At 34.2% G+C, this 144,179-nt stretch overlaps 1 non-coding gene across 1 annotated transcript; it reads left to right on the forward strand.

Annotated features, from left to right (window-relative positions):
* The first annotated feature begins 67,596 nt into the window (after positions 1-67,596).
* LOC141424507 (small nucleolar RNA SNORA1) lies at positions 67,597-67,729 on the forward strand. The gene has a single exon (XR_012449417.1). It is a non-coding gene; the product is annotated as a small nucleolar RNA SNORA1 (small nucleolar RNA).
* Positions 67,730-144,179: the final 76,450 nt, after the last annotated feature.

Consider the following 144,179-nt stretch of genomic DNA (forward strand, 5'->3'; position numbering starts at 1 on the left):
TTGTGGGAGGGAGCGAGATAAAGGAGAATGGTGGAAGGGTTAAATTCAATTATGATATATTTGATATAAGAATTTTTGTAAACACCACAATGTACCCCTACCCAGCACAACAATAAAAGAAAAAAAAAGAAATCTCTAAAAACATGCAAGAGGTTAAATTTTAAAATAAAACAAAACAAAATGAAACACTTGAGTATATCCTCTTCAAACTACTATACGCAAAAGACAGAAAATCTAGAAGGAATAGAGAGGGTAAGGATATATAAGAACAAAGTGAAGAATTGCATCCAATAAGTTTTCTTCTCTCAAGAAATTATGTGTCAAAAAGAAAGTGATGATATATATGTGTGTTTGTGTGTGTGTGTATATATATACATGTGTGTATACGTGTGTATGTATGGATATATATATATATATATATATATATATATATATGTGCATATGTATGCATACATATGCTAAAAGGAAACACCCTGGCAATAATTTCTGTAGGCAGTAAAAATGTATTCCAGTACAACCAGTTTTACTTTTGCTGAAGGTCTTTCACAGTGGTGTACCACTTTTAAAGACTTTCTTCCCTAATTCCAGATGAAGCAGATGATAGTGATCCACGTCTCCCTGAGGCACTAGAGCAGAAGATAACATTGTTACAGCTCCGTTAAATATTGCTAAAGACCTGCTAATGTTAATCATAAGCCTTTATTGTAAGTATCTTTTTGGATGTTCAGTTTTCCTTTAAATGTGATGAGATGTTAGGGGCTGATTTGACTCAATGACAGATACCAGCACTTTCCATCTTTCCCTGGTGCTTTGGCTGCCTTGAGCAAAAGGACTGCTGGCCAGGCTAGTCAGATTTCACTCATGACACACCAGCTGCTTTTTAATTTTTAATTGTTGTGCTGAGTGGGGATACATTGTGGCATTTACAAAGGTTCTTACAATGTATCAAATATATCAGTTGAATTCGCCCCCTCTACCATTCTCCTTTATCCCCTTTTCCCCCATTCCTGGAATAGTTTCAACAGGTTTCATTTTTCCATTTACACACATATGTACACATTATTTGCACTATATTCACCCTCCCGTACCCTTTCCCAACCTCCTCCCCTTTCACTGATCAATCCTCCCAGGTAGGACCTGTTCTCCTCTCCACCTCTGTGATTTTTTTAAGAGAAAAAAAAATGACATTTTTGCTTGTACTCTCTAGAAGGGACTAAGGTAGAAAGAAGAAAAATAGAGGAGCAAACCCAATCGGGATATAATATGCCAGCTGCTTTGAACATTCCACACACAGCCTTAAAAAGCTGCGGGTCAACTACAACTCACTGCCAAAGCATGATTCTGCCTCAGGAAGGCACTGTCCCAGCAAACAGACAATTTGCCATCACAAGCCTTGGTGAACTCTACAAAACCCTACAACCACTTCCACCTAAGTCAAAGGGGAAGCATTTTCACTGGTGTCCACCTAAGGACCTGTGACTATTGTAAACATAGTCCTTTACTTGCATAAGTGACTTCCATAGCTGATGACATGAAGCATTGTGACATGAGAGCTCCCAACACAGACCTTCACTTACATGTGTTTTAGTCCTCTGATGTTGCTACATTAGGCTCAACAGAGGCTTCTCTCAAAGTGCTCTTTTCTTACCTATATTTGATTTTCATCATTAGAAGAGCAGCTGTTAACAAGAAGGAAAGAGAAGAGGTGGTGGCAAAGGTGCCAACGGCATAGGAGCTGACATGAGGAGCTGATAGGAACATCAGAGCTGGCTTTGGTGACTTTGATACTGGCACCACAGAGGCACAAGCAGCAGCAGGACCAGCAGCAATAGCAGAGCTTATGCCAGTGACTGAGGCAACTCCAGCAGTGAGTAGTGACCCAGCAGCAATAGTGATAGCGTAGGTGGCATTAAAATACAACACTGAAGGCAGAAGTGGCAGCAGCTGCCACACCAGCCATGTAGTGGTAACAGTGGTGACAATAGTGGCAGCAGCCAGGGAACAATGAATGGGGAGCCAGAAAGGAGAGAGACTCCAGGCCACTTGCCAGCACTGCCAGGTGCTATAGATCCCCACACTTGAGGTGCGAGAGCTACAAAATTTGCCACCATGGTCAAGTGCCAATGATTTAGCCTCTAAGGCCCAAGAGCTGTGTCTTTTGTTGCTATTGAGCTAAGGGTCCTGGCACCAAAAGCCTGTTCAAGAGCTGTTCAAGCCTGCTGCTGCTTGCTGTAATCTTCCACCTCTGCTCACTAGGATTACAAAACAGCAGCCAGCGAGCCTGGAATGACAGGAAGAGCTTCTCCTTTCCCACCTCCAATTCCTGTCTGAGAGAGCAGAAGGACCCCAGCCAAGTGATTGGTGGAAGAGCTTAAGGTTTAACTTTTACACCATATCTTGGAGAAAACAGCACTGTCTACATTCCAATTGTCCATGTCAGAAACCGAGAAGTCACCTCCCCTTCTTATGAAGCAATGGGTCCTGGCACATTTTCCTCTAGAGTAATCTTCACGTTCTTTGTGTTTTTGTCCTATCTGTACCATGAGTACCATAAGAAAAACACATTCTACCATTTGGATATGTGCAGCACCTCCCTACTTTTCCTTTTGCCCTTTTCTAATTGTATTACCATAGCTCTAAAAACTACCCATGTTTAATTATTGTTTATTTTGTAATTCAATTAATGAATATTTCATTTTATGTTATCTAATGGAAAAGCATTGCCTAATAATTGGAGTTATTCATAAGTTATTTTAAAATAGGAAATGAATAAGCTTATATTAAGGGTGAATGTTTTATAGTACAGTATTATAATTGTCTTGTAATATGTATTATAATATAGCTTTTTCTTTTAATATAGCCTTTAATTTGGATTTTACACTAACACTAAGTAAAACAAGCTTGAACGTTTGATGTTTAGTTATATTTGGTATTTCTTTAAGAGAAAACAACTTAGAATCGCACATTAATTGTCCATGTATAAGATATTTTACCAGAACCAATTTCTTTATAAACAAGTCTTAATGACTGACATAGAATTTGTGTACTGATATTTTTTTCTCTTAAGAAATCTTCTGTTTTAATATGTTAATGAACCAGTATTTAGGCTGTTCCATGAAATCTTAAAATTAACAGAAACTCTATAAAGATAATATGCTCCAATATACTTGAAAAATAACTGTGTAACCAGCAATCAATTCATGCATTATCTAATTCTCTTTCAGATAGGAGTAGAATATAAAACCACAATTTGTATTAACATTTTTTAAATGATAGGATTTTAAAATATTCGTTCTATTCCAATTTTAATTTTGAATTCTATATCAAAAGAAATACTTGTGGGAAGCCTTAAAACAATGTATCTAAAATTATCTCTTTATTTTGAACTTACAAAAGATCAAATTATTTCACCTAAAAGATAGTTATCCTATTTAGTTAAATTTACCCACGGGGTTGCAATACTTTTTTTTTTTAATCTCTTTTTTGCCATGTATAAAGTTTTACAATATGGCTTGTTAGAAATCTTGATTTCTTCAACATTTGCATATACTTCCTTATAATTTGCTATGTATCATTGGTAAGTCATGGTAGGAATAAGACATTGTGTGTTAAACCCAGCATTTTGGACATATACAGTGAAAAAATATCATCTTCCCCTGATTTTCCTGAGGTTTTTGTGAAGATGCATATTTAAAGGAGAGTAGAAAGAAGAATCTTCTAAACATCTTCAAATTCTATGGATAAACATGCATCTAAAAATATTCTTCTAAGAACTGATGAGAAGCCATGCTGACCAAATAACATCAAGAAATAAAGGATTTAAGAAAATATCCCCTTTGCTGGCTTAGCATCAAACCCAAATGAGAACATGGACTGATTTAGCATCTCAGACCTTATTCTATCTTTGAGAGATGGAGTAAAAGTCACATTTAAGAGGACATGGGGACATCACACTACTCAAAAATAGAGCCATGGGTGTTCTACACACAGACCCAAAAGAGCAAAATAAAATGTACGAACAATAACATAGACAAAAATGTTACTGAAGAACAATTCAGTAAGGTTATTACAACCTCGTATTTGTTTGTTCAGTTACAGTTGAGACTTACATAGAATGACTTGTAAAGATAAAAGCTCAGGACACTATGAAAACTTTTATGATTCAGTTTCAAGGTACCCTGGCTTCACAAATAAGTTAACTGGTCATCAATACACACAAATGTTTCTGCATACACTGTATGTAATTATTTCCTCCAAAAGAAAGACATACACATATAAAATATGGTGTAAGGTGTACAAGATTACCAATTTTGGTACACATAAAGGAAAAAGGGTGCTTTTTGGGAAATGACACCTTAATAATAATAGTAATAATAAAGACATTTGCAAATAGACCAGTAAAAAACATTTCAAAAAATGTTGTCATTTTTTTAGCTATTTCATGACAACAGTGAAGGTAAGTTTCATACTCAGAGCTCACCATACCATTTCTTCAAACAAAAAATTTCCTTGCAACAATTATCTTTTTTAATACTGAATGAAACACACCAAAAGTCAGGCAATATGTAGGCAGAGCCCAGAATAAATAAAGCAGATTACAAAGCAACTATTGTGGCAACCAGTGTCTGGTTATTTAATTTTATTAGATAAGCAAAAAAATATATAGAGGAAATGATCAATAGTGAACTATGAAGAAAAATATGATAAATTTAAGTGAAAACTCAATAAAAATTAAATCAAGAGTTGGAGAACATCATTCTGAGTGAGGTTAGCCTGGCTCAAAAGACCAAAAATCGTATGTTCTCCCTCATATGTGGACATTAGATCAAGGGCAAACACAACAATGGGATTGGACTATGAGCACATGATAAAAGCGAGAGCACACAAGGGAGGGGTGAGGATAGGTAAGACACCTAAAAAACTAGCTAGCATTTGTTGCCCTTAATGCAGAGAAACTAAAGCAGATACCTTAAAGCAACTGAGGCCAATAGGAAAAGGGGACCAGGAACTAGAGAAAAGGTTAGATTAAAAAGAATTAACCTAGAAGGTAACACCCACGCACAGGAAATCAATGTGAGTCAATGCCCTGTATAGCTATCCTTATCTCAACCAGCAAAACCCCTTGTTCCTTCCTATTATTGCTTATACTCTCTCTACAACAAAATTAGAGATAAGGGCAAAATAGTTTCTGCTGGGTATTGAGGGGGGGAGCGGGAGGGGGTGGAGTGGGTGGTAAGGGAGGGGGTGGGGGCAGGGGGGAGAAATAAACCAAGCCTTGTATGCACATATGAATAATAAAAGAAAAATGAAAAAAAAAATTAAATCAAGAGCTATAGACATGATATTTATTAAATGTTGCCTATATCCATGAAGTTTGACTTACCTTTGTTATTTTCTCTGAAACGAGTTCTTTATCCATAAATCTAGTTTTCAGGGTACTTAGAAAGTTTCTAGTGTTCACTTTGAGGTGAATCTTTACCTCCTACATGAACCTGAGTTAAAAACTCTCTGTGCCTCTGTTCAATGTCCAGTTAATAATATTCAAGAAATAAGTATTTCCTTTCACCTAAAGAAGAGAGGCAAAATCCCAAACCTACATTTGTTAAAGTTTCTCTTTTGGTATCCAGAACGGACTTTATTTATTTGTTTATTTATGTATGGGTGGAGGTGCATTGTAGCACCTACAAAAGTTCTTACAATGTGTCAAATATATCATAGTTGAATTTACCCCTCCACCATTCTCCTTTTTATACCCAGCCACCCCATTCCTGGTGTAGTTTCAGCAGGTATCATTTTTACATTTACATTCATGCGTATGTAACTATAAATTAAACATTTAAGAGTGAGAGATCCACAAGATTTTTTTCTCCATCTCTTTTAATGTTCTTAAAAAATGGTGATATCATCCAGATGCTATGAAAGTTTATTGTTTTTGTACCATCAGACTTTGAATAGTGATTCAAAGTGTAACAAAGGGACTCATGACAAAAGCAATGATAAAGAACAAAAGAATAATTGTTTCATTTCTTTTCACTAAAATATCACAAATGCAATGTACATTTTGCTTAAAGTAGCATCATCTCCCAACAATATTAAACTGAGTTATCATTCATGTCTCCACTGGAATAATTTGTGGTTGTAGTATGATTCATTAATCAGTGCATCATATGCAAGGGTTAGAGGGTAAGATCTAATGGTAATAGTCAATAATTCATAAGTCTCTTCGCTTTGTGCATATGTAAGTTGGACATAAAATGCATGAAGCTTCATGGTGATTTATACTGGAAATTAAAGAGACATTCAATTGTAAAATTGTACAGTTTGATTTGTAGAAAGTGTTACATGATATTTAATTACATTTTTAAAAATCAGCTTTAATTGATTATATTTTAATGCTACATAATTACAAGAACATGTATCTTTGTAGAGATACATTGTATTGTAAATTTTTGAGGTGCTCAGGAAATAGTCAAATAGGAAGGTAGTTGCCTAGCCATGTGAGACTCTGAGTTAAGTCCTCTGGCACCAAAAGAGAAAACAAAAAACACTGTATTTCTCTCAATTTATGTTTTGGAGCAAATTAAAGTGCATATCCCTTGAAAGCATTTATAGTTTAATCACTTACATTATTGCTATAGATAGAACAAATCTTACATGAAAATAACCTTATCTTAATAATATAGCTAGTTCTACTGCTAAAAGGAAGAACTATTGTTATTGTAAATATGAAATGATTTATGATTTTTTCCTTCACAATGTTGGAGCATCACCAGCAAAACTGATATGGCTTGTAACATATAAATTCAATCATCTTTAATACCATGCTAACTAGCAATCATATAAAAATGCTGTGCATACATTTTTTTATTTTTTTCTTTTTTGTGGTGCTGGGGGTTGAACCCAAGGCATCACAAAATGTTAGGCAATCAGTCTAGCACTTGAGCTATTCCTCCATCATTTTTGTTTTTATTTTGAGGTAAGGTCTTTTTACCTTTGGCCTGGGCAGATCTCAAACTTCCAACCTCTTATCTTTCCATACCAAGTAGTTATGATTACAGGTGTGAACCACCACGCCCAGCTTCAATTTTGATGCTATGATGGTTCATTCGTCAAGGTAGGAAGACAGGCAAATTTTTCCTACCATTTATTAGCTTGATTTGCATCTTTAATAATGTCGACTTCCTACTGTCTCCTCTCATACTCTCATACTCTTCCCTGAACACTGCAATTGTTAGTAGCAATGTATATCTAAAGTTAAGTTGCTTAAATTTTTATAGAAGTTATTCTTCTTCACTTAAATGTACAAAATACTCCTCCACTGACAGCTCTATTAACAATAATTTGTTGTTTGATTCAAATTTATATACACTTCCAAAGAATTTTTCTTTTAAATGTTTAGAGAAATTATATTAGGTCAGTCTGATTTTATCAAAATAGAAAAAGCATTTTTCAATGTGAAAGCAACTCTTACAGCCCTGTAACTAGATGTGTACAATGTACCAATTTTAAGCATACAATCCTTTGTATTTATACAACACTGATAAGAAAGTAAATCATTTTATTGATTTTTGCAATAAAGCCGTAAAGAATGATAACAAAATGGAAGTTAAAACAACTTGCATGTTATCATAGTTAAACATGGAAAATTCTATAATCATGACTATCAGTCAGTAAGTGTTCACTGACATTTTTATTGTGGGAGACAATCATTTTTTTATTTCCTTTATTTTTTGTTTAATTGACACATAATTGTTGTACATATTTTGATATTTGGGCATATAGTGCTATGTTTTTCTAATGTATAAATTGTGTAATGATCACATTAGGGTATTTATCATATCTCTCACCTCAAATGTTTAACCTTTCTTTGTTTTGAGAACATTCAAAGTCTTCTCTTTTAGTCATGTTGAAATATACATACAATGCAGTGTTGTTAACTATGATCACCCTACTGTGTGATCAAATTTATCCTACCAGACTTTAGTTTTGTACCTGTTGCCATTATCTCTTCATTTTCTCTTCCTTCTTGTCTTCTCCAAATTTAGGTAACCACTATTCTACTTTCTTCTTCTATGAGATAAGCTGTATTATTTTCCAAGCTTAAGTGCAAAGTGTAGTATTTGACTTTCTTGTGCCTGGCTTATTTCACTTACATAATGTCCTCTAGTTTCATCTGAGTTCATTGTTTTTGTTCTCCTGTATAAAATTCAGCAATCTCTTATGTCCTACAAGGATACAAAGAAACTATAGTGTTTTTCCTTACACAGAAGAATCATTGGAAATGAGATAGGCGTTGGATTAACTATTGAATAATTATTTAATATTCTTAAATAAGTCCCACATTTTAAGCTAGAATTTGTGGTTATTTATAGTAATTCATTTTGAAAGAAATCAAATGAAGTGCTTCACTTCGTAATCTTTTAAGACACATTATCATCTTCTAGAAGATTTGTGAAGTATGTAATATAGGTGACAGATAACTTTTGTCTATTCTTATGAATTGAGAATGACAATATTGTACGCATCAGACCTATTTTGGAAAATTAAGGAACTTTTGTATGAATAATGTTCTCCACTGCCTTAGTGTATTAAATGAAATGACTTTTGATTGCATTTTCTATTCTTATTGTTCACCAAAAATGCAGTTTATCTACTAACCATATCAATGTATCATCCGATTACAGACAAAAATGTTCTCTGCTGTATCTAGCCTCTCTAAGCTCATTAAAATATTAAATAGTCCTGGATGTAGCGCAATTATTACAGCGTTGCCTAGCATGTGTAAAGCTCTGGATTCAATCCCTAGCACTGGAAAAAATGAAAGAAAGTAAGAGAGGGAGGGAAGAATGAAGGGGAAAGCAAAGGAGAAAGCAAAGGAAAGGGAGAGAAGGGGAGGGGAAGATGGAAAGAGAGAGAGAGGAAGGGAGGGAGGGAGGAAGACAGGTAGGTAGGAAGAGAGGAGGGAGGGAGTGAGGGAGGAAGGAAAGAAGGAAGGAAGGAAGGAAGGGAGAGATGGAGGAAGAGGGAGAAAGAAAGAGAGAGAGAGAAAGGAAGGAAGGAAGGAAAACAAAAAAAGAAAGAAAGGGAGAGAGAGAAAGAGAAAGGAAGGAAGGAAGGAAGAAATAAAAGGAAAGAGCTAAATGTTGTAATTTCTCCACATATCAAAAGTGGTCAGTATGGTCAATGAGTGTTCTCTGTGCTGATGTTGGCAGGAAAAAAATGAGTCATTTCAGGAGAACTCAGATTTAGTCTTTGCATCACATAAATAAGTTATGAGGAACTTTGCTGAAGGAAAAATCCAGCAAATGGTTTTGGCTTATGAGGATGCCAGTTGTGCATAGGCTTTTATGTATATTAATGTACACATTCACATTCCAGTCCACCTCTCATGAAGACATTTATTGACCCCTCAAACTTGGAAGAGAGAAAATTTTTAATGATTTTATTAGTATTTTCAAATAAGAGAAATTAGCATAAATTACATGAAACTTATAATCTTTGCTAAGAATTACTGACTATATGATCTTTCTACCTTGTAGAATAGCAATTCATAATGAGCTGGAATTTGTGGGGCTCACGTGTCTTGTGTGTTGAGGTGACTATATTTTTCTATTAGAAGTTTTGTGGTATATCTATATATATATTCGATTTGAAATGTTTCTAACTTGTTTCTAAATTAATTCATATGGACCAAGAAGGACAACCGTTTGAAATTCAAAATTTCAAACTAAGGAAACCACAGTTCTTTTTGGCAAAGGAATTCATAGTAAATTTGTAAACAAGAGAAACATGAAGAGCAGTTCAATCATTGGACATAGTAAGTGACAGCAGAGAAAAATAAACTATCAATTTCTCCAAATATTTCTTTTTCACGTCACAATATCCTGCGAGATTAGGTGGCTGTGCAATGAGCTTCTTGTCACTGAAAGAGGTCCCATGGGCTTTTCTTCAACAATGTCCAATGGCTTACCAGCCGTAAAAGCACAGCATGGCACCTTGCTCCTTAGCAAGCCTACTGTGCTTAGCTAAGGGAAGAAGATAGTTCAGGGATCACATAATTTCCATATGGCAAGACAACTCTTCATTGACAGGGGAGAAATACTATTTACAAGAGCTGTGAAAGAATTATGGGTACATCACCTTTCCAGGCAGTGTAATTGAGAAACCTGGGTACTATACAGAAATCAAACCTACTCTGGTTTAGGAAAATATGGATTATGTCAACTAGTAAGGACATTTTGGTATTCCTCTCATGTTGTATCTGAACACTTAGGTCATTGTATGAATTGTATGCAACTTCTAGCTGGAAAAATTAACCAAGAGGCACAATCAATATCTATTACATGTTTGTGGTGAGTATCATTGTGTGATACTTAAATGTTAATTTTTACTTCATATGTACTGTATTAGTATATATTGACAAAAATTACTTCTGCTACATTTATCCTTTTTATCATATCAAAAAATTAACTGGTTGGTGATGTAGCTCACTGATAGAATTCTTAAAAGGACTTATAAATCTTCTAAGATACATGACCTCATGTTGTACTGTCTATCCCAATCACATTGCAACATATAGAAAAAGTAGATAGAGAATTTATTATCTGTAACAGTACTCTACATTGGTTTAAATGTTCATCTTTTCCCAAACTCATAAATTTACTTCCCATTAACTGTGCTACAGTTTAGGAAGAGGTGATTAGACTATGAGTCCTCCTCTTTTCCTAGACATGATTGGTACAACTACAAAAGTGGAATTCCAGGCTCCTCTCACTTTCTAACATGTGAGAATTCAAAAAGAAATCTCTCACAGCTACCAGCAAATGGATATTGGACTTCCTGGTTAATAAATTTCTGTTCATTATAAATTACCCAGTCTTAGATAGTCTTTTACAAGATAGAATAAGACACAAGCATATGCATTGAAAGTTGTTTTGTTTCCTGCTTATTTTTTATAGTTTTTTAATTTATTCATATGTGTATACATTGTTTGGCCTTTGCCCCCACGTCCTACCCCTCTCCCACCTCACTTCCAGACAGAATCTATTCAGCCCTCTTCTCCAATTTTGTTGGTGAGAAAACACACGATAATAAAAAAAACAGCATTTTTGCTAGCTTGAGATAAAGAGAGCTATACAGAGAGAGTCCTAGCATTATTTCCATGCACATGGGTATTACAACCCAAATTGGTTCATCTCTACTAGAACCCTTCACTACTTCCCAGTCACCTTCCCATAGTGGCCTCCGCTAGTTTAAGATTATTTGCTCCTCTACAGTGGGCACATCAAACATTTTCAAGTTTTAGGTTTCCTTCCCATCCCCTATTCCTACTGTTCATGTTCTCCCCTTAGTGTGTGACCCATGTCCAATAATATTACTGCATTTGTTTTGGGTCTATAATCTGCATATGAGGGAGAGCATATGATTTTTGGCCTTCTGAGCCTGGCTAACTTCGCGTAAGGTGATGTTCTCCAGTTCCATCCATTTACCTGTGAATGACAGAATTTCATTCTTCTTTGTGGCTGAATAAAATTCCACTGTGTATAAATACCACATTTTCTTGACCCATTCATAAGTAGTGGGGCATCTTAGCTGTTTCCATAGTTTGGCTATTGTGAATAGTGCCGCAATAAAAATGGGTGTGCAGGTGCCTTTGAAATACCCTGAGTTGCATTCCTCTGGGTAAATCCCTAGGAATGGTATTGCTGGATCATATGGCAGATCTACATTTAGTTTTTTAAGAAGCTTCCATATTGTTTTCCAAAGTGGTTAATTCCCACCAGCAGTGTATGAGGGTTCCTTTTTCCCCCTGCAACCTCACCAACATTTGTTGGTGGTGGTGTTCTTGATGATAGCTATTCTAAAAGAAGTGTGGTGGAATCTTAGTGTGGTTTTTATTTGCATTTCCTTTATGGCCAGGGATGGTGAGCATTTTCTCATGAGTTTTTTGGCCATGTGGATTTCTTCCTTTGAAAAAGTTCTATTTAGTTCAGTTGCCCATATCTTCATTGATTCATTGATTTGGGGGAGTTTAGTTTTTTTTTTTATCTCCCTGTATGTTCCAGTTATCAGTCCTTTGTCTGATGTATAGCCAGTGAATATTTTCTCCCACTCTGCGGCTGATCTCCTCAATTTAGAGACCATTTCTTTTGTTGTGCAGAAGCTTTTTAATTTCATGTAGTCCCATTTGTCCATCCTTTCTCTTAGTTGCTGGGCTGCGAGTTCTACTGAGGAGTTCTTTGATTATTCCTATTGCTTCCAGAGTATTCCCTGCTCTTTCCTGTACAACTTCAGAATTTTGGGTCTGATATTAAGGTCCTTGATGCATTTTGAGCTTATACTACTACAGGGTGATAAACATGGATCTAGTTTCAGTTTTTTGCAGGCAGATGACCACTTTTGCTAGCAACATTTGTTAAAGAGGGTGTCTGTTCTCTATTGTATGTTTTAGGCGACATTGTGAAAAATAAGGTAGGCATAGCTGTGTGGATTCATATCCAGGTCCTCTATTCTGTTCCACTGGTCTTCATATCTGTTTTTGTGCCAGTACCATGCTGTTTTTATTCCTTTTGCTTTGTAATATAGTTTGAACTCAGGTATTTTGGTACCCCCCACCCCATTGCTCTTTTTGCTGAGTATTGCCTAGGCTATTTGCAGTCTCTTGTGTTTCCTAGGGTAGATTTTTCAATCTCTGTGATGAATGTCATTGGGATTTTGATGGGAATTGTGTTGAACATTTAGATTGCTTTTGGGAGTATAGCCATTTTTACTATGTTGATTCTAACAATCCATGAGCATGGGAGATCTTTCTACCTTCTGTGGTCTTCCTCAATCTCTTTCTTCAGAGGTTTGTAGTTCTCCTTCTAGAGATCATTCACATCCTTTGCTAATTTTACTCCTATGTATTTTTGAGGCTATTGTAAATGGAATTTTTTCATATATTCTTTTTCAATTTGTTCATTGTTGCTATATAGAAAGGCTACTGATTTTTGTAAGTTGATTTGTATCCTGCGACATTGCTAAAGCTGTTTACGGTATCTTGGCATTATTGGATAGAATTTTTTGGGTCTTTGAGGTATAGGATCATGTCAGCTGCAAATAGGGACACTTTGACAGTTTCCTACCTATTTTCATTCCTTTTATTACTTTTTCATACCCTATTGCTCTGGCTAGGAATTACAGGACTATGTTAACTCGGAGTGGGGAGAATGAGCACCCTTGTCTCATTTCTGATTTTAGGGGAAATGGTTTCAGTTTTTCTCTATTAAGTATGATGTTGGCTATAGCCTTCATAATGTTGATGTACATTCCTTCTATTCTTAGTTTTTTTAAAGCTTGTATGATGAAGTGGTGTTGGATCTTATCAAAGGCTTTTTCTGTATCTATTGGGATGATCAAGTGGTTTTTGTCTTTGATTCTATTAATGTGCTATACTATGTGTATTGATTTGTGTGTGTTGAATCACCCATCATCCCTGGGATGAAGATGACTTGGTCACAGTGAGTGAGCTTTCTGATATGCTGTTAGATTCAGTTTGCCATTATTTTATTGAGGATTTTTGCATCATTGCTCATTAAGGAGATTGGCTTATAGTTGGGGTGAGTGTAACACTGGTTTCATACAATGAGTTAGGTAGTGTTCCTTTCCTTCCCGTTTTGTGGAAAAGTTTAAGGAGAGTTGTTATTTCTTCTTTAAAGATCTGATAGAATTCAGCAGAGAATCAATTCTACCTCACAATTTCATATTAGTTGTGAATGAAAGCAGTTTTCTTTCATGGACATAGGAAAAAGTCAGGTCATATTTCTTTTCTTTGATAATTTGTGCTGTCAACTTTTATTTGAATTTTTACATTTTCTGCATTCATTGTGCACATTAGCAAGTATCAGTGTTATGTATGAGCAAAGTGTTCCCATTTCACAACTAAGTCGATTTTGCAAAGGAAAAGAATAAAAACTATATCATTTCTAAGTACACATAACACAATATACCATAAAAATATGTGACTTAAGCCACTCCCATTTATATAAATACAGCATCCAGATTTATTGTCATGGAGGTAGTGATGGAATGTATGCCCAATTGTGTGTGCCAAGTGACAAGTTTCTGTTTCTAGTATATATATGCTCCAATTATTTCAGGGCACCTCTTCCTATTTATCCTAATCTTGATAATCAAGATTTTGCTTATGTTCTCAAATTGCATGTACTATTAAGAGGAGTCTTTGACTTAAGGTTCAGATACCCTTTGGATCAGAAAATACACACATATACATAAATATTATGTATATATATATATATATATATATATATATATATATATATATATATTTAGATATTTACTTGACTTTACAAATTCAAAAAACCACAGACTTCATGAGTTTCATGCCTTGCCTCCTCTACTAGGTTCAAATAATCTCAGTTTATATATGTATAAACAGGCATAGTGACCCAAATCCCTAATGCTATCTATTCTGGGACAAGAAATACTACATAATCTGAGACAGAGATGATCTACTCACAGGCCATCCTTTAAGCAAAGAATAAAACAGAAATTACCATTTTCTATTTGAGAAAAAAAACTAATTCCAATATGTACTCAAATGATCAAACAAATTAAGTGCTTATAATCAGTACTCCTCTGTAAAGTGAATTAAAACTGGCCAATTATACATTAAAAATCTGCTAAGTATCAGAATTATATTATTTTCTGAATGGTTGAGGATGATATTTAGTACTTCTAGGCCATAAAACACAAAAACTTTGGCTCTAGATTAATTCACTAGTCAGTAGAATTAAGACTAGAAAGAGGAATTGCTGTTATTCGACAATGATCAAAACCACTGTAATTGCTTACAGTCAGACTATAAGAATTTAAATGATGTCTGTTCCTGTCATATGCTGGGAGTTGCTTCTCCAAAACTATCTTATAATTCTCCTGTAGATAAAATATAATCACGTTTGAGGCATTGTCTTCCTTTGTAAGAAGCCAAACCCTTCTCCAAGCCAATGCTTTCTCTTTGGAAGGAAAGAACAATGCAATGCCTTCAGGATGATTTGGGAGGAGGACGTTGAGTCACATTTTTCCAATAAACTAGAACCTGAACATTAATTTATCTTATGTCATCTACCTGCAAAGACTCACATTTTAGTTTTATAGAGCTGTAGAAATAAAATAACAGAAGCTTCAAATAATAGAAATTTCCTCTGTCACAGTTCAGGAGGCCAGAAGTCTGAAATTAAGGGTGGTTCTTTTGGTGTGTTCCATGCCTCTCTTCCTGCTGCTGCCTGTATCCAGGAATCCTCTCATTCTCTGGCTGGTAGAACCATCACGCACATCTTTGCCTTCATCTTCACAATGTGACAAAAGTTCTTTTTTGTTATTTTGTCTTTCTTCCTGTGTCTTATAAGAAAACTGATCATCTGATTTAGGGCCTGGCTATCATTTTGAGATCCTTAATTATGTACATAAAGGCTACAACAAGACCTTATTCCGAGCTTCCCGGTTTACATATCTATTGGAAAGGCACCATTCAATCCACAAGAGATCATATTTGCATCATAAAGCCCTATAAGTTTTCCCAATTGCAATTCTCTATACATTATAACCAGGACAACTGAAAAATAAGGGTTGGAAATGTTCAGTGAAGCCAGGGTTTAAGAAGCCCATGTGGCCACATCAGCCTGAATTTCCCCTAGAATATATGTTCCTTCCTTTTGTTATGTGCCAAGTTAAAAATTCTTGTACCATATATTGTGAAAATTAAAGAAACTGGACCCATTGTTCAAAATTATCAAAAATGATATCCCATAGCCAGATTTACCTCATCAGTGATTTATTTTCTTAATAGTTTAAACTGAAAAAAAAGCAACTTTGTACATATCTGAAGTAGAGCAACAGATTAACATTCAAAAAGGAATTTCATGTGGAAATTCCATCATTCCAGTGGAACGATGATTCAATCATTAACAATACTCTAGAAAGCTGAATACCTGTGCAAAACATCAAACAAGGTGTCAACAAACCAAGCTCTAGAATTAAGTGAGATTGACATTAAACTTCAGATATTTGGGGTTTTAATTAGCATACAAAGACAAGTTAACATTAAAAGTAATCTGTATACTTCAACACATTAATATAAATTAAATATGGTTATCTTGATATAAGTATTGGAAAATTTGTTAAATTTTAAAAAATAATATTGTTTTAGTTGTGCTAAGCATCAAAACCAGAGTCTTACACATAATGGGCAAACATTCTATTCCAGAGCTCTATACATAGCTAATACTATTAATTTTAAAACTAAAATTACAAACAAAAGGAAATGTTCTTTAATAATTTGTGCAGAGAATTATAACAAATCATCCTGCATGGCCCCAGTGAGATGGCACAGATGCATGGATGCCCTTGTTCATCACTTCCATTCATATTTGTACCTGTGACACAAATCAATCCAAAAACAACAAAAGCAAACAAGAGGAACTTGTGTGAAGTTGGAAATGAAAACAAACTTACTCTATTAGTAAATACCACAAATGTACATACACATGATTCAAAATAAATGCCACAAATATTATAGTTAATAATTAAATTTAATATTGAAACTATAAGGTCAATGCACAATAAACAGATTGCATTTCTAGATTTTAGCAAGAAACAGAAAATGAAATTATAAATGATACCATATATAATTAATTATAAATGATACCACTTGCAATCAATATACAAAATGTGGATCATTTTGGGTCATATCTACCAAAAGATATAAAGGTTCTTTAAAAAACAACCCCACAAACTACTACTGAGAGAAATTAATGTGTAAACAGGTCTATGAGGCTTACATGTAATTGTGGGTTGGAAGACATTTTGTCCAAAGTATATATTCTTACAAATTCAGGCAATCTTGCTGCCACCCACCACATATGCCCTCAGAATTTATTGAATCTGTGCAAATTGACAAACAATATAAAGTCCTAGTTAACTTTAGAATCAACATCAGTAAAGGGAAAGCAATGGAAAAAATTGGGATCGATTGCAGAGCTGAGAAATCCTCTGCCCATCCAGAAAGGAACTCTCAAGTAAAGTTACTAATGTATTTTTCCCACATGAGACTAAATTTGTCAACCTTTTGTAGCTTTGCACAGGGTGGCTTCTTGCATCTGAGACTGTCCTAAAAGAGCTGTCAGTGCAGTGTCTGATGACTGGACTGCCTGAAGCTCTACACAATGGTCTTTCTTAGACAAAACCTAGATAAGACAATTTCATGTCTACCACAACAAAGAAATGTAGAGCTACATTCACAGTAAACCTTTAAATAATACCTAAAACTAGGAAAAATCTAGTCCTGATCCACATTGGAGTGAATGAATATAATGCAGAATATTGACAGAGATTTAACATAGATGATATGTTATTGTTTATGTATATAAGTATATAAAAATTAACATAGATATATTTAACAAACATATTAATTAAAAATAAATGAAATAAGGTCTATGATTCTATTCATATAAAATTTATAAAATAAACAATGTCTCTAGTGTCAAAATAAGGGAAGAGAGAAGTCTACTAAGAATGTCCTCCCTTCCTTTATCCAAGCTGCACCCTCTTTTTAACCTTTTAAGTAGGACAATCAGTACACTTTGATGTCACAGTTTAAATATAGTGACTACAACACTGTGCTCAGTCTCTGGATCCATCTTGTTAAAGCAGGAACACTGTGTCCTTCAGTTTTGTGACCCATGGCTTTCTTATTTGACTGAAACAATTTTGAGATGCTTCTCAGGTGGATTATAAGTCATTTGTATTATAAATGCTTTTAGAAATGAATACTTAGTTAACATCCAGTTTGTCTGTAAAGGAACTAGAGATGACAGATAAAATAGAAAAATGTTAATGATAAGTAACATCCAAATTTTATTGATTTATTTTTTACAATGTCAAATGTCCTTTGGAAAAATAATAAAAATTAAGGTTCATGATAAAATATGAAATGAGTTTTTGTTGTAGTCCAGTTCAACAAAATTTAATGACAACACCTGAGTGAGTGTCATGTCAAAACAGTATAGTTAATAAAGTTGGTAATTATAACACATTAATACCTCCCACAAATACATTGTAGTAATGAGACAGAACATTTATTTCATTTTAATGAGGTTTAAGATGGAAGAATATATGCAAATGCATCAATCAGCTTCACATTACTGTCACAGAATATCTCAGGCAAGAAACTGACTAAAGAGAAAATACTTATTTAGCTTACAGTTTTGGAGTTCCAAAGGTGTGCCACTAATTTGTCGCAGTTCTGTTGAAGTAACAAATGGAAACCTCTATTGGAGGGACCACATTTACCAGCAAAATTTTCACATCTTGAACAGGAACAGAGAAAGAGAGAGAGAGAGCAAGTTCTCACAGTCCCCGTAAAGGATGTGCCAATGACCTAAGGACTTTGTTCAATTTCTACCACATCCCAATAATAACACCATTTGGACCAAGCCTTTAAGACATTGGCCATTGGAGGGCAAGCAGTACCTAAAATGCAGCAATGGTCTCCATCAGCATGTTGAAGACCAGTTGATTAAAGTTGGTGATGACAATTCAACTACACAAACTAAAGTGTGACAATTGAGCTTAATGGAAACAGCATACTTTAATGTTAAAAATCATTCTTCTTTGCTATTAGATATATAATTAACAAAAACATATTATGTGATTTTTTAATCACATAAGGAGCAAAATAACAATCTTTTGGAGGGGTGTTGTTAGGTTATATTCAATATACAGGGGGAATGCATTGTGACAATTCCAAACAGGCTTATATTGTACATTGGTTAGATCACCTCCACCATCTCTTCCCCTTGATCCTTCCCTGCACCACTTAAAGCAATTGCAAGAGGTTTATTTGCTCTATTTCATGTAAGTATATGAAGTCCATCCATCATATTGCCTCACCTTAATCTCCTTCATTCAGCCTCCCCTCCCACTAGAACCTCCACACACACTGTATCTATCTTACAGTCCTGTCTTTCAATATTAATACTTACATCAATTTTCCAAAGGTTTCTCAGTGTGTCCCTACTGTGAGTCCCTTTGATCCCTTTGGTCCATTCAATCCCTTCCATTGCTTCCCTTACCATTTTACCTCTCACCCCCATTTTTCAAAAGCTTCCAATCCATATTCTTATACCCTTACCTTCACGGATGTTATGTTTTATGATATTGTTGGTGCTCTATCATTCTCTTTTCCATTCCCTCCTTCCCTGAGTACCACAGAGCAGTTCCACTATTACAAACATGTTCTACGTCTAAGTTTGTATGTGATCATATGTGTTAAAATTCAACACACTGTCATGACAAAAGCTCTGAAGAAACTAGGAATCAGAGGAACATTCCTCAACATAATACAGGCTATATATGGCAAACTTATAGTCAGCAATATATTAAATGGAGAGCCACTGAAACCATTCCCGCCAAAATAGGAATCTTTTAAAATGTCTCTTTTCTACCAGGTTTAATAAGAAACATTAAAATTGCATTGAAGAGGGAGAGAAAAAAAGCATAGGAGAAAGGAAAATCTTTCTGCTATGAGAATATATAATTTCTTGTAATGAGATGTACCTTTACACTAGTAGTCTGGTTAGCATACTGAAGCGATCCACCTAACACTAGAGAATCACTCTATGTTTATTCTCTCCATGGAGAATGTACACATTGATAAAAGCAGTGTGTCTACTGGAAGCAAAAATCCAGATGGGCTAACCCAATGCATACAAGTATACCTTAACAAGAACTACAATAAAATATCCATTCAGACTTCATCTCCTCATTCAATTATTTCAGATAACTTTCTTTTTGCAGTACTGGGGTTTGAACTCAGATCTTCATGCTTGTGAGGCAGGCACTCTACTGGTTGAGCCACATCTCCATCTCTTCAGTTAACATTATTAAGAGGACTTCTACATCCTCTTTTGTTTATAATTCTGTTTGAAGAAAGTGGGAGAGTAAAAAATGTTCTGCTGTCAAACAGTAAGTTTGAATATGTTTAATTTGTTTGATCTTTCACAAGTATGTCTTGTGAAACCTGAAAATTTCAAGTCCCTAGTATTAGGTGACATTACAGAAGAATGTGTCATTAAAAGAATCCATCATCATAAGAAAGCATCCATAAAAACCACATAATTACATCATTCTTAATGTTGAAAACCTGGATTCTTTCTTGTTAAGATCAAGAACAAGGCTAGAATACCATTTCTTTCTGCTTCTATTCAACAGCTTTTAGAATTCTAGCCCATGCAAACAGAAAGAAAATGAATTAAAAGACCCATAGTTTGTGAAGGAATCAGTAAAATTATCTCTGTTCACAGATGACATGATCATGTGTGTGTGTGTGTGCATGTGTGCATGTATGTGTGTCTATATCCTGTAGAACGTGTAACACAAATAAGCAAGTTCAGCAAGATTTTAGGATTCAGTCAGTACACAAATTAGAGTTCTAACACAAAAACTTGCTTATGGATAGTAACAATGAATCTTTTTAAGACAGAAATACTCACCAAATTAATATATAGATAAAACACAATCATTGTCAAAGCCTCAGCTGGTTACTTTGCAGAAACTGACAAGCTGATTCCCAAATCCATAGGAAATTTTAAGGGACTTAGAAGAGCCAAAATAATCTTTATTAAAGAACAAACTTGGAGGACTTACACTTTCAGATAACAAAACTTACTGAAAATCAGTAGTTATCAAGGTAGAGGGGTGCTGGATGCACACACATACACACTGAGGGAACAGAGCTGGGACTTCATAAACTCACATAACTACCGTCAGTTGGTGTATGGCAAAGTTCCCATCTTTTCAACAAATGCTATTTAAGCAACTAGATAGAATATGGAAAGAGTGGAATTAGACCCTGACCTCACAAGATATCTTCAAATTTATAAATTGGAGGAAAGACTAAATGTAAAATGTTAAACGAGAAAACACTTAAATGAAAAACATAGGCTTTTTCCCATAGGCATTCAAATTTGATAATGTTTTCTTAAATATGACACCCAAAACAAAGAAATGAAGGCAAAATAAAAACATAAATTGGACTTTATTAAAATTAAACTTTGGTAAAACATATATATAATCCCAACACTTGTGAAACTAAAACAGGAAGATCAGGATTTCAATGCCATGATTGCACCAAATTAAAGTACAGCCAAGATTACAGTCCAATATCTAAGAAAGATTTTACAAACTTCTATATTTCACAAAACACGATCAAGAAAATGAAGAGCCTATATAACAGAAGATAATATTTGTAAATCATATTTTATAAGAAACTTGTATCCAAACTATCTGAAAAACAATCACAACTCCATAATAAAGGTACATAATTCAATTGCAAAATCAGTTATAGGATTCAATTAAATATACAAATTTTCAGCAAGCACATGGCAAGATCAGTGATATTGTCATCATCAGCCTGGCAGAACGAACACTGCAGTAATATTCCATTTCATACCCAGTATGTGTGTATATAAGATGGGCCTTATAGGATGACTATAAATGCCATTAAAAAATTATATTCTATAGTAATTATTATAAAAAATGAGATGACAAATATCAGTTAAGATGTGCTAATGGAAATAAATTAGTGCAGCCACTGGGAGGATTTCCTCAAATGATTGAATATAGAGGTCTTACATGACCCAGTAATCCCTCTCCTAGTTATGCTTCAAAGGGAAATAAAATTGATGAACATGCAAACACTTGGATATGTATATATATGTGTATATGTATATATATATATATGCACACACATACATATACATAGTATATGGCCCCTTCCATAGTTAGAATATTGTTGGAAATAAGGGACCAAGATTGTTCCTGGAAATTTCAATAAAGGTGTTAAAATGACAGACCATGAAATGTGAATTGCATAGAAATGAAAGCAGAAAAAGGAGAGAGCAAATACAGAGATTGGTTGAATGAAAACTGAAAACAGTGAGCAAAGAAAACAAGTCTGATATGTTGGTTAATATGGTCAGAATATTGAATAGTACTTCCTGAGGAAGATAAAATTTTTTATCTGAATGTGAGTTAAACGAGCTTAAATGGAAAAAGTATTCTTGGGCATTGGGTCAAAGAAAGTAAATATCAAAATTGCCTTCTAAGTTCTGTATTGTAAAAGTTGACACAGCAAGCGAGGAACTGGCTCAGGCCTTGAATCTCAGCTTCTTGGGAGGTGGGAACTGGGAGGATGACTGTTCAAGACAAGCACTGAGCACAAAAAGAAACAAACAAAAAGGGTGAGACCACACCCAAAAAATAACAGTGAAAAAGGGTCAGCAGTGTGGTTCAAGTGATGGAGTAAACATAAGGAGGCCCTGATTTCCACCTTCAGTACTGCCCAAAAACAAACAAGAAAGAAAAGCAATGACACAGTGTAGCAGATACAATGTGAAATCTATAATAAAAACTTGATATTGAGTTGAAATTAAAGAATTTTGAAAGAGCCACAATTTTTGTTAAACCACATAATAAAATAATCAAACATGAAGTCTGTGATTTATAAATATGAATCAGCATGTAAGCACCTGTAATTTTGCAGTTTCCAAATTATTAGTAAAAATAACTGAATAAGAATCTGTGTATGGTGACACTGCTTTTAATCCTAGCACATGGTGGATTAAGCAGGAGAGCTCTAGGTCAAGGCCAGGTAGGATATATTTCATTTCTCTGTCACAAAAAGCCAAAATTAATCAATTAATTAATTTAAATAACAATAATTCTAGGTCTTTGGTTGAGAAACAAATAAAAATTTTAAAAATCAACTACCCAAAGCCCATATGAAGTACTATTTGATTTTCAGTTTACTTCATTCAATATTTTTCAGTTCCACAATCTCCTTCTCAGATGAATTTTAACAATAATATTTTTGCTATTCCAAGTGAAGTTAGTAATATTGAACAAAGACAATGAGCATGAGAATAATCTCTATGATTTAGTTAGCATAATTCAGAATGGAACATTTGAGTACACATCAAACTATGAGTGAATTTTTATCAAGGAGTTGTCTAATACATAAGAATAAAAGGATATTGAGATTTTTAGCATTATTAATTGTCCTGCACACACATAACTGCAAGATAGATTTAAAAATTAAAATTAAAATTGTAACATTGTGCAACAGTGAAATTTAATTGCAGTTATTATGTGAAAACATGCATAATTTAGTGTATCTTTCGTGTTAGAAGACAATTTACATCAGAGCAGACACAACTGCCTTCCTTATCTTTCATATGGAATCTAATATCTACATCTCAAAGGCTGAAAATACATTGAAGATTTTAGCAGAACTGAGAATTAGTACTCATGACTCAATGGATTATCATGTTATTCAGTATGTCAGTGAATTTTCTATTGCTTTTGAGATTTATAAAGTTAATCCCAAGAATGAATATTGATTTGAAATAGAAATCTTTCATGTTTAAGTTTTGTTTTTATATTGACTAAAACTCTAGGGTCTGTTCAGACTTCAGAAAAACTTCAGCCGTCCATTTTAAATTTGTTTATTAAACAAAAATTTTCAAATACAGACTAGAAAGTATAAGTTTAAATGTATCTTATATACTTAAATATCATAACAAAAACATGAGCTATTTGTTAAATATTTTATATAAATCTTTAATTATAAGAAATATACTTCTAGCTGGTATTATTAAAAGTGTTATGTATCCTTTTCATTTATCTACAATATAATAGTCATATGAATAATTGATACATTATCTACTGTGTAAAAGTACATTATGACATTATAGTCTCTCCATGTCAAAATAGCTTTCAGGAAAAATCATTATTGATATTTAAAAAGATTTCTTACTAGAAGAAGACAAAACAAAAGAACTTGAAATGATTTGGTGTGTATTTTTCATTTCTAGTGCAATGGGTGACTCCATGTTTTACAGATAGATGTGATTGCACATTGAGTGCTTACTCAGTGACTTCTTAAATCAACACCTGTAGGTGGAATTACTTGACAAGACTTAAAGTTCACATGACCCTCCATCTTAAATAAGTAAGCACCCATATGGAAAATCCAAGTTAGAAAATCCGTTGCCATATGTATGTCTATCTACTCCACATATTAAATTTATTCCCAGAATGGAGTTCTGCATCAGAAAAGGTATAAGTTCTTTTTTGTCCCAAGGAATATACATTACAAATGTCAATGTTTGATGTTAAATATTGATTTGCCAATGATAATAATAATAAAAGTCATGTAATATTTCAGAAATTTAATTTGAATATTTGTATAATAAGCAAGTAAGATAGTAACATATAAAAACACTATTATTCCAAAATTTTCTTCATTGTCCTAGGAGCACAATTTTATTCTTTCATACCCTATGGCCTGAAAACCTTGATCTTTTCCCCTTTTCTCCTGTTTCAACTTGAATTATTTAAAATTTCATTAATTTCCTTCACAAGCATTCTCAGAGACATTTTAGTACATTTTTGTGCTTTAAAAATTATAAACTTAAAACATATTCCATCACTTTCTTAACTTCTGTTTTCATGTTACTTTTTAAAGGCACTTCTATCTAATTCATTCATATGAGCTTTTAAAAATTATACTGCTAAAATATTTAACAACATTTAAAATTTCTCAGAGGTCTTTGGTGGCCAAATACAGAAATATAAATTATCTAACTCAGGAAAAGGTTGATTTCACAAAAATAATGGGCTATTTTGCAGAATGAAACTGTGAGGATGCATGAACATGCTTTCATGCTGAGGTGACACACTGAGGCACTTTTAGGAACCTGTCTTCAGTCTACAGTTCCCTTGTTTCTATATTGAATATTACCAAAATGTTCTTACTTACAATAATGTAAATATCCCAGCTGATTTTCACTGAATTTTTATGTATTTCATGCAACAGATATCCAACTCATATTAAATAAGAAACAAAGGTGAAAAGATCCACGTGCAAAACACCCATGGTAATGACTGAGTGTAATGGCTGAAAGGATGGAGAAGATGATATGATGTCACATTTTCCATTTAGTCCTGAAGATGCTCTTGTGTTTCTTTTGATTAAATTAAAATTCACATCTTTGAAGATGAACACAAGGTATATCTGAAGCACATAATCTATAATAAGTGGCAGCCTTTTCTGGTGTGTGACAATGCTGCTTTTCCTTGAGGTCTTTAATTTTCAAGATGTTCAAGAATGTTCCATGTCATCAAAGCTGAATATCATTACAGAGAGTTTCACACTACATAGCCAAAGTCACTAACTCCAGACCAATTTCTAGTTTAAAAAAGTTTCATATGATATTTTTCTCAGTAGCTTTAATCTTAAAAGTATATTTTATGGAAATTTCAAATTAAATAGCCATTAGATAATATTAAAATTTAAATACGGTCTCTAAAAAATTCATAAAATCTAACATTAAAATCCTTGGATTTAAATAATGGAAATTACAGAAAAAAAGGCAGTAAAATAACATATTTTCTTGAAAATCAGATATTTAAATAATTCTTTAGATCATTCTCCAATGACCACAAATCTAACTCATACTCACATTTTTAAATGAAACTATTAGGACTTACTATATAAGTAAGTGGCTTTTTTTAATGTCCCTGTATTTCAGTCCTTAAACACTTACAATAGCTTTTGTTTTTCTTAAACAAAATAAAGTTGTGTAATATAAGGAATGCTTATGACCATCTAATATTGATGGGGAGAGCAAGAATTTCTCTTAATAACTTGCTTATGAAATACTGCTGTTGGTAGGGACTTAAGATTCTAAAATTCTTTATGAAAGAATAAATTCAATTTAAAATATGGGCAGTTTTGTGAGTTAAGAGGGATTGTCTTAAGTTTTATATGAATAAAGCCATGGAAACACAATAGAGCTAGGTATAAAAATGTTGGATAAAAATAAGAAGTTTTAATGTTTCATTAATATGATACTATTATCCCCATCCCAATGTAATGGAGTTACAAATAAATCTTCCTGTAGATATGTAAATATTAAGGGTCAACTTTAGATGTTAGAATAATCCATTAATACCTTGCAGTGCCCCTTCCCTTAAACCTTTCGTGCCTGTGGGTAGAGGATAGGAGTAAGAAGTAGCAAACTGAGCAGAACTAGTCTTTCAACTTCCACTAACTAGCACTATGATCTTAGGGAAGTAATATCTTAACTCATTGTATAAAGTCAAGTTAGTATTTAGGCAATGACAAACAGAGAAAGCTTAAAATCCAGAGCTAGTACTTGGTGGAAAAATCCAAAATTTGTATTCAAACCATGAAGGAAACAAATCAGATGCCAACTAGAAATGAATAAAAGAAAGCATTTTATAAAGAACACTTGTGCCAAGAGTGCTAACAAAAAGAAGATGCACTGCAAAATGAAGAGTCTCTGGAATACAAGGTCTTAACCATGTTCATAAAACACAAAAGAAGTCATGGTTCAGAGTGAGGTAAGTAGATAAATAGAGTAAGTCATAATTCTGATCGACATGATTATCTACTTAAGTGATTGTAGGTATAATGAATTACACAGATTTGAGTTTATTCTTGGAGCTCTCAGATGAAATTCCAGGGAATGAGCTGAATGAACATAATACCAAAATGGCCAGAAAGTATTTGTCCTTAAAGGTCAAAAATAGAAGGTCAGGGGATTACCAAGGAATGTCTTGTGGGACAGAAGGAGGTTGTAGTCTCAGCAAAGCCAAAGACCAGCACATGATAATCTGTTAAATGCTCCTACCAAAGGACTGAGTAAAGTGAGAAGGAACACATGTTCATTAGAAATCTTGATAAAACTACTGTGGTTGAGGAATTATGACACAAGGTGGATTATAATGACATGAACAGAGGAAAGGGTGGTGATGTGATGGAGAGAAGATAATTATAAATCATTTTTTAATTTAGTCTGTGACCTTGAGAAAAGGGGTCACAGAACAATCATAAAATATAAGTGGGATGGAGACTGCTGCGTCTGTGTATTTTTTCCTGCTGTCACTGTTTTGCATATCTGTCCTGTGTGATCTTTTCTATATATCAAGCAGTGTTTCAAGTGCTTTATCAACTTATGCATCAAATTCTCCTAACAACCCCACTATAGATATTATTTTTCTGGGTCCAACCTTGACTCTTCTCCATTCTTTGTGTCTAGAAATGATTTCTGGAGTGGCATGACACATCTTGTAATCACAGGGACAAAAGATTTAAACAGTGTCCTTCAGAATTGCACAGCAAAGGATCCTGGCATTGGGTAACTGTAAAACTATGGAAGTAACAGTCTAGCTCCAGACTTCCTGACTCACAAGAAAAAATGTAGCATATTTAAACTATTCTAGGACTTTTGTCACAAAAAAGAGAAACCTTAGCTATTATAACTCATTTCTGATCATTTTTAATTGTGTTGGAATATATACACAACCAGCATAAAGGGAGAGATTAATGATCTGAGGCGTATAGAGAGGTAAAAGTATTATTGACATCTTCATTATAAAATAGGCAAACAAGTAAAAAGAAAAACAGAAAGCTGTAGAGTGATTTGTAGGTTTGCAGAGGAGTGGAATAGGTGAATGTAATCTTTATGTTTTTGTGTGTGATATATGATGCATTGTCAGCATGTGGTGTAAATAGACCAGGGTGGGAATTTTTCAGTCATTCACTAATCTTCCTGTGAAATGGAAAATATAGCACATTGGGGCATTAAGGTTGATGGTGATATTAAGTTCCTTTTTTGGCTTCTATTGAATCTCTCATTGCTGGTCTTTGCTTTGTTTTGGTTTAAATATTTGTGTCCAACTTTCAGCATTCTCTTTAAAATATGTTAAGTAAATTTCTGGGATTTGCATCCATGCTTCATTGGTTACTTTTCATAGCCAAGAGAAACTTGAAGAAGAAAAGATTTAATTTGGCTCATAGTTAAGAGGGTTTGGTCCATATTTGCTTGACTGCATGTGCTTGGGTGGAACTTCATGGTGGTAGGAACACATGGAGGGGGAAGTTGTTCACGTCATAGTGGACAGGAAGCAGAAAGACCGGAAGAGACCAAAGACTAGTTATAACTTTCAAAAGTACATACCCAGTGACCTGCTTCCTCCAACCAGGCCCCACCCTGTCATCATTTCAGAACCTCCCAAATAGTGCCAACACCTAGGGAGTAAGCATTCAACACATGAGTCTAGGGGATATATTTCATTTCCAAAATATAACACACACCAAACAGCTACTGATTTCTAAATCACTCTCTTTGGTGGAGAACTCACTTCTGAGCTCCAAACTTGCATAGTTAATAGTTTTTTAAATACCTCTCCCTTGGTTGGCAGAATGTCTAGTTCTATTCATTTCTGTCTGGGCTTCTCACCCTCCCTTCCTTCTTCCCTCTCTCCCTCCTTCCCTTCCTTCTTTCCTTCCTCTCTTGCTTCCTTCTTCACAATTCCTTTCATCAAGCACTGTTTGAGTCATAGAAATTACTTTCAACAGAAATAGCAAATGAAAATGACACTCTGATGATATTCTCATTAATTCAAGCTGAGCTTTATTGTCAGCCACATATTTCCTGTAATTTCCATTAAATCAATATTTCCCAACAACTCCATCCCCTAAATACCTGCCAAGTCCATTTTGCCAAATTCAGTTCAGTGCATCATTTTGTAGGTCCTCTTCAGAACCTCCTAAGAAATCTCCCTGTTCCCTAGCCCTATACAACTTCCATTTATCTCTACAAAGCTTCTAGAATCACCACCAGATATGCAAATTTGCATAATAATGCAATTCACTTGTTTGAAATCCTCAGAGGTGCTGCCCAGACACAACTAGTTGAGGTATATAAAATGTAATGGCTGCTTGAATTTTCTTTTGACATCTAGTATGCCTATGTCATTTTCCTCTTGAAGGTTACAGAGGAACACAAATTATTTATTCTAGCTTTTCTTAGGGAACGTAGATATAGCTCATCTAAAATTATTAAGAGATGGCTTGCCATAGCTTTATTGAACTCAGGGTAAGAATTTTATTTTGTAATCCCATTTCTCTTTATTTTTTTTTATTTTCCTGGAATTCAAATTGTTAACAGCAAGTCAGTTTAAGTGATAAGAAGTATTGAGAATTCAAAAGAATTTAAGATATCATAAATCATAGTAAGTTCCTAATGTAATGCAGGGTTGTAAAATTAGTTACCTGAAGTAGTGTATGTAGATTTGTATCTAATCTAATCATATGAACAAAGTACATGTGAGATAACTTGAAGTGGAACATGAATGCTTTGGAATCCATTGCAATGCTGTGGGGAAACCTTTATCAATAAAGGGACCTCATGTCATCAACCTGACATGGTTCCTCAGTAGACCCACAGACATTCAGTTTAGCAATTGCAGCCTGTACTGCTTCTTTGTGGCCTCAGTCTACCTGAGAGCTAAGCCATCTCGTCCTAAATGGGGACTTCTATTGGAGTCTTCCTTTTGATTCCAATAATTTAAAATGTTAAGTCTGCTTCCTCAGGGGGTAAGTGATTTTCTAAATTTTGTGAAAAAGGAGAGATAGAGTTGAATTAGATTAAATACAATATACTAACAATTTCTGTTACATGAGTCATAAGCCATTTATTATTGGAAGTGCATGGTGTGTTGACATATCAAGAGAACCTGACAGAATTACCCAAGGAGCTCATTCTAAAAATGTGAAATTTATTTCAAATTTATCATTTTAATATAAATGTGTATATACATTTTAGTAATTACATAAAGAGTGAATTTTTAGGAAAGTATTTTTGTTATATTGATAACTTTAGTTTATTGGATTTACATATGTTGTTTAAGTACTTAGAGATCTTTTCCTATCAAATTTATAAATTTGTTCAATCAAGAATCAATTAACAGTTTAAAATAAAATCAAGCCTAATAAATAAAGCTTTAAAGCTTAAAGAAAAATAATGAAATAAGCCCAAAATATCTTTTTGTAATCTTTTTGTAATAATTATCTACGTGTAAACATCAACCAGAAAATTATAAAGTGATTTATTGGGTATATAAAATATATTGATTTACATAAGTGTATTGGTTATATATACATATGTATATAACATTTTACTTGACTTTTAGATTAAATTTTAAAGTAAAAGGAAAACATGGTTTTTAAATCTATAATCTTGATTCTCTTAAAAACCAAGCAATTATTTTATGCCAAAAGCTGCAGTCTTTTCATGCAATAATTCCTATTTATAACTAAATGGATAAAAATTATAAGTTATTTTACAATAAATGAAGCTATCATATATGCCTGACAAATTTATATTTTTTATGTTATAATTCTTTTTTATGTTGTTGTTTAATAGGTGTTAAATTTTTCATTATGTCTCAATATAACAAAGTATTTCTTATTTGCTAATTCTTAGAGAAAGTTGTTTCTCTTATTTAAGCAGTTCCCAAAACTCTAGCTGTTTTGAGCATAAAGCCAGAATTTATAAGATTAGAAAATGATCTGATGTGTTCACCCCCACAATATAATTGGAACAATAATTGGGATTTGGTTTTCTTGCTACTGGGACTTGCTTCTGGGATTGCTTCTTTATTTCCTTAATGAGTAAAGTTTAATGGATTATTTAGCCTTGTGTGCCATGCCTTCAATCTAACTGTATTAAAATCTTACTTCGTTGAATGTCATTAGAACATGAAACAGTTTTGTGAAAAAAATGTGTAACCTCTGATTTATAACATCTTGAAGTACTTTTTTTTACACTTTTATTTTCTTTATCTCCATGAGTATTCTGATAAATTGCCTACTTATCTCATTCTGTAAAAAGTTGAAAACTTTGTTCCCAATGTATAGCTTTTATTCAGCTTACAGAAAGAAACTTAAATCATCTCTGTCATGGATACTAATGTTCAATTAAGAAGAATCAATTTGAAATAACACAGATTCCTTGATCTTATACATAGGTCATCCTTCACTAAACTAGATCATGATTGCTTTACTAGATACCTAGTATGTCTTCCCCCAAAACACATTTTGTTCTCTTTAGTTTCTTCTTGCTGCCCACCAGACTTTCCCTTTCCGACAAATGTAACAACTTCAGCTGTTGCTCTCTTTATGATATGACAGGTCATGAAACAATGATGCAGGTGGACTTATGTTACTGGAAACATGATGTATAAAGAGGAATGAGCAAAGAGACAGATGAGAAGAAGCTGGAAAGATCAATGAGAGAAGTAGTTTGTCAAGGTCTTTATTATAGGCTGAAGAGGGGGGAAAAAAACAGGGATAGGAAGAGTTAGAGCAAGAAGGAAAGAAAGTCAATACTGTCAAGCCCTGGCTGTTATGTCTTCTGTTTTGCAGGACCATCTTCTAGGAAGCCATGTAAACTAAGGTTTTGTCATGATGTCCTTGCTACAGTTGGATTATTGTCTCCTCCACAATAAGTGTTGAAACTGAATCTCCAGTTCAACAGAATTAAGAGCCAGGGCTTTGGGGGAAAGTAGTAATTCACAAGGGCTCCATCCTTTTATAAAAGAAACTTCACAAAGGGTCTTCACAGCCTTTTTTGCCCTTCCACCTCTATTATGTGAAGATGTAAGAACAAGGCACTACTTGAGAAGCAGAGAAAGGCAGCCCTCTCCAGGCGCCAATCTTGCCAGTCCCTTGATCTTGGACTTCCTAGTATCAGAATTATGAGAAATAAATTTCTATTCTGCATAAACTACCCAGTCTGTGGTATTTTGTTATAGTGGCACAAATAGAATAAAATGAGGCTTTTAGGAAGTGAAAGAAATAACACATCCACCTTTAGTATCTCTTATTTATGAAGGTTTGGCTTATGGTATATTAATTCACCCAGAATTCATCATTGTGCAAGGACTCAGTCTTACATCCCTGGGACTTACTCTGCCTCACTGTCAATAACGAAACCCTTGTGCAGAAGGTAGATGTGTGGAATAGGAGGAGTGAGTGATGCACTCTTGTACTGTGACAGTTGAATTTGTCCAGAATTGATAAATGTTGTCTCAGAAGCCAGCCATTCAAAAATTAACAGAAATGCAACATCTTGCTTTCTGCCATGGAGCTCTCTTCCTGACTGCTCCCATGCTCTCCAACCCAGTCTCAGATGTTTTAAGGAAAATGGTGGTTAAGAGGAGTTAGAATCTAGGAGACGTGTCTCCAAGGGGGACTGAAGGCACAAGCCTATTTGCTTACATAATAAAACTTTCCAATTTAGGTCTCCAATTAGTACAAAGCTTAAAATTTCAACTCAAACAGAATAAAAGTGATTAATAAACAACTCCTTTTGCTCTTTTCTGGGTTTATGTTCCACATCTTGATTATCTCCTAACATATCATGTACTTACTTAGTCTTATTTAAAAAAAATTGAGACAGTGTCTTACTAGGTTGCCCCGGGTGGTTTCACTCTGGGGCATCCTCCTGCCTCAGTCTCCCACATAGCAGGGACCACTATGCACGGTTTGCCTAATCTTGTAAAATTTATATTTATCCCTCTAGAATGTAAACTCTATTAAAAAAGAATTTTAGTTTTTCTTCTTTGCAGTGAATTCAGCTTCTAGGAGACATATTGGAGACATTTCATATATTTAAATTTAGGAATACATGAGTGAATAAATGAATATGGGTTTGACCAAGTCTTTTCTTATCTAAACAGAATAGTAAAAATATCTATATACATTTTTGTTCAAATTATTGAACTCAGATTATTCATAGTGGCTGGATGCCTGTTGCTCACACCTGTAATCCTATCCACTCAGGGGAAAGATCAGGAGAATTACGGCTGGAAGCCAGCCCTGGGCAAATCATTCAAAAGACCTTATCTTGAAAAAAAAACACAGTAAAAAGAGACTGGTAGAGTGGCTCAATGTGTGGAACCTGAGTTCAAATCCCAGCACTGCAAAAATTTTTTTTCATAGGGAATACCTTTATTTTTAAAATGTAGCTTTCCCCTTGTATTTTTACATCTGTGTTGTCCATGACTAGTTAGATGAAAGCTTTTTTTGGGGGGTTGGTTTTGTTGAGATTGGAACTCATTGTTTAAACCAGGCTGGCCTTGAGCTCATTTTGTAACCACGGATACCCTCAAGCTCAAACTGCTTCACAGTTGCTGGGATTGCAGGTGTGTACCGCCATGCCCTGCACATTCTAAGAAACAAACATTATTCGTCACTCTATCTTTCAACAGTGTGTTAGCGACTGCTTCTCTTCTTCCTAAACCCTAGGTTGGCCAAGTTCATCTTTATTTCTTGTTGAGCAGTGGCTGGCATGCCAGCTGGTCACTAGATGGTTGGGTCTCATTCTTTTATTTTCTAAGCATTGTGGAATTTCTCTGTTGTCATCTGTCAGCTAAAGTTGCTGACGAATCTAAAATCATCTTCCTTGCCTTTTTAATGACCTCCTGTTCCATTTCCATGGATGCTTCAGGTTTCCTTCCCAAATCTTGAGGATGAGGGAGCTTGCTAAGACTGTCTCGTGTTCTCATCTCCACTAGCAAGACCTTGACTTACAGGGACTGTTTAAATCTACCTGCTCAGATATAGGATGGAGCATTTTCTTCTATTTATCCTGAATGTTTTGCTTTATTTCTCTTGGCCTATTTTTCAAACACATCCACAACAGACATTTTGTATCTCGAATGATCTCTTGGAAGCACATGTTTACCTCTGTGCTCTCTGAAAGTGCTGTGACATTCTGTAATGTCCCATTGTTGCTGACATTTTGCCTCAAGAGTCCACTTTCCAGTGTTTCATTTTTCCCTGTAAATAACATTAGATTCCCCGATTTTATCTGTTCTCAATTGCTTTTCTTTGTCCTGCCATGTAGGTCTTCAAATGATTCTGTCACTTTATCTCAGGTAGCTCATTGTTTGTTAAAAATCTTTAATGCTGTGCCTTTAGATCAATGTACTTCTACTGCCTTTCCCACTGACTGTTCCTCACCATTGTTCTTGATGGAGCAGAAATGGGAGGGCAAAAAATGAAATCTCCTTATTTCAGGGCATCCAAATGAATGTGTATTTAATAGTTTTATAAACTGCAAAGTGATAACTATATAATTATAAATTACTGTTAATTTTAATTAATAATCACAGAATTTCTAACAAAAAATTCTTTAATGCTGCCAGAATGTGTCCTCTTTCCTAGAGCAATTTTTCAAAGTATCATGTAAGAGCCTTTCCTCCTGTGGGATTTTCTAATTGTACTTTCCCATTGTAAATACTATATGATTATTCACATCTGATTCAGCTAATTCTGCCTATCCTATCCATTTCCTTCCTTCTCCAAACCAGTACTAGATAGGTCTTAACAATTTTTTACAAATTCTTCTTTTCTCCCCTGTGGTAGTGGGGTTTGAACCCAAGGATGCACACTTGCTAGGCAGGTTTCTACCACTTGGCCCATGCCCTCAGCCCTTTTTTGCTTTAGTTAATTTTCATATAGGGTCTCAGACTTTTCATAGTGTAGCCTTGGACCATGTTCTTCCTACCTACTTCTCCCAAATATCCAGGATTAAAGGGATGAACCACCCACCAGCTTATTTGTTGAGATGGGGGTCTCACTAAATTTTTGTCAGGACTGGCCTCTAACCGTGCTACTCCAGGTATCTGCCTCCTCAGCAGCTGAGATTGCAGACATATGCACTATACCTGGTCCAAAAGATACATATTGGCACTTATAAGGTACATATTTTCGCCTGTAACACCAGCACCTGACTAGCAGGCACAAGGCCCTGAGTTCAAAGCCCAGTATTGTCAAAACAAAAAGGTAAATATTTTATTCTCATATTTTCAATTGGCCAGAAGCATGTTGAGATTGTGGAAATTCTGAGGACAACAATAAAACCATTCCTTCTCTTTTCCCAGGATCTAAATAAATTACACAATAATGTGAAGAATGGAACATGAGGAACAACTTATTATGTATTTTAGGCAAAGTCTTAGAAAGGCTAGACTTCTCCTTATGAGAATGTTGCTTGAAGAGCTGGGCAGGTTGCTAGACAAAGCATGGCTTTTCTCCTTTGAGGAGAAGGACAAAACATAGGCAAGTCTGCCCAGTCGCCTCCCCCTGTCATTTTCTCCATATGAAGAGGATAGCACAGACTGTGGAGGAAGTGCCCCCTGTAACAGCAGTTGGCAGGCAGGAAATATTTTGCTCAGTTCCACTGTCAAGTCACAGCACTTTAAGTTCCATAAACTACTCTTAATCCTTGGAGTTTTATCTTGGTGTGTGTCTTTCTCATACTTCACTTCATCCTTCAGGATTAGGTAAATTCTTAACACAGTTGATAACAAACATAGTTCTTGTCGTGTATTCACACCTCAAAAAAATTTCAGAAGAAGAAAGGAATGTAGGAAGGAAGGAAGGAACATTTCTTCAGCCTTCCTACAGTTTACATTTCCTCTTTGTCCTTCCCTGCAGGGAATCTCCTGCGAATCTAAAAAAAGCTCAATTACTGGGTTCCAAGAACACAGTGCCCATCAAAGGTAAAAGTCACATATATCTGACAACATCTGTCCCCAGTTTCATTCAAGGTGCACTGTGTCTGATAATTCCCCTGAATGGTGTTTTGAATTTGGGCACACTGAATTTCATCATATGAGTGAAGAAATGATTTTCATCTTCAACAAGTCTGCATAACATAAGCAAAACAAATATTGAATAACTTGCATGGTACATTCTATGTATTACAGAACTTTAAAATATACTTTGACAGCTATAATTCTTTCAAGTTGTGGGACTCAGGCCTAGTGTGGTGGCTTGTACCTACAATGCCAGCTATTTTGGAGGCAGAGACCAGGAGGTCCATGGTTCAAGGTGAACCTGAGAAAATCGTTAACAAGAACCCATCTCAACAAATATATCAGGTGTGGTGGAATGTACCAGAAATCCCAGTTACCTGGGAGACATAGAAAGGAGTATCCTAGTCTGAGACTGGCCCCAGGCAAAAGGTGGGAGACCCCATTTAAAACACAAAGAAAGCAAAACAGGACTAGTGATGTGGCTCAAAAGGTGGAGTGCTGCCATTTTGTGCAAGCATGCTCATGAAAGCATTATATAATGACAAAGATACAGAGAAAATTGAACAGTATGGAGTAATTTCATAACACACAAGGAACAAGAAGGCATAGAGTATAATTTTGCCTCCTCTGGATGGCCCCACTGCACACCCATCCTTTCACTTATCCTCTTGTCTCCCTGTATGGTCATTACCTCCTGTCCTTATGGGATGCTGTACTGTAGAGCCTCACACCAATCTAAAATCTGTCCACCAAATGTCTTCACTCCTTTTTCTGTCACGTTTCACACAACAGTCCCCCTCACTCACTTCTCCTGCTCCTCAGCAATCCAGTGTTATGTGGTCAGCAGTATCCAATATCCAAGAAATTGCTCTGATTGAGGTTACATCTAATAGCTGTCTCAAATGGAATGGGAACTCTTGAGCTCATTTTGAGTTCATATTGCTCCTAGTACTTCAGATAGGCTGAATGTGGTTGATCCTTCATTCCTTACAGAGATAATGGTTTGTTTTTCATTTCATAGTTACACATGACCCTAATTTCTATCCCAATTTCCTCAATCTCATGGAAATACAGAATCTTAGACAAATTGTCTAAATTGTATCTTGGGCAACCTCACTCAAGGATATATACTTCTACACACAGAGACATATACATCACACTTTTGAATGCTACCTGGGTGCTTCTTTTTACTCAGAAATTTTGCTATCCTCCCCTGATCTCTCTATAATTTCCTAATCTAAAGGGTTTTCCATATTACAAAAAGGAATCATAATCTTTGCTGAATTGATTTTTAATGTCTTCTTCTTCACCACTCCCATCTAACCTGATGCCAAGTTTCATTGTCACTGTACCCAACATATTTCTGAAGACATCGTACTTCTTTTGTTTTTAATTACTACGATCATAACCTAGATCAACATGATAACCTACAAAGGCATTTTAACTAGTCTCTTCATTTCTGCTCTTGCTTTCCCTGATCTCAATCTCTTCTCCTAATTAATTGTCTCTATGATCCAAAATATTAATTGAAGCTTTTTTATTTCTTCTATGATCCAAAATGTTTATTATACCTGCTTATATTTCCACTATTGATTAATTCTTGCTCTGTTCTCTGACTTTATTTTCTCGACTATTGCCTTTCTCATCTCAGAGTCTATGCACACGTAGTTCACTCTAATTAAAAATATCTTTCCCATTTACCTACTCTATTTCATTCCATGGGTATAATTGAAAATCTGATTTCTTCAAAGAAGATTTATCTCAATTCTCAAACAATTCATCTGTTGTGCACACTCTTGTGAGTAATAATATCTACTCCATATTTATAGGTCGCATTGTATTCCTGGCTAGATTGTAATAGTGACAAAGAAATAAACAAATATAAATTTCACACTGGTATATATCTGGCATCTAGCACAACAAGTAACATTTATTGCTTCTTTGACACAACTTTTGATTGGTTAAAAAAAGATTTGCTATGAAGTTCAAAATAGCAAATGGTTGTATTGTGCATATCCTAAGGTTAGGAGTTGTTTTAAGTACCCTTTATTTTTTAATTTATTTCATACTTACAACAACCTTTTGAGGCAGACATTATTATTGACCTCATTTTGCAGTTGAAAATACTGAAACACATGTAGGTGGCTACACTCACATATGTGTGTTTGTGTGTGTGTGTGTGTGTGTGTGTGTATAATTTTATTTTGAAAATGTCCTTAAAACAGATTATATCAAAATTTATGAGATGTCACTATGAATGCATAAACACATACACTTGTTTTATATATATATACACACACACATAATTGGTTTGGACTACAGAACTTATAGGCAGCAGATCTGGGTTTCAAACCAGGTTCCAGAACTACAGGTAGGAGAGGAATTTTTAACTCCTCTGTGAACATGTGTCTCAGGCATCAAAGCATCAATCACAATTGTCACCAAACTGCCCCATTTGAACTCATTAGAACACATTTGGGAAAACATAATTTTCATAATTTATATTTACCTATTATAAATTCCTTCTTATAAAAATGGAAATTATAGTTTCTGAGGATTATTTCAGTAGAATTTCATGTATATTTTTCACCAAATGGAAAGATGTATAATTTATTTACTTAGAGAAATACTAAAAAATATCTGACAAGGAAACTGGATTTCTTCAACCAAGCACTGGATTCCCTGAAGATACTTTGGCAAAGCATCAAGTTAAATTTGTAGAACAAATAGTAATAAAAGATTTATTGTATTTTTTTAACTGAAGAAATCCTATTTCTGCTTTCCTGAAAGAATTGTCTCTTACCATGTTAGAAACTAAGTTTATTTAACTTCACATTTTAGTTTTGAAAAATCAGTCACATTCTAGTTGTTACAACAAATAGAAGAGATGAGAAAGAGACAAACCTTTAAGAGTATCTTATTAATGTCTCTGAAAAATGAACAGTTTGAATTTTTAATTCAATAAGAGGTTTAGGTTTGCCCACATGCTTCTCATATTGAAATAAACACCTTCAGTCTCCCATCACAAGACATTCTTAGAGATTTGACATCAGTGAGCTTCTACCTACACGCTCCTCCCTCACACCTTTCCTTTTGCTGTCCCTTCCATGAAACTGCATCACATTTCTTATTTATCATTTATGCAAATGTTCCATGCAACACACATATACACCCCAAGCCATGGCTGAATTTCACAAAAACATTAAAGAGTGCGTATATTTTCTCTAAACTGATTTTCTCCTTGACTTGCTTAAGACAGTTCATCCATATCACTGTGTATAACTATCATGTAATAATTTCGGTAATGCATATGAGTACTTTGTGGCATCATGCACAGTTCATTTTCCTATCAGAGGAGATCTCTGATAGGCAGACAGAGATCTGTCTCAATACCTGGTACAGTGCCAATGTAAGTGTCTTTGTATTCTCTCCTGGCATGCAGGTATAGAAATTCCCTTAGCTATACGAAGAGCAGTGGATTTGTGGTTCATGGTTTTTTATAACGTAACATCAAACCACTTCAGAAATCAAATTGCACTATGTAAAAATGAGAACCATAATGTTCATCTCATTGCTCCAGATGCTTTCCAGTGCACGACAGCATCACATCCTTAATATTTTCCAAATTATGAGTGTGACCTTCACTGCGATTTACCTATAAACTAGTGTGTGCATCTCTCATAATACTTTGTGACATATATTCCCTCCCTTATGGGATGCCTTTCATATAAAGATACGAACACTGAAAAGCAAAGAGAAAGAAAGTAGTAAGTATTCATAACACTAATCCAAAGAAAATAAGAGTGATTATGGTAATGTCAGAAAAGTATATTTCAGATTACAAACAATTGCCAGAGTACAAGAGGTCTATTATTGATAAAGGTTTCAATTTACCAATAGGGTATAACAACTCTTAATAAATATGGAGATAATAACATACTTCAACATAAGGTAATCAAAGATTGATGGAAATGCAAAGGTATGCAATGTATGGATATATACATATATATGTACATATATATGATCGGAAATTTCAAAATCCCTCTCATTATTGACATAGTATGCAGGAAAACAGTAAGAAAACAGAAGATTTAAATAGCACTCTTAAATCACTTAACAGAGTTTCTATTACAAAAGTTTGCCCAGCAACAGCATGAAGTTCGTCATATCCAAATCCATAAGGAAAAATCTATTGAAAGAGACAGTATTCTGGATAAATGAATGCTACATAGCCACAGTGAAAGTAAAATATGGAAATTAACAGAATATTTGGAACTGAAACAACACACTTCTTAATAAACAATTAGTATTAAAAGAAATAAAAGTATTCTAAATTTGGGTATGGTGCCACATACCTGTAAGTCCACCACTCAGGCTGAGACAGGTCGATCACAAGTTTGAGACCAGTCTGGACTACATAGTGAGATCCCGTCTCAAAAATATCAAACAACCAGAAAGTTATTTTGAAAATATTTTTAAAACAGATTATATCAAAATTTATGAGATGCCACTAAATTACTGCTTAAAGGCAAAATTCTATCAATAGATATTTATATTAGAAAAAAGTTAAAATGTCAGATCGATAACCTACACTTGCACATTAAGGAGTAGAAACAAGAAAGTTAATCTCAAAGGAAGAAGAAATTATGAAATATCAAGTGTGAAGTTAGACTAAGACAACAGAAAAATCTATAAAGCAAAGTTGATTCTTTTAAAAGATCACTTGAGTTAGTAAAGCCATGTCTACACTAAACAGAGAAAAGAAATGATCAAAATCAGGAATGAAGGCAATGAAATCATTAAAATCCACATATATTAAGAGGAAAACAAAATAATGCTCTGAATTGCATTTTTCAAATAAATGTACTTATAAGAAAGATTCTTTGAAACCCACAGTACTAAAACTCTCTTGAGAAGATATAAATTACATAGATACACCTTTTTTGAAGTATTTGAATTCATATTTTTAAATTTTCCAAAAACACCAGGCCCAGTTATTTTCATGGCTGAATCCTGTAAAATGTTTAAGAAAGTTACATAAATAGGTCCAGAAAATGAAGACAGAGAGAGAGAGAGAGAGAGAGAGTATGCCCCTTTTTATTCTATGAGGTCATCACTATTCTGATGTTAAATCACTTAAAGATATTGCAAGAAAAATACACAACTATAGAATCATGAATGCAGAAGCAAAATATATTAAAACATTAATGAATATATCTAAAAATATTCTAAAATGACAATGAAATTTTACAACTGTGATTCATCTAGGAAAACATGTTTGATTTAACATTAATAAATCAGCATACATCATCTGCCATGTTAACAGACTAAGCATTATGAACAAATGCAGAAAATCTCTTTGACAAATCCAATATTGAGTTCTGTTAAATAATTTTAAAAAACTGATAGGACAAGGAAACTTCTTCAATTTCAGAAAGAAAATTTGAGTAGCATCAACAATGATGAAAGAATGAGGCCTCCTTTAAATTCAGGAATGGAGCAAGGCTATCTATTCACCCACATCTATTCAACAGATCGCTATAAATCAACCTGTACAATATTTACAGCAGGAAAGGGAAAGTGGAGAGAAAGAGGAGGACAGAGAGAGAGAGAGAAGAGAGGAAGGAGGAAGACCAGACATCCAAATTGGAAGAGAAGGTGTTAAACTCCATTTGTAGGCATAATATATAAAAATCTTACACAGCACATGTATAATCTGCTATGAAAAAGTGGCTTGAAAAAGATTGTAGAATATATGATAATAAGCAAACACTGCTAGCATTTCTGTACATTGCTACCAATGGAGTCAAACACTGAAATGAATTTATAGTAGTAGTTATAATAGCTTAAAATGAAATAATTAGGAATAATCTGAAAACTATATGTAACATCTATACATGGAAAAAGACAACCTATTCTAATTAGAGAGGGAAAACAGTCATGGATTAAAGGACTAACATTTATTAAAATAACTGTCAATTATTTTGTGTGTTCAATATATTTCCAATCAAAACCTCTGTACAAATTTTGGCAGAAACTTATTAAGTGACTCTAAAATTTAAATGTAAATGTAAACAACTTAAAATAACCAAAACACCTTTCAGCAAGACAGTTACTAAGACTTCAATTTCTGACTCCATATGTAGTGAAGGTAATGATAGTTTATCATGGCAATATTAGTCTAAATATGAACAACTATGCCAGACCATAAATAGAAAATCAAAACATATCTACTTATAGATTCACTTACTTGGGTTTTTTATTAGCATATATTAATTGTAAAAGGGACTTTTCATAGTGATACGTTCACACATGCATACACTATGACTTGGTTGAATTCGCCCAACCATTACTTTTTCCTAGCTTCCTCCCCTCTTTTTAAAATACTTCTTAATGGGTTTCATGATTCTATTTCATACATGCGTATACAGTACCTGGATCGTGTTCACACATATCATCCTCTTCTTTTCCTCTCACTCTTCTCACAGGTTCCCCTCCCCAAACAGTCTGGTCTTTGTACTCCTGATTTTCTGTCTGCGTCTGAATTCCACATATAAGAAAAAACATGTGGTACTTGTCTTTCTCATTCTGGTATGTTTTACTTAACCTGACAAATTTCCAGTTCCATCTACATTCCTGCCAATGGCAGAATTTAATTCCTTATAGATGACTAATACTCTATTACCCACTCATCTGTTGCTTCACTCACTCATCTGTTGATGGGCACCAGCGCTAATTCCATAGCTTGGCTATTGTGAGTAATGCTGTAGTAAACATGGATGTGCAGGTGTTGCTATTGCAGGTTGACTTACATTCTTTCAGATATATGCCCAGAAGAGGTATAACAAGGTCACATGGTAGTCTTATTTTTAGCTTCAGGAGAAACCTCCCTACTGATTTCCATAGTGATTGCACTAATTTATGTCCCCACTAACAGTAGCAGTGGAATGAAGAATGGATTTTCTTTTTATAATGTGTTGTGAGAACATTTTGTATCCACATGCAAAAACAAGACACTATAAATTCAATCCTGAATGTCTCCCAAAGACATATATGTATGTACGCATGCATGCATGCATGTATGTGTGTTTGCATGAATGCTTAGTACACAGCTTCGTAGTACTGGGAGATGGTGGAAAACTAATGGGAGGAACTTACTTCATTGGAGGTCTTCCTTTGAAAGTCCTTCTTTTTCTCTCTCTTTCTTTTTCACACATGGTCAAGAGATGAACATATCTCCTCCATCACAAACTCCTGCCATGATACACTGTACCACAACCAGTTGTGGACTGAGACCTACAAAACTGTTAACCAAAATAAACTTGCCTTCTTTATAAAAGTGATGTATCTTGTGTGTTTGTTACAGGAATTGAATGCTGACTGATGCATAAGTAAAGTTATATAAAATACTGAGCCATACATCAAATCTTATTTTAAAAAACAGCTTAAACTATGCAGAGGCACAGTGGCTCACACCTGCAATCCTAGCTCCTCAGGAGCCAGAGGTTAGGTGATTATGGGCTGAGGCCCAACCCAGGCAAAAAGTGAGAGCCTACCTGAAATAAAAAGCTGAAGTAAAAAAGTGGTAGGGGGCATGGCACAAGTGATAGAACATCTTCCCAGTAAGTATGAAGCATTGGGTTCAAACCTCAGTACCACCAAAAAAAAAATAAACTCAAATTGGATTGTAGACATAAATGTAAGATTTAATATTATTGAAGTCCTAGACAGAAACATTTTAGGAATTATCAGCTATTTAGCATTAGGTGACGATTAGGATTTTCTTAGGTAAAAAAGCCCATTACAACAGCACAGAGTATGACACAGGAAAAATAAAAATAAATAAAAAGCACACAGACATGCAGAAAAATTGCACACTTTAGAAACAGGAGTTGATTATTTGTAGGTGGTTGGATTATCATGATTTCTTTTATCTGTTCTTTTCAAGGTATAGATTCTTTTTTAACATGTTTAATTGTACATAATAGTTTTACTGGGGGTTTTGTTGTGATAGTTCTATGTATGGATATAACATACCCCAGTTTGGTTAATTCCTTCCATTATTCTCCCTCTTCATTTCCCCTTCTTGAAATGACTCCAACAGGTTTCAACGTTCTATATTCATACATGCATAGACAACACTTCAACCATATTCATCCTCCTTTATCCTCCCCCCTCACTAGTGCCCTACCATGAGCATGACCTGTTTTATGCTCCTCTCTTTGACTCCTTAAGTGTCTGTTCACTATTCAGTGGGGATTTGTCTTGGTATTTTACCTGTAAATATATTGTGCTTTAATCAGTCTAACCCCCTCTATTAATCTTCCTTGCCATTTTCCCCCTCCCTAAAAGGTTCAGTACTTTTCAATGCATTTTGTTATGTCTTGTTCCTACATAGATGCAATGTATTTCAATATTATTCACTCTCTACAATTCTCTCTCTCTCTTATATATATGTATATCTATCTATCTGTCTATCTATATATTTATATATCTATATATACTCGCATATATGATAATGCTGGTATTTATAGTTGAATCTATCTTCCACATATGAGAAAAAACATGCAACCTTTTTCTGAACCTGACTTATTTCACTTAACACAATGTTATGTCTTATTTTCCAAATTTCATACATACACACGAAAACTTTAGTAATCAGAAAAATCTCATTAAAGTTGAGAAAATAACAAAAATTAACTCCACCTGTAGAATATTTTGGACTATGTATAGGCACAGGATGGAGGAGGCCAAGCTTCCTGCAGAATCCCCACTCTTGGGTGGTAACAGGAAGTATCTATCCTGCAGCTAGGTAATGGTTTCTTAGGTATGACCTTGAAATCATAAAAACACAAAAAGTAATAACTGTACTTAACAAAAACTAAGAATTTCTGCCATTCAAACAGACAGCACTTTAGGTTCAAAATATCGTGAATGCTGAGAGGAAGTCCTCACTAAACATAATCTATTTCCAGATGTCTTTGTGGGGAGGAGCAGATAAACCAATGTCCTTTCCTTGCCCACCTGTGTCCCCAACTCTTGTACTCCTGAGTTTATACTGCCCTGAGTTTGTCCCTGAGGCCACCTGACCACTAGTCAGAATGGTTTCCAAAAATTACTATTGTGAACAAAAGAACTGGTAATGATTGTCCAAGAGCAAAGTCAGATAAATGCTAGTGCAAACATCACTGGGATTTTCCCACTCGATTGGTGTATCTTGTCACAACCAATCTGACAGCATCTGTGTTCTGCAATTGCTCCTGACTGTGTTGCTTACTCAAGCAGTCTTCAGGTGCCTATGGACTCCACAGAGGCCAGAAGTTTGACAGGAAAACAGAATTCACTTTGCCCAGCATGTTTTCCTGACAGAGTGGATCTTGCATAAAGGAGCAAGGGTCAGTGCTGATTCCCATTCGGCCTCCTGCTACATTACATGGCTATTACATGCAGTAACATCACCACACTTTATCAATGAAAACTAAGGAAAAGAGAAGAGGAAGCGGATAGTAAGATCTCAGTATGAACAAAGTGTAGGACAGATTTTCTCATCAATAGCAGAAGTCCTACTCATGTAAATAATGATTTGCAGATTCCAAAAATGTTAATGACATTGAGTCTAAAATCCCAATCCATAAAGCTTATTATCTCACTAAATTAATATCAGATATTCTGTTTTTATATTTAAATGTATATAATGCTAATGTTTGAAATTTTTTTAAACTTTTTTGAACTTTATTAAAGTTCAAAATACTTTTGAACTTCTAACAAGAATAAGAGAATTTATCACCATTGTACATGAAATACATACTACAGTCAAGGGACAAAAAGAGCTCCTATAATTGAATAGAAGCCTTTGTTAGAGACAAAATTATATACTGTTCCATAAAAGCATACCACTAGTTGTTCCTGCCTCATGGTGCTTTTGTGGAATTAAGTGACATGTTTCCTGTGAGCACTTGGTAAAATAGTGTTAAAGATGACTAAGTACTCCACAAATGACAGCTGTTTAAATATAAATAGTGATCTGATTGATTAAAGGAATATTATCTAAGTAGTTGAGTGCCTGCCTAGCAAGCATGAAGCCCTGAGTTCAAACACCAGTGCTACCAAAAAAGGAATATTATCTCATTTGCTAAAAAATAGGCAATATTTTTATAATATATTTTTTGTATACATGAATTAAAATAATTACCTTTTTGGCACAGTTGTTACCTTTTAAAGGATTTTTGAAGTATATTATGTGCTCAACATGTGGATACACATATGCTAGTACATATATATTTGTATACACACAGGTTACTTGACTCTATTGTGCCTCTGCCCCATAATCTTTCCTAAGCCAGTACTTATGGTTCTCACCTATAATCCTAGCTACTCAGGAGGCAGAAATGAGAGGATTGTGGTTGGAAGTCAACCTGGGCAAATAGTTCCTGAGACCCTATCTCTAAAATACCCAATACAAAACAGGACTGGTGAAGGGGTTCAAGTGATACAGCATCTGCCTAACATGAGTGAGGCCCTGAGTTCAAACCCCAGTACTGATAAAAAAAAATCTTTGTTTTTGTAAAAATATGACATTTTTGTTTTATACATTGGTTTCCTTGTGACTTTTCCATGTATTATATGTATTATAACCCAAATTGGTTCATCTCCTCTATTTTCCTCCTTTCTGCTTTACTCCCCATCTTATGGTGATTTCAACAGGCTTAAAAATTCTATATTCTTCCTTGTATAGGAAGTACATCAACCATATTCACCTTCTTAACTTCCTTCTTTTACCTTCCCTCTCTCCTGTGTGACCTCCTCTTAGTGGGGCCTGGTTTTCATAATATTGCTTATTGGAGGACAGAACAGGCCTTGTCTGGGGGGATTGGTACCAGTAGGAAGAGAGAGCAGGTGGGGAAAGGGTGTATGAGGGTGAATATAGTGCAAATACTGTGTACTCATGTACATTAATGGAAAAATGATACTGTTGAAACTATTCCAGGAATGGAGGGAGGAGAATAGAGAATGGAAGAGTGAATTCAAGAATGATATATTTGATACATTGTAAGAACTTTTGTAAATGCCACAATGTACTTTCACCCAGCATGACAATAAAAAAAATCTTTCACAACTCAGTGTATTGATATGAGAATTTAATCATTTAATAGATAAACAGAACTCTAGACAGTGACTGTTCCTATCCTCACCTGGAAGCAGCCTTACTAACTATGTATTTTAGATTGATTCTGCGAGAGCACATTGTTGTTTAGTTTCTTACATAACACATAAGGCTATCTGATAGTATTATGTATTTTTTAATATATAAATTTGACTTTCTCTCTCTCTCTCTGAAAAAAAAGTTCCCAGAGAGCTAGAAAACAGTCTATTCAGATTTCTCTCTTCTGTATATTTCACAGTGCTTGACAAATTAGAAAAATAAATGGTGTTCAGTAAATTTTTTGAATATATTTAATTTCCGACAGTTTGGTAAGTTTGTGGAAATGAAAACTCTGAATAAGGAATTTGATACCTAAGTAATTTTAGGTTTTTATAAGACCTGTAGGTTACATGTGCCTGGTTTGATAGTCAAACAATGTTACCATGACCATTGTCTACATAAAAATTACATTTTGCTCTTATTGCAAAATATAAGACATATTTAGCTACTGTTTTTCTTGTATCTGGATCCTCAGCATGCGTTCATTTTTTGGTTGGCTCCTATGTTAAAACTCTTGTTAACTATTTTGACTGTGTTCCCTTCAGTTAATTTAGTAAAATATTCATTCAGACACAAAGTTACAGAAGAGAAACATCCTTCTCTAAAACTAAACTTACCACATGAAAGTAATTTTTCCCACAACTGAAATAAATTGCTACTTGAAAACCAATCTACATCTGATTGTCCACTATACAGAGCAGAATCTTCATTATACTTGCTGGTCAAGAAACCTTGTTGATTGAGCCATTTTCAGAGCTGGGGAAACTTTTTGAATAAGGAAATTCATTATCACTGTAAACAGACACATTGTCATTTAATCAATTCAATTTTGGCACCTTACAAACAGCACTCTCTGGATCTGATCAGCATAGAATATATCACAAGTATCAGGTTTTTGTTAAATGACTGTGACTTTAAAAGAACTTCTCCTATAGACATCAGTAATAATGTGAAATAGTGTTCAGGCTAATACATGGCCCACTTTTGCTCATTTTATTCAAACATTGATATTTGGTAGATAGCAAAATATTTTATCAGTGTGAGGAAATGCAAGATGCATTAAATAAAATAAACAATAAGTAAAGGTCAATAAAGCTGTTTTCCTTAAGAATTTTAAAATTATGATTCCAAAAACAGACATTAAATATTACCATAATTTAACATGCTAGGCGAAAATTTGAATTAAAATAATTTAATCTTTACAAAACGAATGATACAAATTGTCACTAAAGTACATAAAAATTTCCCCAATAATAAAATGAATCCAGAAAGATTGTTAATCCAGTAAAAAACTCATAATCTAAAACAAATTCAGCAGAAACAAATGCAAAATATGTGAAAGGCTGTAAGGAGGCTCCAGGAAAAATTTTCTTTCACACACTGGGTCTACAAGCAGAGGAAGGTTCTGTTAGATTACAAAACCAAAGAAATCAGAGGCCCTCACCATTCTAAGAAAAATTGCAGATAAATGCACGAAGACATATTTTTCCTATCCAGGCATGTTTTTCCTTTCCCAGGTCTGTTGTCAAGATAACAAACCTATAATCCAAAAGTATAAAATTTAACAGGTAGGTATTTTAACTTCTCTATAATCACACAAAAGATCTTCAAACATAAGCACTGAGAAAAGGAAGATGGTACATGTTCAAAAACATTGTATTGACATATGGTTAAAATTTTTTATATATTTAAGAGAAAAAAATCAGATTGGATATGACTCCTAGAGGCCCAGTAAGAGGAATAAAAGAGACACACACTTTGTGCTGGGGGTGTGGCTCCTGGTTTGTAAGCAGAAACCCCTGAGTTTAAAACCCAGGCCTCCAAGAGAAAGAGAGAGAGAGAAAGAGAGGAAAAGAAAGACAGAGAAACATAGAGACCTATAACCTATAACCACATGTACACTTTCTAAACACAAATTTTAAATAAAAATATTTATATTCTCAGAGAGAGAAACAACTACAGAGATGAGGAGAGCTAATAGTGAAGTGAGACTACCAATTTCAGCTCCAATATGTGAGATTAGAAGTCATCACTTCTGTCTATACAATAAGAAGAAATTTAACAAACAAAATCAGCAAATTTTATGCACTTTTTCAAGAACAGAGATGGTATGGCAAAAAAAAGAATCTCCAAAATCTGAAGAAACAGGTGAATCACAAAATCACATATGAGATTTGTTCACCTGGAAGAGAACCCACTGGAGCCATAAGCAAGCTTGGACACTAAAGTGATAATTTTGACAAATTACAAGAGGTTAGGTATTGACTACCTAGGCAGTGAGAAACTCCAGGGGTCCACAATCTAAGTGGATTTCAGATTCTATTTGGAGCTTTACCACAAGATTGTCAAAGTAAAGACCCTAGAAAAATTCCCTCTTAACTCTGGCAGAATGGGAAGATTATCTTTGTGGAATGTGGCCAAAATATTCTATGTAGCAAAGACTTTCTCTCCAAAGGAAAAGATTTTACAGAGCTCTGCTCCTTTCAGGAAAGGGCATTCTTCACATTTGAATGATCTCCAGCCTCCTGTGTCTTGCAGTAGGCTGAGGGAGTGAGAAGAGGTATTCAACTAGAGAATCACTTGTGAAGGTCATAGCCAAAAGACCCAGTCCTTCTAGAAACTAATATTTATTCAGAAGACTGTGGAATGTTTCCCTTCTATAAATTGCATAGCAGCAATGACCAAAATGGGAAAACAAGATAACAAACAGATGCTAAAGCCATCTGAAATAATTTTCAGTGGCCAAATTTGGAAAAATTTGACCAAACCAGACAAAATATCATAACCCAAGAAATGAAATACATATTCACGAGTACATGCAATACAAAAGAATGATTAACTTAATGAAAGTAATAGGTAAAATTTTCATATGTAAGATTTTCGAATAATTCATATAAATACTTTGAACAAGATATAGTATAGTTCCTTATTTGTTAAGTATAGGCTACTAAAAGTGATTTCTAAAGAACTGAGAATAAAAAGTAACATTATGGTGGAGAAAACCAACAAACACTTCCTCAGTATATAGGAAGAGGAGAATATAAAAGATTAAAACTAAACACTTCACCGTGTCCTCAAATTATTCACACACACCATTTCCCCCTTGGTGTGCCTCATATGCTACTCAGGATGAATGAGAATTTATCTACTAAGCACTCTAAGTGCTTCTTACTACCATTACCCTTCTCCCCAACTTGACTCTCACTTCCTGCAAATCTTGAAAATCCTTTGGAACTCAACTCCAAGTATACTTTCCCCTTTAGTGATTTTTACTCTGCTTCTTGGGTTTACCTTTAATTTCCAAAAGGTCATGAGTGTTACTTTTCTTATGTTATTGTCATTCAATTTAACTATAGTGACATAAATATCAGTTTTAGCTGCTCCACACCTATAAGTTTATTGCATAAAACTGATTTCACTTTCTCCTTATCTTGGTATTTCTCTAATATTTACTGTAGAGTTCTGCATACATGTTTCATAATTAAGTGTTAATTAACTGAGCTAGGGGATAAATGAATATGATAAAATACTTCATGAATGAAGAAAATTATCCAAAGTAGAGTGTGCAGGTTATTTTCAAATAAAAAATTACTTTGAGTAATCACTAAGGTGATTGAGATTTATCTAATAACTTAAACAGCTCAATCTACTCAATATATTCCATAGAGAAAAGCTATACTATGATATATTTGAAAAGCACATGACAGAGTTTAAATCCTTGCATGTTTTTGATCATACAAAGCATCATCTCTACTGTACACATTCCTTCCTTTGCATCATCTCCTCTGCGCACATTAGGTACATTTCTGTTTCCAGTAATCCACTGAACCACCCCGAAAAGGTAAGCAATGACCTTTTTCCTGCCAAGTATGGGGGTCAATTCTCTTTTTGTTTTCTTACCTGAACACCCAGCAGTAACAAAACTATTAGGTCACTCCTATTTCTTTACAACCCTTTTCCTTAAGCTTAGAAGGAAATATGTAGCTCTAGAGTACCTCCTCCTTCATGGATTTCTTTTCTAAGAGTTTTCATTGGCTCCTCCTGGGGGTCCTCAGGGTTTGGACCTGACTGTCCTTTTATCTCTGTGCCCTCACCTAGTTCCAGGCTTTAATGACATATATTAATTAAGGAGCAGCTCTTGAGACTCTCTCTGACCTCTCTTTTGAAATCTAGGTTTATATGTCAAAATCCCTGTTTGACATATCCAGTTGGTTTCTCACCCTTTTATCAAAATTGACCTCATGGACTTTCATCAGTCCCAGAGAAAACATACATTTTTCTAGGAAGGAAAAAGCAGGTGGAATTAAATATGATTTGAAAGTTGAGCTTACTGCACATCCTGATGGATGTCATGTTATGTCATATTTTGAGTGTGTGGTGTTAGCTGTAAGGGAAACCATCCAGATCATTCTTCCTTTCTTAATTGCATTTCTGTAGCAAGCGGAATGCAGACTGAATGACAGTAATGTCTTGTTCATCACCAGTGTTCACTGGATACTTTCTTTTTGCTACTGTAATTATGAATTTGGTCACACCCTATTCCTTGTTTTTTTGTTTTTTTTTTTTTTTTTGCTTTCTGCGAGCTAGTGAATATTTTCCTGAAATAGTTTTAATTCAGAATGAACAATGAATTACTTTTCCAGATCAAATAGATAGATATTACATATATTCTCTTGTATGTGGAATCTAAACTTTAAAAAAAGGTGTGAAAGTAGAAAGAGGATTTTTGGAAAGAGGAAGAGGGAGAGGGGAGGAAAGACTAAAGAGTGTCTTAGTGGAAGGAAGGTGAATATGATTAAAGTATGTTACATACATGTGGGAAAATGTCACCATGAACCAGTTATTTAGTTCAATTAACATATGCTAAAACAACTCATTAATGTCCCAGATTTTTAAGCTGTAAATATATGTAAGATACAAAAGTTGCTATTGCAAATTAAACTATGCTACTGAAAGTATAATTTCATCTTTCTTTGTTTTTTCACACATAAGGAGTACTGTGCATTTGTTTGTATGCATGTGTTTGTGTGTGTGCATTTGTATACCTGTGTGTTTTTAATGTCCCTACTCTCTGAATTACTACCTGTGTATTTCCCATTATACCAAGGAAACACAAAGTGATTAGGAGAATAGGGAATTAAAAGCACACAGGATTTCCTTGTGTTAGAAATTGACTCTTCCTGCTTCCATGTTAATTGGATGTTAAGTCAGTCTACTCCGATTTGTCTGATGGTGGGCATCTTGGCTACTCCTGCCATGTCTGGTGGGATTCTCAGTTCTTTCTACAATACATGAATCAATAGAACCTTCTGAAAGGATAAAAATATGCTACATCTGAGTTCTCTTTGTGAACAATAGCTACTGTATGCAGTAGGTTAAATTTAAAACACTATGAGAATTCATGACTACTGCATTGGAGAATTCTGAAATTTTGCTCATGTACTGAATATTAGTACTGGAGCTGCCCTTAGTTAATAGTAAGATTATATTTCTGTTTGACTATTTAACTCTGGCATAACTCTGTCATGGGTGGGAAATACCACAATAACCATCTCTGTTCTACATTGATACCACATCCAGATCAATAAGTGCAGCTGTTTTCACATAGTGGGCAAAGAAAACATTTTTAAATGAATGGGGAAATGCACTGTTTATGATGACCCCTTCTTAACTGTTTCAGAACTCATTCATCCATTGGACTCAACTCATTTGCAAAACAGTTATTGTACACATCCTGACACCAGTAATATACACAGCTATTTTAACTAATTAGTATTTCATGCTTCCCCATGTAGAATTAGTAAGACTACCCCATATCTTAAAAGTGGTACTTTCGCTTGAATCTTATCATTACAATTTTTGAAAGAAATTTTTAAAAATCATAAAACTTCCAATATTTCATAAAGCATACTTGAGAGACTGTTTGCTGTGGCTCTATTATTTTCTCTTGACATTTTATTATTTTGAGAATCAGTTTTACTATACTTAGATAAATAGAGACTATTTTAAGATATATTCACATTGGCAATGATAAATGGATAAATTATTTACAGATCCAAAATGATTTCCTTGGGATATTTCAATTTCTATTATGCTGTTACTCTATCGTATAAATAATATTGATTTTATAACATACCTTTGCTACTGGAAAAATAGATTGGTACTTCTTTTGATCATTGCATGAAAAGAAAAATAATTTTGATTCTAATTTAACCTTAGTTATCAAGATATTTAGTTTTAATACCCTTCCTAAACATTTTTAAAAGCTGGAAATCTCACTCATGCCAAAAGAAAAAAAAAACCTTTATTTTATCCTAAGCTTATATTTCTCAATATTACATGTAGGAGCTGGCTACTGACTGATTTTAAACCATTTGGGAAATCCCAAGCAAGTATAGGATGGAAAAAATCCAGAGAAATAACAAACTCCATATAAACACTCAGCAATTCAGTACTGGCTGCATGTATAATATCAAACTGAGCAACATCTATGGAAAGAAATAGTGCTTTTTAAACAATGTTTCCTTACTCACTTCATTGTATTTTGGAGACTAAGTAATTATACCTGAAATAGAAACACTTTCTTCCTAATATGCAAAACCAATTTGCAGCAAATAGAACCTGCTTGTCAAGTGTGACTGATATCTTAATGAGGCTAGTCCTCACAATAAATGCACCTTCTGCCCATTTGATAAGTAGCATTACAAACGCTGAGGATTATAAGGTCTCCACCAAATCAGAAAACTTAGTGCTTTTGTAGAAAATTGGGACACATTTCTCTACAATAATTTCTTTCCTTTGCAGTGATGCAATAAGCAAAAAATAAAATGCATTGCCTTAGTGCAAAAGTTATAAAGCAATTGATGCACAGTGCCTTGTGAAGATAAGCATGAGACTTTTAGTTATGTTTTTGATGACTATATATATATATATATATATATATATATATATATATATGCTCCACTACAAGATTATCCAGTTATATCAAACAGGTGTAATAAAAACTATGCCCTCTATCAAACAGTTGAACTAAATATCTAAAAACTTGTAGGAATGACATATATCTGCACTTCATGAAATTAATGTGATAAAGTACCAAAGAAAATCTAAATCCACTGTGGAAAATGTTAAATAAATAAGCATCAAAGAATATGAAATTCAGTAAATACCTTTTCAATTATTTAGCATATTTAACTGATAATTATCAGTTAAGTGATTGAATGATTCCTTTTATTCAATATTTTTCTGACTTTCAAGATTTTAATTATTGTACTTAATAACTAGTAATTGAGCAATATATATCACAAGGCCAATTGACACAGTATAAGTTTGCAATAAACACAAAAAGGTAACTTCTACAGCAATTAAACTACATTAATAACCCACCAAACTATTTTATATAAAATGTTTATGAAGTTAATTGTACAAATACAAGCTTTAGCAATCAACACATTTACAAACTATAATGATAACTATTCTTAGAGATTTAAGACCTTGTGTGGTGACTGAAATCTAACTTTTAGTATGAATTATTATTTTTATATCTGAGAATGATAACAAAGAAAAATAGTTCTATAATTCAGAAAACAAATCAAATTTATATTTAAAAAATGAATGCCTGAAATAGCCATGGGTTTCTATTTACATGTGCTGCATAGTAGAAGAGAGTATGTGATTTAATTTTGGATGAGCTATTACAAGTCTTAAAAATATAATTAACATATTGGAACTACTGATGACTTTTTTGTATTTCCAAAATCCTGACTAGGATGGCCCCAACTTCCCCTCAGCTTGACTAAATTTAGACAGGTTTCTTTCAGTATATTAGGTCCTTGACCTCCCTTTAATTAGAAGATTTATATTAGAAAATTTATAATTGCAAATGCTTTGTCTGCCCTATTTGGATGCATATAAATCTGCTTAAAAGCCTCATGCCAATTTTACAGTCCAGAAATGTTTTTCTCAAAATGCTCAGAGCCATCATTTAGAAATTCAACAATCAGTGAAGACAGGAACCCTAGTTCCCCACCTCCATGGTAGGTAGAAGTCTACCTTTTATAGGATATAGTTGACAAACACAGATGGCTTAATCACAGAGAGAAGAATTTGCATACTCAGGAATAACAGATACAAGTGAAATACCTGTGGTCAGATCACACATTAAGTCCTCAAGATATGTCCACTGCCTTTCTCACAATTAAAATGCCTCCCCTCATTTGGTGTTAGTATAAATGAAGTAAGTATCTTCCCCTATGATATTAGACATGAGTTAAAATCTTCCTTAAATATCTTGTACAATTGTTCAACAACATCAGGTTTTAGAATTCATATTTTAAATAAATGTGGTGTACATTTCAATAGTAATATTAAAATTACTTGTATGGCCTTGTTCTTTAGATGACCACTTGCTTAGGATACTTATATTTTTTTAGCATCTATTAATTGTACAGAGTGATCTCATTGTGATATTTCCATATATGCGTATAATGTGCTTTGCTTAAATTCACTCTATTACTCCTTCTTATCTTCCACACTTCCCTCTTTACATAATTTTAATGGGTTTCCTTATTCTGTTTTTATGCATGCATATGAAGTACTCCAATCACATTCACTCTCCTTCATTTTCTCATTTCACCCACTTCCTCGAGCTGGTTACCACCCCAAAATGGTCCTCACATGTAATTCTTCTGTTTTGTTTCGGTTTGGTTTGGATTTTTTTTCAGGTCTAAATTTCACATATGAGAGAGAACATGTGATATTTGTCTTTCTCAGTCTACTTTTTTCACTAGACATAATGCTCTATAGTTCACTCCATTTTCCTGCAAGTGATATGATTTCATTCTTATTTATGACTGAATAATAATCCATGTATATTTTTACCACATTTCCTTATTGATTCATCAGTTTATAAATAAATACTTCTATAAATAAATATTCATACTTTGGCTTTGTGAGCAGTGCTGCTGTAAGTATGAGTGGGCAGCTGTCTCTACGTTAATGCTGACTTACATTCCTTCAGGTATATCCCCAGGAGTGGTATAACAGCATGACATCATAGTCATTTTTAGTTTTCTGAGGAACGACCATACTAATTTCCATAGCAACTGCACTAACTTTCTTTCTCACCCTCAGTGTACAAAGATTGCTTTTCTCCCTCACATCCTTGTTAACATGGATTGTTGTATGTTTGCTTGATGACAGCCATTGTGACTAAGGTGAGGTGGGAGATAGTGTACTTTTGATCTCCTTTATTGTTAAAGATGTTAAACATTTCTTTATGTGTTTACTGGCCATTTCTTCTTGTTCTTTTCAGAACTGTCTGTTCAATTTATTTGCCTAGTCACTATTTGGGTTATTTACTTTTGTGTGTTCAATTTTCTGAGTTCATTATATATTCTGAATATTCATTCCTTGCTGGCTAAATGGGTGGAAAAAATTTCATCTTCAGTTCTCTAGATTGTCTTGATTCTGGCATTCTGCCAAATATTTCCTTTTGCTGTGCAGAAACCTTTTGTCCCCCTTTTTTATTAGTGTGTGTTACGTGCATTGTGACATTTCCATACATTCATTCAATGTAATTTGATCTGAGAGAGAATCAGTACTTAGACAAATGTATAGAAGCATGATCCATGTATATGTACAATTTTCCTATGTATATGGGAAGGTATGTTTGCATTTCTTAAACTGTTAACAGATCAGGCATTAGGTTTTTTGTGTTATTGAAGACATACTGACAAGTACAAACCTTTATAAGTAACTGATTTCATATCTGATGGTTTGAAATTGACAGTTTCAACCATTTAAATATGTCTTCCATCAGAATTTAAGCACCTTTTATCCTCCATGTTTAGAGCTGAGATAACCAGGATTTCTCCCTTTGTACCAACACGGTATGTTTCTAAGCTACTGATTTACCTCTTTGTAGTCTTACCTGTGGGCTGAACAGAGCTCCTGAGAAAGACATTCAGTATTGTACTTGAGTAAGCCTGAGGATAAGCCTGATAAGGAAAGTCAGTGGAATGGATTTCTCTCTGTATCATATATTTGATGGATACACTTCTATTATGGGTCTTTATTTTGGTACTCTGTCAATTTTCTAAAACTATTTGTGTTTCTGACATAGCAAATATTTTTCTTTACCTTATCTATTAAATTTGTCTTTTTTACTCTACGTTGAGCCTGACAAAAACCCTTCTTTTTATATATTCATTTGGAATTATAAAATACTGAGTGTATTTAAAAATAGCACTGGAATATGTTCCTTTTTAATGTTCTTTTCAGTTTCCAATGCCCCAGATAGGCTATAGCTGTCTATTTGTCATTGTATTCTCTTTTGACTTGCATTTTTCAATTTTCCTGTGACCTAAAGCATCACTATTAGCTTTAGTCACACCAGGAAGATGACTTGCCTTTCTCAAAGTGATTTGATCACTTTGAAAAATTTTGAAGTATTGCTATAGGAAATAAAAATGATGATTGGGGCTCAGTGAATTCTCAAGGTTCTAAAAACCTAAGGCAATTCAAGGCCATAAATTCTCCTATTCTCTTAAAGAAATACTTTATAAAATAATCTGTGATATGAAAACAAAAGCAAAACCCTTTTATCATTTATTTTTTGGCACAGAATATTATCTGTCAGTGTGATATTTACTTGTTCTTTCAACTTAGGGGAAATTCCTGAAAAGGTACACATGGCTTTAAGTGTTTTCTTTTCCCTTCAAAGGTTATTCATAATGTTCAAGTATGAGGAAAAAATCTCATAACAAACAGAACGTATGTCAGTGTCCTTTGAGGTGGAAACTGTTTTGTAATAGGTAAAGCCCCTGGAAAGGGGACTTTATGCTTGATATCTTGTGTTCTTGGCACTAAATCTACAGAGACTATTCTAAAATAAGAAAGAACATGTCTACATGCTTTCCTCCAGATAAGCATGGGGTATTGTTGATCCCAGATTCCTAAAATAAGTTCATATGTCAAGGTTAAATAGCATCAAAACTTGCAAAGTTACATTTATTTATTAATTTTAAACACAATAACTCCTCTAAAAAGTATTAATGAAACACACCAATCCAACAATTATTTGGTAGAGAAGTGAAGGTTTTTTTTTTTTACTAAATTCATAAATATAAATTTAGCTTGATTGTCAGTGACCACACAATGAAATAAAATACAAAACTTAAGGTAAAGGGAATCAGCAACTAATGAGAGAAGCACTCAAATACAGAGAAGAAATGCAAGTTTACCGTAGTCTTGAGAACATCCTAACTTGCCAGAGGCAGGTAGGGGCATCTTCACTGACAACAGGAGACATTTGATCAGAACACAGATAACCAATATTCAAATTGGTAGTCTATTTCCCACAGCCCAATTAATGTATGGAATTTTTATTCAAGTTTTTAATGAAAAGAATCAACTGCACAACAGTACATACAGACATAGTACTGCTTCTTTCTTATAACAGGAGTAAAAATGGTTTGATACAAATCATATTTAGCTGTGCAGGAAACAGGAGGAACAAGTAGTGACTGTATTCATGTGATCACAATATGTGATTCAGTCATGTGCAGTGGCTAATGCCTGTAATCCCAGCTTCTCAGGAGGTGGAGATTGGAAAGATCTCTGATCAGGGCCAGCCAAGCAAAAACTTAACAAGACCCTATCAGTGAAATAAGCACAGTGGCACACACCAGTCACCCCAGCTTTCAGATACACTGCCGGAAGGACCACAGAATGGAGAAGGAACAGAAAATTCCAATGCTTACTTCCCTTTCAGATAATAAATGATGAGCAGTAGTGAAACAAAGGTGACATAGGCTGCAGGGAACAACCTAAGCTAGTGTCACTGAGCAGGTGTGGCTTGGAGAAACAAAGCCAGCAGGCCAATTATCATAAAAGTCAACCTCAAAGAAAGTACAAGACCTGTTGTCCAGCAGATCTCTAGAATTCATTCATCTTCTATAACTATAACTTCCTACACAGTAAAAAATACCTCCCTATCTCTCCCTCTCTTGAGCCCATGAGAACCACCATTCTCTTTTCTACTGCTGTAAGTCTAAGTGATTTAAGGCACACCATCTAAATGGAAACAGGCAGTATTTATCCTCCTGTGACTGGCTTATTTCCCCTAGCATAATGTCACATGTGTCTATGCATGTTAGCATTTCCTTTTACAAAAGGCTGAATAAGATTATTTTGTATACAGTGTTTTTCTTTATCCCTTAATCTTTGCACAAATTGGTACCTTTTGGGTTGTTTGCATTTATTGGCTATTGTGAAATATGCCACAGTGAACATTAAAGTGAAGACATCCCTTTGAGATCCTGTTTTCAATTGTGTAGCAACATACTCAGGAGTAGGGCTATGGGATAATATGGTAGACCAATTTTTAAGTTTCTAAGAAACCTCTTGCATGTTTCATGGCAGTCTCATCATTTTTAGAGCAGATATTTTAACTTCAGATATATATGATTCATAACATATAGTTTATTGTGATTCTGTTGAACAATGTTCAGTAATGTTTCAGCTATGTTTTCAGTAAGTCATCTTATGAATTAGCATTATAGTTAAAACTCACAGAGACATGGTGAGTTAAAGAATCTAAGATCTTTAGTTAAGTCCTGACATGACTAGGTTACTGCTTCTAACTGGGGTGATAGGATCAAGCTGCATCTTCCAACTTGAGAATTTAGTTTCTCTCAACACTAAAAGAACAAATCCAACGTGTAATGAAGCATAAAAAAATAGCCTGTGGTCATAAAATAATTCCAAAAGGGCATTGAAAAATTTGAGAATATCATTAAGTGACTTAATCAGTTACCTTTTCTAAAAGAAATAATGACTTCTTAGCAATTATTTTTAAGATACGGTCTTTTTATATTATAAAAGTTTAAAATAAAAACTGGCACCTACATGTCTGTAATTATAGTGATATTTTACAGATTTCTTGTGCACTTTTGTGTTTTCATTTGTACCTTGACAGAATTATGCAATACATATTTTTCTTTGTGCCTAAAACACTTCATTGTGTGTAATGTCTGTTTATATGTTAATGGTTTACTAAAAATTCTCATTTAGTCTCATTAGGACTCAAAAGGTCTTTAGGTCTCATTAATAATTTGCTATGATCCATAATATTGTAATGAATATTGCTATTCAATAAATGTTTGGCTTCATTAAGTATCAATTTTTTAGGATAAATTGCCAGATGGAGCAGGAGATTCAATGCCCATCAATTCATTCAACATATATTTATTAACCAATTAGGATGTGCTGGAAATTGTACCAGAGTCCAGCAGCAATGAAACACACACACACACAGTTTTCATCAATATAAATGTGGGGGGACAGACAATTCATGAATCAACACATAAAATATGTCAGTTATTAGAAGACATTGATATAGGTCAGCTCTTTTATATTGAGTAGCAAGAGAAGCTATTTCTAATAAGAACTTTATTCTTACCTATACGTCAAGTGAACAATCCCCAGGGAAAGGAAATTTGGAGAGAAGAAAGAACAGAGGTAAAAGTCTCTAGGTATTCATTCTTGATCTGTTCAAAGAGGCAGAAGGTCAGAGGGAATAATGAGCAGAGTGGTAGAAAACAATGTAAAATCACATAAAAAGCAACCAGAGGACCATGAAGAAACGTCTGTCCCATCTCTTTGTCGACTGAGACAAAGAGAACCATTTTTACATGTACCTGCTCCCTTAACCAGTAGTAAGTACTGCCAAGCTCTAACGTTGGTTACTTTGTATGACAATGGTTTTCATTTTGTCTTTTATTTAATTCTTTTATTTTATTTCTAATGAAACAATATGTTTTCTGGTTTTTAAACATGCATGCTTACCCCCTTATTATTGTCTCCTACATATAACTAGAATTTAATATTTCTCTTATCAAGTTTTATGGCAACTATCCTATCCTTGTTGTAGGTAACAAGTATGTGTTATTTACTAAAAACATGGTTATGTCTTCTTTGTCTTTGTATTATATGCATGATAAACAATGCTTGCATTTCTGTAAATGTATTTTAATATTTATTCACTATGTCTACCTTTAATGTTAGGTTTAGAAAGCTCTCTCAAGTGTAAAAATATTAGCTCACTATTCACCCACAGAGAAAACTAACTGAAGTCTAAGGTTAATAACATTGCTTAAAGCTCTTAAGTTATTGCCAGATTTTAACCTGATACGTGAGGACTGACAGTAAACCAGTTATCATTCTGATTGGTTTCTTTCTGGAGCCCTAACTCTTCTTGGCAAATCTCTGAACAGATGGTCTAAATCAAAGAATCTGTAAATGTAGATACACTGAATGAATAAAAAGGTTTGAATATGAAGTTGCAGGACGTGTAAATCCTGCAGAAGACTCAGGTTGCACAGGTAGGGTGAGTTTAACACCTATGGCCTATAGAATCTGTTGAAATAAAAAATGTTGCTGCTGGTAGAATGGCTGGATAAAAGCTATGTGTCCTTTAAAGTCTTCATGTAGAGAATAAAGACCCTACCTTCTGATAGATTTAGTTCAGTGAGATAAAGATATGTCTAATTCGGGTTCTCTTTTGAAGCAAAATTTGAAGAGATCCTCTCCTCAGATAACATTATTTGTTGAACAGTTTTTCATACCAATCAAATTTCTTAATTTACATAGTTGACACATGAACAGATTAATTAATTCAGTGAAATTTAAAAACTCCCACCAAGTTATTTTCCATGAATTTTTGCATTCACTTACTTCTGTAGTCAAAAAATGTAAAAACGAGTTCAATAAAATGTTGTGTGCCCTCACACAAGATTACGTGACAGGCAAGTCTAACAACTCCCTCTACTAATCCCAGTGCTCAGATCCTTTATTCTGGCATAATTATTAAACATTTGGGAGAGGATACTTCCCTAATATATATAAGGATTATCAATATTTACATGCATTTACATATACCATAATGTTAGCACATGAACATATAATATATGGGTTTATATTATATATGTATTTCCATATTGATAATCATTTAGATCATTTCTAATGCTTTGTACTTCAGACACTGCATACAGAGGACACTTTTCAAGAGAACTAGTGTATCAGTATGCTGAATTCTGAGCAGCAGAAAGTAAGACTGTACATTTGGGATTTGATGGAACTTTTCACTTTGTTTTCTTTAGAGGTTTTACCAATTTACCTTCCCACTAGTATCTTGTGACAGTTTCCACTTGTTTACATACTTATAGATGTAGTGTACTATAAAAATTGTGAATCTTTGCCACCAGATACATTTATTTTATTTTCAGAGGTATACTGAGTGCAATTTTTAGCTCCTTTTTTTTAACTGTCTTTTTATGTCTTTCTTTTAGACTGAGACAAAGGCTCTTTTATTATTTATTGATAAGAACTCCATATATAATCAAGGGAGCTAACTTTTCCTAATGTATTTTTGTAAACATTATATCCTCGTTGCTCTTTATTTTGCACTGGTACTTTTGTCTTGCATAATTATTTTGTACAGTAAACTTTGAAATATTTCCCATTATAGTTTTAAGGATGTAGAACATTCGTGAGCAGCAACCCCAAATCTGAGACTTTTAAAAAAATTTGTTGTTGTGCTGGGTGGAGGTTCATTGTGGCATTTACAAAAGTTCTTACAATATATAAGATACATCATACTTGAATTCACCTCTTCCACCATTCTCATTATTTCCCCCGTCCCCCATTCCTGGAATAGTTTTAACAGGTCTCATTTTTCCATTTAAGTACAAGTGTACACAGTATTTGCACCATATTCACCATCCCACACCTTTTCCCCACCTCCTCCCCCTCCCACTGGCACCAACCCCCACCTCCACCAGTTAAGACCTGTACTGCCTTCCTGTTCTCTGATTTTGTAAAAGAAAAAAAATGACATTTTGGCATATTTAAGGTAGCTTCACAGGGAGTTTCCTTGTGGCACTTACGTGTATATATGTATTATAACCCAAAATGGTTCATCTTCTCTATTTTTCTTCTTTCTCCCTTAGTCCCTTTTTAATGGTGGCTTCAACAGATTTTAAACTTCTATATTCATTCTCGTATAGAGAGTACATCAACCATATTCACCTTCTTAACTTCCTTATTTTACCCTCCCTCACTTACATTTTTAAAGGAACTCACAAATGATTTCTTGTGCTGTGATTTTAATTTAATTTTTTTTTCATTTTAAAATCTTAGAACCCCTAAGAATTCCCTGTGTTCAATGTTAGCTATAGCTGGACTTTTATTACAAATAGGTGCCCAGTTGCTTCAAGCTCAAATGTTAAATTATCATTTCCTTTAGTGGCTTGACATATGGCATAAAAACAATTTTCACCAAAATTGTATGGCTTTTCTTTTCCTCACTTTAGTTTCTGCTTAATTAATCTGTTTGTATGTCATTACTCAGGACTGCATTTTGAAATTTTTAAGATGATGTTTAAATTTTAGTATTAGTAGACATTTGACTAATCTTTTCTAATTCAATTTCTACCTGTTCTTCATGCTTAAGTTTATTTTTATTACTTTATCTAAGTATCTTGTGAGTAAAAATGTACAAATCACAAGTATAGAACCTGAGGAATTTCTGTAAGCTAACTATACTCATATAGGTACATTTCATATTGAGAAATAAAGCATTGTTGGCATCTAGAAGTTTCTCCTTCATCTTCTTTTATTCACAACATTCTTAAAAGGGAAGTTACTATCTTAATTCTAATACCTTATGCAAGTTTTGCTAAATTTTTTTTTTGCTTAAACGGGTAGGTTATTTAGAAAAGCATCACTCAACTTCTAAGTAGTTACACATGACCCAGTCACTTTGTTCTTATTTATTCCCAGTTTTCTTCCATTATAGCCAAAAATATAAATTTCAGCAATCCTTTTGCAGGTGTTGACACTTTTAATTAGAAAAATATTCTGATTCATATTCCTGTTTCACTGCAAATTGTATTCTCTCTCCTGATATTTTTCTCATATGTTCATGAGGTGAAGATTTTTGGTTGTGTTTTTCAGTTTCATAAAGTCCTTACTAATTTATATATATATATATATATTTTGTACTTGCTGTTGATGAAAGACCTATTAAGATTTCCCACTACCTCTGTAGATTTTCTTGTTTTTCCTGGCTGCATTATTTTTTAAAATATGACTTGAAACCTCATTATTGACTTATATAAATTTAGGATTAGTCCTTTATCATGATGAAATATCTTCTGTATCTCTTGTAAAATCGTGTTGCTATTGACTGATTTTTCTTATAGCCTGCTATTGAAATTAGCATAGCTATCACAGTTCTTCAAGGTAGAGTTTTAAAAATACACTTCTCACCCTTTTCCTTCACTCATGTTACACTGTCTATTAAAAGTGTTTTTCATGTCAGAACACAATTTGGCTTTATTGTTTTATCCAGCACGATACTGTTGTCATTTTGCTGTATTTTCACACTTTTTACATTTAATTGTGTTCCCAGATTTTTACCATGAAACTGTTTGTCTTCTGTTTGGCCACTGGTTTTCAGTTCTTTTTATATTTTTATATCTTCCCATGAGTTTTTTGCTTTTTCAAGTATTTCCTTCTGTTCCTCAATGAAATTCATAATTATACATTCATAGTAGCTTTAATATTCTTTAAATGGAACACTAGTGATAATAACACCATTCACCATTTTTATAGACTATAAATTTCACCAATTTCCAAATGCCACTAGAACATTAAAGAACTTCAGCTCCAAAGACTCATTCCCAAATTTTGGCTTTTTGGGTTTTGTGAGGGTTTATTCCTCAGTTATTTTAAAACTCAAATCATTTTTGTTGCAGTTTGGCTTTATTTGTATTTTGCCACATCATCGCTACTTCTCTATTTCACTGTGTCTGTCTGGGATCATTTTCTTTGTGCCAGAAAAAAAATTGCCTTTCATAATTTATTTAAGACAAGTATACTGGCAAAAAGTTTCACCATATTTGCTTATCTGAAAATGTCTTTATTAAATATCAATTTTAACTAAAATGTATTGATAAATAATTTACATACAATAAATCATCCTTTTTAAGTGGCAGATTTCACTTAGTAGAGCAACTTAGTAGTGCACAATTCACAATTGAAGTGCAAACATTTTTAATTTTAAAGATGCTTCTTTCCTCATTCTTTTATGTTTATTTTTGTGTTCCTTCTTAGAGTTCTTAGCACTGTCACACTGTTATGAATATTTTTTCTTTTTCTTTTTTTTTGTTTTTTTGGGTTAGGTCACCTTGGGGTGACCTTAAACTTGCTATGCAGCCCAAGCTGACCTCTGACTCTAGATCTCCCTTCCTGAGCTTCCTAAGTGCTGGGATTGCAGTTATGTCCTACCATGCCTGGCTTATTATGGATAGTTATTGCATGCTTTCCTTCAAAGTATCAGGATTTTAACATTCATATTGTTAAATTGTCTGTGGTACATTTTGAATTTATCAGTAACATAGTTCAAAGATTGAGATTTATTTTTCTTTTCATGTGGTTGCTCAATTGTGTGAGACCATTAGCTGAATACACTCATTTTCCTCACTGAGTTAATTTGCTGAAAATATTGTGGATAGATTTGTGAGTCTATGGCTGGATCTGGCATTTATTCCAACGATCTGTTGCTATATCCTTTACCTCATTCTTTTCCATCTTAACTACTACTGCTTTATATTTAAATCTGCAGTCATGTAGTGTATATCTTCCTTACTTATTCTTAATTTATTGTGTTCACAACTAAATTTATTCTTAATCTTTAATAATTCTAGATATTCTACATTTTAATACATTTTAGAATCACCTTATGAAACTAAAAAAGAACTTCAAAGAATTTAAATTTTATTATTTCTCTAGATAAGCTTCCACAAATTAAAAACCTGAGCAAATATTAAGGCTTCAAATCGATGAACAGGGAATATTTCTCTTCATTTTGATTTTCTTTAATATCTCATAGCACTGTTTCAAATTCACAGCATCCAAATCTTGCTCAGAGTATTGTTCATTTGTAAAACTATTGGAGAAAGTATTTCTTTTCATTTTCTTACTGTCTTTCAGCTCATGAAAATATAACTTCTGTTTTTTATTTTATATTCTACTGACTAATTAAAGTCTTTACTTTTTCTGAAACATTTTTGGTAACTTTGCTAATATTTTGTGTGTGTGTATTTATACAACTAATTCTATCTCTTTGACATAGAGTTTTGTCCTCGTTGTATGATATCTAATTGGTCATGATGAGTCATCCACATATATTGCTGGATTTTATTTCCTAATGTACTTATTAATGATTTTCCCATTGATACCTGTGGACGATATTGGTCTGCTGTTTAAATTTTTAAAAAATATTTGTCTAGTTTTGGTAACAGCAATTAAGGCCTCAGGGTGTAAAGGTATTATTTTTTAAACTTTCTTTAGAAATTCTTTATAATTTGCAGTATTTGGTGTTTAATACAAATTCAGTTTCTATTCTATATGTGCAGCAAATCAGTCTTTCTATTTCTTCTTATGTTAGCTTTTGGAAGTTGGATTTATTTCAAGTATCTGTCAACCTCATTTAAGTTTTCTAATTGGTTTAGATTTATTTATTATATCCCTTGCTGTCTTCATAATATGTGGGCATGCTTCTGTGTTATCTTCCCTTTTATCTTTCTGATATTAATAACTTGTGTTTTTATCAATTTATTGATCAACTCAGATGTAAAATATCAATATAATTAATTTTTCCAAAAAGTAATTCAGATTAGTTTAAATTTTTACTTGCATGTTTTCTCTTTAATTGTCTATTTTCTCCCCATTAGTTCATCTCTTCCACTTAATTAGTTGGAACAAACAGACTGCACTACCCAAACTACCTTGATGTTAGCTTTGTGTGTACTTAACCGAATCCTAAATAAATGTGAGCATAATGATGTGCTTCCTGTGTAGTCCTGGCCATACCACATGGGTTTACAATATCTCCTCCTAGTGCTGATATCATGATGGTGAATTTTTCATTACCTAAAATGAAAGTAAATGGGATTTCTGAATTATTACCTAAGTGGTATCTTTTAGACAATCTAATCAATTTCAATCCAACTCTGACTTAAGTTGGAAACTACTCTTTAAGGAATCCCATGCTCATGGATTGGTAGACTCAACATAGTAAAAATGTCTATACTCCCAAAAGTAATCTACATGTTTAATGCAATTTCCATCAAAATCCCAAAGACATTCATTAAAGAGATTGGAAAATCTACCATTAAATTTATACGGAAACACAAGAGGCCACGAATAGCCAAGGAAATACTCAGTAAAAAGAACAATGCTGGAGGTATCACAATACCTGACTTCAAACTATATTACAAAGCAATAACAATAAAAACAGCATGGTACTGGCACAAAAACAGACATGAAGACCAGTGGAACAGAATAGAGGACCCAGATATGAAGCCACACCACTATAACCAACTTGTCTTTGACAAAGGCATGAAAAATATTTGATGGAGAAATAGCAGCCTCTTCAACAAAAGCTGCTGGGAAAACTGGTTAGCAGTCTGCAAAAAACTGAAACTAGATCCATATTTATCACCCTATACCAATATTAACTCAAAATGGGTTAAGGATCTTAATATCAGAACCCAAACTCTAAAGTTGGTATGGAAAGAGTAGGAAATACTCTGGAATTAATAAATATAGGCAAGAACTTTCTCAATGGAACCCCAGTAGCTCAGCAACTAAGAGATAGCACAGATAAATGGGACTTCATAAAACTAAAAAGCTTCTGCTCAACAAAAGAAATGGTCTCTAAACTGAAGAGACCACCCACAGAATGGGAGAAAATATTGGCAGCTACACATCAGACAAAGGATTGATAATCATGCCTGATTCCAGATGAGAGGGGGCACTGCTGATTGGTGTCCTAGATTGGTCAATGTGGCTAAATTGAGGCACAGGTCATGCTTCCATCACAGTAAATGCATTGCAGTGGTGACAATGAGATCTGTAACATTTTGCTTAACCTCATGGATGAAAAGATGCAATGAGAAAAATGTTTCCTAGAAAAACTTGGTATGTATAAAGTGCTTTCTATAATTAATCTCCTAGGACTGACAATAAATTGTTTCAGGAAATTAAATCCCACAGGTCCTCAGGACAACTGGATTAAGCATCTTTTAAAGAGGGCTATCCTGGAAGAAAAATCAACTTTAAAGGTGACCTTGATGTGCAGGAAAACCAACCAAAAAATGTAAAATTATTAAATAATTTATTGACATTAAATAATTTTGCCTAAAAACACTGTAAAAAGTCAGTCAGCATGTATTTTTGGCTCGAAGGTTCTGTGGAAGGAATAAAAATTAAATCATTTCAGTATAAAAAAAAAGGATTGATAACCAGAATATATAGGGAACTCAAAAAACTAAACTCTCCCAAAATTAATGAACCAATAAAGAAATGGGCAAGTGAACTAAACAGAACTTTCTCAAAAGAAGAAATTCAAATGGCCAAAAAACACATGAAAAAATGCTCACCATCTCTAGCAATAAAGGAAATACAAATTAAAACCACACTAAGATTCCACCTCACCCCTGTTAGAATAGCCATCATTAGCAACACCACCAACAACAGGTGTTGGCAAGGATGCAGGGAAAAAGGAACCCTCTTACACTGCTGGTGGGAATGTAAACTAGTACAACCACTCTGGAAAAATATTTGGAGGCTACTTAAAAATCTGAACGTTGATCTACCATTTGATCCAGCAATACCACTCTTGAGGATATACCCAAAAAATGTGACACAGGTTACTCCAGAGGCACCTGCACACCCATGTTTATTGCAGCGCTATTCACAATAGCCAAGTTATGGAAACTGCCAAGATGCCCCACTACAGACAAATGGATTAAGAAAATGTGGTATCTATACACAATGGAATTTTATGAGCCATGAAGAACAAAATGTTTTCATTCGCAGATAAAAGGATGGAATTGGAGAACATCATTCTGAGTGAGGTTAGCCTGGCTCAAAAGAACAAAAATCGTATGTTCTCCCTCATATGTGGACATTAGATCAAGGGCAAACACAACAAAGGGATTGGACTTTGATCATATGATAAAAGCTTTAGCACACAAGGGAGGGGTGAGGATAGGTAAGACACCCAAAAAACCAGATAGCATTTGCTGACCTGAATGAAGAGAAACTAAAGCAGATACTTTACAGCAACTGAGGCCAATAGGAGAAGGGGACCAGGAACTTGAGAAAAGGTTAGTTTGAGAAGAATTAACTTAGAAGTTAATACACATGTATAGGAAATCAATGTGAGTCAACTCCCTGTATAGCTATCCTTATCTCAACTAGCAAAAACCCTTGGTCCTTCCTACTATTGCTTATACTCTCTCTTCAACAAAATTAGAGATAAGGGCAGAATAGTTTCTTCCGGGTAGCAAAGGTTAAGGGGGGTAAGGGAGGGAGAAGGTGGAAGGGGAGAGAAATGACCCCAAACATTGTATGCACATATGAGTAAAGTAAAAATTAAAAAAAATTATGGCCTTAATGTATTAAGTCAAGGCGCACAGGTGAAACTTGTGTTCATATTCATGTGGCCAGTTTCAGTGTCCTTTTGACTATTTCCAGAAAAAGGGAGATATCAGTGAGCAAAATGGGAAGGATCTATGATGTTATGCAATTTAAATTCTAATGAAGGACACAATAACAGATGGACAGCAGATGCACAAGAGTGATGCTCTGTTTAAAGAGGAGACAAGTAAATTGAGTAGATAGATTCTGTCCAGTTGTGTTTTGAATAGACTGGTCAGTGAAAGTCTTACTGAAAGAGTTACATTTGAGTGCAAAAGAGCTATGTAAATATTTTGGGGAGAAGTATTTTACAAAGCTAAAAACAGAAAATGCAATGCCTGAGGACAGGGAAGTCATTGCCCTGGAGGCAAGGAGAGGATGTAAAAAAGTGACAGAGGTAGGTCGTAAGAATCATCAATTTTCAGAGAATAAAACATCTCATTGGTTTGGAGATAAAATACAAAGATTGGGAGACAGTATAAAAGAAGACATAGTTAAGCTATAGATAAAAATAGAACTCAGACCCTTAGTCTGCAGGAAATTGTCCAGGAAACTAAACTCTTAACTGCAATAAACAACAACCCAGGAAACCAGCCTGCAACAGTCAGAGTTATAGGAAGCCACAATGCTGTCTCTAATGACAATCCCAGGGCTTAAATAATAACTTCTGCAACAATCGGACAAAAATGTCCAGGACTTCATTAATAACTGAAAGATTTCTCATTTTCAAGTGAGATCAATCAGAGAAAGTCAAATATAGACCACTAACCAATCACATAGGACATCCAGCTTCCAATTACCATTAGCTTCCTCACATCATTGGCCTTCCACCAGAGTACACCTGAATCTTCCTTTGTTTCAACTAAAAGTTGTTCAGCTCCTCTCCTTGCCCTGAGTCTCTCCAGCCAATGTCAGCTACATTGGCCAATTCCTGTGCTACCACAAGTACAGAATGAATAGCTTTGCTTTCTCATCAGGTTGGCCCTGCTTATTTCCATAAGGTGTGAAAGCAAGTGGTATGATACCTAAAAGTAGACCATATGACTTTTCTTTTAATAGAATTAAAACCTGCACACACAAAGTAAACAAAAAAGTTCACATTACAAAAAATTATTAAAACACAGAAAATACATTACATTTTAAAATGACCTTATGAATGCATCTTGCAGTAATTTTCAAGATGTATAATCTTCAATCTGCTCAGAAATTTGAAAGGACTTATCAGTACTGACTCCAACCGTCAGCAGGTCCTCCATAAGTTCTGTAAAGTTCATCACATTTTCTGACATTAACCTTTTAGAGAACAACAATTTGGCCAATGTACCATTTAGGTTACATTGTTGCTCCAGTAAAATACTTAATAGAGTCTTTAATTAAAATGTACATCTCATTTATGTAGGTAAAAATACCTTAAAAACGAGGAAAGTCATGAATAAACTCCTCCTTGTCAAATTTTTGTACTTGTATCTTTTATTTCTGTTTTCTCTATTAAAACAAAAACATGTTACATCATAAAAGAATTGTTTAAAGCTCACCAAGTATTTGACTTCACTTCCCTGCCTACAGATTTTGAGTTGATAGCAGGATGGTTTTTAAATAAATCAGATTTTCCTCTCTGTGTAGGTGAAGATAGTTTAGGAAGTACAGGAGAACTTATGAAAGTCATACTATTTGACCAGTGGACATTCTTTTTTACCAGCAAAGTAAAAATTTAACATAAATGTTAGACTCAAAAGTAGAATACTATAAGAAATAAAACATTTTCTCTTCTCAATCGAACTTTTTACAATGAAAAGGCAATGAAATTTTAATATTAACTGGCATTTATAAAAGCCAACAAATCTATCACAATAGACAAAAATGTCACTGATTTGTAGTAGATGGCATGATTTCACACAATGTCTCCATGCTTCATTGACACTCGTGACATTTTTTAAACAACTTCCTTTTCCCATGTTTGATTGTACCAATATCACCAATTATATATACATGTGCTTATATGGAAAAAACAATAAAAATATGAAATACTTGAAGAACATAATATTCATAATGTTGGCATTTATGCAAGGATTTTATTACTAATACTATCTCATGAAAAATATTTATTCAGTCCCTTATTTTATTCATATTAAATACAGAAGTTACATATTCACTCTTGTGCAACTTGCACATTCACCAACAAAACTATTCTACATTTTGACACTTTTGTTCTATCGTGTTTGATGTTGAAAGGCAACAAAAGTACAACGTTGTTTATAAAATATTTTATAATTTAAGCTAGTCTGGTGAGAAAAAGCAGAAAAGACACCCATAATCAAAACCATGATAGTTTTGTTATGCTTACTGAATGAAATCAACTCGTCATAATATGAAGATGTATTTGAGTAACCCATCCAATTCTTTTGCTCACACCTGTGCATTTTTGTCTGAGAAGATGGACAGAGCCTGACATACACCAGGCCTCATTCATTGAAAGAAATGAGAGAGAAAATTAAAAAGACCTCTCTGACTTGTCCATTGTTTATTTCTTGGAACACATGCACCCTCCTGCTGTGTTCTATAAGAAGTGACAAGACTACAGATATATTTGTTATGAACTATAGGAATACTAGGAATTCACCTGGAGAGTCCCTAAGATGTCAACAGACCATGAGAAACAGGAACTGATGGCTTATTTGGAAGCCTTTTTTGTGTTAAGGACTAAGAGGCCCTCTACCAGAGTTCATCAGGAATCTAAGGAATATCACACTGATTAATTCATCTTGCTATAAAATCTAACCTTGTAGCCTGTGTTGTTTTTCAAAGTGACTAAAAAGTATAGAAGAAGAAGATAAAGTACTTTGGCTCCCATAACTTCCAACATTTTCCTGTATGAAATTAGTAACCATTTGCTATTTGGAAGTGTTTGGCATTCATAGTTTTGTCTTCACAATACCAAACATAACCCTGTGGTTATGGTAAACCTTGAGAAATGGTTAGCTGACATTCTGAAATGTGGGAAAAGTACTGCACAAAAGGTTATATGGAAAAACACTTATGAAAACTCTGAAATAAGTGTTTAAATAGATGAGAAAATACAAAGCATTTAATACTGATTGAAATTATTTCCTCACATTTTCTTAGATTTTAATCACCAAGCAATTATATTTGACTTAATTTTTTATACTTTTCCAGTAAATAAGTTCTGTAGAATTAAATTGTACATGACCTAACAACAAGTAAGTTCACAAAAATAACATGGTGATAGTATGAAGTTCCTTGTTGAAACACGTGGAATAATTGAACAGTATTTTTGAAGATTGAAGGTAAGAACTACTTAGTTTTATTGTCCTTTTTAAAGTTCTAGGACAACTTACTAAATGGGTCATATTTTATGATTAAATCACAGAATTCTTAATAGCAACTGCTATGGTAGGTCCAGAAAAAGAAAGCAAGATGGTACTCAATCGTTTTTAGCAGTTCAGGATCTACAGAGGTTCTAAACCCAATGACTCTTTCCTTCTCTGCACTAAGATGAGCCTTGGGTTTACAAAATTGTATTTTTCAATTTCATCAATGAATATTTGTGCTAAGAACAATGACATAACATATCTCAGTAAATAATATTACAGACTTTGGAATCAAGAGACAGATACTATAAAAAAAGAAGCATGAGGAGAGGTTAATTCCAGTTAATTAATATTATTTATGCATAAGCCATACCTAGGATTAAAGGATGACCATTCAGAAATACAGTCTTTTTTTTCCATTTGTATTTTTTATTGTCATGCTGGGTAGGGGTATATTTTTGGCATTCACAAAAGTTCTTACTATATAACAAATATATCATGCTTGAATTCATCCCCTCCACCACTCTCCTTTATCCCCTCCTTCCCCCATTTCTGGAACAGTTTCTACAGATATCATTTTGGCATTATAGAAATGTGTACACAGTTTTTGCACCATATTCACCCTTCTACTCCCTTTTCCCACCCTCTCCCCTCTCCCACTGATACCAACCTCCAACCACTCCTCCCCCCTTGACAGGACCCATTTCATCCTCCTGTTCTCTGATTTTATAGAAGGAAAAAAGGAAAAAGCAAAAATGACAATTTTGCTTGTGTGAGATAAAGGTACCTAGCTACACAGGGAGTTTCCTTGTGATATTTCCATGTATAAGAAATACAGTCTTGAAACAGCAGACAAGGACTTACCTCTTATAAAATGTGTCATTCTATACACAGACACATACAATAAAGCAGAACTGAACAAAGATTATGTGTGGTTACTGTTTTCACAGAGTGGAAAGTCATGATACAGACAGAGTGGGAATCATTTCAATATAGGCTTCAGTGAAAGCCTTTCAAGGAGATGACTAGGTTGAGGAATAGTAGGAATAAAATGATCATATGAAGATTTGAAGGTAAAACCCACCAGGAAAAGGGTGCCAACACATGGGGTCCAAGATGAAAAGACACTGGATTGGATGTGAATGGAACAGAATGCTGGGTGGCACAGCTGAATACATGCTATCAGCTTTCCATCATAGGGCCTCTAGGCTTTAATCATGCCTTTCTATGTTTTGTCTGCCTGTAAAATACATCATTAGTTATCTTAAGGATCAATACTCTATTTTAAATTCAGGGCTATTTTGTGCATAAAAAAAGAATGCTAATAATGTCTCAGAATTAATATTAATCTTTATAGCAATAAAAATATTAAAACCTATTTTCATTTTGCACACAAATTATATGATTCTATTTATAATTCTAGTGCATTTCCTAGGGAAATCTGATTAATGTTCTATCAACTCTAGCTGAACAGACTAAGCTCTCAGTCACATTTAAGACATAGTTAATGCAATTTTATTAATCATTTTTAAAAGGACTTTTGAATGTAATCTGTTTGATAGTCATTTAAAGCCTTCAAAGCCAAATTGGGAAAGATTTAAAGTTTAATCTGCCAACTATTTCAAAGGATTTAAACTGTCCTCATGAATTCAGTGTATTAAAATTATTGGTATGTTAAGTTCACTTGAACAATTAAAAATTTTAATAAACAGAACACATTTTCCTCATATATATCAGTATAAAATCATAATAGTAAAATAAATCACCCAATTCTGATTTGAATCACCAGTTCTAATTCTCTAAGGTTGAACAAAATACATTTTATTTACTAAAGATACACAAATTCTTCCAATGATTACCAAAGATATTCCTACCTCTCTTCACTTAGTCATCTGAGGAAAAAAAGAGATTGTATACATTTAAATTATATACAGAAGCTACCATCATCCATCCATCTATAGAATTTCTTAGACCAATTTGGATAACACCCACTCTATTTTCCTATGACCATTCCCTAGTACATTGGCTCTTTTCTTTTTTCTTTCCCTCCCTTTTTTTTCAAATTTTAACTGAGGAGGTTGAACTAAATTAACTGATCTAAGTTTTAGCATTCTTGTTTTCAAAGTTCTTTGCCTGTTATTAAATTCAGGAAATCTAAGGAAACTTCCACTGGGTCTCTTGAACTGCATCCATGAATAACAGCAATCCGAATTCTTCTTGGTAATTGAGAGCAGTCACCTTAGCTAACATAGTAATAGTCTCTTCCATTGTTTCATTGACATCGTGAGAAGAAAGAAGAGATGAGATCAGTTCTCAATTTAAATTCTGCTGATTAACTGGATATACATGGAAGATGATGTAAAGTTCAAGATGAGGACCAAATCCCATGAGATGAATCTTTAAAATAGAGGAAACTGCACAGAAGATCTAAGAAGCAGTTCCCAGACTCCTGACCCATGTTTCATTAATTAGAAATTCTGAGGGTAGGATCTAAAAACCTGTTTGGACAAGCCCCTATTACAGGCTTCACATAACAGCCTAACAGACTCTTAAAATCTTTTAAGTTAACTTGTCAAGTCCTAACCTCATGTTTATACACAGAGGGATGAAAGCAGTAATATTCATTCCTAACTTCTGTCTTCTTTGGTCTAACACCTTAAGAATGCCTTTCCATCTGCTCCTCACACACATGCCAAAAACAGTGTTAAGATACAAGTATATCAACTCTTCCAAGAGAGCATTCTTTATACTTTTCCATCTGGGACTTTCTGGGATCCAAGCATGGTTAAGGAGAAAATGAGGAGTAGTTGAGGCAGTGTGGTAGGTGCTCTGTCTCACAGCCCTTCAAGATCAAGGCTTTCATTTTTCCAACTTCAGAAAGCTTTGTGATTTGTGTCTTGAGGATGAGTCTGGCTTCAGGAATTGGAATTGGGATGAACCAAAGACAGCTGCCTACACAAGGTCATAGCCTGGGGCTGATTGTTTCTACAAATGGCTGCAAGAGCATCCCACATCCCTACTCCCTTTGCAATGAGAATTGTCAAGTAAAAGTAAAGATGTGAAGAGCCTGGGGGATTGGTACCCGTGGCAGGGAGTGAGGGGCAAAGGTGTGGGAGAGTGAATATCGTACAAATACTATGTACACATGTGTGTAAATGGAAAAATGATACATGGTGAAACTATTCCAGGAATGGGGGTAGGAAGGAATATATGAGAATGAGGGAAAGTGGTGAATTCAAGTATGATATATTTGCTATATTGTAAGAACTTTTGTAAATGCCACAATGTATCCCCACCCAGCACAATTAAAAAAAAAAAGAAAAAGAAAGTGAAATCTACTTTTTCTTCCCTTGCAATGAAATCTCGCTTTGGCTAATACTGTGTAGTAAAAGAGACACCATGTGATTTCTTAGCCTATACTCTAAGTAAGTAGCCTTTAAAAAACACCAGTTAGAGTGTTCACCACTGGAATTCTATTTTGGGATCCAATCAATACACAAACCTGTGGAAAACTGACTGAGTCCTGCACCAATGAAATGACCATGTGGATGCAAACAAATGAGTGATTTTAAGTGAGACCAAAAGAATTATGAATTGATGCACAGAATTATGAAAGATAACCATTGTTCTTTGAGTTCCTAAACTTTGTAATGACCCTTCCCAGGGCATCTTATATCCACTGGCCAATTTATAGAGGGATAAAAAAAATCTGGCTCCTTTCTTTCAGTTCAGCTGAACTCTCTGTGTCAATGCATTGCCTTAATTCCTTGCTAAATTCTTCTTGCTTCCTTGTTCCCTTATATGTCTTGCTCCCAGAGATTCCTTATTTCCCCTCAACTAGAGCCTTATTATTTACTTTTAACTCTGGAATCATTTCAATAAATCCTTGTGATCCATCTTCAGCCATGTTTATTCTAAACCTTGATCTGCCAAAGAGATAGGTTCATCTAAATTTATCTTCCCCTTGAGATAGGAACTCAAAGTTTCCTTTTGTTATTACTCTTTGGATAGATGCCTGACACAATCAACAACAGCCAGCTCATAGCAGAGTCAACAATCATCCTGTTACAATAGATATTTAGTCTATGTGCACTTGTCTCCTAATGTATTACATCCTACTACATCATCAGTGATCATATATGTGACTATGTGTAATTGTTACATACCAACACATGTCATATTTTATCAAATCCCATTTTCCTTCAATCTGGTGGTTTCCTGGGAATTCATCAAGTGAACATCCTTGTCTAATCTAATTTTGTGTTTATTTTTGTTGGAGTCATCTTAATATCAGTTGTCACATTAATTAACCCCACAATGTATGCAAAAGCAGATAGCATATTTTAAAAAGAAATTTTAAAAACTAATCAAAGAAATGTTTATACAAGTCTGAGCAAAATTAAGGAAATTAAGAGAGGATGGTATGGCTTCCAGAAACTGTCAAAACCAGAGACTCATTAACATTCCTAAGTCTGTAAATGATTAGTAAAAAGCACTGGATCGAAGACCTTAATGTAAGACCTCAAACTTTGAAACAATGACAGGAAAGCAGCAGGAAAACATTTGAAGATACAGACATAGGCAACGACTTCCTGAATGGGATTCTCATATCTCAGAAATAATAGCAATGATTGACAAGTGGGATTGCATGGAATTGGAACACTTCGGCACAACAAAGGAAACAATTACCAGAAAGAAGAGACAGCCTACAGACCAGGGTCAGTCATCTGACAAGAGTTAACATCCAAAGCTTTTTCAAAGGAAGAAGTCCAAATGGCCAGAAAACACATGAAAAAATGCTCACTATCCCTGGCCATAAAGGAAATGCAAATTAAAACCACCCTAAGATTCCACCTCACCCCTGTTAGAATAGCTACCATCAAGAACACAAACAACAACAAATGTTGAAAAGGATGTAGGGAAAAGGAACCCTCATGCACACTGGTGGGAATGTAAGCTAATACAACCATTCTGGAAAACAACATGGAAGCTTTTTAAAAAAACTAAACATAGATCTGCCATATGATCCAGCAATCCCACTCTTAGGAATATACCCAAAGGTATGAAATTCAGATTACTCCAGAGGCACCTGCACACCCATGTTTATTGCAGTGCTATTCACTGTAGCCAAGTTATGGAAACAGCCAAGATGCCTCACTACTGATGAATGGATTAAGAAAATGTGGTATTTATCCACAACGGAATTTTATTCAACCACAAAGAAGAATGAAATTTTGTCATTCACAGGTAAATGGATGGAACTGGAGAACATCATCTTAAGCAAAGTTGGCCAGGTTCAGAAAGCCAAAAAATCACATATTCTCCCTCATATGTGGATTATAGACCTAAAACAAGTGCAGCAATATTATAGTACAAAGGTCACACTAAGAGGAGGCCATGAGAGGGAGGGCTAGGGTAAGGGAAAGAAACTAAAATCTTGAACGTGGTTGATGTTCTTACTATACAGGAATGAATATACAAATTTTAAACTGGCCAGGGCCACCATGGGAAGTGGACTGGGGAGGCATGAAGAAGACTGGAAGAGGTGAATCAGTTGGAGCTGTAACACACGTATGCATAGGAACAACACAAGGAAACTCCTGTATAGCCATCTTTACCAAAAACTAGCAAAATTGTCATGTTTCTCATTTTATCTTTTATGTTTTCTCTTCTACAAAATTGGAGAACAAGAAGTGGAACAGGTTCTGTGGGGGGACAGGGTAGGAGGATGAATATGGTGCAAACAATGTATACACATGTATGTAAATTCAAAAATGATACCTGTTGAAACTGTTCCAGGAATCGGGGAGCAGTGGAAGGGGGACAATTCAAGTATGATATATTTGATACATTGTGGGAACCTTTGTAAATGCTACAATGTACCCACACCAGCACAGCAATTTTAAAAAAAGGAAAAATATTCAGAATATTGTTATTAAAATATTACATGAATATTCTAATCTTATATTTATCAAGTTCAGGACAAAAATTGAAGCTCCACTAGGTATTTTCTAGATACTTGTTGGGTTTAGTTAGGTCTGTATTTGGTTTTGGTTAATAAAAATCACATTTTCCTCCAGTTTTTAGATTTTTTGTGACATGTAGCTAGAAAATAATATGTTCCTGGTTTTTCACTGAGTTTTTTTTCATAGATCTTCATTTAGAAATTTAAAGAAATAAGATATGTTTATGGTGCACTCCAAGCACTGATGGGAAATTCATCTCACATCATAAGTTTAGAACAATGTAAATCTCATAGCACTTTTGAAGTTCACAGATGAGATAGAAAAAACTTAGTAAGAAAAAAAAGGAGTGTGAAATCAAACATGCTTAACTTTTTACTTAGGGGAAAAATGGTTTTCACTTATAGTGGCCTATAATTTATTGCATATATGAGATAAAACTTGCTTCACAATAACATAAATGAAATTAAAATGTAAAAATATATTTTCTCTTCAAAGAAAATCATCAATGAAAAATATCTAATTTTATAAAATATAACTATAATTTAGAAACACAAATGTGACCAACTACAGTTGTAATACATGAATTTGAAAGAATGTCTTCATAATGCAAAAAATAACAAAAACAAATTGAATTTCTCCATTAGTGTATAGTAGTACTCAGCATGCTTAAATGATCATACCATGAGTGGTACTTGCTAAGATTATTTTTAATGATTTTTGTATTAAGAAAATGCTTCCCCATATACACAAAGGAGGATATTATAATCACCACCATTGCAGAGCAATATCACTGTAATTAGACTGCATTTCTCTTGTCTTATCAAGTGGCAGAATATTTGCCAAGTTTGTGATTTCCCAACAGAATCAAATGGATTAAAAAATATTTGGGAATATAACTGTGTGGGCTAGATGATTTTGTCCTCTAGAGGATACTGGAATTCCAGATTTGAATCAATCAGAATAAAGTTCCAGTTTTCTGGAGGAATAAGATGATGTAAGTGTTAACATGAACAGCAAAACTGAAAAATCCAACCATGCTTCAGAGCCTGGGTGAGAAATTTCATTTCAAGAAAACACCTCACTGTCATGGAGAACAGCCCAAATATGAGGTTGGTAGTGGAATGGATAGGGTAAGATTGAGGGATACAGAAAGAGAAATATATGTATCATATCCATAAACATATTCATTTCCAATATAAGTTATTTCCAAAGGCAATATAATAATAATTCTTTTTACTAATTTCACAATATTGAACATTAGAAAAGTTTATTATTAAAACTATAATGACAAACCTAAACTCCTTTTCATGTTCTGGCAAAGAAAAATTTTGCAGCCTATTAAATATAAATCTTCTTAAAAATCAACTCTCTATAGCAATGCTTTGCAAATGTGCTGTATTTTTAAAAATCCTCTCAAGTAAGACATATTAAATGTAAAGTAATTCTGTATTTGTATTTCTTCTTCATAATTGTCTTTCTTGTAATGGTGATGGCAACAAAGATCAAATATTAACACATTTAACAAAGTATTTATCTAAAATTGCACTCGTTATCACATAAAGAAATGTCAGTATTTCTGTCAAAGCTTCTATTCTACCTAATTGAAGTCTGTGGAGCACATCAATGGAAAGAAAGAACTGAAACCTGAAGGTAACTTTGGGAAATGGCAATGACATGTATTTTTCATACATAAAAGTATGACTTGCTGCATATAACCAGATTTGGAATGTCAAGACTGAACTTGCCTCAGTAAGTGAAGGAAAACCTGCAATTCAAAGATTCACAATTTTTGTGGAGAAGATTTAAAAATTCTTATGAATTCTAGACTTCTGACAGAGTACACATATATAGTAAATGAAATTAAAGTTTGCACAAATTGTTACAAGTTTAGAGAAACATAAGACATCTTGTCCTCATTTGAGGTGATTATAACAAAATGGTAGAGACTGGGTAGTTTAAACAATAAAAACTTACATTTATTTTGTAATTCTGGTGGTTGGAAGTCTAAGATGATGGTGCCAGCAGGGCTGGTTTCTCCTGAGGCCTCTGCTCAGCTTGACAGTGGCCTCTGTCTGTCCTCACACAGCTTCTCTCCTGTGCTGCACAGTTCTTCTGTCTCTTCTTATAAAGATAATGGTACTGGGAGTTGGATCTTCAACATAGGAATAGGTAAGGTGGGTACAACTCATCCCATAATGTACCTGAACTTTCTTTTTTTTAAAAAATTTTTAAAACTATAAGTTTGGGGTTTTTTTCTTCCTTTCTTTTGTTGTTTTTACATTTACTTACATGTGTATGTATTGTTTGCATCACCTCTCCCCACCCTGCTTCTGGGCAGAAACTGTTCTGCCCTCCTCCTATTTTGTTGAAGAGAAAACATAACAGATAATAAGAAAGACAAAGCGTTTTTGCTAGATTGAGATAAAGATAACTCTACAGAGTGATTCCTAGTGTTGCTTTCATGCACATGTATATTGAAACCCACATTGGTTCATCTCTACCTGACCTCTTCACTACTTCCTGGTCCCCTTCCCATAATGTCCTCTGCCAGTTTAAGATTACCTTCTAATAAAAATAAGAACTTATTAAATTACCTAGAAACCTTTGAATTTTTCTCTTTGATCAGTGTTACAAAAAGTAAGGAAAATTTCACCACATTATATTCCCCAATCTATGAAACTCTCACTCCTCAGAACATTTCAAGCCCTTTTTATGATGAAATGTTAAAATGTGCATAAGACAACATCTCACAGTGTTGTTGCCAGGGTTTCAAGCTGAATGTTGGCAGAGCTTTGCCCAGTTAAATCATATGGTCTCAGACCTCCCACTTATATCTGCTTGCTAACCTGCCGGGTCATGTTAATGCAAGGCACTAAGCACTTTTCCCCATGGGGTAATCTTTTCATTTACTAATCTCTTTTTCAATTTCTTTTTGGTATACAAGGGGTTACCCCATAGTTTTTCACACATGCATACATTGCACACTGATCAGATTAACCCCCCTATAGCTCTCTGTTCCCTCTCCCCCTTTTTTTTCATCAGCTTTCAGTGGGTTCCTTTGTGGCACCTTCACGTGTAGACATAATGCATTTCAGCATTATCTTTCTCTCCCTTCCTCTCCTCCAACAGTCTCTCAATTACAGTAATGTTTTTGTATATATGTATGTAGATAGAGAGAGAGATGATAGATGAATAGAGATAGATAGATAGATGATAGATAGATAGATAGATGATATAAATTGAGATCAGATTCCACATATGAGGAAGAGCATGCAACCTTTATCCTTATGGACTGGACTTACTTCACTTATGATGAACTCAAGATCCATTCATTCCCACGCAGATACTATAATTTTACTGTTTCTATAGCTACATAATACTCCATTGGTTGCAGTCTCTAGGATGATTTCAAAGCTTTGCTATCGTGAATTGTGCTACAATGAACATGCATGAACAAGTGTCTCTATTCTATCCTGACTCTTGTTCCTTCAGATACATGCTCAAGAGTGGCATTGCCAGGTCATGTGGCAGTTCTAATTTTAGCTTTTTAGGATTTTCCACACTGTTTTCCAAAGTGGCTACACTAATTTGCATTCCCACCAGTACTGTAATTGAACCTCTCTCCCCACATCCATGCCAGCATGTGCTGTTTGATTCTTGATGGCGGCCATTCCGACAAGGGTGAAATGACTTTTACCACAGTCATTTTGATTTGCATTTCTTTTATGACCAGGTGTGTTGAACTTTTCTTCATGTTTTGTTAACCATTTGAGCTTCTTATTTTGAGAATTATCTAATCAATTCATCTGCCCAGCTTTAATTGGATTGTTGATTGTTTGAGAATTTAGTTTTTTGAGCTATCGGTATATTCTGATAATTGGTATCTTGTCAGATGTATAGCGGGCAAAGATTCTCTCCCATTCTGTAGTCTGTCTCTTCAGTCTGGTGACTGTTTCCTTTTATGTGCAAAGGTTTTTTACTCTGATGCAGTTCCATTTGTCAATGCTTGCTCTTATCTGCTGAGCTTTTGGAGTCCTATTGAGGAAGTTGCTACTCCTCACTCAGTGTTTTCACCATGTTTTTTTGTGGTAGTTTCAAAATTTCTGACCTAATATTCATGCCTTTCAATTGATATTAAGAGGGTGACAGACAGGGATCTAGATTCAGGCTTCTGCATGGGGATATCCAGTTTTCCCAACACCATTTGTTAGTCTGTTTTTCCTGCAATGTACATTTTTAGCCCTTTTGTCAAAAATCAGCTGGTTATAATTGTGTGGACTCACTTCTGGGTCTTGGTCTGTGTCTGTTTTTGTTACCACTAATACTATTAATACAGGTATGAAACTTATAAAGTAAAATCATGTTTAGAGGTCTGCTGCTATAAAATTTCTCTTTGCAAAATGAAGTTTCTCAAGTCTGGATCTCAGTTGTTCACAAGGAGGTTACTTAGTGACAGGGGTGTTTAAGCAGAAGCAGCAAGTAGCTGCCTTGTTTTTCTCTGCACGTCTGACCTGCACAGGGAAAGCAAGCTAGAGAAAACCACAGGAAGAATATCTGTGATTCTCTTTGATACATTCCTGGGGAAAATAAGCTGACTGTTACTTAAGTGATTATTTGCCTTCATTCAAATCCTTTTGAAAATTATTTAAAATTTTCAATTATTTTCAAAATTTACTTGTGAAAAATTCTTATTTATGTTGAAAACTAAGGAACATTTGCAGTTTTATTACTGATAAACTGGTCAAAAATTAAAGCAAAATATATATAAGACCAAACTGGCTCTTGATAGCTTGATTTCTGCTTGAAGTATATAGATTGTTTTAGCTACTAAATAAATTTATATTGTTGAATATAACCCTCTGAAATTCGATCTTTCATGGATTTGAGGGGAGCAGAAATTTATCCTGCTTTTACTGATTATATTTCGGTTCAGTCATAAAAAAATTAGAGTTCAAATATCACCTTTTCACTTTATTTTATACCAATTACACATGAGGAGTTTAGCGGGACGTTGTTCCTGGTAGCCAGTGGACATAAGAGCAGGTTCCATCCAGGACCACATCAGAGGGGCTTGAGCAGCTTATGACACAACAACAAAGATGAAATATTATGAATTTTTATTTCTTAATTTAGATAAACACAGAAATCATGTAGTATATACCTATTTAGACAGTTTTCTATGGTGAGTTGATAAGCAGTCACATAAATCAACACATTGCTTGAGAACATATGAGAAAATCATCAATATGTATAATTTTTATGAGTATCCTCTCCAGATACTCAAGAAAGAAGCAGCATGTGATCAGTATAGGAAAAGTAAAGCAATACCATCAATATCTGTGAGCTTATATCTTGGCAATGTAAGTAAGTACAACAATAGAAATTAAATTATAATTAAAATAAGAGTGTCTTTCACCTTTGGTCAGTTCCTCAAATAGCAGTTTCAAACTTAATTTGACTTGGTTTTGAGAATTTTATATTTTTTTCTTTCAATAGAAAATCAAAACCACTTTTATAGATTATTACATAAAATGCATTTTAATAGCAAAGGTTATTTTCCTGAAGGATCTTCAGTTCCAGCTGTTCCAGTCATACGCAGTGACAAACTGTGTTCCATGGTATCCATGGTGGTCAGCAATTTGTTTGGTCCAAATGTTTAACCACCATCTGACATAATTTTCTGTAATAAAAATGTACAACATCTGAAATATGACTTTAAATTGTGAGTTCTTGCAGGAAATGAACACTCACTTCTGGGTCTCAAATAACTCTAAATGAGATGTTATAAAAGATTTTGAGTGAAAAAAAAGTGAAATATTTCATTTGACTTAAAATGAGCAAAGATTTAAATTAAGAATATGGAGTTGATCACAATCTAAAATGTTTATTAAATACTCAGAGTAAGGGTAAAAATAAAGATATATATTCTCCCTACTTCTTACCAAAAATAGTTGCAAAATAGCCAATACAAAGATAAAAGAAAGGGAAAATAGGATGAGAAAAAAAACAGATAATTTCATCCAAAATTATATTTCAATTTATTTAGTAGACCATGGCATTTAGTGGAGTTTAATAGATGAAAGTCTACCATTCATCTGATAGACACGTATTACCTAGGAAATAATTTATCTGATATAAATGCATTACCCATGATATAATTGTATCTGAATCTGATATAACCCAGCAGCCAAAGTCACTGTGCTCAGGAACCCCAACACGCTTGGGCCTTATCTTATGTAAGTGTGCAGAGAGCTGAGAAACTTTCACCTGCATCCACAATTTTAGCCAAATAAAACAAAGGAGGAAAAATAATTCCCTGGAGTAAATATACTCCCAGAACAGAGAAAGAAGGCCAAAGGATTCTGCACAGAGAATCAGAGTCAGAGCCAAGTTCCAAGAGGGCAGAAAGCCTTCCAATTCTCTATTCTGTGGAATTTCAAAAATATTCTGCTGGAGAGTTTGTTGCCTCTTCACATGAATGTGTGTAATGTGTTTGTGTGATGTGTGCATATATATGGGAACATATATGCCTTTACTTGTTAATGAATAGATGGGCATTAAAAAGTTGTTACATTCAGGTATTATGAGAGCCACAGAAAGTGGCCTAGGGACCTTGGACTATGAGCTAGACACAATGAACTATATGAAATGCTCTGATCTGGCTCTGTGCAAGGGGCAAAATGAAGCAAACAGTTTTCTTTTTTAATGTCCTTTTTTGTTAACATATATTAATTGTACATTTTAACAAAATATGCTGTGGTATTGTCATAGACACATACATTATGCATTGATGGCATCTATACATCCTTCTTCCACCTTCAACCCTCCATCCCACTCTCTCCTGCATACATTGCAGTCCCTAGTAATCAGTATTCTACTTTCAAATTGGCTGCTTATTTCTTTCTACATGAGAGACATGAGATATTTTTCTTTCTGTGTGAGGCTTATTTTACTTAACATGATAAGTATTAATCTGGCCCTCCAGTCCCATACATTTTATGCCAAATGGCAGGATTCTATTATTTTATGGTAGAATAATATGCCATTGTGTATATGTATCATACTTTCTTTATGCATTCATCTGTTAGGCACTAAACTTGTTTCCATATCTTCCTGATGTGAATAGTGCCACGATAAACATGGGTATGCAGGTGTCTTTTTGTATGATGACTTCATTTCCTTTGGCTATTATAAAAAAAAAAAAACAGAAAAAATGATGCTAAGTAAGAATATGGAGAAATAGGAATCTATATACTGTTGATTGGAATGCAAATTAGTACAAACACTATGAAAGACCGTATGGATCTAGATAGATGGATAGACAGACAGACAGATAGACAATCGTAAGTAGTTGAAGTCCAGACAATGGTTGAGATTGCTACTGCTTCCTTGGTCTCTGATTCTTCTTTCCATTACAGACACATGGGAAGACCACACTTCTCAGCTCCCTTGAATTTACATGAGACCACATGAGTAACTACAATCTATGGCTATTGACTACAGTGTCATGTGTTAGTTCAAGGGTAAAGTAGTTAAAGTCCTCTACACGATCCTCTATTGATTGTTGATGCAAGACTTGAAATGATAGAGTTGAGACAGGGTCAGCCTGATTCATTACTTGGGAAGGAATTCAGTAAAAAAATCAAAAATGAAGATGTTAAGAAATTGAGTGTCAGGGTTTCTTTGTATAATAGCTTATCAAACCCTCACCTATAAAATTCAACATTTTTCAAAAATATATCTTCCCACGGCACAACTACTAAATTCCTTTTTTTTCCCTTGATTGTTGTGATGTTTGGGGGTACAGTGCCACATTTATACAAGTTCTTACAATGTATCAAATATACCATACATGAATTCACCTCCTTAATCATTCTCCTCATCTCCCCCTCCCTTAATTCCTGAGTAGTTTCAACAGGTATAATTTTTGCATTTACATACATGTGTGCACATTTCTGTACCATATTCAGCCTTCTACCCCCTTTACCCAGAACCTTCCCCCTTCCACTGGTGCCAGCCCTCTCTCCTGTGCAGGACTTGCTCCACCCTCCTGTTGTCCAATTATGTAGCAGAAGAAAGAGAAAAGATAAAATGAAAAACATGACATTTTAGCTTGTTTGAGATAATGGTAGCTACTTAAGCAGTTTCCTTATAATATTTCCATGCCACCTAATTTTTGAAAAGGAGCCAAAAACATATGATGGAGAAAAGATAACCTCTTCAACAAATGTTGCTGGGAAAATTGGATATCCACCTGCAGAAAACTGAAACTAGATCCATGTTTGTTACCCTGTATATGTATCAACTCAAAGTGGATTAAAGACCTTAAAATAAGATGTGAACACCTGAAACTATGCAGAAAAGAACAGAGAATACATAAGCATAGGCAAGGACTTCCTCAGTAGAACTTTAGCAGCCCAGCAACTAAGAGAAAGGATGGACAAATGGGGCTACATGAAATTAAAAAGCTTCTTGACAACAAAAGAAATGGTCTATAAATTGAAGAGGCCATCCACAGAATGGGAGAAAATCTTTGCCAGCTATACCTATAAATCTGACAAAGAGTTGATAACCAGAATATACAGGGAAATCAAAAAACCTAAACTCCCAAAAACCAATGATCAATGAAGAAACGGGCAAATGAACTGAATAGAGCCTTTTCAAATGAAGAAGTCCAAATGACTAAAAAAACACATGAAAAAATATTCAAAATCCCTGGTCATAAAGGAAATGCAAACCAATACCACATTAAGATTCTACCTCACTCCTGTTAGAATAGAGCACAAATGACAACATTAAGAGTACAAATGACAACAAATGTTGGCAAGAATGCAGGGAAAAAGAAACCCTCATACACTGCTGGTGGGAATGCAAGCTAGTACAACCACTATGGAAAAAAGTATGGAAGCTTCTTAAAAAACCAAGACCTGCCATACAATCCAACAATACCACTCCTAGGGATATATCCAAAGGATTGTGAGTCAGCTTACAACCAAAGCATATGCACACCCATATTTATTGCAGCACTATTCATAATAGCTAAACTATGAAAGCTGTCAAGATGCCCCACTACTGACAAATGGATTTAAAAAATGTGGTATTTACATACAATGGAATTTTACCCAACCACAAAGAATGAAATTTTGTCGTTTGCATATAACTCGATGGAAGTGGAGAACATCATCTTAAGTGAAGTTAGCCAGGCTCAGAAGACCAAAAGCTGCATGTTCTCTCATATGTGGAATATAGACCTAATACAAATGCAGCGATATTATGAAACACTGGTCACACTGAGGGGAGGTCACACTTGAGAGGGGTAGGGAAACTAAGAACCTGAATATGGTTCTTATAGAATATATTCTCTATACAGGAATGAATATAGAAATCTTAAACTGACTGAAGCTACCATAAGAAAAGAACTGAGATAGAATGAAGAAAATTAAAGGAGATGAACTAATTGGCTTTATAATATATACAGCTACTAAAGTATTTTAGACATTCTATGACAACTAGTTAATGGGATATATCTAATTCCACTTATGGAGAAAACCTTGTTGGATTTGGAAGAACTTAGTATAGTTTATGGTAAGTCAAGAAAGTAAGAATATTTGGGTAGGTATTTTTTCTATCTAGGCTTCAAACATGGCAGAACTACTGAACATGAATTCTATAATAAGATTATGGTACATGATGATCTCTGAGGTTGAAAGGAAATTCTGGTTAAATTTATTTTGAACATCCAATACTGGATTTGAGTTTCCCCTGGTTTCTAACCACTCACCTCACACCCAAAGAGAATTTCAGCAGACCAGGTATAAATGTATACCTTCCTTTGAGGAAGTCAGTACTCTTTCAGCAAGAGTGGGAGAGACCTGTCTTCACTTCCTTCCTGGGAGCTGGTGTCAGGTTTCCAGCAGCACTGGGAATTTCCCTCACATGTTTTGAAGCTAGCTTTCCTCCCTGCTGAGCTGAGATCTGTGAGTACTGCTCCCTCTATCATACATTCCATGCGTGATTAGCTCCACCTCAGCTTACCTAACAATTCCAGAGTGGGTCAAGTTTGCACCTTCTTCCATCTTCTTTCCAGTTTCAGGTTGTTTGTAACCAGAGCTATATTTAATGTGGTTCCACTCTTATAAGAAACATCCTCTAGGTACTCTTCATAAGTGAGTGGATTGTTCCTGCATGCTGGTCTCTTGAGTAAGACAGGGCTCACCAGAAATGATTAAATCTGTTCTTTGATAATAACAGTGTCAACAACCACAATATTGAATTCTGGCAATTTAGCAGTCCTGGTGCTACCCTGGCTGACTCTGAAATCAGAGGATCATACTTTCATGCTTTGAAATGAAATTCCATTTTAGATCTTGACACCCAGAAGTCAGACTTTGCTTTTCCACTGAATATATTTGTAAGAAGTCAATATTCTACAGGGTGGTTAAGATAAAGGCTGTTCAAGAGTTATAATGACAGATATAGCATTTATTCTGAAAATTCTAGGGCAAAAGAAGCGTTGACCTTAAACAAAACCAACTCTGCTCACATAAATGTACCTTGGTTCATACTTAGCAGTGCAATGATAAAATACATGATTCCATTGCAAAATTATTTGTAATATTAAAAAATCATCAATTAACTAAACAAATATATAATTAAATATCAAGTAAATAAGTCCATGAATATAGCAAACATAATGTTTGGCAAAATAAAAAATGGAAGCTGAATTATACTATGTTTTCATTTACATGAAAATGAAAAGGATACAAACCAATACCATGCATTTGGAGAGGCTATTTATTTAACTTTTTTTTTCATTTATTCACATATGCATACATTGTTTGGGTCATTTCTCCACCCTGCCTCTTTCCCTCCTCCCTCCCTCAGTTCTAAGCAGGTCCTGTTCTGCCCTTATCACCAATTTTGTTGAAGAAATGACATAAGCATAATAAGGAAGACAAAGTGTTTTTGCTAGTTGAGTTAAGGATAACTATACAGAGAAATTCCTACGATTGCTTTCATGTACCCATATGTTACAACCCACGTTGATTCAACTCTAACTGATATTTAACATTTCTATTAGCATATGTTCGTTGTACAGAGGAGTTTCATTATGACATTTCCACCTATGTATCTTGTTTAGATTAACCCCCACCATCATTCTCCTTCCCTTGTTACTTAAAATAATTTCAACAGGTTTCCTTGCTCTTTTGTCATAAAGTGTATAAAGTAGATTGACCATATTCACCCTCCTTCACCCTCTCCATTCACACTCCCCTACTTCTAGTACACACACCCTAATAGGATCTATTTTACATTCCTGACCTTCCATTTTTAAGTGTATACTCATTGTTCAAAGTGGTTTCTTCATGGTATTTCAACTGTGAATATTCTGTACTTTAATCAGATTAACTCCCTTCATTAGTCTTCCTTTTTCCCCACCCCTATTACTCAGCAGCTTTCAGTGCATTTCATTATGTCATCTTCCTAAACAGATGCAATGTATTTCGTTATTATTCACTCTCTAACATTCTCTTTTCCTTGCCTATTTCCCCTCATCCCATCAAAGAATCTCACTGTTGGAAACATGTTATATATGTAGATATATATATATATATACCTATATATAGGCATGTAGATATATATATGTCTATATGTTGTGTATATGATCATATTTGTATATGTATATACCTATATATGTGTATGTAACATATACATGTAGCATATATATATATATATGTTCATGTTTGTACTTGTGTATATGCTCTTATCTTTTGGATATATCTTTCACATATGAGAGAAAATATGCAACCTTAGCCTATCTGAGCCTGGCTTACTTAATATGCTCTCTCCAGTTCCATCCATTTATCTGTAAATGGCATAAGTTTATTCTTCTTTATGACTCATTAATACTCATTATATATATATATATCACTTTTTCTTAATCCATTCATCAGTTTTTAGAGCATTTGATCTGTTTCTATAGCTTGATTATTGTGATTAGTTGTACATTGGTGTATAACTGTCTTTTACATTTCTTTGGGTATATACCCAGGTGTGGTATCAGTGCATCATATGGCAGTTCTCTTTTCAGTTCTTTGAGAAGATTCCATACTGCTTTCCATAGTGAATACCATGCATTTTAATATACACATTCCCATGTAGAAGCAGACAATAGATTGGCACTCAATTCAGACAGTGGGATAAGACTTGAAAGGTTTTAGAATTGGAATATGCAGGTGTACAGACAAAGCTTTAACTGTATCTTTTTTAGTTTTGTTTGAGAAAATCAAGACACATGCAGTGAAGAAAAAACAGAGACCCTATGTAACCTTTACCTAGTTTCTCCTAACATAATGAATAACTATAGTACAATATCACAATAAAGTAACATCGATAGTATCAATCACTACTATATATATTATATACGTACACGTATATATCATTCACTTATTTACATTAAATTATGTTCAATTTTAACAAATTTTTAGTTTTAAAATTATAAATGAATAAACTTAAGCAGTATTTATGAAATAAAAAGCAAATATTGCAAGCCCAATGATGAATCTACTCAGTTTTGAGTGGCAGCTGTATACACCACAGCCAGTTCTAATTGTTGTAGAACTTCCAGTGAAGCATCTTAGTCTGGATTTCAGGTTCATGGGTCTTCCTGTGTGTGGATGTGGCTGGGAGAATTAACAGATAATAAGTTGACAAACTCACAATATATATACACATTACACCACAGTGAATATTGAAACAAACAAAGCAAAATGGCAGGTAGACAGACTTTCAGGGTTTTTTGTATTTAATTTTTTAAGTTTTGTGAGGAAATGTTTCTCTACTACGCTGCTTTGGGGAAGGGAAGTAAATACAGTGAGGAACAACACATTGCAAGTATCTGGGAGAAGACAGTTGTAAGCAGATGGAAGAGACAGGAAATGTTTTTGAGAAAGGAAACACTGGGTGTTCAAAGGTCATGAAGTGGGCTGTTACTGATGTGGTAAATGATGGATCTGTATTAAAAGAAGAATCCAGAACACAGAAAATGGAGCCTTTTCTAAGCAGAAAATAATTTTAATTGTTCTTGGCTTGAGATAGGATTCTATTGGTGTTTAGTTGAGCAGTGGATTATCCTAAATAAAGATCATTATTTTTTTTTTGGAGAAGATATGTGTTTAGGAAAGGATGGATTGTAGGAGAAGCAAATGTAGAGGCAGGAAAGCAGTGAATTCACAGGAATCCAGGCCAAACTGTGATTACACTACAATGAGAGAGGTGGATATGAAGGTGAGCATTCAAGTTTGGATGGTAAAGTCTGTAGGGCTAGCTATTAGTGCTTATACCACACAAAGGGGATCAGTAAAGAAGGACACCAATGTTTTTGGCCTGAGCAATGTGTAGATTACTATGATGTGTTTTAAGTCAATTTGTCAGGCTATGGCACATGGTTGTTGGATAGAACATCAGTTTAGATATTGCTGTGAAGCTAGTTTTGGGTATGATTAACATTTCAATGAACTAAATGTGTAAAACAGCTTTCCCTCTATAATGTGCAAGACCTTGTTCAATCAGTTGCAGGCCTGAAGCTCATGGCTAAGGTTACCTGAAGGAGAAGCAGCTTTCTTCAAGACTGCATGACAGGACACTCACATGAGTTGCCAGCTTCCCAGCTTGACCTACTGGTTTCTCATTTGCCAGCTCTTGTACCCATATGAGAGAGTTTGATAAAATCTGAGAGAGAGAGAAAGAGAAAGAGAGAGAGAGAGGCAGAGAGGCAGATAAAGAGAAGAAGAAATGGGAGGGGAAAGGGGATAGTGGGGAAGAGGAGGGGAAGGGAGATGAGAAGAGAGAAATATGACCTCTATTCTGTCTCTCTGGAGAACTATAAAGTTTTCTTAGTGAAAGTGAATTTAGAGTGTTCTCTGGAATACCATAAAGCTCCTTAAAAATCTAAGTAGATTATATATTGTTAGCTGAATGTGGTATGGCATCACTAATGCAAACTGAGAAGACATATGTTATCTGCATGCATTTATATGTCTGCATCTGTAAAATCTATCCCCCAAATTATAATAAATAATTTTGATGGCATTTAACACTGAGGAATGAAATTAAAATATAATTTAGGAGGGTGATATCACTCACTATCAAAACATTTATGTGACTCCTGGCATTCTCACTCTTTACCATTTTCTAAATTGGTTAATACCAATTCAAACATGTCCTTGAAATGACTTCATTTAGCTGGGACCAGGGCTAGGTGCTGAATGTGACTGACAAAGGTGTTCCTCTTATGAAGTTGAGGTATTTGTGGGAAGAGAGATAAATCGAGAAATAGGAAACAGGACACAGTAGGAGAAAGCAGAGCCCACGATTTGCAGTGACTTTTGACAAATCCCTGCAGTGAGGATAGCAGAAAGAATTGTAAAGAATTGATATCTCAGCATGATTAATATTTGTAAAGTAATTACAAAACACTATAGAGGTTTTGGGGTGCATAGTGATATTTCAGCTCCATAACATGGACTAGATCTGAGAACAAGGGTGAGAGTGTGCAAAAGAAATTCATATGGACTACTGTTTTAAATAAAATTAGTATGTATGGAAGGTTTAAAGATACTCCTCCTCAGAGCAAGACTTTACACTTTATGGAATATGTTTCACCACCAACTATTTTATCTAAATATTTTAATATGGTGCTATACACGTTTGTGAGTTATTTTCATCTCAGCTCCTCTGCCTTGTCTGTTACATGGCTGTTTCCACATGAAAGGTGGCTGTATCTTCTCATGGTGAGAATTTAATACAAGAACTTGTGTATAATGACATGCATTTCAGTAGCATAAAGAGCAGCAAATTTTGTTTTTTTTAAATTGGAAAATTTTAGGTCTTAGTATGGTTATAAATTTTTGGAGACAAAATTTATTATTTATCCATGTTAATGGGCCAAAGTAGGAAGGATTTTTTCTTTCATAAGAAGAGAAATATGACTTTGTAAATTGTTCAGAGCAGAAACTAAAGAACATCATGTGAAATGAAACAGGAAAATTGGACACTTTTCAGAATCACTAAATCATGGCACTTTCATCAGTCTCTCTCTCTCTCTCTCTACTCTCTTATCTATCTTCTATCTCTCTCCCTAAATCTATTTATTTCTATTACCATATCTATCACTTTCCTTCTTGCATGCTCACACATCTATGTGAAGTTTAAAATTTTAGGTGATGAATAGCTAAAGAGAAATCTGTGTATATAACCCAATCAAAACCTTTTTGTTCCCTGTAAAACAGTTGAGAATGAGTCTTGGATTATTATCAGCCAGAGTTCACTGCAACTTTCAGGATGCAATGTTGCAACATGTTTCAGAAAACCTGCAAAATGCTCATACCACACATGGCCCACAAAATTCCCTCATAGCAGATATCTTAAGAAAATTATTAGTTATATACGAAGATGAAGGTTCCCCAATTTTAACACTAGAGAAAGTTTAGAATCAGTCTATGAGTTTAGTTACTTAGCCTTATGTTGGGTATCTGGTTATAATTTTAAAAGATGTTTAAACATTAATATGAACACAGTTTATAGGAACTATGGTACAAATTATACATATGTGCATATGTGCACATAGATATATTATAAGCCATATTTTAAAAGGTAATTAGCAAAATATAGTGGCAGATAAAGCCTGAATATTTTAGCAGTTTTTTCCATCTATCAAGACATTTTAGGTAGTTTTCAATTATTTCTTTATACATTCCCAGCTGATATGGACTGAACAGAAAATGACTGTCAAAGGGTTGATGCTGAAAGTTTGGTCCTCAGCTGGTGTCAATATTGAGAGGTAGCTAGATCTGAGATGCTAACCTCATCAATGGATTAATACATTGATGATTTCATAGCTGAAACTGTTATTAAGAGGTGGGGCTTGGTTGAATGAAGTCGGTCACTGAAAGCATGTTTTTAAAGTGTATATCTTATCCCTAGCCTCTTCTTGTTTTTCTTTCTGCTTCCTGGATGCAATCAGGTAAGGTGTTCCACTGTTCCCTTCCACCATGATGTTTCTGCAATGTCTGCCTAAGAACTTAAGGGCAGCTGGCTGTGGACTGAAACCATTAGCCAAAATAAATTCTTCTGCCCTTAAGTTGTTTACTCAAATATTTTGTCACAGGAAAGAAAAATTGACCATCACACTGGATGTTCTAAATTTCTTAAATCAAGATTTACTATTATAAGGACAGGCCTGGTATCACATGAATGTAATTCTAGCTATGTAGGGGCTGTGGGTAGAAAGATCATGGCTTGTGCTTACCCCCAGCAGAAACATAAGACTCTACCTGAAAAATAGCTAAAGCCCGAGGGTCTGGGGACAAGGTTCAAGTGATAGAATGTCGGTCTAGCAAGCACAAGACCCTGATTAATGCAAAAAAAATTACTGTTTTAATGAAATGAAAATACAACCTGTAAAAAAAGTAAAATAAGATTTATTGCTGACTCAGAAAATAATTGCAGAACTGATTAAAAGAATATAATATAGTGGACTACATAGAGTTTTCCCAAAATGTCATTTTAAAAATTCAATAACATTTATTTAAATGCTTTTTGCTATATCAGTTTTAAGGCCATTAATCGTATTAGATCATATTAAATTCGAGAAGTGAACTATAACTTTTATACATTCCCTACACAAAAAGGAGTATCAATATGGACTCCATGTTTCCATAATTCAATAAAAGAAAATGCTTTCATAGAAATTATAAAGAATACATTTATATCATTGGTGCTTCACATTTTGGCCTCTTACCCATTATTAAAATGCTTAACTGTGGAAAATTCTCCAGTTTTCCACCCTGATAATAAAAATGCAGCCTGTTAGCTTGCCAACACTGTATTAGGTGCAGAAAAATAGTTTCCCCTTTTGAATAAATATAAGTAGGAAGAATAAGAAAAATTGTGTGTACGTGTTAGAACACCAAATTTCAGAGTGATTGTTCACATCATGATTTCTCTAATACCAATATATATATATATATATATATATATTGATTTCTCTAATACCAATATATATATATATATATATGTATATCATACTATACATGGAATAACTATATATAAAACTATATATAAATTGTATACATTTGCTGCATTTGTAGTGTCATCAAGTTTATAATTATACTGGGAGTAATATTTTCAACATCCCAACTTTTGCATATGAATTATTAAACAGTATTCTGTAGTTTTAAAGATGCAATAGCCCAAACTCAGAATCATTCATTATTGTACATATTTCAAAGTTTTCTCCTAATATTGATCAAAACTGACTTGAATGCTCTGAAATAGTCAGACAAAAACAATGTGACCAAGGCCAAATAATATTGATCACAGTTCAAAGTTCACACTACCACAAATCATTAACATGGTTCTTTTGCAAGCTACAGAACCCAAATTCTACCCATCACTGTCTGAGAGAGTTTCCAGGAGTCAAATGAATGACTACTTTTCTCTGTCATCAATAAGAATTTTAATTAAAACAGAAAAATGATAAAGCTATCATGAATTTTATACTTCTGCATGGAATGTGAAGGCTACTGGAGGATTTTTTAAAACATTTATAAAGTAAATAAATTCCACCAAACTGTCTCATGCATAATAATTTAGAAAGACATGAATAATCTTTGCTATAGTTTTCAATAACATCTGTTCTTAAACTGTCCAAGATACATATGACTAAGACTGATAATACTAAACAAGATCTCAGTCATTATTTTAATCTTTCCCTGTGAAGACCATGGCCCAACATCTAGTTTCGTAAGACAAATCCCAGGGATCCAATCTTGCTTCCATCCCCCTATCCTATCCTTCTTCCCCACCCCCCACCAACACACAGACCCATACCACCACCCACACCAGCCATTTAATCTCAGTGATTGACAGAGTGTTATATACTGGCTATCTTTCAAGAAATGACCGAAGATGACAAGGTTCCCACATGAGCTCCACAGAGTGAGACCACTGCCTTCTGTAAGGTAGATTTCAATTGACTTCTAATCTCCAGATCAATTTGCTTGCATTATTCCAGCTGAGCAGAATCTTTACTCTGTCCACACTTCTGGACATTTCTAGGGATGATAATCTGCCAACTGGTCCCTGGCAGTGGTTCAGAATATTTTTGAATGTTTGGCAGCAAAGTGATGCCACAAGAATGAATTTTCTCAACAGGTGCAGGCTCCTGATATGCCTAAATTCTTTTTCTACACAAGCCAATTCACTCTTTTAAATCTCTCCCCACCCCCATCCTATAATTACTGTGAGTCTTCCCTTCTACACACCTGTACCATGGAACATGACTAAAATTTTTCTAACACTTTTATGTGACTAACTAGAGAAAAATCTAATTTTTTCACTAACTGTTGTGAAATTCTAATATTCATATTTTAGGAAGAGATTGAATTTTACTAGATAAATGTTATATGGTGCTGTTTCAATCTGATGGTCTACTTGTATGGAGTCTTGTACACAACAGTGTATGAGGAGAAGAGAAGAGGGAACCTAATACAAAAAAAAGGAATTATTTGGGTGAGAACTATTACAGAAATCTTTACAGATTTTGTTAAATTGCATTTTGTGTGGCTTGGTATTAAATAAACTTTTCTGTCTTCCGTGGTAGAAGAATGCATTAAATGTCACCTTGGAAACTCTGAGTCTGTGCCATTAAAAATATGATTTGGATGCATGAGCCACCATCACTCATCACTGCCACACAAAATACTTCTCAGATATATCCCTGTGCCCATCACCAGAGTCTGAATCAGGACGTATCATGTAGATGCCAACAATCTCATTTCTAGAAACATCTAGCTCTTCATGCTATTGATGGGAAAACACACTTGGAGAAATACCAAGATTAACCTATTTCATTTCATTAAAAATACTTTACCAGTAGCTGGGGCTACAGCTCTGTGATTGACCACTGCATAGTATGTATAAGGTCAAGGGTTCAATCCCCACATTTCCAAAAAATTTTTAAATAATAATAATTATAAATAAATGTGTGTGTGTGTGTGTGTGTGTATCAGAAAGAGAGAGAAAAAGAGAGAGAATTTCTGTGAAGAATGGTTGACATGGACCTAACTTGGAAAGATTGGTGAGTTTCCTGATTCTCAACTTGGTTTCTATTGACTAATTCTGAACAGAACATTTATTTTTATTTCAGTAAAAGGAAATTCAGGGTGCACATCACATTAATTAATGCTTCAGATTACAAATTATTTCTAAGTGTAACATTCTCACAATAGTAATGTTACTTAGGAGATAGAAAATTAAAACAATTTAATAATGGGTGCAGTCTAAAAAAGAAATCTGAGCCTGGTGGGGCACAAGTTAATTAATCCAACTTTGATAACTCTTATCTTTCCTGAGAGGGACAATTACAAGTCACAAAGTCACTTTACCTACTAAAAGTTGAAATTGGTTACAATTTCAATTGAATTGATTATCACTTCGTATGAACTTTTCTGAATGAGAAAAAAAAATTGTCATTGCAGCTTTCATTTATGAAAGGGACTGTATCATTCTAACCATTACAATAGAAGTTAAGATATCATGTACATGGAGTGCCCATTACAAGACACCATATGAAGAACCAAATGCTTCTTCTCACTGCACTAAGGATGCTCAATTAATCTGTTACAGAAGCTTGAAAGCTTCATGTCAGTGCAAGTTGATGAAATTAGATTAGAAAATTCCAGTTAGTATTGTAAACTAGTTTTCAACTTAGCCAAAATATTTTCTCATCAAAAATATCTGACATTAAGCAAGCATCCCAGTAAGAGGCACAAGCAATATGATTTGATATAAAGTGATCAAAGGGAAATATGAAATTAACATGCAATATCATAAAGTAAAAACCATAGGTTTCAAAATATGAATTTGGTCTTGTAATTAGAAAATGAGTACCATACCAATATGCATTTAAAATATGTTACTACTATGCTAGCATATACTCTCACAGACATTCAATTGTTCACATATGTGTGAAAAATATTACATATACATCTGCATCTATATATGTCTATAGCTACATATAGATGATAGATACATAGAAAGATGGATAGATAGGTAGATGAAAGAAAGAAACAAAAGAAAAGAAAGGAAAAGAAAGAAAGAAATGGCTATATCTACATTAGTGAATAGCAACAACCATGGCATTTCACCTGTGAAAACACTGTATTTTAATCAGTCTGTCTCCCTCCATTACTCTTCCTTACCCTTTCTCCCCTTCCTTCTATCATCCAACAGCTTTATGCCTTCTTCTTACACAGGTGCAGTGTATTTCTATATTATTAATTGCATCATTCTCTTTTCCTCTCCCTCATAACTCTAGTCCCCTCAGATAGTCCCACTATTGCAAACATGTTCTATACTTGAAAAAATTATCAGTAATTAAAACATGATGGACCCGATACTAGATCAAAGAAGAAACAAAAAGAGGATCAAAATATGGAGAAACAAAGAACTCTGAATAATATTACTAATACATTAAAGGAGAGAAAAAAACAGATATAAAACTATGTAGACTCTATTTTAATTTATGTTAAGAAAATATATACACTTGTAGATACTTCTATACTATGTATATTCACACAAATAGGTTAACAGTGAATTTTTTTTCTTAGTGGTATTAGGGTATTTTTCTCTTTTCCTTTTATTGAGGTAAATTCTCCATCTGTAGCCCAGGTTGGCTTGGACTTCTAATCCTCCTGCTTCTACCTCTCAAGTGTTGGGATTGCAGGTATGCACCAGGACAGCACACCTTACATTTGGGATGATTACTACTTTATCTTTATTTAACTTGTACTACCTCTATATTATTCTAATAAAAATCTAAACTTTTTAAAAAGCCTTCATCATTTTATCTCTTATATGAAGTTTTTTATGCTCTCAGAATAAAATGTATTTAATTTTAAACATTTAGGATAAGGATGGCATTATGAATCAAGCCCTGCTGAAAAGAGGTCTGTGTTTAGTTAAAATGACACAAATTTCTTGAATATAAAGAGTTTGATATCCTAGTATAAACCACTATGGCTTTCTGACTGCCATGGCTTTGAACGTCAATAACTAGGGAATAGAAGTAGTGGGTGTTCACTCTGTCAACACCTTGACAATTTATTTTCTTAACTTTAATCTTTATTCAGTTTCAGGTAGTCATAATTCCTTGACCTAAGTGGGGCCTCTGGCTTTAGCCTTAGTTGGGGATTGTAAAGTCTCTTGTGCTCTTCAGATAAAAGGGACATCAGTGAAAAAACACTCGTAAATATTATGATTATAGGTAGTGTCAGCACTAGGTATTTGTGGTCCTCAGAAGCATCGAAACAAGCATTTGAAAATAACATGGACAAATTCATTCTGTTTGGAAAGAATTTTAGCAAGGTTGATGAAAAAACATTGGTTTGAAATGATGATATTTAAATTCTTTTTTAAATCATGAATGAAATAGACAATGATACAAAGCAAGCAAATAGATGAGAACTGTAATTTGAGGCAGTATTGATCCAAAGGAATTGAATGACAAATTTCTATTCCAGGAAAAGGACAATGTAATTAATTTGATTTCCACGGAGACACAAAGCAAGATAGATTTTAGTGGTGATCACTCTTGACATGTTACATTTGGAGAAAAGAAAACTCAGTTAGTATTCTCTCCCACTGTTATTATAGGTTGATGATATTAATCTGTTTATCAAAGGTGGTATATATATATATATATATATGTACATATATGTATATATGTCTGTCATTTAGTTTTTCTCAAAACAAAAAAAAATTTACACTAGTAATTTTTATGAACCTTATGTAATCCTGAGGCAATAGATGCCAGGAGATCCACCTTTTGGTGCTAACAGTTTTTCTTAGTGCTTGAGTGCCTTAAACAGCTCTTATTTGTTGTTCTTCAAAATCTGATTGCTCACAAGCTCTTCTTTCTGAATTTACTGACATTTATACAAGAGGGTGTCCTCATAATGAACAAAATAGATGAACTTTTGAAAGAAAATTATGGTCAGTAGGTAAATTAAATGTAAAAATGTGAGATGACTATGGGCGATATAATTTGTATAAAATCAGCAGTAAAAAAATTTTGGCTTTATGATAGGAAGTACTTTATTCTTGATCTATGTTACATATGCTTTGTTTGAAGTAATATGCATGAGGTTACTGCTATGCACTGATTGGAGAGACATAACCATGCTAACCCCTCAACATTCAAGATTTTGATACATATTCCTTCATCTGGCTGTGTATCTCAACTTTCAATGTATATAGGTATAGCCCATCTCCATTTCATTAAGGCCTCAAGGACCTGTATTTCCAACCAGTTCCCAGGCGAAAGTGCTACTGCTGTTTTTTGAGTATGCAGGAGCAACACTGGAACAAACCAAACAGTCTGGGTTAAACAGAATTGTTAGATGTAAAGAACATGTCAGTGGAAGACTATGGCTGTAGAATGGAAGTGAGAAAGCAACTTGAAAGCTCACAGGATGATGATCCACTAATGGTTGGACCAAATTTTTATTGTTTTAGTTATAATTTCTTATTGTGTTTTTAATATCTCCTCAAGAGCTGAAAAAACTAAACTCCCCCCAAAATCAATGACCCAATAAAGAAATGGGCCAATGAACTTTACAGACCTTTTTCAAAGGAAGAAGTTCAAACGGCTAAAAAACACTTGAAGAAATGCTCACCATTCCTGGCCATAAAGGAAATACGAAACAAAATCACACTAAGAATCCACCTCACTCCTGTTAGAATAGCTACCATCAAGAACATAAACTACAACAAATGTTGGTGAGGATGTGGGGGAAAAGGAACCCTCATACACTGCTAGTGGGAATGTAAATTGGTAAAATCACTAGGGAAAACAGTATGGTGGCTCCTCAAAAAATTAAAAATAGAACTGCCATAAGATTCATCAATGCCACTCCTAGGGATATATCCAAAGGAATGTAAGTTAGATTACAATAAAGGCACTGCAGCATTATTCACAATAGCTAAGCTATGGAAACAGCCAAGATGCCACACAACTGATCAATTTATTAAGAATATATTGTGTTATATGCAATGGAACTTTATTCAGCCACAAAGAAGAATAAATTTTGTCATTTGAGGTGAAATGGATGAAACTGGAGAGCGTCATCTTAATTTGAAATTTGTCAAGATCAGAAAGCCAAAGGCCACATGTTTTCTCTGATATGTGGAATATAGACCCAATACAAATACAAGTGATATTATTAAAAACAGGTCACACTAAGGTGGGGGGAGCACTAGTGGAAAATGAAGGGTAAAAGAAGGAAGGTAAGAAGGTGAATATAGTTGATGTATTTTCCATATAAGAATGAATATAGAATTTTTTAAATTGTTGAAATCGCCATTAGAGAGGGATCAAGGCAGAATGGATAAAAATAGAAAGAATGAACCGATTCGGGTTATAACACATATATATGTATAGCTATCTTAAACAAACAAAAATGTCTTTTTTTTCAAAAAATATGGAGAACAGGAAGGCAAAACAGGTCCTATCTGTTGGTTGGTACCAGTGGGAGGGAGAAAAATATAAGGAAAGGATATAGGAGGGTGAATGCAATGGAAATATTATTTAGTTGTGTATGAAAATGAAAAAAATGAGACCTATTGAAACTACTTAGAAATGGGAGCAGAGGTGAAGGATGGAGGGGATGAATTAAATGATATATTGAAAGAAATTTTGAAAATTTCACACTTAAGCACCCAGTATAACAATAAGATGATAATAAAAAGTATAAAGACATAAGTAAATAAATAAATAAAATAGCCTTAGAACAATGCTACTGGTAGAAACAAGCTTTGTCCAAAACTTATAAAGGAATACATACTCTGTTGTTTGTAAATCCGTGTGTTTAGGTATGAAAGAATATGGTGTCTCCATTCCACACCTATCAGGTATTAAGCTGTGTGATGCAAGATGTAAATTTAAGGGTTTTCTTCTCTTTGTAGAAATTGGAACAAAACAAATTGCATCCTAGTTTTGAAAAACATGGCTAAATGCATCCTTTAAATGAATTCAAGCATTTGCAATGTTTAAAAATATGTTGTGAAATTAACCATTAAAATATTGGTTAGTGTGCACCACTGAAATGGTGATATTTTGGATGAAGTTGTAAACTACTATGATGTATATACGTGAGAATGTAGACTGTTTTAAAGTGAAAAAGACAAAAAAATCATTCACAAAGAGACAGCTGAGTAGAGACGTTGAAAGTGTCAATTTGCCTGATGATCTGGAGCAAATTATTTAACTTCTTGTGCCTCGACTTTCTCGTCTACATGGGGATACTTATACCTGCATCAAAGTGTTGTTTTGAACAGTAATTCATGTAGAAAAGTGAAAGTAATGTTCAGAAAATAGTAAGTTTTCATAAAGGTCAGTTTCTCGGTACGATTAGGCTGCTATCATTATAAAATTCCATAAACTGGATGACTTATGAACATCAGAAACGTATCACTGTCTGGTAGCTGGGGCATCTAAAAACAAGGAAACCAGCAATTCAGTGTCTGTTAAACACCTATTTCCTGATTCCCATGTAAGAACTCCTTGTTCTATCCTCAAGTGGTAGAAAATGACATAATAGGAGTTTCTACTTCCATCTCCTGCATAGGGAACAGGAAATGTTTCTTCCTTTTTCCATTTCTCTCCATTTTTATCCTGCTATACTAAATTCCTTTCGTAATAAACTTCACTGTTATTTTTACTAAAAAAAAAAAAAAAAGAAAGAAAGAAAGCACCAAAGCAGCTAATTTCTGATGCCTCTTTCATAAGGACGTTAATCTCATTCTTAAGGGCTCCACTCGGATGACCTAACCCCCGCCCAGAGGTCACAACACATGAATTTTGGAAGCATAAGCATTCAGACCACATTAACTATTTGCATTTTTGTTAAAGTTAAAATTATCTATGAAAGTTCAATATTTTAAATGACATTTGATGTATTTACTGGGATCCTTCAAAATCAACGTGTTCAAATCTGTGCTAATCAGCTTCAACATTAATTGAATTCTCTTTCTAACTATTGATTATCAACTCCTCTCCTCTAACGAACAAATAACCAAGGAAACCTTTGACCAGGCAAAGCAAAGTTTATTAGAGTAATTCAGCAACAGAGATCATCCCCTTCGCAGAAAGTTAATATCATCTCAGAATGCAGGGTTTGGGGAAGACACTGATATTAATTGAAAGGTGAAACACTGATCAGGAGTGGACAAGATTTGTGATACAATAGGTTGAAATTGGTGGAAATGAATAATGGGACAGTGGTTAAAATGAAAATAAAGAGCGGCCCAATCAGTGGTCTTGTCCAAGTGAGCAATCTATTATTCCTAAAAGGAGATCTGTCTCAGAAGAAAAACCACTGTATAAATTAATTTCAAATAATTTTATGAAGCAAACAGTGAAAATATTTGTAGATGGTAGCTACATATACCAGACAAAGACCATGACTCATCCAATGGCAGAGTCATAGTGGGTAAGGGCAATATGAATTCTCCTGCTTAAAGTTCTCCTCCCTCAACAATTGTCACACTTCAAGGTTCTATATCCATCTCTTAGGTAACAAAGACAGAAACAGATTATGTTCCCAAGGTGTTCTCCTTTTGCCACTCATATACCCCTTTATCTTAGCTAGCTACCTGATAATCTGAAACACCTCTGGACTACGAAAGAATCTTTTTAACTTGTCTTCCATGTAACATTCACTTTAGTTCAAACCATATCTGCACAACCTTAGACTATTATTCTTGTATTCTCTGCCTATGGCTTAAAATCCTTCTTCTCTATGGGATCTAACATATGCTGTTTGTCAAGAAATAAAATGTCCCCAACTTGTGTGGCAGCTAGTTTTGCCTCTATAACTTCCACGTGTGTAGATACCCAGTACTAGTTGCCTTCCCCATATTCTAGGCCAGTAACTTGGAAACACCCATGTTGTACAAGTAGCAAAAACAAATCATTTGTGCACCATGGCTAAAAGTTTATGAGAAAGATCAGATGTCACACTAGCCTCATGTATCCATTATACAAGTAATCTATCTATCTATCTATCATCTATCCATATCTGTGAATCTATTTGGGGTGTGTGTATTGGGGATTGATCTCAGGGCTTTGTGCTTGCTAGACAACCACTAAAATTAATGACCTTACAGGAATAGTTTCATTAGTTAATAGCAATATCTGCCTTTGATATGAACTATGGAATTCCAGTTTGATTATAGGGGTATTGATGTCCTGGACAATTGCAACATGAGGGTAGTCATATTATAAATAAAGATAAAAGAAAAGTTTTGGGGACATATGCACCATATGCTCAGATTCAGAGATGGCTTTCTGTAAACGTATTTCTCATAAAGTCTCTGCCCAGTTGTCTTCAGAAGAATTGAAAATATCTTCCTTTCCACAATTGATCTGGAGGTTCTCCATGACTTAGGAATTTAGTTGAATGGTAGTCTATTTCTCCGAACTATGACATCTAATGAAATGTTCTGCAGTAGGTCCTTTTCCCTTAAGAAATTTCATTGGTTTACATATTCTTACTGTCACCACATTCCCTAGAAATGTGTAAATAGTTGATATATACTTACTAATCAGTGCAAAGAAGAAGATGAGAGGACAGATAGGGTAGCACAAAAAAAGGGGGGTAGAGGGGAGGAGGGGAGGAAGGAAGGAAGAAAAGAAAGAATTAAATATTTGATTAGAACAGAAAAAGAAAATAAAATTTGAGATAAGTAAATCAGGAAGGAAGCTGGCATATTTAAAGGCCACCTAGTGCGCTCTCTTTCTCTCTCTATCTGTAGATAGATGATAGATGATAGATAGATAGATAGATAGATAGATAGATAGATAGATAGATAGATAGATGATAGATAGATAGATGACAGATAGATAGATGTACTATCATAGTCACACCCATCACCCTTCTTTCTCCCTCCCACTTCACCTTCTACTTGTCCCCCAAAATCAGTCAGGATTTAACAACCATGTCATATTATTATTCTTTTACATCTAGATTAAGCAAGTCCTCAAATAAGAGTAAAGCATCTTTCTATGCAATCAGATTAATACTACTGACCTGAAGATATTTTATATAGTTGATTTCTCATTCACATAATCAACCACGATACAACTTGATATAACATTTCAAAATAGTGGCTTCTGATAATAGTCATTTCCTTTTCTTATTTATACCTAAAATTATATTTTAATCTATATGCATCAATATATTTAACATTATATATTTTTATTATATATTGTTATAAATTTAACAATATATTTAACATTATGTATCTTAAAAAGTCTTCACTGAAAGGTTAACCTGTATGTTTAGTTCACAGAAACAGAATGAACCGAAGTAGTTTAAAAATATTCAATGTACCCCCTACACAAGAGTTAAATGTGATTTATTTTCTCAATTCTTCATTACTATTTAAGCTTTCATTGTTTCGTTTTCTTTTTTTAATTCTTTTATTCACATGTGCATACATTTTTTGGGTCATTTCTCCCCTCTGCCCCCCTCCCCCACTCTCTTCCCCCTTCCCCCCTCAGTTCCAGGCAGGTCCTGTTCTGCCTTTATCACTAGTTTTGTTGCAGAAAAGAGACAAGCATAATAAGGAAGACAAAGCGTTTTTGCTAGTTGAGTTGAGGATAGCTATCCAGAAACATTCCTAGCATTGCTCGTGTACACGTGTTATGCCCCATATTGATTCATCTCTAACTGATCTTTACCCTGGTTACTGATCCCCTTCTCATGATAACTTCTGTTGATTTAAGGTTTCTATATTAGCTCCTCTGGAGTGGGTGCATCAAATGCTTTCATGTTTTGGGTTTTCTGCCTATTTCTTTATCACCCAAATTTGTTGTCCCCTTATCATGTGATCCAAGTACAACCACATTTCTGCATTTGCCCTAGAACTAAAGTCCGCATACGAGGGAGAACATACGAATTTTGGTCTTCTGAGTTTGGCTGACCTTACTCAGAATGATGTTCTCTAGTTCTATCCATTTACCTGCAAATGATAAGATTTCATTCTTCTTCAGGGCTAAGTAAAATTCCATTGGGTACAGGTACCACATTTTCTTGGTCCATTCATCAATAGTGGGGCATCTTCGTTGTTTCCATAACTTGGCTATTGTGAATAGAGCTGCAATAAACGTGGGTGTACAGGTGCCTCTGGAGTAACCTGTGTTATATTTCTTTGTGTATATCCCCAGCAGTGGGATTGCTGGATCATATGGCAGATCTATGTTTAGAATTTTAAGGAGTCTCCAAATTTTTTTCCAGAGTGATTGTACCAGCTTGCATTCCCACCAGCAGTGGATTAGGTTTCCTTTTCCCCACGTTCTCACCAACACATGTTGTCGGTGGTGTTTTGGATGATGGCTATTCTAACAGGGGTGAGGTGGAATCTCAGTGTGGTTTTGATTTGCATTTCCTTTATGGCTAGAGATGGTAAGCATTTTTTCATGTGTTTTTTGGCCATTTGAATATCTTCTTTTGAGAAAGTTCTATTAAGTTCAGTAGCCCATTTTTTATTGGTTCATTGATTTTAGGAGAGTTTGGTTTCTTAAATTCCCTGTACATTCTGGTTATCAGTCCCTTGTCTGATTTATGGCTGCCAAATATTTTCTCCCACTCTGTGGGTGTTCTCTTTAGTTTAGAGACCATTTCTTTTGTTGTGCAGAAGCTTTTTAATTTTATGAAGTCCCATTTGTCCATCCTTTCTCTTAGTTGCTGGGCTGCTGGGGTTGTATTGAGGAAGTCCTTGCTTATACCTATTAGTTCCAGAGTGTTTTCCTGATCCTTCCTTTAATAACTTCAGAGTTAAGGATTTTTGCATCAATGTTCATTAAGGAAATTGGCCTATAATTCTCCTTTTTGGAGGTGTCTTTGCCTGGTTTGGGGATAAGTGTAATACTGGCTTCATAAAATGTGTTAGGCAGTTTTCCTTCCCTTTCTATTTCATGGAGCAGTTTAAGGAGGGTTGGTGTCAGGTCTTCTTTAAAGGTCTGATAGAATTCAGCAGAGAATCCATCTGGTCCTGGACTTTACTTTTTTGGGAGACTCTTGATTCCTGCTTCAGTTTCTTTTTGTGTTATAGATCTATTCAGGTGTTTAATATCTTCTTGGTTCAGTTTTGGGTGGTTGTATGTTTCTAGAAATCTGTCCATTTCTTAAAGATTTTCAAATTTATTTGAATATAGGTTCTCAAAGTAGTCTCTGATGATTTCCTGGGTTTCCATGGTGTTTGTTGTTATCTCCCCTTTTGCGTTACTGATTTTACTGACTTGGGTTTTTTCTCTCCTCATTTTAGTCAGGTTTGCCAGGGGTCTGTCAATCTTATTTATTTTTTCCAAGCACTGAATGAAAATAACTATAATCCTAGGATACTTTACCCAGCAAAACTATGATTCAAAATAGATGGAACAATAAAAGTCTTCCATGATAAGCAGAAATTAAAACAATATATGACCATCAAGCCACCACTACAAAAGATTCTCCAAAGAATTCTGCACACAGATAATGAAAGCAAAACAAAACCATGAAAGGGCAGGCAATACCAAACCACAGGAGAAGAAAAGGCAAGAAAGTAAAGAGTAACATTGTTTCAGCTGTTTCATTTTCTTTTTTTCTTTTTGGTGGTGTTTTGAGATATAGTCTTGTTATATAATCCATGCTGGACTGAAACTCATAGCCCTCCTTCCTCAGTCTCCCAAGTACTGGGATTACAGTTATACACTCCATGCTCAGCCTTTGTTATTAATTTTGCCCTATATTATACATTCAATCTTTATATTCTATAAACAGTTAAATCTCAGTGATCAGCTTCATAAAATGTCCAGCACCTAAGATCTGGACTGCGATTCAGAGAAGGCAGTGTATGTGTAGTAAAATCCAGGAGTGATTTTCTTCAGACATTAGTTCTTCTTGGGGGTTGGTGCCTTATTATTTCTTCTTGGGATCAGAAATTCCACTATTATAATGATGCTATGCAGATATAAACCACTGTGAAGGCTTTACGATGTTGACTTCTATCATTGACATGAGTTGAGATGTTAGATCAGAAAATTTCTGAAAGGATCCCCCCTGCCCCCCGCTGTGACAATCACATTGGCCCATCTCTTTTTTGTTTGTTTAATTTTTTTTTCTTTTTATTGTTAATACATTTATTCATATGTGTATACATTGTTTGGGCCATCTCTCCCTCTTGCCACCCCTCTCCCTCTCCCCTCCTTGCTACCTCCCTCCCTTCAGGCAGAACCTGTTCTCCCCTCCTCTTCTCCAATTTTGTTGAAGAGAAAATATAAGAGATAATAAGAAAGACATAGCGTTTTTGCTAGTTTGAGATAAAGATAGCTATACAGAGAGATTCCTAGCATTGCTTCCATGCACATGTGTATTACAACCCAACTTTTCAAAGCAATGATTATTTTATATGCCTCAGAAGGATAAACTTTACACATCTTATAAAATTGTGCTAATGAGTTGTGAGGCGAATGTATAAACTCTTCCTTGAGTCAAACTGACCATGGTTGGCCTTATCAAATTGACTGTTTTTTGTTACTCAAAATTTTACCTCCTTCTTAACTACAATAATTTAATGGATGCATTTATAAAGTGGAATTAGTTTGTCTTGTAAGGGAACATTTAAAACTCTGTTGTATTTATTTAATGATTTTTATCTCCTACATAGTAAATATCAGAAACAAAACATTAAATTTAGTAATCAATAATAATGTTAAAATGGGTTTTAGATATTGCCCAAAAGTTTGAAGATGATTTTACTTTTTATTAGGAATCAATTTCCTAGTATTACATTAATTGTAATTGTTTTAATTGCATGTTTAAACTCAGAATAAGCTTGAACATTAAGGTTTAACATTAACCACAGAAGTTTTAGGATATAAAAAGAGAACTTGAAAATTAACTCATGATTCGTTACAAAATGATTTGGATGTAATAGAATAAGACACCCTTACCACTCCCCATTTCAGTATAAGATTGAGCTGCTGAAACACATCACAGTCCTTTAATTGCCTGACTTTTTGCACAAAATAACCAAGTTAACCAAAACGAAAATATACAGAAGACCCAGACTAAGCTCAGAATATGTCTGAGAACTAATAGAAGACCTATGGAAAAGAATATTCCATGAGTTTGCTTCATTTTATTCCTTTCTCCTTTTCTCTTTGCCTCCACCTAACTTCTCCTTATAGAGCAAGGAAGAAATGCTCATCCCTAGCAGCTGCCTTTGAAATAATTTAACTGATGGTCACATACACTGTTAATTATTGTAAAAGAGAAAATGACTAATCCATACAAACACTTATACTGTAAACAACTGAATTATGATTGCAGTATTTCAGAGTCATCTCTTCCCATAACAATTAATGAAAATGATTCATGTCTCTTGACTAGACAGAACAGGTGTATATAAGACACCTTTGACATTTCTTATACCACATAAGATTATAAGATTTAATTGGGTTGTATGGGAGAATCATTATTCTATACCTTAGTTTCTAGAAAAAAGGAAAAAGGATATTTTCTGGCTGACCAGTTGTCTGAGACCAATTTTTGATTTGCCAGCAGTAAACTAAGTAACTCCCTGTGAACAGGGAAAATATAATATGTTTTGGAACTGACTTTGATATATCTAGCCAGCAGAGCTATTTTTCTGATAAAATATCTTGAGTGAAGAAATGGAATCAATCAACATTCTCTTTTTCCAAAAGAGTTTTAAAATGGTAAAATACCTTTATAATTTTTGTTGTATTTCCACAACTGCATTTGCTAATTTTTCTCCTAGAATGTAATGAAAATATATTAAATAAGAATTCTGCCTCTGGATTCAGACTTCTCCATGTGTAATCCCAATTCTACCCTCTATTGAAAGGCTTATCCTCATCAGGTTACTCAAGTGCTCTGTTCCTCAGTTTCCTTATTTTTAACACTTGAATAATAATATAATTGTCAGTTTTGTAGATTTTTAGAAGGATATGAATGGAAATGATAACACATATGCTGAGACTAGTCAATGGCACATAACTGAGAATAAGAAGAAACTCATCTATTATTATTTCTCCAAAAGATATTTGTTTCCACAAACACAGGACAAGTATCATTGTATACACACAAAGCTTAAGAAAGTGCAAAAAGATCTAATGTACAGCATGAAGACTATAGTTAATAATAGCGACTTATATTCAGGATCTTTTTCTAAATGAATAGATTATTGCTGCCCTTATAATTCTGACAGGTTGGATACATTCATTTTTACCATGTTGGTAAATATTTTACTATATAGACATGACTTTAAGAACATATTTTATGCCTTAAGTAGACACAACAAAATTTACTTTAATATAAATACATAAATAAAGGAAATTGGTCAATAAAATGCATACTTCTACAGCAAGACTGGTGTTGGAAAAAAATGAAAATACTCTTCTCTCTGATTGGTCTTTCTTCTGTGTAGAATTTTAATGGTTATAGAAAAAAACAAAATAATTAAGTATCCAAGCTAGTTTGAAATTAGTCTTACAGTATTATCTAAGTGTAATCTTGGGAAGTGTCAATATCTATGGAAAAGCTTTGAGTATTTCCCCTTTGTGTTATTTTTTCACTATTATGACAAATACCTGTGAGAAACAACTTAGTAGAGGAAAATTTTATCTTGCCTCACAGCTTCATAGGTTTCAGTCCGTGACCAGCTGGCTCCTTTGCTATGGTGGAGAATGAGTGGTGGAGCTGCTCACCTCATGGCAGCTAGAAAGCAGAACTGAGGACAGAAAGTGGCCAGAGACAAGACACTCTACAAAGACCAGCTCCCATTGTCTCCTTTCAAATCTGTGCCACCTCCTATCACCTCATAATAATGCCATACAATTATTAGTTAATCAATGGATTAACTCAGAGCCCTTATGACGTAATTACCTCTCAATAACTGTATATACCAGATTTTGTCCAAGTTTTCAACACATGAGACTTTGTGGAATCTTTCCTATTCAAATCAAAGCAACCTTAAAATGGAATTCAATATCTGATGCATTTTGTTGAGAAGACAGCCCAACTGATTGTGTTCTTGTTTCTGCTTGCATCTTATTCATGCCAGCTCATCCCCTGAGCCATGTTTTTTTGTCTTCCTAAGTAATCTCTGTTAGACTATTACTGCTGTAATTCAGACACTGATCTCTTGAACCTGAACAGAGCCCATTGACCTCCAGCCACATCCTCCATCATACAGAATCCAAGAAGCACACCTGGGATTTCTTCTGCTATGGGCTGCCTATAATCAGTGTACCAGAATTTATTTATTTATTTATTTAATGATTTATACATTTAATCATATGTGTATACATTGTTTGAGTTATCTCTCCCTCTTGCCCCCACTCCCTTCCCCTCACTTCCAGACAGAACCTGTTTTGCCCTCTTCTACAATTCTATTGGAGTGAAAACATAAGAGATAATAAGAAAGATATAGTGTTTTGCTAGCTTGAGCTAAAGATAGCTATGCAGAGATTCCTAGCATGGCTCCCATGCATTTGTGTACTGCAACCCACATTGGTTCATCTTTACCAGACCTCTTCACTACTTCCTGGTCTCCTACCCATTGTGGCCTCTGGCAGTTTAAGATTACTTTATTCGATCCTGTGCACTGGGCACATCAAACACTTTCAAATTTTAGGCTTCCTTCTCTTTCCCTATTCCTTCTGTACATGTTCTCCCCTTAGTGTGTGACCCATGTCCATTAATATTACTGCATTTGTTTTAGCTCTAAAATCTGCATATAAGGGAGAACATACAATTTTTGGCCTTCTGAGCTTGGGTAACTTCACTTAAGATGATGTTCTCTGGTTCCATCCACTTACTTACAAATGACAAAATTTCATTCTTCTTTGTGACTGAATAAAATTTCATTGTATATAAATACCACATTTTCTTAATCCATTCATTGGCATTGGGGCATCTAACCAATGAACCAGTAAGTAAGTGGGAAATTGAACTAAACGGAACTTTTTCAAAGGAAGAAATCCAAATGGCTAAAAACTCATGAGACAATGCTCACCATCCCTGGCCATAAAGGAATGCAAATCAAAACCACACTCAGATTCCACCTCACTCCTGTTAAAATAGCTAACATCAAAAATACCACCAACACCAAATGTTGATGAGGTTGCAGGGAAAAAGGAACCCTTATACACTGCTGGTGGGAATGTAAGCTAGTGTAGCCACTGTGGAAAACAGTATGGAGGCCTCTTTAAAAACTAAACATAGATCAGCCATATGACCCAACAATATCATTCCTAGGGATATACCCAAAGGAATGAGACTCTGGTATTTCCAAAGGCACCTGCACACGCATGTTTACTGTAGCACTATTCACAATAGCCAAGTTATATACCAGCATTTAAATGTAAGGACATTTCAGCAGAGCTAATTGGGAGATCTTCTTTCTTCTGGTCACATATCATTGTCCTTTGACAGCTCCCCATCAGACTGCAGGTACCACCCAAATTTCATAAAATGAACCATTTATCTGATACTCAGTTCCCTTTCCTTAAAAACCCTCTTATGTCCTGTCCCACCAAAACCAAAAGGCATGAAGAGTTGCTGCTGTGCCTCATACTTTCCCCTCTTGCCTCCCACTCTCCCAAAAACATTATTCATGAGTCAGCCTTTGTTCTAGGGATAGTACATATGATTTTGCTTTAGTTTAGAATACTGAGTCTTGAACCAATGAGTTTTGTTTGGACTATTTTCTATAACCCAAATGAAATAATTTGGTAGATATGTGACATATGTAACATTTTCTTTTCTAGACCATGTGATCTCAAATAAATTGAAAGGCCTCATTTAATGACCAATAAATATAACTCTCAAAATTATTATTTTAGTGATTACTTTGTCATTCAGGGTACAAATTCTGAGAAGTTTAGAGAATTGAGTAACATTTCCAAAGCAAATTGCCTTTATTTCAATCTCTCAATCTACTACTAATACTTTTATTTGTAAATATATTTTTAAAAAGATAAATCAGAAGTGCATACATAAAGAAATACAAAAATTGTCAAATGTAGTCTGACTTTAGAAATAAATAAGTTATAATAAGAAAGAGATTAATAATTGATTTTAAAAGTCCATTTATTGTGTTTAATAAGGGATTTTTTTAAGTTGAAGATATATTATGTTATATTATCAATTATTTATCCACAAAACTTAATAATTACATCCAAAAGAAAATTAAAATCAAATCCTAACATCACTGTTTTCATGCTTCCTCTAATGAATGCTTTTAGATGAGTTACTTAACAGTTTGGAATATAAGTTCTTTCATTGTTAACAATGAACTCTAAACTGTCGAGTATAAATATGTATTGAGTTAATATGTTTATTATACATATACATAAGCTAGGCCATAGTGTGTACTAAATAGTAATAATGAACAATCATAATTGCATTATGATCCTTAATGTATTAGGTACAATATATTAGTATACTTTCTCTATGATAATATATTACCACAAACTTTATGGATTAAAACTACATGAATTTATTACCTACAATTCTGTAGCTCAGCAGTATGGTACTGGTTTCAACTGATTAAAATAAAGGTAGTAACTTACTCTGTTGTTTTTTGGATAATTCATTTTCTTGTTCATTTAGTTTTTTGCCAAAATATAGTTCCTTTTGGTTGTAAAACTGAGGTCCCTCCCCATTTTCTGACTTTCAGCTGATAGCAGACCAATCTTCTTGAGAGCATCAATCCTTCTTCCATGTATAAAGCCAGCAAGGGCAGAGTCTCACAGTTGGACCTCTTCCCACCACTGTCTTTGTTTTCTTTCCATGGTGTATCTCTTGTCCAAACCTTTGCTTTCTTCCACTTTTATGGACCCTTGAGACTAAGCTGTATTGATTTAGATAATCCCAAATAATCTGCCATTCCAGCTTCATCCTTAATCACTTTTACAATGTTCCTTTCTACCATGTAAAATAACATATTCCCAGATTGCAGAGATTAGGAGGTAAAATGTCTGGGAATAATTATTTTGCATATCACATAAAATATCAATGTCTCTTTTGTTAATATATAGTATTATTGCAACAGATGGGAGTTGGTATCAAATCTTTCAGTATAGAATCCTGATAATCAGATTAAGAAAATGTGGTACATTGTGCCACATTTCATTCATAAGAAAAATGAAATTATATCATTTGCAGAAAATGGGTAGAACTGGAAATCATCAAATTAAGTGAGATAAACCAATCTCAAAAGAAAAATACTGCATTTTTCACTCACATGTAGCAACTAGACCTAAAAATAAGATAATCTCACATTAGCACAAAAGGAGGACTGTTTGTGGGAGGACCAGTGGGGAGGATGGAAAAAGAAGAAGTTGATGAGGGTTGAATATTATAACAGTACATAGAATTTATGTGTTGTGTGTATGTGTGTGTGTGTGTGTGTGTGTGTGTGTGTGTGTGTGTGAAAATGGTACATTGAACCCCACCAAAACCTGTAAAAAGAAGTAGGGGGAAGAAGGGAGAATGTTTAAGGAGTGATATAGATGGGATGAGCTTGATCAAACTATACTATATGCATCTTGCAAATATCACAGTGAAACCTCTTTATATAATTAATTTATTTGAATAAAATTTTTTAATCTTTTAGTACAATATTCTATGGTGGTAACACATTTTCTCTTATTTGCAGAATCAAGGTATAAACCATAAAATAGAATAAAATGGGAACTATTGGAAGATATACATGGGAGGTGGAAGAGGAAAGAGGGTAGAGGCAGAATACAATGTGCAAGCATTACATGCATATATGAAGACATTTAAAAATTGCAAGGAAGTAAAAAATATAAAAAACAACAATGAAGGAGTGAATAATATGAACAGAGTATATTATGTGCATGTATGGAAGTAACACAATGAATTCTCTCAGTTAGTAAAATTAATATAGGTTAGAAATAAAAAAATGAGAGAAGAGAAGAAAGACAGGAAGGAGAGAGGGAGGAAGGAAGGAAGGAAGAAAGTAAGAAAGGAAGGAATTGGCTGATGCATCCTTAATATTTTCCTTGGCTTGATTAAACTCCATACATGTTTCAGCAGGTATATCCCAGGTCCACAGTTCTTTGAGCATAGACTTTAGAACACTAGCAATTATAAATTCTTCCTCTGTCCCTTAAGATGCAAATCTTCTCCAATTCAAAAATGCTGTTCTCTGATATGTGGGAGTTGCAGCCCCCTTAAAATAGCATTGTATCTGTGGAAGTAGGAGAGTGTAACTTTGATAAATGCAATTAAAAAACATAAATGGCTTAGTCACACTACCAACACTCCCCTTTACATCCTCCATTAACTCATCATAGCACTAAAAATTGTTCTACCTTTTGTTTCAGCTAAATTAAATTTAGTTTCTCTCCCCTTCTGCAATGGTTTTGATAAAGTCTTCCATACTCTTTTTAACATATGTCTGTGGCATTTTTTTCTTATATCCAAATTAGACTTACAAAAAGAAGAAATGAAGGGCAAATAAAGTCATTTTTTCTTTTTTAACTAACTTAAAAATAAGAAGGAGGACTAAGGTAGAAAGAAGAAAAATAGAGGAGATAAACCAATTCAGGTTATAATGCATATATACATAGAAATGTCACAAGAAAACTCTCTGGGTAACTATCTTAAACACAATGTCTTTTTTTTACAAAATCAAGGAACAGGAGGGTAGAACAGGTCCTGACTGGGGAAGTTAAAAGGTTCCTGGAAGTTAATGGAAATGAAAACACGACCTACCAGAACCTATGGGACTCAGCCATGAAGAAGAATGAAATCTTACCATTTGCAGGTAAATGGATGGAACTACAGAACATCATTATGAGCGAGGTTAGCCAGGCTCAGAAGACCAAAAATTGTATGTTCTCCCTCATATGCAGACTTTAGATCTAGGGCAAATACAACAATGTGATTGGACTTTGGTCCCATGATAAGGTGAGAGCACAAAAGGGAGGTATGAGGATAGGTAAGAAACCCAAAAAACATGATAATATTTGATGTCCTCAATGCAGAGGAACTAATGCAGAAACTTTAAAGCAGCAGAAGTCAATAGGAGAAGGGGATCAGGAACTAGAAAAAAGGTCAGTTCAAAAAGAATCAACTTAGAATGTAACACATTTGTACATGGAAGCAATGCTAGGAATCTCTCTGTATAGCTATCCTTATCTCAACTAGCAAAAATGCTTTGTCTTTCTAATTATTGTTTATTCTCTCTCTTCAACAAAATTAGAGATAAGGGCAGAACAGGTTCTGCCTAGAGGTGAGGGGGTGGAGGGAAGAGAGGGCGGAGTCTAGGGGAGAGAAATGGCCCGAACATTGTATGCACATATGAGTAAATGAAAAAAATTTAAAAAAATAAGAAGACAAGTAAAAAGGGAACAAAGAACAGATGGGATTAATATACAAACATGGGGTATATTAATTCAGCCACAGTAATCATGCTAAATGAAAATATTTTAAGTGCACCAATTTAAACCCAAGGATGTTCAGAGTGGATCTTAAAACCATCCTGTTATCTGTTATTCACAAGAAAATAACTGAAGTATAAACTCAGAAAAGTTAATTAATCCTATAAATTACTTTTTACACATTAGTCCTTAAGCTGAATGCAATTTAGTTTTCAAATAGTTGAACTTTTATTGGTGGTTAATTAAACTTTGTCATGGCCAGGGTACCCTGTATCATTTCTATTATTTCAATCATCTTACATTACGTTGTACCATTTTGTCATATAACATATGTTCTGTATTGGTGCATATACCACATACATTTTTAAAAAATATGTGTGTGTGTGTGTGTGTGTGTATATATATATATAAACATATATGTATATGTATATGCTTAAAGTTAAACTAGCTCAAGGTCACATTGTTTAGACCATCTATGTACTCAGTAGTTAAAGAGACTGCTTCATATTTCAAACTAAAACTGAAGAAAATATTATTTCACCATTTGATTTTTGTCAACTTTACCTCAAAGAGTTGTTATTGGGTATATGTTTAAATTCATTATGCCTTCCTAGTGAGTTAACAATTTATCATTGTGAAATGTTATCTTTTGTAGTAGGCATAGTTTACTTTATTTTATATTAATATAGTAATATCAACCCTTCATATTCTACCAGTTTGTATCTGTATTTTCTCAGTTTCTCTTAGTTGTATTCATCACATTCATTGGAAATCAACCTTTCCTCTGAAAAGACTCTTTCTGTGTGACACAGTCATTCATTTGTCTTCTAGTTACACTGTCGTGTTCTTCATACTAATTCTCATGGTGATGAGTACCACTCGTGGAGATGTGGTCATCCTCTCATAGAATGTTCATTCAAATTGTGTCTTTGAGTGCATCTCTTCTACAAAACACAGTTAGGTCTTTTAATAGAGCTGTTTGGTCCATCAATATTAAGAAACTTAGATTTGGCTTTTCTTATAGTCTTTTCCACTTCCTTTGGGTTTTGTGTGTGAATTTTCATTTTGTTTTGTTTCATAGCTATCCTTTTTTTGTCTATTCCTTGTATCCTATGTGTAACTTGAATATATCTTCAGAATTTCATTTTAACATATTAGTTATCTTTCTGTTTAAACTTCCATGCTTTACTTTTTAGTATCTAATTTAGGTATTATTATATACATCCTTAAGATTTCATATTTCACAGTCAATCAAAAGCTGAAATTTATTTCATGAGATCTAAAATACTTTTGGTGATGAAACACAACACACTGGCACTTGGATAGATGAAGGACAGAGTGCTTTGTTACTTGCAGGTGCAAATGTGTGAAGCCTGCTGGCAGAGCTGTATGTGTTGTACATTGGGAACAAGGTGACAGTAAGCTGAGTGTACATTGGGAACAAGGTGACAGTAAGCTGAGTTGTACAGGGTGGCTTGTGTATGGCAAGCAGGGGTAAAATGGCATCACTCAGTTTCCTGGGCTCCCTGTGCATTGATGAATTAGTTTGCTAGGGTTTAGCATAAAAGTAGGTGGTTTAAAGTACAGAAATTTATTTACTCATAATTCTGAAGACTTATAAAGTCCAAGAATAATGTATCTATCTGGTTGGTTTCTTCTGAGAGCTTCCTCTTTGTTTTGGAGATGGTACCTTCTAATCCCAGTGTCCTCACATGGTCTTTCCTCCATGAGTGAATATGTTTTGGGTTCTTTTTTTTGCTTTTATAAAAACACCAGTGAGATTGGATTAGGACCTGCTCTAATGATCTCATCTTAACTTAATTACCTCTTCTATATCCCAATATAGTCACATTCTGAGGTCTTGAGGGTTAGGGCTTAAACATTTCAATTGGGAAGAGTTGTGAAATTCAGCCCATAGCATTTGACCTATTTAATTAATTTCACAGGCTCCATAGCATAAGTTAGTTCTCTTGTGTGTGGCTTTGGGACACTTAAGACAGGTGTGTAGTGTCATAAATTATGAGAGCTCCATAAAATAAATGGTAAAGATATGGATTTAAGTAGCTGCTCAAGGAAGGAAATACCTAGCCTTTAGCCAGAGCTTCAAAATTTGGTTAATATATAATTAAAAGGAAAAAAATCTAAATTACAATGCTGTACTACTTTAGATAAAATATAGAAAACTTGAAAGTATATGCTATTATTTCCCCCATTATTTGTGCTATGATATTCATATGTGTTATATCTGAATGTTTATTTTAAACTCTTCATTTGAAATAATTTTAGATTCACATGAAAAAATGGTGAAGTTCCCATGGGATATTGATGGAAGTTATAGCATAGCTCACATTTCTAACATTTCATGTATTTAGGCCAGCTTTGATTTTTTTCCATTACTAGCTTGTAGTTTTCAAAATAAAGGTCATGAATATTCTTTCTTAGATTTATCTAAAGCTACTGTGAATTATACCAGTTTTTTAATTTAATTTCAAATGTTCAGGAAGAATACATAGAAATATTGGAGTATTTGTGTTTGGCCTTCTACAATGTTAAAAGTTCAGTTATTAATTGTAGAAGATTCTTCACATTGGATTTTCTACATAGAAATCCTGTCATATGCATAGGTGGGGGCAGTTTTCTTTGTTTTCCTCCAACTGCATGTATTCTGTTTCATTACTAAGCCCTGTGTAACTGACTAGAACGGTGTCCAGTAAAATTGATGAGTGTAGGCATCCTGCTTTTTCCTGATATCAGGAAGATGGCATTCGCTTTCACCATTATGAATGACATTAACTGAGGGTGTTTTTTTTTTTTTAGATATTCTTTATATGTTGAAGAAAAAACCCTCTAACACTAGGTTGTTCAAGTCAGTGTTGATTTTATCAAATACTTCATCTACTTAAATTGACATAATTGTGGGCTTCTTTTTCTTTTTACTGCCAATATGGTGCACTTCATCAATTGTCCTCTGAATATTGTACTGGCTTACTTTTCTTGAAATAAATCTCAGGTACATTATTTCCTTCCTCAAGTCTTTTCAGAAAGATTACTGATAGATCAATTCTAATAATCTCTAAAAAAAGAAATCTCACTTCTTTAATAAATCCTGTTTTTGACTAATTTTAAAAATGTAAATCAACATGCTACTCCTGCATAAAATCTTGCTGGGATCCTTATTCCCTTATCAGCATTTTGCAGACAACTGTTTTTTGTAATTTCCTCTCCTCAAGTTCCATTCGCTGTAAATCTTATTGCTTGAAAGCTTTCAGTAGCATATCTGATGGTGACTTAAAGTCATTACTTATGTAGTGCTATGAGTGTGTAATCTATACCTTTCTAAATCAATGTTGTGCTATTCTTTTTTTTTCTCACTAAACTAGTCATAGTTCATTATAAAATGAAATAAATGTTTCAAGTTCTAATCTGAATCCTGCCATCAGAGCCACACATTTAAATAATATAGCTTGGCATATTCACAGTTTGCAATAATTAAAGTAATTGTGTTCAAGGTTTATTGAGACATAGTTTTTGAAATAAATACATATTAATGTAATCACTTGGATAATAGTAAGTTCAAATAAATTAATTCTTATGAAAAATTTAAGAACATAAATAATAAACATAGTGTCATTATTAACTATACAATAACCTGAAGTACAGAAAAAATACACTAAAGTTATTATTTGCATATTAAGAATTTTATTTTACAAGTATAATAAAGGACAGCAACTCATGTTTGTAGATTTATTTACTGCTTGTTTTTATGGTCTACCCAACTTGGTGACTCTTGATAAGACAGAACACTCTGAATGTGAAGTGTGAAATCTAAGCACTGCATATAGTGGCTTTATCTATCATGAACAAAAATAAAAATCGTAAGACATTAGAGTAATATGCACATCATGAAAAAAACCTCAAGATTAATAGATTAACTTATACTAGAAAGTTTAACAGGCATGAAGAAGGGAAGAGGAGGAGCCAACTTTCAAAATACTTTGCACACTAAGATTCCACCTCACCCCTGTTAGAATAGCCATCATCAAAAACACCAACAACAACAGGCATTGGTGAGGATGTGGAGAAAAAGGAACCCTTGTACACTGCTGGTGGGAATGCAAGCTAGTGCAACCACTCTGGAAAAAAAATTTGGAGGCTTCTTAAAAATCTACACAGAGATCTGCTATATGATCCAGCATTGCCATTCCTGGGGATATACCCAAAGAAATGTGACACAGGTTACTCCAAAGGCACCTGCACACCCATGTTTATTGCAGCACTATTCACAATAGCCAAGCTATGGAAAAAGCCAAGATGCTCCACTACTGAAGAATGAATTAAGAAAATGTGGTATTTATACACAATGGAATTTTACTCAGCCATGGAGAAGAATGAACTCTTATCATTCACAAGTAAATGGATGGAACTGGAGAACATCATTCTGAGGGAGGTTAGCAAGGCTCAGAAGACCAAAAATCATGTGTTCTCCATCACTTGGGGACTTTAGTTCTAAGACAAATACAGCAATGTTGTTGGATTTGGGTCACATGACAAGGGGAGAGCACATAAGGGAGGTATGGGGATAGGTACTAAACCCAAAACATGAAAACGTTTGATGTCCCCACTCCAGAGGAACTAATACAGAAACCTTAAAGTGACAGAGGTCAACATGAGAAGGGAATCAGGAGCCAGTGTTAAGATCAGTTAGAGATGAATCAACTTGGGTTATAACACATTTGAACATGAAAGCAATGCTAGGAATCTCTCTATATATTCTCTATATAGAGAGTATATATAGAGAGATATACTATCTCTATAGTATAGTATCTATACTATATATATAGTATCTATATAGCTATCCTTAACTCAACTAGCAAAAATGCTTTGTCTCTCTTATTATGCTTATCTCTTCAACAAAATTAGAGATAAGGGCAGAACAGATTCTGCCTGGAAGCAAGGGGAAGAGGGGGAGAGAAGTTCCAGTGGGGGTGCAGGGGGAGAAATGACCTAAACAAAAGCACATTAAACAAGATAAGAATAAGTTTATTTTATGAGACGCTTGAAATAAAAATCAAGTTAAAATTATAGAATTTTGATTTGTAGAGATTTGTGAATTGTTAAAATACATGCAGGTTGAAAACAGAATTCCAAACCCAATTAAATTAGAAAGAAAACAGAAAATATAAAGAATGAGCATAAATGATTAATAAGAAAACATTTCATAAAACTAAAAACCAATATAAAATACTGGGACTGAAATGCTCTACCAGGTAACAAATAGTAGAAGTTTTTCTTTTTTTTTTTTAAGCCATTGTCTCAGAATATCACTTTGAAATTTCAAAGAATAAAGTATGAAGAGAACATATTAAGGACTTTCAAATGAAGGATTTGGTTGGGTTATTGTCAAGGAAATAAAAACCAGACTAGCATCAAAGACCCACAAGCAACACTAGGATCAAAGCTTGGCAGAGCTGTATCCTCAAATTCCTGAAGAAAAGCAATTCTGAGTCCAGAATTTTTTTCACCTACCACATTATTAATTAGGTGTAAAAACATTAATTAATTTGTGTACTTGTATATACATATATATGAAAAGAAAATGGCTTTAACATGAGCTTTTTTGAAGAAAAAAGGAAAGACAGAATTGGTTATGGAACCTCAGAATCAATGCACTTAATTAAATGCCTAAGATAGTGTACAAAGTCCCTAGACGAGCTGTGAGTTTAGTTTTTAAAGGAAATAAAACCTCCTTGAAAAATGTTTTTAAGTGCAGGGGACTATGAGTGAGGATAAAGAAGGTGTGTAATGCCTTATTCATAATGATGTAAATCAAAATCCTCTAAACACTAAGTTTTGTTAAGCTCATTTGGTCACATACTCCAAACTGACAGCTGAACATATTACTACATGCACTGTGATATTTTCTGTGAATATTCATATGCTTGATTTAAGAAAGCAGCATTTTTGAAGTTGCCTTCAACTTTACTGCTTCTGTGACATGATTTATAATATGCGTTTCCCTTCTAAAACTCTAAAAATAATTCTGAATTCCAAATCACATTTTGCCCCAAGGTTCACAGATAAGGATGTGTAGAAGTATAACTATGATGACAGTCCAGATGACTTCTCATAAAATTAAAGTTGTAAATGTTAGAGTCAACAATCTTATCTTTTCTCCAGGAATTCTCAAAATGAGATATAATTTCCATTTTAGAACTTCATGCTTAAAAATTCACCTTTATAAAGCTTCACATATACTTTCTATATTATTCAAAATTTCAAAAAATCCCTAAGTATTCAAAGCCTTTAATATATGTTATGCAGCAAGGAAGTCTTAATTTGTTCATGTTATGTTTTATTTATTACAGTAAATAAAACATCAAGCAACTTAGCTAGCCAGCGAGATTATAAACTGGAGTAGCAAAAACCAAATCTTTCCATTAACTCTTGTTTCAGCTCAAACATATAGAGAGAGGAAGTAATCGTTTATTTGGTGACTGTGGGAATAAACAAACTGAAAATCTTGAGGTCTCAGGAAACTGCCATTCCCTGGAGCAACAGGGAGAACTTGCCTACCTACACAGAAGTCACTAGGCCCCACATGAGCCAACAGGAGCAAATGTGAAATTCTGACAAGTTGCTGCAAGTCATACATGAGCCAGTGTGAGAATTCACAGTCACACAGAATCCAATGCACGTTTGCAGGTCTTTTACACAGAATGACCTCAAAATGTGGACCCGCAAAAAGTTTTCCCTTCTCCCATAGTCCTGGTTTCAGTTACAATTGGTGAAATTTAAAAAAAAAATCTTTCTCCCTCATGGAACAAAAATCTGAATACTTAAGTCATGCCTCCTAACTAGTGAAATTCTGTCCCGGTTGGTGGCAATGAACTTGGTGTAATACAGTCCTCCATTCTCACCCAAGGAGACAGAAAAAGCCATAGTCTGAGAAAAGATGATCACAAGGATATTGACTGGCAAGACTAAAAGATTGCTGCTGCATCCATAAAGGGGTTAGGAAGAAAGACAGAAACAGCAATGCTCGCAAAGGTCAAGACAATAGTCTTTTGTGTACTGCAAAGGCTAAGACTTAATCAAATGATTACAGAATTCGTTCTTTTATCCTACATCCTGTTAATAATAACAATACATTGCAGCAGGAAGATAGACTTTCTCTGAGATATAGCAAAGCAAGAAAGGAAGTTTGAAATAACATACTTGAAACATAACTTTTATGGGTATGTTTCCCATACCCATAAATTGCATCAAACATAATTCAATATTTAAGTAAATTAACAAAAATCCCATAGTAAAGTCCTAACTAATGAGATATCAGTTGCCCCATGAAAGCATATCTAATTTTAAAGAACAATACAAGGATTGCTAAAAGCAATAAAAAGCATTATAGGAGGAGAGGAGAGAAAACAGATGACCTGAAGCATACCCAGATACACCATTGACACGGAAATTATCAATACGAATTTCAATTTATTAAAGGCAGATAATGTGAGACAAAGTGAGTGACAGTGTCAGAGAGATAGATATTATAAGAATAAGTTTTAAAAATCCTAGAAATCAAAAGAGTAGCAGAAAATTAAAAATATCTTTCACAAGTAGATGAGTAGACGTGAGACATCCAAAGAATCAATTCGAACTTCATCAAAGGTAGGTCAGTAGAAAATATTCATACTGAAATGGACAGAGGGAAAAGCAAACAGTCAAAAACTTTGAAAGAATGCCCAGCAACAATGGGTTAAAAAAATCAATGAAACATGCACATTATAGTAATCTCAAAAATAGAAGGAAAAGATATTATAGTAGCAGAAATATTTAAAGAATAAAGTACCTAAAACTTTGCAAAATTAGTTATAGACAATCAACCACATCATCTAGAAAAACAGGTCACAATAAATATTAAATATAAAGAAAAAAACAAAGAATCAACTCAGAAATACTAATATTCAGACTACTAAGGACAAAAATTCACAGAGAAAATCAAGAAGTTATCTTGAAGGGCTGGGGGTGCATTTTACCTGCAGATGAACACTATACATCTTATTAAAACCAGGTAAACACAAGTACACTGCAGTGAAGTCTCTGAAGTTTTGAAAGAAAAAGTTGACAACCAAAAATTTTACATCCAGTGAAAATGTCCTTCAGACATGAAGCAGAAATAAAATTTTTCATAGAAAAATAAATCAAAGCAAAACTGAAGGAATCTATAATCAACAGACCACACTACAACACATGTTAAGAAGTCACTCAGATAGAATTTTATACAGGTTGGAATACTGACTGACTCTAAATAAGTAAAAAAGTGTATCTGATGGGAAATAAACTAAAATAAAATATTTTCTTATAATTAAATGCTTTAAGAAAATATTCACTTTGAAAATTCAGAGAAATATTTACACATATCAATGACAACAGATGTCTCATCAGAAAGTGTAAACATTTCAACATAAGATTTGCATTAATTTGCCAACCATGTGAGATGAAAGAGATATTTACAAGTATGTTGAAAAAATTTATCTACAATCAGCTTCTAGATAAAATTTAAAACAGTAAAACATTTAGAACAAACCTTTCCTGACCTATGCTTAACAAAATGTTCTTACATCTGACACTGAGAACACCATAAAAGAAAAATTGATGGTTTCCAATTTTAATTTCTCTGTAACACACTGTTACCAAAATTAAAGGCACAATTTAAATCTAGATAAATGTTTTCAAATGACATATGTACAAGAATTTGTATCTATCATATATAAAAGCCATTCAAAAATCCAAGTAAAAGAAAAAAAAGTAAAAAGAAATAAGCAACCCAATTAAAAAATGGGCAAGAGATTTGAAAAGACTAGAAAACAGGACACAGAGTAAGCAAATAGACCCTTGAAAACAGTGTGCATTATGCTTTAGGGAGTTCCAAATCAAAGCTTCAGATAAATACCATTACACACTTATTAGAATGACCAAAAGATAAATACCAACATTACAAACTCAAGAGAATGCACAGCAACTGAAAAAGTCGTACAAAACTGTTAGAAATGCAAACTTCCACAGTCACTTTAGAAAACACCGCAACAATTTCTTACAGTGCTCTATATATACTTCAAATGTGGTCCGCTGATACACTCTTCTAGAAATATATCAAGTTGTGTTCAAACAAAACCTATACACAAATATATATATAGGCAGTTATATTCATAAGAGTCCATAACTGGAAACCAAAGGTTCTTCAAATGGTCGAGCGATAAATATGAACTAGCTATGGATATAACCAATAAACTGTATGAAACTCAAGAGTATTTTGCTGAGTGAAAGAATCTAGTCATGGTGTGACTCCAGTGTTTACCAAAAAGTTCATGTTGGAAAAATACAGATTAGGGTATTGTGCAAATGAGAGGTTTTCTGAGGTACTCGAACAATCTTGTTTCCTAATTTGCGGTAGTTACACAAATCTATACATGTAGTAAAATGTGTACAGTTCTAGAGGAAAACAAATCAATGTATTATTTTTTTTCTTAGAAGATAAAAAAAGACTTAGACTTGTGGATAAAAGCAAACTTGACAAAGAGCAGACTTGGTTTATTGGAGCTGTGTTCCCCAGAATCCCCACTTCCGTAAGATTCCAAGTTAAAGTTAGTTGACAAGCATTTGTCAGAGATTAGATTGAGGATGGGAAGCAGGGACTGTCACTCTATGAATGCTACTGAAATTTGATGTGGTGGCAGAGGCATCAGTAGTTGCCAATTTGTTCTTACTTTCCTGTATACCACACCCTTTCTCTTTTCTGTGATGACCAACAACACCAAGAACTTATCAGTTCTCTGGGTATGACCCACGGTGAGAATAGCCTGAAAACCACCTACAGACTTCCTAAGCAGAAATCATTATTTAAGTCCATTTTGCTATTTCTACATCACTGGCTTTCTAATTTTGATTTTCAAATCCTGCTGTACATCATCTTAAATTCTAGGAATTTGCTCTCCACCATGAAAGCAAAGCTAAGCTAAACTGCTGATAACAGAGGTAGAACAAAAGATATGCTTTCCCAGCCAAAGCTGTTTTAAACCAGTCCGCTCCCAGCTGACCCCCTAGCTGACCATAGATAATAAGCAATAACAACTTAAGAGCCAAGGCTGGCACAGGTGGCAGACCCTAGAGTGGTTGTTTTACATCCAAATGTTTGTGAGTTTTTGCATCTCACCATTGGGGCAAGAGAAATCTGATTTAATTATTAACTTGTTAACAATCTGTATTATAATTAACATGTTTATAGAAAGATACCCTTTCTAGAGAAGTATCTATCTATGTACAATGAACTTTTCTAGGTATGTTATATTGGGTTCTCATATTTAATTTGAAGTGAGAAAAGTCAATTTTAGAGGCTCTTAAGTAAGTTGTCTGATATTACCTGCATAGTTAGTGCTACCTCTAAAATTCAAACTTAAAACTCCAAATGCCCCTTCTGTTTCTGCTGCACTTATCTGCTCCCTCATTGCTCAAAAACAATTTAAAGCCCAGGGTAAATTTTTAATAGTAAACACCAAGTTTGGAAGGACATTGCTTCTCCTGATTACACTTATCTCTACCCACAAAGAAAAACAAGTGAAAAGGCAATACCAGATAACTAAGGAATTTCTCAAAGTCTGCTAAAATGATGTGGCTGTGTCAGGCAACTCCCAATCTGAACTAGCACATCACCTCTACAAACTCACTTACCTGAGTTTACCGTGCTCCATTTTAAAAGGAGAAAACCAACACCCCAAATTCAGAATAACTCCTTTATTAAAGCTATCATGTGTTTTCTACTTTACCATGGTAACTTCAACTTAAATTACTTCAACCCTTAAAATTTTTTCCTTTGCACTATTTCTTGATAGCTGATATGATGTATGGTACACTTTTATAAATGTATTTTAGAAAGTGAAATGTACCTGTACCATAACAAACAGCCTTTGAAAAATCCTCACTTTGTACACAATTTCTTTTTCTTACCTTGGGAACTTGGGAAGGCAATTAAGAAAAGAAATAAAATGTACTCTGTTTTCTTTTGAGCTTCACGAAGTCAGGAGAAACTGTCTACCTTTTTCTGTCTTCGAGATCATTAAAAAGTTTCCTCTTTGATGTGAGTTCAGAAAAAAAAGTTTCTCTAAGACTCACTCTCAGGTTTCTGGATATCCCAGAAGAAAACAACAGAAAGTGATGGAGATGCTAGAAATCTCAAGTGGCTGATAACAGATTTAGAAAATGTGATTTCTCAATAATGCATAGGTCAAAATTCTTCTCATTGAGCATGAGGCAATTGTAATATTTTCTTAATGTTTCAATAATAAAGTCACAGCAAAAGTCAGGGTTTTTTTTTCTGAAATAAGTGGCCATGAAGATGTAAGCAAAGAATGAATTATTTACTGATGTACACTAATAAAAGGATAAATTATTTATTTCAGCTACTTACATAAATTTTGTATTTTGAGCTAAGTCCTAGTTCCTATTTATTTCATTTTGCTTTGCCAATATTACTCTCTGAGAAGCATAGACCTTGCTTTCATTTTATTTATTACAATAGAGACTGTACTTTCTTTTTACAGATTTCACAAGGGATTGCAATACAAAACCCATTTACCTCTCTCACTATTTAAAATGTCCTTAGAGCAATTGCCTGGGTTACAACAGCCAGTTAAATTTAGATTTTTTTTTCAGTTCTCCTAGTTAATTTTGGACCCTTGCCTTCTTTTTTTAATATGCTACTTGGAAAGTGAATGCAGAACAAAAATTGCAACTTCCACATTCTCTTGTTGGAAATGAGAATGGGTTGTTATTTTTTCCATAATTTAGCAAACTGTGAGCCTTTTTATGAAAGAGAATGTACACATCACTGTGGCTCCTCACCACAATGTGTACCTGGGAGATAATTCTGCAGTGGAAGAGTCATGGTTCTTAGTGTTGAAAATACTTAACATTTCTCTTCTGGCCATGGTAAGATTTCATTTTTTCCTTCCCTGATCATGTGCGTAATTGGTAATTTCTATACAAATATTAGTAATTTCTTCACTTCAGGGATTGACAGACTAATTCAAAGTGCAGTTTCACGTATTAACCTTCTGGAAATGTTTTTAGAAAAAATGACCTTTGATGTTAAACTATTATTTTATTTCCCATAAAACAATAAAATGACAGCACAACTAATTTTTTATTGTTTCAATAATAAAGTTTATTTGAAAGGAATATTGAGAGAATTTGTGGTAGATTCAGAACTAGTATTACAAACCTGTCATTTCTCTTACATGTGCTATTTATGTATGTTTAATTTTTTTTAGATACTACAAATCATTAATTGACTACATAAATAAGCACAATGTTATCATTTTATTATAATGACAAATAATTATAAAAATGGGAATGCATTAGTAAAACTGAGTGCTCTGGAAAATAAACTCTTTAAAAAACCAGTACATGGGGCAGAAATGACCCAAAAAAGGTATGCACATGTGAATAAATGAGTAATAAAAAAAAGTACACTTTCTAGGTAAAACTGAATATGTGTTATGTTTCATATGCTCAAGCATGTTTGATACAAACATTTTTAAGTTTAAATGCAGTATACTAAGCACACCGTAGTAACCATTTGTAGACAAACTTAGTCTAAATAGATTTTTAAACTACTGTTAATATTGAAGCTATATGAACGAAAATGGTATTCAGTCCTTATTATGTCTGTGTACTCAAGAGTGGGTGTTGTTACTTCCTGTGTCTAAAATGTAGTTGTGAAGACCTTCCAAAGTGCCCAGCTTATCAAAGAAGCCATTGTGACACAACAAACAGAATCCTCTGGGAGCTGCAAGAGTTGTTTTTATTTATCCACAATTAACTTTGAGACTTTGGGAGATTCAATAGAACTCACCTGACAACTTTTTCCTGTACAGTAAGAAAGAAAATTTGATTACATTAATTCAGGGCTTCTTTAAGTTTAAAAATTGAAATTCTATCACCAATGACCCTAGATTACTCATGAAAATAAAATCCCACATAATGATACTTTGGTCAACAACAACAAAAAAACCACATAGATGATCATTGTCAATAAGATTACAATGGAGCTGAAAAAAATTGTATCCCCTAGTGATGTCACAGAGTAACACATTACTTTTTAATCATTGTTTTTAGACTGTATGCCTTCCTCTTACAAAAATAGTTGATGGTAAAGCGTTAGCCACCACCCATCAGCAGCAGCCTTTTGTATCTCTTGTTTACCTTTTCTCTTGACCTGTCCTGAGGCTGCATACAGTAACTGACTGTGGATGTTTTGCAACTAGTTTACAATGTTCACACAACAGGACACAATAGCCTAACAATGCATTTATCAGAGCTGGGTGATTTCTGCCTTAAAGTGATAGTACACATATCATCCCATACTCAATTTTAACCCAGTTAAGAGAGGAATGGCCATAAGGGTCTCGCTGTCATAAGTCCCCAGTGCCCACTGAGCACAGGCAAGACACTAAATAAAAGTGTGCTAAGCAAATATATAATTTGTGAGTATTTTCTCCTGATGTTGTATTTTTCTTGCTATGAAAGAATCCAGGCCGATGATTTTCTTTTCACAGTGTAACATTACTCCAATCAGTGTTTACCATGCACGTTTAATGAACAGAAAATTCACCGCAATTTAGTTTTCTGTACTGATTCAATCTTGATAAACTTGACTTGCCTATACATTATGCAGAAGTCTTAAAATTCCAATAAAATATATTTATCTTTAAAAATGGAAAATGACTTAAAATTATAGAAAGGAAGAACAGTTTCCCCTGTAAAATGAACTACAAAATTCAGAACAACCCTCCCTCCAGTTATGAGTAATAGATGAGTATCAGTATGCCTGGGACCTTACAATGGCTTGAATGTTACCAGGCCACAATCTGGCAGGTGATAGAAATCCAGGCATAGTCTAAAAAAAATTTTGAACACTGAATTAGGTAACTATAACCCTATAAATAGAAGTAACATGTTTGAGGGTCTTTGTGGATTAGGAGGATAAAAGTCAAAATTTAGATCTGACCCAATGTAGGATTCTTCTCATCAGCCTGCATTTAGGTGGGGCCTGAAAACCTCATCTCCAAAATAAGAATGACCCCACTCTATCCTCCAATTCAAATCTCAGCTCCTGAACTTGGATTTGGAAGACCACACATTGCTGGCACCCCAGAGTGGTGCATAGCAGAAGAAAATAAAAATCTCCCCTGGAAGAGGTTAATGCTATCCCACACCTCCAAATAATGCTGAAAACTGCTTTTATCAAATATAATGCCTTGCACTTATGAACAAAAGAACAAGCTAGCAGCTATTTTTGTTTCTTTGCTTTGCACACAAGGTCACTCTTTCTCTTTCTTATAATAGATTTTACTCCCATATAAATTCCTCGCTGAGTAAAAATTTCATCCTTATTTTATTGTCTATCCTTTTTTAGATATTTTAATTAGAACATAAGTGAATCCTGAACTTTAAGCTTGGCACAAGAAATTTTCAAGAAATGTGTTGGAGCTATTGTTTAGTATATAAAAGGAAAAGCAGTACTGTCTTCCTATTATGACAGCGTTTTTGTTAATGCTCAAGTAACTTAGCATCACCAAGGGGAAGACTGCTTTATCCAGTGAAACCAGCACAATTCAAGTAAGTGTAGCTGAGAATTCTTTGCCTCCTATATGTTTAATTTATTTCCACTGACAACTTTTAAAAAGTATATTTTGATATTTGAAATCTTATGATTCTAATTTCCTTTTTTCAGAAAAAGTGCCCTTTTTCTATTAATGTTACACTTGAGAAACTGTTGTGTGACTATAGGTCACATGCAATATTTACAGTTTACTGTGTTTTTTTTTACTGAAACTAATGTGTATAATAGCAGATAATGAAATATGTATTCTCTTTCCAAAGAATTTCTGAAATATTAAATGACAAATTTTATCCTAATTTTAACTATAAATTTCCACATTAACAAACACTTGTGCAGTGATGTTACGAAAAAAAAGTTAAAAAGTTACAGATACCAGATTACTGACATCCCATCAACATTCTGAAATACCTAAGAGAATAGTATTGGGAAGTGGGACCCTTGGGAGGGTATTAGGTCATAAGAGGTGAGCCTGATGAATGTGATTACTGTCCTGGAAAGGGCACCTTGAGAAAATACAAGAAGAAAATTGGTATTTTTAAGCCAGGAAGCAGGCCTCCAACGTCCATCTGCTTCCCATTGATCTTGAGCTTCCCAACGTCCACAGCAATGAGAAACAAATGTTTGTAGATCAAGTCACCCAGTCTGTGGTACATTTTGTTATAGCAGCCTGATCTGACTGAGACACCAAGGATTCGATAAATGTTAACTTATTCATTCCTCCAACAGCAAAATTATATACAATAATACCATTAGTATTATCCCTTTTTAATCTCTCTTTCGAATCCAGCCTGAAAGTAGACTGACATTTTAATTGACACTTTCTGACAACTGCTTTTTGATTATGAAGAGGTGTTCTGCTCTCTTTCCAAAATCACAAGTGTGTAGATTTTAATGTTCTATTAAATCATACCTACTATTTCTCTTTCTATTTTTGCTAGCAAATATTTGCACACACATGCATGCACACACACAATAGAATTAGATTAATAACATTGACAAAATGAACTAAGAGTTTAGTCAATTTTCTTCAAATGATTTAGTAACCATGAGAGTTATATAAGTATAATCTCAATCAGAATCCATGAAATTCAATTAAAATGCTTTCTCATGCAAATTAATAAAAATTTCATTTAAAAATAAAATTTGAGGAAATAAGTTCCTTGCTATACCCGCTAGGGCCACCTAAATTTTAAGAGTAGACATGTGCATAAAATGTCAAGTATTTGATATTTCTTTCAGTTATTTGTAGCATCATTCTCTTTCTTTTTCCACAGCAGAGAACTGGTGTGAGGTAATATGCTATTCCACCAAGTCACACTAGAAAGATGGACTTGTCTACAGTTCAAATTTACAGAAGCACTGCAAATGTGGTGTTGTGTGACACAGTTGAAACCTGATTATGACTTTTAGTGATGGCAAAGAAGCAGTAGATAAAAACAACATAAATTTACCATCTTGTGAATGTTAACTAGGTTTGCTTCACTTGACTCATTTTTTGCTGTCCTTTGTCTTATAATATGTCTGGTGTTGAAAGACATTGGTGTTTTTCATAAACCATGGTTACTAAACATATAATTTTCTAATCTAGAAAATAATTTTGGACTGTCATGCCTCAAAATCTATGATGCACAGATGTTTTTAAAAATAAACTCTGAAAAGTAGCTACCTATCATTTGTGGAGTGTCTTCTAGTAATGCTTTTCTATTAAACAAACAAACCAACAAAAATTCCTTCTCCTCTCTTTTGTGATATGCTGACATCGCATCAAATTGATCCACATTGAAGATCAAGAAAGACAGCAATGAAGTGAGCATGGAGCTGTGCTTTAGTGCTTTTAAAAAGACCATGGATGGTTTTCAAATAAACAGTTTATTCCTCAGAATCAACCAGAAGGAGGAAGCCTTGGAGTCATTGCACATATTACCCTGAGCCTAAGAGATAGCTGAAGTTGTCAGAGCTTCAAGGTCATGGTCATTTAATAGCTTGTAAAGATTGTATATCAAATCTTATGTCTGTCCATCAAATATTTCTAAAGAATCACACTGTCATATGGATTCAAGGAGCCATGCACATGAAAACAGAATGATCAGAATTAAAACAGCACCCAAAGTGCACAAAGATAAATTGTATATAATTAAATTTTCACACACATGTTCACACAGACAAACACACATGTCAAAATCTTCTAAAGCAGCTAAATACTGTATTTCATTTGCAGATCCTCAGCATACTATAGAAGACATATACTCCTGATGTGCTTTCTGTGAAGAGTGCTTTATCGTCTTCATCTTACCCACAGGAAGGAGTGACCATAATGATGACGCAAAGTGCTATCACCAATGCATACACAGACTTGAACATATCATGTATGCATTTAAAAAAGTAACTAATAGTTCATGTGGACAATTTCTAATTTTTAAAAATTAGAAATACAGTGTTATATGATGTTTTCTATGAAGTTGTTGTCTCTGGTACTGATCTAAGACTTTCCAAGGTTGAGCTTGGAGGAAGGAAAAGTAAGGCTCACACTTACCTGCCACCACCCCCAAAAAGACAACAGCATTTAAGTAGAAAAAATGAGTGCTCACCTGCCTAGCTCAGTCAGTAGAGCATGAGGTCCTTCACATGATAAACACAAATTTCTTTTGAAATAAAAATGGTTTGGACAAGAAGATATGTTTAGACAACCTTGAAACTGTTATTTATTATAGAATTATGAGTGCTAAAATGGCCATGTTGAATTTTATGTTAATAACTTTTACAGACCATTTCATAGCATAACTGTATAAATAAGAGCATCACTGTTCAAATAGCAGGTGAGAGAGATTAAAAGTATTGATGTAAGTTAAAAGAAAATGGACATGCAAATACACCAGTTTGAGAATAATCCTTGACCTTTCTAATATTGAATTTTAAAAGTATCGCATTGTTGTTTTCTTTTTAAATATCTGCTTATCACAAATTTAAAGCATTCTATCTCATTTTTTTAAAACGTTATCTTCTTTTACTTTGTTTAATAAACTAAACTCATACAAATGCACATATTTTGAAAACAATTCCAGATAAGTTTGTTAAAAGGAGACAGAGTTCCTTGCTAATTCATAGTGTAAACAAGAAAGAGAATTGACCCTCTATATTTCTAAATTTAACAATTTGAGTTGGCATAAACATCTGTATATTTACTGTTTTAAATTGTGGCTTTCATAGCTACTTAATCTCAGATATTTAGAATAGATAAATAAATATTAAAATTTTGCTTCTGAAATACTGTGTTCTCTAACTTGAAAATATGTTTATTCTGAGTTTATCATAATGATAAACAATAGAGGAGGTGAATTTGATCAATGGATATTATATGCACATATGGAAATGTCATAATGAAATCTCTTTTTACGATTAATATACTCTAATTAAGAAACAAAATCCTCATCCTGCTACTTGGGAGACAGAGATTTGGAAAATCCCAGTTCAAGTACAGCCTGGTCAAAACAGTAGTGAGATCCCCATCTCAACAAACAAGCCATATGTGGTGAAGCACACCAATAATCTCAGATACATGGAAGGCATAGGTAGGAAGACCTGGTCCAGGCCCATCCTGTGCAAAAAATATGAGGCCCTACTTCAGAAATGACTAAAGTACAAATGTCTGGGTAGTTTCTGCACAGCAAGTGTGAGGCCTTGGTTTCAAACCCAGTACCACCAAAGAAAAAAATCCCCCATTATTGAATATAGCAAAAATATCCTAACAACTCCCCCACGCACACATTCGCCAACATGAATTAATACACTAACACATAAAACCCTAATACATTTTTCTGTCCTGGCCTTTGTCCTAGATAGAAGGAAAGTATGACTGACCCTGTTTTTCACACAGGTTTTGGCCCAAATGACCCACTAACCACAAAATGCTCAATAAAAACAAAAGAATTGGTGATGTGCTTAAGTAAGTCCATGTGGTAGTAAATGGAGAGCAAATGAAACCATTTCCACTCGTCAGGAATGAGACAAGAATCCCCACTTTCCCCACTCTTATTCAATATACTTTTGGAATTCCTAGACAGAGCAATAAAACAAGAGAAAAAAATAAAAGGGATTCAAATAAGGAAGGAAGAAGTCAAAATATCCCTATTTGCGATGATATGATCCTATTTCTTAAAGACCCTAAAAACTCCACCAAAATATACCTAGGACATTAACCATTTGGCAAACTAGCAGGATACAAAATTAACATACAGAAATCAGTCCTGTATACCAACAATGAACAGAATGAAAAAGGAATCAGGGCAACAATACCATTTATATTAGCCTCAAAACAACAAAATACCTCGGAATAAATTTAACAAAGGAGTCTTGGTGCCAGTGCCTCATACCTGTAATCTTAGCTACTCAGGAGGCAGAGGATCAGGAGGATTGCGGTTCGCAGCCAGCCCAGGCAAATAGTTCATAAGACCCTATCTTGAAAAAAACCCAACACAAAAATGGGCTCGTGGAGTGGTTCAAGGTGTAGGCCCTGAGTTCAACCCCCAATACCACACACGCAAAAAAAATTTAACTAAGGAAACCAAAAACCTTTTCAATGAAAACTGTAAATCAATGAAAAGAGAAATCAAAGAAGACATCAGAAGATAAAAAGATATCCCATTCTTGTGGGTAGCAGAATCAACATTGTGAAAATAGCAATACTACAAAAGCAATCTACATATTCAATACAATCCCTATCAAAATTTCAATGACATTCTTCACAGAGATAGAAAAATCAATCCTAAAATTAGGATGGAGACACAAAAGACCCCGAAGAGTGAAAACAATTCTGAGAAAAAAGTCCAATGCTGGAGGCATCACAATATCCGACCTCAAAATATACTACAGAGACATAAAAATAAAAACAGCATGGTACTGACACAAAAACAGACATGAATACCAATGGAACAGAATAGAAGATCCAGATATAAACACACACAGCTACAGCCAACTGATCTTTGACAAAGGAGCCAAAGCACACAATGGAGAATATGCTGCTGGGAAAACTGTATATCTACATGTAGAAGACTGAAACTAGTCCCCTGTCTCTCACCCTGTACCAATTCCAACTCAAAGTAGATCAAAGACCTTAAACATTGAAACTACAGGAAGTAGTAGGAAATACACTGGAGCATACATGCATAGGAAAAGACCTATTAAATAGAACTCCAATGACTCAGAAAGAATGAACATATGGAACTGCATAAAACTAAAAAGCTTCACGGCAAAAGTAACAGTCACTAAATTTAAGAAACTGTTCACAGAATGGGAGTCTCTATTCATCTGACATTTGCCATCTATTCAACTGATAAGGGAATATATATATATATATATATATATATACACACACATGCATATATATACATATATATGTGTGTATATTTATATACAGGAGTATATATATATATATGTATTTTTTTTATTCAGCCATAAGGAATAATGACATGTGGTTTGAAAGTAAATGGATGCAATTGGAGGACATCACGTTAAGTGAAGTTAGCCAGGTTCAGGTTAGCCAGGTTCAGAAAGACAAGGCCACATGTTTTCTCTCATATATGGAAGATAGATCCAAAAGATAAACATACAAATAAAATCAAACATGATCATATACAAACTCATATGTACAGCATGTCTGTAATAGTGAAACTACTCTGGAACGCGGAGAAGGACGGAAAGAAAAATCACATAAAATTCCATTGATATTGATTGAAGAAATATCACTGTATCATGCTGCATTCATTCTACTATCAACTTAGAAGGAGATAGATGATCACTTCAAAAACCATAAACCAACAATATGGGCTAAAAGACACAAGAATGTGTTCATTAAACCAACTGGAGGAGAAGAGAAAGAAGACATGCTTTGATTGTTGCTTATGCATTCTGCACATTCCCACTAATGAAACACAAAGTGTCTTAAAAGTAATTTTTCCTGATCATAAATAATCAGCAAAATAATGCTTCCTGATTCAGCCTCTCTTTTCTTCTCATTTGTATTTTTCATGACTTATTTAATGAGACTAAAATGTCTCATTAACAGTGTACTGGTAGAGTACACTGTTAGAGACATGGTATGCCATGTCTCTCCCTTCAAAGTAACATGGAAACAAAACCTTGTCTGATTTTGGTCAGGGTCTCTGTGCCTAGCAGTGTCTGCAGTTGAGTATGTAGTGTGATATCACTGGAGAGACCTGGGCTTTACTTCTGACTTCTCAGGCAACAGAGATAATCTGAAATCCAATAGAAGTTACAACAGAGTAATCAATCTTCATTCTCTCTTCATATGCCATTATCAATAAAATCTCCAATTCTTCTTCCTCACTATTCCCACTCCTCAGATTTTTTTCCTGAGAAATTTAGAGAAACCTCATGACTGAAAATATTCATTTATTTTAGCTTCCTATAAGAGGGTTTACAGTCAAGAAGAAAAGAAATATTGCCACTAAAAGTAGAAAAGTGGGAGATAAATAAATGATTGATGAATCTACATGTTTTAATGCACATATTTGGACTTTGAAAGATCCTGCTTTTCATTTCTTAGTGAATGATTTGTTTTCTAGAAGGACTTAGGACATGCCATCAGCAAAGGTAAGGCAATTCTGAGCAATTCTGATTAACTTGCTTGTGGCCTCATCAGGAAGTTGACATGTCAGTGAGTAGGAATTGATGCTATCCTCATGTTATCACCCAGAGGACAAACTTTTCAGACAGAGCAAATAACCAGTGCCACATTTTAAATCAGAAGCATGTTTTTTTTTTTTCAAGGAATGGAAAGAAGACTAGTACAGCATCAGCCAGGTTACAGATGGGGTAAAGGTAAGTATAAAGTGCTGGGAACGGTTGAGGTTGGGAGATTATGGAAAGTTTCACAGTCAGACCATTGCAAGCACTGAGAACCACTAAGTAGTTCCTCCTTATCCCTAGTTTCAGGTACCTCCAGTTGCAGTTAGTTGTGGTCAACCATGGTCCAAAAAATATTAAATGAAAAATTCCAAAAAAAGTTTATAATTTTAAATATATACTATTCTGAGTAACATGACGAAATCTCATTACCCCCCACCCCAGCTCTATCCTTCTCGGGATATGAGTCTTCAACTTGTGTAGAATACAAATGCTCTTATGCTACCCCTCCCCACTAGTTTTAGTATCACAGTGATTGTGTTCAAGTGACAGTTGAGTAGTAGCTAAATGCTCTGACCTTCATCTTCAACTCACTTCATCTCATCATGGGAGCATCATATCATTTCATATTGTCATAAAGAGAATATTCTGAGAAAGGGATAGAGATACCATATTCACATAACCCTTATAGCATATGATTGTAATTGCTCTGTTTCATTATATTTATTGTTACTATTACTGTGCCTTATAAACTGAAGTTTATCATACATATGTTTATATAGGATAAAATTATAGACTATATAAAGTTCAACTCTATCTGTGGTCTCAGGCATCCTCTGTGCGTCTTAGAATATATTCCTCAGGAAAAGGGGAGACTGCTATAGAAAAATGAATGAACTAGCATGTGTTCAGAAAAAATTGATGCGTTCTTATGTTGAAAACACACTGCATTGATCAAGAGTAGGACCATAAAGAACAATTGAGGAATTTTGTTAGAACTGGGAGCAGAGAAGACAGTGGTACATTCTTGGTGATACAGTGGAAGTGTGAGAAGTGGCTGACATGTTCCTTGTGTTTTAAAATCGGAGACAAGACTTTCTGCTCAATAGAATATTATGAGTCAGTGAGGAAGCCTTAGAAATGATTCCTTATAGATTTTCAGCCCCAGCAAGAGTAAGAGTTTCCTCCAATGAGAGGAATAAAAGTACAATACAAGCAATTTGGGGGTTAGGTAGATCAGAATATCAGTTCTGAGAATGCCAGGTTTGATAGCCTAATGAGAAACATGAACCACAAAATTGCATTTATAGAAATGAATTTTTATTTTATACTAAATAGGTTTTAAAACCATTCTCAGCATGGTAATAAACAATGCTTAACATAATCATAAGCAATTCTTTGAAATCACACGATGGTTGAGAAAATTATATTTTCCCTTTCACATACCGTGTGTATGGAATAAATTTAATGTCTCATTCTCTATGACAAGGAGACACAGTCTCTGCTCACACCTTTATTGTAAAAAAAACCAGCTTGGCTTTGATCAGCAGAACAATGTAGAGGAGATGATATAGATAAAATCCTATATAGTTTTGTTATTTCTCTTAAATTTAGGCACAACTCTAGGAACACTGGCTTTACCACAACTTGCTTTGTCATAAGGAATGCATTCTTCCCAGAATGCAGACATTTATTTTAAACCAGATTTAGACAGGGTGGATATAACATACTCATGCCTGTGCTCACTTGCACACGCACACACACACCTCTCTGCAAGCATTGTTAAACTTGACAGTCACAGGCATTTGAAAAGTCACCATCTTAGAGATAAGCGGCTAGAGATATGAGCCCAGTGTTAAATATTGCTTTTCACTTCATGCTTTTGGGTCTCTTACAGAGCCAGAAGTAGAATTTTAGAATCTGTAACCAGTATATGCTTCAGGCTATTATTATTTGCTAAGAGCAAAGGGCTATATACCAGGAGTAAAGAGGAAGCAAAAATAAATTAGCCCTCACAGACTTACCACATTGTTTCTTGGATTAAGAGGAAGCGTCTTCTACATAAAAGTGCATCCAGCACAAAAGTAACTTTTCTCTGAAAATGGAAACAGTATACAGAGCATCTGATCACTTCTAAAAGTTTTCATCACAATGTTCAACACACCCAGGGGAAAAATAATAGGAATGCAGAAACCTAGTTGAGCTGAGAAATGAGAGGGAAAGGGACAACAAATCAGAGTAACAAGTCCAGATGCTAGAGTTATCAGATAAGGACTTTGAAGTAGTATTGCTTAATACTTTGAAGAAATTAAATTAGAAGACACATCTCAGTGGGAAATTTGAAGCAGTGCAGAAACAGTGGAAACTCTGGTAATAATTAATGTAATCACAAAATTAGAAAACTTAAGAAAAGGTAACCTTAATATCAGAGAAAAAATACGGAAATTAAGAACCTGGAAGGAGGGTCAGAAGAAAACTTTTAGGCACTGTCTCAGAGAATAAAAATAATGAATCACACAAACAAAAAAAATGAGACATGACGAAAATGGTCTAATTGTTCACTATCAGTCAAAAAAAGTTCCACTTCATCTGAATGACTTAGTAGATTCTCATCCATTTTCACTGTAAACAACAGAAATAAAACTTTAAAGTATTGTTTTAGTCTATGAAATTTCATATTTTATTACTCTCCTCTTTCACCTCCAAAATGATTTCTCACTTCACTAGCACACTGGAGAAAACACAATCATTTGAAAGGATGCTGTGTCACACGCAGACATGCACACATACTTATTCTATAGAATGAAAACTTTTCTGATTTCAACAGATAATATTCATAAAACAAAGACAACTCTTGCTCAGATAAATGATCTAAGAAAAAAGCTTTCAAACATTTGAACATTTAGTCATATAACCAGAGTAAGACATGTTTATACTTTTTCTTTCTCACTTCTCTTCATTATTAAGTAAAGGTCACTATGCTCATTACAGCTGGTTTCTGATATGACATTCTTGGTGGTGGACCATCTACCTCTAAAAGAGACTAAAAGGTCCTATACCACTCAGTGGACTCGTGAGTTGTGAGAGTCAGTCTCTTACATTGAACATGTGACTGTCTTCAGATACAAGTCCAGTCAATAAACTAATACTTAATTTTTCTAAGAAGTGAATAGAAAGTTTAAAAATTGAAAATAAGAGAAATATTCAAATCCAGTCACAGTGGCTTGTGCCTATTTTCTCAGCTATTTAGAGGGAGAGAGCAGGAGAATTGTAATCTGAGGCAAGCCCTGGCAAAAATTTAGCAAGACTCCATCTCAGCAAATAAACTACATGTGGTGGTGCACAACCTTAGTCCCAGCTATGTGGAGGGGGAGGAGGTATAGGTAGGAGAACTGTGGTCCAGGTCCAGCTAGGCAAAAATGCAAGACCTTATCTGAAAAAATAAGTAAAGTTAAAAGGATTTGGGCCATGGCTTAGGTGATAGAGAGCTTGCCTTGCAAACATGAGACCCTGAGTTCAAACCCTAGTACCACCAAGAGAGAGAGAGAGACAGAGAGAGAGAGAGAGAGAGAGAGAGAGTTTAACCTTAGAACATGTGTAGAACATATGTCTCAAAGTCTGATTGCCAGTAAAATATAAATATATTTCAGTGTTAATTTTGTGATCTCAATGGCTATCTCTCATTAACCTCCTGCCATTAGAAAATACAATTCTCATGGTAGAAATAATACAAAGTAACATAAATGCCTTTGTAAGATTATGTGTTCAAAAAGTAAGAAATCATATTATAGTCCTAGGAATTAATACTAGCAATCTGTCATTTGATACTCTATTACATTACATGCCATAGCAGAATACAGAATATCAATCAAAATTAAATAAAATTTAAATTATTTTCATATTCCTAGAACTAGATATACTGATAAAAATACTGTTTTCTGCACTTCAAATTATAGCATTTAAATATCATCCCTGTACTAAACAGGTACATTATTGAAATTTTAAATACCTTTCTTTTTCTATTCCCAAAGTTTACACTTACTTACTTAAAACACTGTGATAATAGCCAGTCCATCAAGTGCGCAAGTCCCTGTGTTCAAGCCCCATTACTATATGTGAGTGTGTGGTGTGTGTGTGCACATATACAAAATATAAAAATAAGAAGGATAAGGAGATAGCACATGTGAGAGAATAATACAACAATACCTCAAATATGTGAATATAGATTTAACAAAATGTTGTGTTGCTGTAGTTAAAGATATGAAAGTCTATCACATACAAAAATAAGTCTATGGTTATAAAGATAGATACAAATATTGATATTGAAATAAATATATAATAGAGGTACATATTTAGAAAGGAGAAATATAGATGAACAAATAATTCCCTAATTTAAAATAATCTTGATTATAACATAAACCTAATTGAGAATAATCAAATTGTCACTGAACCATTCCTTAAAATCCCTCAAATTGCATTTGTATGAAGAATTGAAGTAACATTTCATTGTTAAAAATACAAAAGTTGCATCTAGGTGCCAATGGCTCATACCTGTAAGCCTAGTTACTTGGGAGGATGAGATCAGGAGGATTGAGGTTCAAGGCCAGCCTGGGAAAATTGTTTGCAAGACCCTCATCTCTGAAAAAACCAGAGCAAAATGAACTGGAGATATAGTTCAAGTGTGAAACCTTGAGTTCAAACCCCAGTCCTGAAAAAAAAAAAATTGGCACATGTAGATAAGAACAACAAATAGACTTAAATGCAATTCCATTCCAAAATTTTCACTTACTATATACAATCATTAGATTATTTAATAACATAAGGACTGTAATGAGCATAATTATGTTTATATAGCATTTGTGCCACAATTGGTGCTTGGGTTCTTAAAGGTCTGAAAAAAGCCTTTTAAAAGAGATTGACCAAGTATTGATTAAAAAAGTACTTTATAAAATATTATGAGTGTTTTTAATATTTCCTATATATATGATACTTGTCAAATATTATGACTTTTTGGACACTTTGAATATATTTCCCACAGGTTTTAATAAAATGTAGAGATTCCATAATAAATCAAGTATTCTAATTTAGACATATAGTATCAGAAATGGATCAATATAATTTGGCTAATCCATTAAATTTTAATTATTGAAATATCACTATTTTTCACCAGTCTTAAGAACAATAATTTCTGATCTAGTGATTGGACTTACAAAAAGACAAATCTTGTAGTTGCATCTGACACTTGGTATTCTATCATCAGCCAAACTAATCAAGAGAAAGAGAGAAAATTCAAATCAATAATATTAGAGACAAAAGGAGATATGACAATAGGTATCACTGAAATCCAATGACTTACATGGAATATTTTGAAAACTTACATCCTAATAAATTGGAAAATCTAAAAGAAATGGATAAATAGCTAGATATATGATCTATGAAAACTGAGACAAGATGATAAAATAAAAATCTAAACACACCTACAAAGAACAACAACAACAAAAATAGGACCAGACAAATTCATTGCAGAATAATACTAGACCTTTAAAGAAAAAGAGAAAGTATAAGAATGCTATCAAACTTATGCTATAACATCAATATCACCTTTATCCTGACACCAGATAAGGATAACAACAAAAAAGAAAAAATACATTAATTTCATTGATAAACATAGATACAAAAATAGTCACTAAAACCCTTGCAAACCGAATTCAACACATTAAAAAGATCTTATACC

This window comes from Castor canadensis, chromosome 6, assembly GCF_047511655.1.
Source record: "Castor canadensis chromosome 6, mCasCan1.hap1v2, whole genome shotgun sequence".
Lineage (NCBI taxonomy): Eukaryota > Metazoa > Chordata > Mammalia > Rodentia > Castoridae > Castor > Castor canadensis.